General features: G+C 39.6%; 19 protein-coding genes across 19 annotated transcripts; 7 read left to right on the plus strand and 12 right to left on the minus strand.

Moving 5' to 3' along the window:
* Nucleotides 1–18072: 18072 nt before the first annotated feature.
* Nucleotides 18073–18288, minus strand: K441DRAFT_456204 (uncharacterized protein; the record flags this gene model as incomplete). The annotated part of the gene is made up of 2 exons (XM_067641739.1): nt 18073–18168; nt 18190–18288. Coding segments are annotated over 2 exons (195 nt in total), but the record flags the coding sequence as incomplete, so codon positions are not given.
* Nucleotides 18289–70813: 52525 nt separating this feature from the next.
* Nucleotides 70814–72109, minus strand: K441DRAFT_661515 (uncharacterized protein). Its single transcript, XM_067648880.1, has one exon. The coding sequence runs from the start codon at nt 72067–72069 to the stop codon at nt 70912–70914; it is 1158 nt and encodes a 385-aa protein (XP_067503065.1). The 5' UTR covers nt 72070–72109; the 3' UTR covers nt 70814–70911.
* A 230-nt stretch (nt 72110–72339) lies between these two features.
* On the minus strand, nt 72340–76018 carry K441DRAFT_661516 (N-acetyltransferase-like protein). The gene is made up of 5 exons (XM_067648881.1): nt 75828–76018; nt 75734–75773; nt 75521–75666; nt 72664–75468; nt 72340–72592 (listed from the first exon to the last, which is right to left on the minus strand). The coding sequence occupies exons 1-5, from the start codon at nt 75842–75844 to the stop codon at nt 72379–72381; spliced, it is 3222 nt and encodes a 1073-aa protein (XP_067503066.1). The 5' UTR covers nt 75845–76018; the 3' UTR covers nt 72340–72378.
* Nucleotides 76019–76244: 226 nt separating this feature from the next.
* Nucleotides 76245–77292, minus strand: K441DRAFT_706132 (putative hydrolase; the record flags this gene model as incomplete). The annotated part of the gene is made up of 2 exons (XM_067653638.1): nt 76245–77163; nt 77266–77292. The coding sequence occupies 2 exons, from the start codon at nt 77290–77292 to the stop codon at nt 76423–76425; spliced, it is 768 nt and encodes a 255-aa protein (XP_067503067.1). The 3' UTR covers nt 76245–76422.
* A 3571-nt stretch (nt 77293–80863) lies between these two features.
* K441DRAFT_661519 (uncharacterized protein) lies at nt 80864–81690 on the minus strand. The gene is made up of 4 exons (XM_067648882.1): nt 81650–81690; nt 81502–81567; nt 81391–81444; nt 80864–81279 (listed from the first exon to the last, which is right to left on the minus strand). The coding sequence occupies exons 1-4, from the start codon at nt 81650–81652 to the stop codon at nt 81082–81084; spliced, it is 321 nt and encodes a 106-aa protein (XP_067503068.1). The 5' UTR covers nt 81653–81690; the 3' UTR covers nt 80864–81081.
* A 341-nt stretch (nt 81691–82031) lies between these two features.
* K441DRAFT_565370 (defender against death DAD protein) lies at nt 82032–82919 on the plus strand (the record flags this gene model as incomplete). Its single annotated transcript, XM_067643696.1, has 3 exons — nt 82032–82310; nt 82604–82725; nt 82853–82919. 3 exons carry the CDS (start codon nt 82032–82034, stop codon nt 82917–82919), a joined length of 468 nt encoding a protein of 155 aa, XP_067503069.1.
* A 352-nt stretch (nt 82920–83271) lies between these two features.
* K441DRAFT_565430 (PLP-dependent transferase) lies at nt 83272–85261 on the minus strand (the record flags this gene model as incomplete). The annotated part of the gene is made up of 3 exons (XM_067643702.1): nt 83272–83586; nt 83662–84800; nt 85042–85261. 3 exons carry the CDS (start codon nt 85259–85261, stop codon nt 83272–83274), a joined length of 1674 nt encoding a protein of 557 aa, XP_067503070.1.
* A 487-nt stretch (nt 85262–85748) lies between these two features.
* Nucleotides 85749–88803, minus strand: K441DRAFT_140429 (HCP-like protein). The gene is made up of 4 exons (XM_067640122.1): nt 88639–88803; nt 88472–88553; nt 86441–88398; nt 85749–86372 (listed from the first exon to the last, which is right to left on the minus strand). The coding sequence occupies exons 3-4, from the start codon at nt 88323–88325 to the stop codon at nt 86137–86139; spliced, it is 2121 nt and encodes a 706-aa protein (XP_067503071.1). The 5' UTR covers nt 88326–88398; nt 88472–88553; nt 88639–88803; the 3' UTR covers nt 85749–86136.
* A 1792-nt stretch (nt 88804–90595) lies between these two features.
* Nucleotides 90596–94868, plus strand: K441DRAFT_661524 (glycosyltransferase family 2 protein). Its single transcript, XM_067648883.1, has 5 exons — nt 90596–90795; nt 90878–93644; nt 93694–94184; nt 94236–94565; nt 94623–94868. The coding sequence occupies exons 2-5, from the start codon at nt 90883–90885 to the stop codon at nt 94724–94726; spliced, it is 3687 nt and encodes a 1228-aa protein (XP_067503072.1). The 5' UTR covers nt 90596–90795; nt 90878–90882; the 3' UTR covers nt 94727–94868.
* Nucleotides 94869–95148: 280 nt separating this feature from the next.
* Nucleotides 95149–95517, minus strand: K441DRAFT_678178 (uncharacterized protein; the record flags this gene model as incomplete). Its single annotated transcript, XM_067651137.1, has 1 exon — nt 95149–95517. One exon carries the CDS (start codon nt 95515–95517, stop codon nt 95149–95151), a length of 369 nt encoding a protein of 122 aa, XP_067503073.1.
* A 1110-nt stretch (nt 95518–96627) lies between these two features.
* K441DRAFT_565467 (WD40 repeat-like protein) lies at nt 96628–98413 on the plus strand (the record flags this gene model as incomplete). The annotated part of the gene is made up of 2 exons (XM_067643705.1): nt 96628–97035; nt 97226–98413. 2 exons carry the CDS (start codon nt 96628–96630, stop codon nt 98411–98413), a joined length of 1596 nt encoding a protein of 531 aa, XP_067503074.1.
* A 1269-nt stretch (nt 98414–99682) lies between these two features.
* K441DRAFT_453611 (uncharacterized protein) lies at nt 99683–101497 on the minus strand (the record flags this gene model as incomplete). Its single annotated transcript, XM_067641717.1, has 2 exons — nt 99683–99793; nt 99968–101497. Coding segments are annotated over 2 exons (1641 nt in total), but the record flags the coding sequence as incomplete, so codon positions are not given.
* Nucleotides 101468–101775, minus strand: K441DRAFT_661528 (uncharacterized protein). Its single transcript, XM_067648884.1, has one exon. The coding sequence runs from the start codon at nt 101701–101703 to the stop codon at nt 101518–101520; it is 186 nt and encodes a 61-aa protein (XP_067503076.1). The 5' UTR covers nt 101704–101775; the 3' UTR covers nt 101468–101517.
* Nucleotides 101776–123814: 22039 nt separating this feature from the next.
* On the plus strand, nt 123815–126203 carry K441DRAFT_140772 (uncharacterized protein). Its single transcript, XM_067640125.1, has 3 exons — nt 123815–124524; nt 124578–125812; nt 125897–126203. The coding sequence occupies exons 1-3, from the start codon at nt 123990–123992 to the stop codon at nt 126080–126082; spliced, it is 1956 nt and encodes a 651-aa protein (XP_067503077.1). The 5' UTR covers nt 123815–123989; the 3' UTR covers nt 126083–126203.
* Nucleotides 126204–127320: 1117 nt separating this feature from the next.
* K441DRAFT_140677 (uncharacterized protein) lies at nt 127321–128348 on the minus strand. The gene is made up of 4 exons (XM_067640123.1): nt 128230–128348; nt 127983–128030; nt 127855–127927; nt 127321–127800 (listed from the first exon to the last, which is right to left on the minus strand). Exons 2-4 carry the CDS (start codon nt 128000–128002, stop codon nt 127387–127389), a joined length of 507 nt encoding a protein of 168 aa, XP_067503078.1. The 5' UTR covers nt 128003–128030; nt 128230–128348; the 3' UTR covers nt 127321–127386.
* Nucleotides 128349–130011: 1663 nt separating this feature from the next.
* On the plus strand, nt 130012–132202 carry K441DRAFT_661530 (uncharacterized protein). The gene is made up of 3 exons (XM_067648885.1): nt 130012–130579; nt 130637–130706; nt 130772–132202. Exons 1-3 carry the CDS (start codon nt 130058–130060, stop codon nt 131836–131838), a joined length of 1659 nt encoding a protein of 552 aa, XP_067503079.1. The 5' UTR covers nt 130012–130057; the 3' UTR covers nt 131839–132202.
* Nucleotides 132203–132600: 398 nt separating this feature from the next.
* On the plus strand, nt 132601–133761 carry K441DRAFT_678185 (pyrophosphatase-domain-containing protein; the record flags this gene model as incomplete). The annotated part of the gene is made up of 5 exons (XM_067651138.1): nt 132601–132825; nt 132910–133029; nt 133087–133430; nt 133482–133565; nt 133620–133761. 5 exons carry the CDS (start codon nt 132601–132603, stop codon nt 133759–133761), a joined length of 915 nt encoding a protein of 304 aa, XP_067503080.1.
* Nucleotides 133762–134016: 255 nt separating this feature from the next.
* Nucleotides 134017–134668, minus strand: K441DRAFT_638191 (mitochondrial 54S ribosomal protein mL53; the record flags this gene model as incomplete). The annotated part of the gene is made up of 3 exons (XM_067646530.1): nt 134544–134668; nt 134233–134496; nt 134017–134132 (listed from the first exon to the last, which is right to left on the minus strand). Exons 2-3 carry the CDS (start codon nt 134408–134410, stop codon nt 134017–134019), a joined length of 294 nt encoding a protein of 97 aa, XP_067503081.1. The 5' UTR covers nt 134411–134496; nt 134544–134668.
* A 40-nt stretch (nt 134669–134708) lies between these two features.
* K441DRAFT_638196 (Sec20-domain-containing protein) lies at nt 134709–136267 on the plus strand. Its single transcript, XM_067646531.1, has 2 exons — nt 134709–135056; nt 135159–136267. The coding sequence occupies exons 1-2, from the start codon at nt 134728–134730 to the stop codon at nt 136084–136086; spliced, it is 1257 nt and encodes a 418-aa protein (XP_067503082.1). The 5' UTR covers nt 134709–134727; the 3' UTR covers nt 136087–136267.
* Nucleotides 136268–141368: the final 5101 nt, after the last annotated feature.

Raw genomic sequence — 141368 nt, forward strand, 5'->3', positions numbered from 1 at the left:
CTCTAGGCCCTATTTAATAAACTTATAGGCCTTATTCTCTAGTATATCCAAGATATAAAGGATTTAGGACTAAACTATATTAAAGTAGTCCTAGTCCCGGTTAAAGACTCCCATAATCTTAATATGCTAGGTTTTAAAATTAGCTTATTATTCTAACGGGGTGCCTTTTTCACTAAATATTAGCGGGTCTTTAGATCTCTGTTTTTTCTGCTAGGTTACTACTGTTATTATAGGGGTTAATTATTTTAGAATGGTAATAGTCTCTACTTAGGAGTTAATAGTTCCTATTTAAGAAGCGATAAGGGCACTAAGGTTTTTATTAGCTTTTTTATTAGCGGTGTTTGTGTTATATATACACTATAATCCTACTTTAATGTTATTAAGGAATTTATTAGTATAGTTAATAAGGGTAAGGTAAGCTTTGCTAGGCTTAAAGGTTTTAGGGTATAGTAGGGAGTAGCAGATTGTCTACGCGATATTAGGGTATATCTTTATAAAGAGGTCTATAAAAACATCGCGGAGGTTCTAGGTTTTAGCCATTTTGGCGTTATTAGTGTCGCCTATTTAAGCGCTAGGTAAAAACTAAGGATCGTTTTAGGACTATGCTAGGGACGTATTAGTTTTAGCAGAAGCGTATATAGGTCGCGATTACTCTAGGGTAAAGGTTAATTAGCTAGGGTACGGGGAATTAGTAATCGCGATGGGGTGTAAATTAAAAATACTACAAACTGTTATAGTGCTGTAATAAAGTAGACTAAATAACTACGTTATGGTATAAAGAGGGGAAGAAGGTGGAAAGGGAGTATTATATATAAATAGTAGGGCTAGCCGCTAAGTCGCTAGTGGTGGGCTAGCTAATAGTAGGAAATAGCACAAGACAGTATAAAATAGTATGCGTTAGGTCAGTGCCGTAATAAGAGGTAGACTTAAAGAGATATCTACGCTATAAATAGAAAAAGGATATAAACTAATTAGCTAAGGCCTTTAGTAGTTTAAAACTCTGCTATAAACCTAACGCCTAGTAGCTAGACGATTGGGTTTATAAGGTAGACAACTTTTTTAAGATGCTAATAATATAAAATAATACTAAAGAGTATATACGTTAGATTATTAATAAGATTAAAGACTAATTACTAAACTAGATTATATCTAACCAGCTTAACAAAGAGTAAGTTACTATATAGCTATAGCTATAACCCTTTTTAAAGAAATAGGCTTAAGACCTATATATTATATAATATAATAATATAGAGCTATTTTGGAATAGGATATAGCTTAACCGCTATAACTTCTACTAAGCTCGGACCCATGGAACTCGGTTACCTCCCGAACTTGGTTACCTAACCTAATCGGTCACCACCTCAATTTGAGCTACCTACACCCGATCAATCAAGGTTAATCACCTCTATATACATAGATTTTAATATTTTAGCCTTAGCCTTTTAAGCAGACACCCTTTTAGGTCGTGATTTTGTCTCTTTTACCTTTATACGCGCCTCTTCCTTCTCTACCTCACCTATTGCTTCCTTAATCGAATCTATATTTATAAACTTTGTATTTAAATCTACAGCCACCCGCTTACGTTTTTTTGGGCCCTTAAGGTCCTTAAGCTGTAATTATAAGCTATATATTTAAGCCTCTTTATATGCAATATCCACAGTAAGTTGCTTAAATTATCGGGCTACTTTTTATAAAAGTGCCCTTGTTTTCTAATCAGGGGTATACTTAATGCGAAGTCCCTGCGTTATATTATATATATTACGCGGTTTCTTTAGGGTGGCAAGAACGTTAAATTAATTTTGCTTAAGGCTTGCAGCCTCCTTTAGAGCTTTCTTTTTAACCTATAAGGACTTAAAACCCTTACGTGGATTCTAAGGGTAAATACCAGCGGCGTACTACCTAGATTTAATTACCCTTGCTATAAGGCCTTCGTCTTATGCCTTATGGTAATATTTAATAAAGCGGTGCTTCTTAATTGGAGCTGAATTGTTAATATATACAAGCTTAGCAATCTGCTCTTAATATTTTAACTTAATTAGGCAAAAGCATAATAAATCTAGGGGTTGTAAAACATGCGTTAAATAAGGAGGAAGGAATATAAGCCAGATGTTATTAATCTTGTATTCCTATAAAAACTCTATAGTATAGTAGCTTCCATAGCTATTAAGAATAAGCAATTAAGCTTTATCGCCGGGTGGTTTGGTTTTAGGTAAGAAGACTTTAGTAAGCCAATTAAATGCGATACGATTAGCCATCTAACCGTTCTTTAAGGTTATATATATCCAATTAGGCACCTTATTATGGTGGAACTAGCTTAATTAGATATACTTTCCTTTAAAGATTACTAAAGGCTAAATTAACCGGCCAAGCACTAAGATTGCCTCTACTATAAATACCTATTCGCGATCTTTAGGTAACTATACAAGGGTCTTCTTTTTTAAGGCGTCTCCTAGTTTTATTAAATTCGTATAGGAACCCACTACGATACCAGATTCGTCTATATTCTAGCTATTCTCTACCTATACGCCGCTTATCTTTTGCACCCTTTTTAAAAGACTATAAAACTCTTAAATTTTCTTAGGTTATGCTCCCCTAGCTTTTACGGCCTCTATTAGTCGGCTAAGTAAAGATTTAATATAAGGATTGCGTTATAAATAGCTAGAGACCCATAACTTGCCAAGGGCCTTAGTATTATAATTTTAATCAATTATTTAAGCCGCTATTTCTTATAGTCGGGTATACGATAGGGCAAATCCTTATAGGTCTTATTTAAGCACCTAATTAGTAAGAAAGTCTTCTTGTGTAGGAGTCAATCGCTATTTATACTGGTGAGCAATTCGTTATAGCTGCTTGCCAGTTATATAATCGTAAAAAGTTAACTAAGGGATACCGTATACTTGTGCAGCTTAGGTAGCAAATTCAAATTTGCCGGCATTAAAATCAGCAATAGCCATTTGCAAGTTCTGCTCCTTTTAATCCATATTAAACGATTGGTGGTATAGAAAATAGGTGGGCAAGTCGGAGAGTCGATTTTGGTGTGGTAACCGAGTTCGGGAGGTAACCGAGTTCCATGGGTCCGAGCTTAGTTTATAAACTTTATAGAAACTTGTATTTAATAAATAGATTTAAAGCCCTTTAAAAATAAGGACGGTATTATCTATAAAAAGGAAAATATTAGGTTTATCTAGGCTAGAATTAAGCTAGTAATTTATAATAAAATAAAGCGTATAGGAGCCCTATTGCGGATTACTATATATACGGATTTTAAACGAGTAGTTCTAAACGCTAAAGATACGGTAAGAAACTAGACCTCTTTTAATAGAAAGCTAGGGGGTTACTAAAAGCGTAGGCACTTTAATAGTAACTTAAAAGGGTTAAAGTTAGGGGCTTTAAGTAACGGGAAAGACTCCTAGGGCCAACTTAATACCTATCTAGCACCTTTACAGGAATACTTTAAAAAGGTATAAAAAAAACTCCGAAGGGAGATCTTATTTTTAAAAAAATAAGTAGAGTAATAACCGTATTAATAATCAAAAAAGAAAAGCCCTAGTTACGGACTTCTTTTAGCTATAACTAAGGTAAGATATAGAAGGAGAGACTTTCTATATTACTATTAAGCTAGAAACGGTACTCCCTATAGGCGAGGTATAATAGTTCTAAGTACTATATAATAGCGGCGCTGAAATTAATCTTATATAATATAATTTAGTAAAAGAGTATAAACTTATCCTATTACTAAGGTAGTGGAAACCTATTATAGGCCTTCTAGATAAGCATTAGATTAAACTATATAGTGCCTATAAGCTTATAGTGTTAGTGGCCGATATATATAACCGCACTAAGGTAGTTAGCCCGCAACCCTTTTAGGCGGCTAACTTTATAGGTTATAACCTTATCTTTAGATACCCTTAGCTTATAAAAGTAGATTTTAAAATATGCTTTAAAATAGGAGCCTTTAAATAGTAGAATAATAAAGAATTAAAAGGGTATATATTACTAATAAGCTTAAGGGATATTTTAGAGGATATAGCTCTAGGTAAAATAGTATCCGCTTTATACCTAAAGAAGTATTAAATCTAACCCCTATTTTATAGTAAGATAGGTATAGAGCTTAGTATAGGTAATAACCTTTCTATAATAGAGACCCTATAAGGAACTGCTAGATAGGTTACAGAGATACTATAGAAAGGCGGCGATCTTAAAGATTTTATAAGATACTTTTATCGTTATAGGTTACTCTGGCTTAAGTAATACGCGGAAAATATACTACGGCACCTTAAACGCTACGTTAAAGAATTTCCTACCCTTTATTCGCTATTATATAAAACGGTATAACGTACGGTGGCAACTATATATAAGTAACTACTATAGCGCGCGACGCTGCCTATAAGTATCCTAAGGGAGCTCTAGGACTTACTTAATAATAATATAAAGAATAAACGCGACCCTAATTTATTAAATATTTTATTAGGCCTAAGGGACTTATTAAGGGTATTTTAGGTAGATAAGCTAAAGTTCTACTGTAAAACTTAGAATATAATTATATAATTAATCTAGAAGAAGGTAAATAACTACTAAACCTTCCTATTTATAACCTCTCGCGTAAAGAGCTTAAGATCCTATAGAAGTACCTTAATAGTTTATTAGAAAAGGGGTAAATCTGGCCTAGTAAGTTACTAGTAAGTATACCAATCCTCTTTATTTTAAAACTAGATAGAACCATAAGGCTATATATAAACTATTATAGTCTTAATAAGATTATAATTAAGAACCGTTACCTACTACCGCTAGTTAGTAAAATACTAAATAGACTATTTAGGGCGAAGATCTTTATAAAGCTAGATCTATAAGACTCCTATTATAGACTCTATATTAAAGAAGGGGATAAATAAAAGACCGCTTTTAAGACCTAATATAGCCACTTTAAGTATCTAGTAATGCCTTTTAGGCTAGCTAATACGTATATAATATTCTAATTATATATTTACAGAGCCTTAGGGGGACTAGTTAACCGTATATATATTATCTATTTAGATAACATTCTAATCTACTTAGAAGATAAGAATTAGTACGAGTAATATATCCATAAAGTGCTAGAATATTTAGATAATTAGGGCCTTTATATTAAGATGTTAAAGTATATCTTTAATACTAAGTATGTTAAGTTTCTAGGTTATATTATAACGCCTATAGGTATAGTTACAGACCTAGTACGGGTGTAGACAATTTAAGAGTAGCTAGAGCCAGAAAGTTACTAGGATATTTAAATATTTCTAGGCTTTGCCAATTTCTATAGGCGCTTTATTTATAACTACTTAGATATTGCCTAATACCTATTTAACTATATTATAAAAGCTTTCTAAGACTTAACCTAAGGAGTAAAAACCTTAAAGGCGGTAAGAAAAAAAACTGGGAAGGGACTAACTAAATAGTATAAACTATAGTTATAGCCTAAAAAGGTTTAGGGGGCCTTTTAAAAACTATATATAAAGTTTATAGAAGCTCTATTACTACAGTATTTTAACCTAAATTAGCCAAATTCGGCTAAATCTAATTGCAAAAAGCTAAAGGGAATAGCGCTAGAGTTAATGTCTAGAGCCAAGGAAGCGGCNATTAGCTTTGATATTAGCAAGACAGAGCTTATACACTTCCATAGTAAACGTACTACTATAGAAGAAGGGCTAAAGCTAGGAGACGTAGAAATATCCCCTAAACCCCTAGTTAGGTGGCTAGGGGTATTTCTAGACTCTAAGCTTACNTTTAAACAANATGTAGAAATAAGAATCTCNAAGGCAAAAGAGGCCTTCTATTTAATTAGAAGACTAGGAAATACACAAAGNGGTCTATCTCTACAAGCCCTACGGCAGCTCTATATAGCTTGTATTACTACTATAGCAGACTATNGAATACAATGCTGGTGGAAAAGCAAATCTAGAGACTACCTACTAGCTAGGTACCAAGCTCTACAAAATGAGGCCCTAAAACTAGTTTTAGGAGCGTTTAGAGGATCTCCTAGCCAGGCTATGGAGATTNAAGCTTCTATTCCTCCTCCTAGAATTAGATTTNAAAAGCTTTGCAATAGCTANNCANTAAGGATCCTAAAATTTAANGAAAACCACGNAATTAAGAAGGTNTATATAGAAGAGATNAATAAAGACAAGGACGAACTAGCAGCTAGCTCAAGCTCTAANTCTAGCCCTAAAAACTCTACTATAAAGCACCTCTTACAGCCAAAAACACAGCTGCTATCTCTAACTTCTAGAGTTCAGCAGCTAATTCAAAACTGGAAAATAGAGAGAATCTCTCTAGACTGGCAAAAACCGTGGTCTCTTCCTATTTCTACATTCTTTTCTATCTCGAAAGGTAGTAAGGAAGAAGCTGCACAAGAACATCTAAGACTAGTAGAAAATCTAACAAGATTCCCTAGAGTGGGATTTAGTAGATATAATACTATACAGATGGCTCTAAAGATAGAAAATTAAGTGCGGCAGCCGTATGCAAAATAGGAGAGAGAAATAGGATTAAATATGCAACAAAATTGGAACCTAGGACCCTATATAGAAATTATAGACGGAAGAAGCTCTACGGCACGTTCTATAGGGCCACTAGAACACCTTAAAGCAACCAAAAGACTAAGAAGAGAAAAAGGTTTATATCTTTATAAGATAGCCAGGCCGGCTATTAAAAGATTAACAACTAAATTCTCTTACAGGAGGGCAAGAACTAGTCTTTTAAAATTACGCAAAGCTGCTCCTATTTAGCTAGTAAAAGGTATCCTCTATTAACTTCTATTGGGTTCCTAGCCACTTAGGAATTTTATGGAAACGAAAATAGCAGAATAAACTAGCTAAAAAAGGGTTCTCTCTAGAAGAAAAAATAAAGTCTTCTTATACTTCTTTATCCTATATAAGGGAGAGTAGCAAAAGAAAAGATACTAGAACAGTAAAAAAACAATTAGCAACAGAACAAGAATAAAGGAAAACACTATATTAGGATCTATAAAGGAAGCTATTCCTTTTCTCTTAAAGCACCTAAGGATAGATATCCTAAAAAGCTACAATCAGCTTTCTTCCAGCTAAAACTAGGAAAGGGTTTCTTTAAATCCTTCTCTAGAACAATAGGAAAGGACAAAGAAGGTAGATGCTTTAGAGAATATTACTACTATACAAACCCCTAAGCACTTACTACTAGACTGCAGCCTATATATAAGAAGAGAGAAAGAATATACAAAGGCAACTAGGCTCTTCTCTCTCTCTCTAAAGAAGTTATTTTGCACAAAGAAAGGAAGAGAAGCTCTTTTTCTATTCCTAGACAGGACAGAAATAGCTACTAGAAAGTGGCTAATAGCAGCAGGATCTTTTAGAAGGAGGTAACTCCTACTAGGCTTCTAGTAGATAGATAATAGGGAGCAAAAGGACAGAAATAATTTACAAAAGGACAGGGACAGGCGTTAGGATTTCTTATTTTTTAGAATCTTTTCTATTGTTTTCTTATTACCTAATAGTTATTAGTAACCTAGTATTTTTACTAAGTAGCTATAAACTACTAGGACATAGTTACTAGTATATGTTAAGCTGCCTAAGAAGGATTCATATATATAGAGCTATAGCGCCATAGCCTAGAGGCTGCATGCGTAGTATTATACGTAGTATAATACAATGGACCTAAAAAAAAAAAAAAAAAACCCTAAATTAGCTATTAATAATAGTTACTAATATATTAAATTTTACCCTTATTAGTATCCTATTATAACCTAATAGGTATAAGGTAAGGATGTGGGTAGGGAGTCCAATAATAGAATAATAGGTATATTGTATAGACAAAGACAAATCCTTAAGGGAAAAGGAGGAGTCTATGTGCGAGGTAGGAAGGGTTTTCCCTAGGTATATATAGAGCACATACCTTACAGGCGAGTCACCCCTAGGTTACCCCAGGGTCGCCTATACCTTATAGCTATATAACTACCTACTTAGGTTTTACCTAATAATACCCCCCCCCCCTTTAAAAAGGGTTGTTCCCAATCTTTATATACTTAAGCCTTAATAACACCCTATAAAAAACCTTAGTAAGGAAAAAATTTAGAGGGGAAAGAGTGTCTTAATTTTGCGTATAGAGAGACGGGTAATACATATACGCGGCTCGAAGATGTTAAGGAACTTTGACCAGCGGTTAAAGTTATCTAATTAGTTAGATTTGCCTTACTAAGACTACCCCGAATTTAACCGAGCTAGTAGCAATTTTATATACCCGGTATAGAAAATCCTAATTAGTCCGTTTAACAGGTAGAGCTAGTAGAGCTTAATACTATTACCTAAATTTAGTAGACTAGAAATATTCTAAAGCTTGCTTATATAGGTAGATTACTAGTACTTTATAGGTAGGTTATAGGTTATTCGTATATAGCCAGATTCGTAAATAGTAAGGCTATATACCTATTAAATCCGTCACTAACCCTACTTTGGCCTTACGCTATACCGGCGTAGCGCCGTATATACTTCGTGGGTAGGTTATAGGTTATTTATATACAGCCAGATTGGGATAGTAAGGCTATATACCTATTAAACCCGCCGCTAACCCATGCTTTAGCCTTGTGCGTTATTTGCGTAGTGTGTATGTAGAATAGTGTATAAGTTATTAGTATAGGTTACTACTAGCGGGTTACTAGTAAGTTGTAGACCTTAGTTAAATAGACCTCAGTTATAGACGGGCCTATTCTCTAATATATTAGGCTATAGAGACGCACTAGCCGTAACCGGCTTAGCGCAGGCGAGGCGTAGGCGAGGCGCCTATAAAACGTAGTCACTCCGCACTAGAGAATAGTAGAATTTAGTTCTATAGTTCTACTTCATTAAGAACCAGATACTCTTTGCATCCCATTACTGTTGTTATGTTACTACATGCCCTAAGGACCTTGGCGTCCTAACAGTACTGAATTCTTATCCCTTTTTAGGGGTAGTGGCCTAATAACGGTTTGCGAAGGCTACGACTACATAGTAGCAACCCTCTGTTAAGAAGACGACCTGTATTTATTAACTATATCGCAGCCTATTAACCTAATGGCGAGACGCGGGCGTACTAGCGCAGTGCGTACTACTAAGACTAGGGATCGGCCCTAGGATAATATAGGCGAACCTATATCGTCCTGGATAGAACCGGAAGCTATAGGCGAAAGGGATATATAGGAAGAAATATAACGGCTAGAGAACGAGAAGCTACAACTCCTAGAGTAAAGAAAACTACACTTGCTTAGAGAAGAGGTAGAAGTACTAAGACGGCGTTAATATAGCGAGGCGACGTTAACTTCCGTTCCTAACCTATCTTTGCAACCTTAAATAATTCTATTAGAGTACTTAGGGGGTAGCCTAATGCATTTAAGCCTTAAGCGGAGGGCTACTAATACGTTAGGTGCTCCGTTAAAACGGGCCGTTAAGATAGAAAAGATTGCTCTGTATTATAGCAAGTCTATATAAGAGTACTAAGACTTCCGTAATAGCTTAAAGCTAGCATTCCGCCTAGAGCGTAATGGCTTTATAGATAAGGATACTAAAGTCGCGTTTACTATATAATATATAAAGGGGACCAACCGAACCCTTTAGCTATAGTATAAAGATGACTATTTAGATACGTAGTTTACCTAGGAGGAGCTTATAGAATTCCTACTTAACTAGATTAAAAGTCCTATTAATTAAGAACTTTATATAGCCCTAACCTATATAAAGGTAATATAGCAAACCAATTAACTAGTAAATGAGTTTACTGCTTACCTGACCTTCTTAGAAGCGTAAATTAACCCTCCTTATAATGTAAAGTATCTAATAATATATCTGTTCGCGAAGCTGCGGCTAGAGCTATAGGTTGCTATTACTAACTATTAAGAATTCCCTTAAACTTAAGACCAGCTAGTTTCCCTAGCTGCCCTATTAGAGGAAAACTAGAAGAGCGTAAGCGCCCTATAGGGTAGAAGTAATAGACGCGCCGCGAACTCGAATATAAAGACCACCTAGTTAGGTAACTTAGGGAAAGCGGACTCTAAAACCACCGCTGGCGACTTAATAGTGGGGCGAAGCAATACCGCCGGGGGTTTAACTTAGCCTAAAGGAAACTGCTTAAAATGTGGGCAGCTAGAATATTGGTGGCGATAATATAAAGAGCAGTAATAGAATTAACTACTACCTAGTAGTATAAACGCTACCTTTATACTAGGAAAAGACAAGCGCCCTTAAACCCCCTTATAGCCATAGGGTATAAGCTCCTACTAGATTATAAGGAAGCTGTTACTATCTTAGGTAAAGTCCTCTTAAAAAAGACCTAGAAGGAGACCTTAGTAATACTTAATATTAGTGCCGAAGTAAATATAGTTAACTAGCGATTTACTATGGAGTGTAACTTTAAAACGCTAAACGTAGAGCTGCCTACCTACTCCTAGTTAAATAAGACTTAGGTATATTACTATAAGGCCTATAAGGTACCACTAAGAATAAAGGACAGCTAGGGTAAGATTAGGGAAGTAACTCTTATCTGCTATAGAATGGCTAATATATCCCTTACTGTCACCCTAGGTATACCGGGGTTAAAGAAGGCCCGACTTTTTATTAACTATAAGGTAAAGGCGTAACAATAGAAGCTAGATAGCTCGTCCCTATTACTATAAACCCCTAAGGGTTTCGCGGAGTCTCTCTAGACAGAATTTAGGGTCTTTACCCTATTAACTTCTGGAGTAATACCTAGTAAGTAAGATAACGGCAGCTTGCCGGTCCTCCCCCCGTAGTTAAAGGAAGTTAGTAATATCTTCTCCTATAAGGAAGCAGGAAAGCTACCCTAATACTACTAAGGCGACTATACTATTGACCTAGAAGAGGGATAAGAGGCCCTATATGGGCCGCTCTATAACCTCTTAGCTAAGGAGCTAGAAGTTTTAAGGGAGTACTTAGATAACGCTTTAGCTAAAGGCTAGATCTGACTAAGTACTAGTCCTATAGAGGCACCTATCCTCTTTATACCTAAAAAGGATAGGAAGCTGTGGCTTTATATAGACTATAGAGGCCTTAATAAGGTAACGATTAAGAATTGTCTCGCACTACTATTAATTAGTAAGACTTTAAACCATTTAGCAGGTTCCAAGATTTTTATTAAGCTAGACCTAATATATGCGTATTACCGCCTTCGTATCCGTTATAGTGATAAGTAAAAGACGGCGTTCCGTACGCGCTACGGCCACTTTAAGTACTTAGTTTTACCTTTTAGGCTAACTAACGGACCAGTAACCTTTTAGGGCTATATTAATTGGGCCTTGTTAGGACTAGTAAACGTCTTTTATATAGTCTACCTTAATAATATTCTAATTTTCTCTGAAAATCTAGAGGAACATTAGCGCCACATAGTAGAAGTGCTATATAGGTTATAATAATACCAACTATATACAAACCTTAAGAAGTGTAAGTTTGGCGTATAGGAGATTAAGTTTCTAGGATATATTATTAGCCCTAAAGGCGTAGCGATGGATCCTAGCTGGGTAAAAGCTATTACTAAGTAGGAGAGCCCTTAATCCTATAGGGATATCTAGGTTTTTTTAGATTTTGCTAACTTCTATTATTAGTTTATCTATAAATACTCTGCTATTATAAAGCCTATTACTAATCTCCTAAAAGAAGTAAAGTACGGCCGTAAAGCTAGGCCTTTTAATTGGCTAGAGGAGGCGGAGTAGGCAATGCGCCGGCTATACGACGCCTTTACGACGGCGCCGCTTTTGCGATACTATATACTAGGCCTACCAACTTAGTTAGAGACGGATGCCTTAATATAAGGCCTAGCAGTAATTATATTATAGCTGTTTAAAGACGGCCTTTAGTATCTAATAGCCTTTTAGTTTAGGAAGCTTTCGCTAGTAGAGCGTAACTATAAAACCTATAATTAAGAGCTACTAGCTATTATAGAGGCTTTTAAGTATTAGAGACACTATATTAAGGGGCTATTAAGCCGCCTAGAAGTGCTCTTAGATTATAATAATTTAAAGGGTTTTATAAAAGTAAAAGCCCTTAATAAACGGCAAGCTAGATAGGCTATAACCCTAGCTGCCTATGACTTTATTATTAAGTATATAGTAGGAAAAACAAACCCTATAGACGCGCCATTAAGGCGACCCCTAGGCGTAGGGGGTCCGCTAGAAGAAGACACCATACTACTACTACTCTAAAGGACTTTAGGAATATAGGGCCACTAACTTAAGATAAAAGTCTTATTAGGTATATAGGAAAGCGAGCCTTCTATAGAGGTATCGCTTTTATAGCTATAAGCCGGCAACCTAACGGAGGTACGCTTGGGTAATATAGTATTACGGTTTAACTAGGCAACCTACACGTATACTATTAAGTAGCGTATAATAAGGACCTAAGTTAAAGTAGTAAGCGCTTAAGAGAGTACCTATGAGTTTAGTACGGAAATAGTTATTAAGCTTATTAAAGGACTTTAAACTATAGATAACTTTATGCTATAAAAGCGCAGCAACAGCGTAGATACGGCAAGACGCCGTTAACGCGCCCGCTCGAAGCTAGTGTGGTAGTTTAATTCTAATAGACTACTTTATTACCGTAGGAGGCTATATATACCCCTAAACCTAGCAGTTTATATAAAACTCCTATAGATCTACTACAATAATGCCCTAGCTAGGCACTTTAGTAAGAAAAAGACTCTAGATTTACTTACGCGTAAGTACTACTAGCTTAGTATAAATGCGGACGTTATAAGCTATATCTCTACTTATAATCTATGCCAGCGTATATATACGCTTTAATATTACCTTTATAGCGAGCTTTAAGCGCTGCCTTGCCCGGATTAGCTATGGTAGGAGATTATAATAAATTTTATTATAGGCCTACCGCCTAGTAGATAAGGCAATAAGGTATATAACGCGATATACGTAATAGTTAACCGCTATACTAAGATGGCCTTATATCTGCCTATAGTAAAAACTATTACTATAACCGAACTTACGGGTCTCTTCCTTAATAAAGTAGTACGCTGTTTTAGAGCCCCTAGAGGGATTATATCTAACTATAGTAGTATCTTTACTAGTAAGTTTTAGTTAAAGCTATGCTTTACTATAAAGATTAAATATAGGCTAAGTATGGCCTTTTACCCGTAAATAGACGGGTAAATAGAACGCCAGAACTAAACCCTAGAGTATTACCTTTGTGTATTCTATAACGAGAAGTAAAGTAACTAAGTAGGCCTCCTATTGCTAGCTAAATTCGCCTATAATAATGCTAAATATAGTATAACGGGTATAAGCCCGTTCTATACCTACTATAGGTTTTACCTATATCTAGAATATAAGGTCTAAGCAGATAATAGTAGCTCTATTTTAGCCGTCTTTAAGAGGATTAAAAGAATATCCCTTAAACGCGAGGCGCTAGCAAAACGCTAAGAGCACGCTACTAAGGCGTAAGTAAAATACTATAATCGTTGTTACTAACTATAGGTATATAAAGTAGGGGATCTAGTCTTACTATTAACTAAAAACCTTAAACTAAAAAGGCTAAGTAAGAAACTTATAGCACGCTTTATTAGACCTTTTAGTATAGTTAAACTAGTTAGAAAGTAAGTATACTAACTATATCTACTTATATCTTACTATATCCACCTAGTATTTTATATTAGCTTACTAGAGCTATATAAATAACGTAAGGGCACTACTAGAGACCCTCTACTAGGGCTTATTAAGCTAGATAATTAAGCGGATTAAAAGGACTAATATAAGGTAGAAGAAGTATATAGAAGAAAGGGATATAACTAGACCCTATAGTACCTAGTTAAGTAAAAAGACTAGCTAGAAGAATATAATAAATAGGTCCTAGTAGAGGACATTAATAAGGATATAAAGGAGATATATAATAGTTACTTTACCCTAAAAGGTAAACGGAAAAGAAAGTAGGTAGGAAAATAAAAAACTTTTAATTATAACTAAGATTATACCTTACTAGCGGGGCGACAACGGAATAACGGCGGAGTAATAGTAGTACGCCGACAGAAATATAGATACTCTATAGCTCTAGCGAATCCTCCCTCTCCTCCCCTTCTTTTTTATCCTCCTTCTCTCCCTCTTTATCCTCCTCCTCTTCCTTCTCCTTATCCTCCTTATCCCTTATAATGGGAGGCATATTAGCCTATAGGTACTATTAGCATACACTATAATAGTAAAATACCTGCGCTACGATATATACTAAAGCGTATATTATATTAAGAATTCCTTTAAAAGTATAACGGATAGCCTATAATTCCTATACTTAGAGTAAAGGAAAGTCTTCGCCTTTTAGGCGCTAGCGGAGACCGTGCTTAGCGCTAGTGCGTACTAAGGCCTTAATATCCTTTATAAAGGACTTTTGGGCGGCAGTGACGCGAGTATTAAGGTTAGCTATATCTCCGCCAGTAACCTACTAGCGCTTAGCCCTATTAATAAGGGTAAGTAGCTTATTTAGGCGGCTATAGAAGGCCTCAGAGACCTAGTTTGTTAGCTATTATAACCTAAACTAACGCACTTAGACTTACTAGTTAATATGACTTATTTAGTTATTAGTAGTACCTATAATTGCGGTTAGCCTGCTTGCCATAGGTGGCCCACCTAGCAGTGGCTACACGCTTAGTATAATAGAGGTAGATTGGTTCCAGTAAGGCTAGGGGAGCGGCTTATAAGCGACGTGGGAGCTTCGACGGCGTCTAGTAGGGTTAGCGATAGCTATAAGCCAGTATAAAGAATACTTACGGAAGGTTTACTAGCAGGCGGACCAACAGCTTAGCGCTTGCAATTTATAGTTAATTAGAAGTTATAAAGAAGGCGAGTTACAGGCTAAATAAATCGAAATGGAATTAGAAGGGAAATCTAATATCCTACCTAGGTGGGAACTCCTACCTTTATAGATGTCTATAAGGTCCTATTATTACATTATCCTATTATTATATTGTCCTATCGTTATATTGTCTAATTCACTTAAATTTGTTAAAAACTTTTTATTTAGAGAAGGACAATAATAGCACTCCTATTGTATAATAGCGTCGGCTAAAAACAGCCGCTTAAGAAGGGGGGGGGCAATTATTAGGCCATAGAGACGCACTGGCCGTAACCGGCTTAGCGCAGGTGAGGCGCAGGCGAGGCGCCTATAAAACGTAGTCGCCTCGCACCAAAGAACAGCAGAATTCAGTTCTATAGTTCTACTTCAAGAACCAGATACTCTTTGCATCCCGTTACTATTATCACGTTACTATATACCCTAAGGACCTTGGCGTCCTAATAAATATATAAACAATCTGCTTAGCTAGCATAAAGTAACAAACTAGGTCTAGGAAGGGTACTTTCTAAATTAAGGCTGTAGTTTTTATAGCAATCGTTACTTATTCTTTAATCCCTTAGGACGTCCTCTACTCCGCTTTAATATAGGTTATATTTTAATAGCAGCGCTTACTTTTCGCCTACGCTTTAGCTATAAGGCTGGGGTGTTTTACTTACGGTACTTATCTAGCAGTTATTAACAATTCTTAAGTTCTATCTCGTATTTCCATTTATTATACTTATTTAGCCATCCTAGCCATTTAATAAGGTACTATGGTTATCTAGTACAATCCTAGTAGGCGACGATTGCTTCTACTTCCCAGCTACCTTCCTTAAGCTCTTTTACTACTAGGGGTTAAAACCTAGGGCGTAACCTATAAGGCTCTAGTAGGGAGATATAAAAGACTAGGTGGAGCCATATTATAGCAGGTAGAAGCTCTAGCTTATATACTTACTACCCCACACGCTTTAGGATCTAAAACGGTCCTATAAACTTATAATTAAGCTTTTTATAGGGACGTTTCGTATAAATGTTCTTAGAGGAAAGCAGGACTCATTTACTAATGGCAAAGTACTTGGCCAGGTGGTGACAATTATAGTATTTTACCTAAAGCTTTTAGACGTATATTATTAACGCCACCGCTACCTTATATATAAGGCGCAGGCGTTATAGATACGTCTTTATATGTTAGACATTTATTAACTTAGACCCTTCCCTACCTTACTAGGCGTCTTAAACGCTATCTAGAACTCTATTTAAAACGTTTAGTAGCTAGCTATAGGCGAGCTTAATAGGGGAACGCTTTATTATAGTATAGACCTTAAAGTTATAGGCAAAGGCTACTTCTTTAAATAGGGAGGCCTAATTAGACTGTTCCTAGTTTATAAATATACGTAGGTATATCTTAAGCTCCTGGTTCTAATACTCTATCTAACTATCTATCTGTAGGTAAAATATAGTGCTAAGTTTACGTTAAACGCGGAGATAGTAGCATATAGTACTCTAGTACTCGCTTATAAATATACTACCCCTATTAGAGATAATATTATTTAGAGGTCCTATTTATATAAAGACTCTAAATAAGAGTTCTATAAGTTGCGTAGCATTAATTATCTTATACACTAGATAGTAGCGCACTAGCTTTATAAAACGGTCTATAAGGACAAGAACGGAGTTATACTCTACGCTATTAGGAGTCTTAGACTCTAGGAGATCCGTAATAAAGTTAAGTAAATAATACCGCTAGGCTTAGGTAGAGGCCTAGAGAGGCTGCAGCTCACTATAGGGTTTATAGTGGCGCGATTTAGAGCGTTAGTAGGTATTATAATTATCTAGGTATTTACGGAGGTCCTAGGTAAGGCCGTTCTAAGCATACTTTCGCACGATTACCTTAAAGGTACGGTTAAAACTATAGTGGCCGCCTATAGAATCGTTATAATTCCGCTTAAGGATCTTCTATTATAGTAGTGTACAATTTAGCACCTAAACCTTATTATTTTACCTTAAAAGTCCTTAATTATTAAGGGTATAGTTCTTATTACTAGCAGGAACTTATTTCTAGGTTAACTAATTATATATAGAGCGTATAAAGGCGTCCCTTTTTTTATACTCTATAAATAAAATTAACTAGTAACTTGGGGGGGTATTCCGTAAACGCCGTTTTGGCTAAAGCAGCTACTACTACCTTTTACTATAGCACGAGACTCTGCGTAAAGTTAGTGCTAGGGAAATAATATATAATATATATGTAACTCGCTAGGTTATCGCGGGGGACCGTAGCCTAGGCTAAGGGGTCTTCCCTAGGGTTAAGCGCCATTAGGTTAGTTAAAGTGGTCTTAAAGAGAATAGTAGGACGCTCTAGTCCGCCGGCGCCAAGTTCGCGAGGGTTACTTATATACTATATACATACTACTTACTGGTTTAGTATAGTAGTACTAGGGCCACCTATAAGGCCTATAACCTATAACTTTTACTATAATATAGGCAGCATAGCATTAAGGATTATCCTCTTACTACTATCTTTAAAGCCTTTAGTATAATCTAGGCGCCGGGATAGTATATTAGCGGGATTTACTTTACCTAGCTTATATTTAATCTTAAAATTAAACTTAGCTAGTTCCTTAGCGTACTAGGCCTAGTAAGCAGATAAGCTTTTAGTGGTTATAAAGTACCTAAGATTATTATAATTATAGAGCACGCGCGTTATATACGCGGTGTATTTAAGGTAATAGCGCTACATCTTAAAATATTACACTATAGCGAGTAGTTCTTTATTATGCGTATTATACTATACTTTTAGGCCAGTAAGCTTCTAACTATAGTAGGTAATTAGGTGCTAGTAGAGTTAATCTCCCTACCCTAAAGGCTGTAGAAGTATACCGCTATAGGTATAGTTAGAAGCGTTAGTAATTACCATTAGGGATAGATTAGGGTTAAAGTAGCGAAGTAAAGAAGCTTATATAAACGTAGCGTATAGCTTATAAAACGCCTACTATACGTCGTCAGGCCAGGACCAGGGTTAATACCATTTAGTAGGCCTTTTTAACTTACGCTTCTTCTTCTTCTCCCTATCTAACGTTGGGTTGCGATGTGCCTATATAAGATATGCGTATAGGGGGTATATAGTATCTAAGTAGTTTTAGATAAATCGCCTATAGAAGTTAGCAAAGCTAAGGAAGACCTAGATATCTCTATAGGACTTAGGCTTAGGCCATTCCTTAATAGCTTTTACGCGGTTAGGGTCTATTATAATACCCCTAGGGGTAATAATAAAGCCTAGGAACTTAACGTTCTTAATATAAAAGATACATTTTAATAGTTTGGCGTATAGGCCCCAAGCGCAAAGCTATCGCAGTACCTACTTAACGTGCTTAACGTACTTATCCTTATTATTTAAGTAAATAAGAATATTATCTAGGTAAACTACGTAAATAGTATTTACTAGGGTTTCTAGAGCTTTATTAATATAGCTCTAAAAAGTTATAGGGGCGTTAATAAGACTAAATGGCATTACTAGGTACTTAAAGTGACCATAGCGTATCTTAAATGCGGTCTTTTATTTGTCTCCCTTTTTAATATAAATTCTATAGTATATATTATAAAGATCTAGCTTTATAAATATCTTTATATAGTTAAGCCTATTAAAGAGCTCGCTAGCCAGCGGTAAGGGGTACCAATTTTTAATCATAATCTTATTTAGGCGTCTATAGTTAATATATAGCCGCATTATACCGTCTACTTTTAGCATAAAGAGGATAGGCGCTCTAGTAGGCGACTTACTAGGCCTAATCTAGCCCTTTTTAAGAGCACTGTCTAGGTACTCTTATAAGATCTATAACTCTTTTTATAAGAGGTTATAGAGGGGCATTTATAGTAGCGTCTTACCTTCTTCTAAGTTAATTATATAGTTATACTCAGAGTTCTACAATAGCATGCTTACTAGCTTATTAAAGAAGACATTAATTTCCTCCTTATATACCTTTAGTAGGCCGGGGGCTATAGAAGTTAAAGCGACTATTATATAGTAGTATGCTTCTAGGAGCTAGTGAAGAAAAGGGTATAGCTAATATGCGTTTTATAGATATACTCGCATAAAGAGTGTATATAGCTCTACTGCAGTATACTTAATAGTTTTAGGGTTTTAATTACCTCCCCCTTATATATAGGTGATCTACGCTAGCACTAAAGGGTCTTTATAGGTACTCGCTGCTAGTAACAGTAGGTCCTTTACTATGTTTATAACCAGTATTTCTACGTCTAGAGGGTTTGTATAGGTATTTGCTGCCAGTAATAACAGGTCCTCTATTATATTTACAACCGGCATAAAAAAGGAGTCTTCTAGCTATAGTAAATAGACTATTTTACTAGCCTTAATATCTGCTAAGAAAGCGTTAAGGGTAACTATTTAGAGGCGTTTAGGGTCTAAAGTGCCCTAGATAAACTATCTAGAACGAAAGCTAATTAATAAATTGTTAGGACGCCAAGGTCCTTAGGGTATATAGTAATATAATAACAGTAGCGGGATGCAAAGAGTATCTGGTTCTTAATAAAGTAGAACTATAGAACTAAATTCTGCTATTCTCTAATACAGGGCGACTACGTTTTATAGGCGCCTTGCCTGCGCCTCGCCTGCGCTAAGCTAATTACGGCTAGTGCGTCTCTATAGCCTAACAGTTACCCCCCCCTTCTTAAGCGGCTGTCTTTAGCCGACGCTATTATATAATAGGAGCACTATTATTGTCCTTCACTAAATAAGAAGTGTGCAATAAAATTTAAGTAAATTGGATAAAGTGTAAATAGGATAATAGGATAATAAGACAATAGAACGCTAGGGCCTTAGCGAGATCTATAAAGGTAGGAGTTCCCACTAAGGTAGGATACTAGATTTCCCTTCCCATTTAATTTCAATTTATTTAGCTTACGACTCGCCCCCTTCCTAACTTCCAATTAATTATAAATCGCAAGCGTAGCGCCACCAGTCCGCCTATTGGCGAGCCTTCCGTAAGTATTCTTTATACTAGCTTATAGCTGTCGTTAACCCTACTAGACGCCGTCTAAGCTTCCTTATTATTTATAAGGTGCTCCCCTAACCTTACTTAAACTAATTTACCTTTACTACGCTAAGCGCGTAGCCACCACTAGGTGGGCTACTTACGGTAAGTAGGCTAACCGTAATTACGGGTACTGCTAATAACTAAATAAGTCATGCCAACTAGTAAGTTTAAGTGCGTTAGTTTAGGTTCTAATAGCTAATAAACTAGGTCCCTAAGGCCTTCTATAGCCGCCTAAATAAGCTACTTACCCTTATTAATAGGGCTAAGCGCTAGCGGGTTACTAGCGGAGACACAGCTAACCTTAACGCTTACGTTACTGCCGCCTAGAAGTCCTTTATAAAGGATATTAAGGCCTTAGTGCGTATTAGCGCTAAGTATAGTCTCTACTAGCGCCTAAAGGGTAAAGACTTTCCTTTACTCTAAGTGTAGGAATTATAGGCTATCTGTTATACTCTTAAAGGAATTCTTAATGTAATATACGCTTTAGTACGTATTATAGCGTAGGTGTTTTACCGTTATAGCGTATACTAATAGTACCTATAGGCTAATATGCCTCCTATTATAAGGGATAAGGAAGAGGATAAGGGTAAGGAGGATAAGGAGAAGGGAAAGAAGGAGGATAAAAAGGAGGGAGAGGAGAAGAATAAGGAAGGAGGGGAGGAAAGGGAGGATTTAATAGAGCTATAGAGTATCTATATTTCTATTAGCGTACTACTATTACTCTACTATCGTTCCATTGTCGCCCCGCTAGTAGGGCATAATTTTAATTATAATTAAAAGTTTTTTATTTTCTTACCTACTTTCTTTTCCGTTTACCCCTTAGGGTAAAGTAACTATTATACGTCTCCTTTGCGTCCTTATTAATGTCCTCTACTAGGACCTATTTATTATATTCTTTTAGCTAGCCTTTTTACTTAACTAGGTACTATAGGGTTTAATTATATCTTTTTCTTCTATATACTTCTTTTACCTTATATTAATCCTCTTAGTTTATTTAATTATTTATCTTAATAGGCCCTAATAGAGGGTCTTTAGTAGTACCCTTATATTATTTATATAGCTCTAGTAAGCTAATATAGAATACTAGGTAGATATAGTAAGATATAGGTAGATATAGTTAGTATACTTACTTTCTAACTAGTTTAGCTATACTAAAAGGTCCAATAAAGCGTGCTATAAGTTTCTTACTTAGCCTTTTTAGTTTAAGGTTTTTAGTTAATAGTAAAACTAAATCCCCTACTTTATATACCTATAGTTAATAATAACAATTATAGTATTTTGCCTATGCCTTAGCGGCGTACTTCTAGCGTTTTACTAACGCTTTACGTTTAAGGGATATTCTTTTAATCCTCTTAAAGGCGGCTAAAATAGAGCTACTATTATCCGCCTAGACCTCATATTCTAAATATAGGTAAAACTTATAGTAGACATAGAACGGGCTTATACCTATTATGCTATATTTAGTATTATTATAGGCGAATTTAGCTAGCAATAAATGGCCTACCTAGTTACTCTACTTTTTATTATAAAATACACGGAGGTAATACTCTAAGGTTTAATTCTGGCGTTTTATTTACCTATCTATTTATAGGTAAAAGGCCGTACTTAGCCTATATTTTATCTTTATAGTAAAGTATAGCTCCAACTAGAACTTACTAGTAAAGATACTACTGTAATTAGATATAATCCCCCTAGGGGCTTTAAAATAGCGTACTATTTTATTAAAAAAGAGATCCGCGAGTTCGGTTATAGTAATAGTTTTTACTATAAGTAGATATAAGGCCATCTTAGTATAGCGGTTAACTATTATATATATTACGTTATATACCTTATTACCTTATTTACTAGGCAGTAGGCCTATAATAAAGTCTATTATAATCTCCTACTACGGCTAGTCTGGGTAAGGTAGCGCTTAAAGCTCACTATAAGGGCAATATTAAGGCATATATATACGCTAGCATAGATTATAGGTAGAGATATAGTTTATAACGTCCGTAGTTATACTAGGCTAGTAGTACTTACGCAAGAGTAAATCTAGGGTCTTTTTCTTACCGAAGTAGCTAGCTAGGGTATTATCGTGATAGATTTATAGAAGCTTTATATAAACTACTAGGTCTAGGGGTATATATAACCTCCTATGGTAATAAAGTAGTCTAGTAGAATTAAACTGCTACACTAGCTTTCAGTAGGCGCGTTAACAGCGTCTTATAGTATCTATATTATTGCTGCGCCTTTATAGTATAAAGTTATTTTTAGTCTGGAGTCCTTTAATAAGCTTAATAACGGTTTCCGTACTAGACTTATAAGCACTCTCTTAAGTACTAGCTTCTTTAACTTAGGTCCTTATTATACGCTGCTTAACGGCATACGTATAGGTTGCCTAGTTAAACCGTAATACTATATAGCCCAAGCATACCGCCGTTAGGTCGCTGGCTTATAGCCGTAGAAATAATACCTTTATAGAAGGCTCGCTTTCTTATACACCTAATAGGACTTTTATTTTAGGTTAATAGCCCTATATTCCCAAAGTCCTTTAGAGCAGTAGTAGTATAGTATCTTCTTTTAGCGGACGCCCTGCGCCTAGGGGTTGCCTTAATAGCGCGTCTATAGGGTTTATTTTTCCCACCCTATGCTTAATTATAAAGTTATAGGCAGCTAATGCTATAGCCTATCTAGCTTGCCGTCTATTAAGGGCTTTTACTTTTATAAAACCCTTTAAATTATTATAATCTGTAAGCACTTCTAGGCAGCTTAATAGCCCCTTAATATAGTGTCTCCAATGCTTAAAAGCCTCCATAATAGCTAGTAGCTCCTAATTATAGGTCTTATAATTACGCTTTACTAGTAAAAGCTTCCTAAACTAAAAGGCTATTAGATGCTAAAGGCTATCTTTAAACAGCTATAATATAATTACTGCTAGGCCTTATATAGAGGCATTAGTTTCTAACTGGGTTAGTAAGCCTAGCGTATAGTATTACAGAAGCGGTGCCGTTGTAAAGGCGTCGTAGAGCTAGCGTATTGCCTACTCCGCCTCTTCTAGCTAACTAAAAGGCTTAGCTTTACGGCCGTTCTTTACTCCCTTAAGGAGATTAGTAATAGGCTTTATAATAATAGAGTACTTATAAATAAACCGGTAATAGAAGTTAGTAAAACCTAAAAATACCTAGATATCCCTATAGGATTAAGGGCTCTCCTACTTAGTAATAGTTTCTACCTAGCTAGGATTTATTACTACGCCTTTAGGACTAATAATATATTTTAGGAACTTAACCTTTTATACGCTAAACCTACACTTCTTAAGGTTTATATATAGTTAATATTGTTATAACCTACGTAGCACTTCTAGTACGTAGCGCTAGTATTCCTTTAGATTTTCCGAGAAAATTAGAATATTATTAAGGTAGACTATATAGAAGATATCTACCAGTCCTAATAAGGCTTAATTAATATAGCCTTAAAAGGTTACTGGTCCGTTAGTTAACCTAAAAGGTAAAACTAAATACTTAAAGTAGCTATAACGCATATAGAACGCTATCTTTTACTTATTGCCCCAACGGATATAAAGGCGGTAGTACGCATTTGTTAGGTCTAACTTAGTAAAGATTTTAGAACCTACTAAGCGGTCTAAGGTCTTACTAATTAATAGTAGTACGAGATAATTCTTATTATTACCTTATTAAGGCCTCTATAGTCTATATAGAGCTACAGCTTCCTATCTTTTTTAGGTATAAATAGGATAGGTACCCCTATAGGACTAGTACTTAGTTAGATCTAGCCTTTAGCTAAGGCGTTATCTAAGTACTCCCTTAGTACCTCTAGCTCCTTAACTAAAAGGTTATAAAGCGGTCTATATAGGACCTCCTATCCCTCTTCTAGGTTAATAGTATAGTCGCCCTAGTAGTATTAGGGTAGCTTTCCTGCTTCCTTATATAAGAAGATATCGCTAGCTTTTTTTAACTATAGGGAAAAGACTAGTAAGCTATTGTCGTCTTATTTACTAGGTATTAATCCAGTAATTACTAAAGCAAAGACCTTAGATTCCTTTTAGAGAGACTCTATAAAACCCTTAGGGGTTTATAATAACAGGAATAAGCTATCTAGCTTCTATTACTACACCTTCGCCTTATAGTTAATAAAAAGTCGGGCCTTCTTTAACCCCGGCATACCTAGGGTAATAAGGGGGGATATATTAGCCATTCTATAGCAGATAAGGGTTACTTCCCTAATCCTACCCTAACTATCCTTTATTTATAATAGTACCTTATAGGCTTTATAGTAATATACCTAAGTTTTATTTAACTAGAAGTAGGTAGGCAATTCTACGTCTAGTATTTTAAAGTTACACTCCATTATAAATTGCTAGTTAATTACATTTACTTTAGTACCGATATTAAGCATTACTAAGGTCTCCTTCTAGATTTGCTTAGAAAGGACTTTACTTAAAATAGTAATAGCTTCCTTATAATTTAGTAGGAGCTTACACCTTATGGCTATAAGAAGGTCTAAGGGCGCTTATCTTTTTTTAGTATAGAGGTAGCGTTTATACTGCTTAGCAGTAGTTAATTCCGTTATAGCTCTTTATATTATCGCTATTAATATTCTAGCTGCCTATATTTTAAGTAGTTTCCTTTAGGCTAAGTTAAACCCCTAGCGGTATTACTTCGCCCCGCTATTAAGTCGCTAGTGGTAGTTTTAGAGTCTGCTTTCCCTAAGTTACCTAACTAGGTAGTCTTTATATTTAAGTTCGCGGCGCGCCTATTGCTTCTACCCTATAGGGCGCTTACGCTCTTCTAGTTCTCCTTTAGTAGGGCAGCTAGGGAAACTAGCTAGTCTTAAGTTTAAGGGAATTCTTAATAGTTAGTAATAGCAACCTATAGCTTTAGCCGCAGCTTCGCGAATAGATATATTATTAGATGCTTTATATTATAAGAAGGATTAATTTACGCTTCTAAGGAGGTTAAGTAAGCAGTAAACTTATTTACTAGTTAATTAGTTCGCTATATTGCCTTCGCGTAGGTTAGGGCTATATAGAGTTTTTAATTAATAGGACTTTTAATCTAGTTAAGTAGGAATTCTATAAGCTCCTCCTAGGTAAACTATATATTTAAATAGTCATCTTTATACTATAGCTAAAGGGTTTAGTTGGTCCCCTTTATATATTATATAGTAAACGCGACTTTAGTATCCTTATCTATAAAGCCATTGCGCTCTAGGTAAAACGCTAGCTTTAAGCTATTACGGAAGTCTTAGTACTTTTATATAGACTTACTATAATATAGAGCAATCTTCTCTATCTTAATGGCCTATTTTAATAGAGCGCCTAATATATTAGTAGCCCTCCGCTTAAGACTTAAATGCATTAGGCTACCCCCTAAGTACTCTAATAGGATTGTTTAAGGTTATAAAGATAGGTTAGGAACGGGAGTTAATATTACCTTACCGCGTTAATACCGTCTTAGCACTTTTACCTCTTTTTTAAGCAAGTGTAGTTTTCTTTACTCTAGGAGTTATAGCTTCTTATTCTCTAGCCGTTGTATTTCTTTCTATATATCCCCTTTACCTATAGCTTTTAGTTCTATCTAGGATAATATAGGTTCGCCTATATTATCCTAGGGCCGATTCCTAAACTTAGTAGTACCCATTACACTAGTACGCCTACGTCTCGCCATTAGGTTAATAGGCTGCGATATAGTTAATAAATATAGGTCGTCTTCTTAACAGAGGGTTGCCGCTATGTAGTCGTGGCCTTCGCAGACCACTGTGTTATTAGGCTACTACCCCTAAAAAGGGATAAGAATTTAGTACTATTAGGACGCCAAGGTCCTTAGGGTATATAGTAACGTAACAACAGTAGCGGGATATAAAGAGTATCTGGTTTTTAATAAAGTAGAACTATAGAACTAAATTCTACTATTCTTTAATGTGGGGCGACTACGTTTTATAGGCGCCTCGCCTGCGCCTTGCCTACGCTAAGCCGGTTACGGCTAGTACGTCTCTATAGCCTAATATAAATCTACTTCCGCGAGCTAATCCCATTTAAGAATTATATCGTAACTATTAGATAAGCCGCCCTAAAAGGTCTGCAGGCCAATAGTGCAAAAGATACCCTAAAAGTCGCTAGTAGTAACTATTAGATTATAAGTATCTTAGATTATTATCTAGTTACTATTAAGGAAATGTATAATAGGTTTACGTAAATATAACGCGTAGCGTATAGGCAGGTTAAACCTATAGACGATATCTTAATTAATAAGGTTAATTTAGTACCTCTTATTATATAAAGCACGTAGGCGGACTTCGCCTTAGGGCGTATCTATTATAACGTATACTATAATCCGTTTCTTCTCTCCCTTTATATTAGGCCCTAGTTGCAGTTAAAAGAGATACGCTACTAGGGCTTTAGGTTTTCTAAAGCCCAAGCTAACTTCTCTTTATTAGCCTACTTTTAGTATTCCTTATAGTAGCCGCCTATAGTCCTTTAACTCGCCTATATAGCACTAGCGTTTAAGGGGTCCCCTAAGCTATCCAGCTTTTAGGTAGTCTCCCTAGGAGTTTACTTAGAAAAGCGCCGCCCTTTTTAGGTTCTATTCCCTAAGCCTAACTCTACGGAGCCTATACTGCGACCGCGCTTTATACGCAATAATTTACCGCTACCACTTACGCGATCTTCCGTGAGTTTTATAGTATTAAGCAATTACTCTATACAGCGGATTTCGCTAAAGAGGTCTTTAGCGGTTTTTATCCGTTAGGCGAAGTTCTGGCAGAAAAGCTCTGCTTATAGGTAGGCTAGAAGATATAAGAACCAAAAGTCTACCTATTATTTAGGATTAATAAAAGGGGTATATAAGAAGAGGTCCTTTAAGCTATGTATATGGGCTAGAAAGACATCAAATCTTTAGTTTTCCTTTATAATAGCTATATAGTATATTATAGTGTTATTAAAGCGTCTTACTATAGGGTTTCTAATCTAGTCTTAGACTATAGTCTTAAATTCGTCCTATAGTAAAGGACCTTTATCCTTAGTACCTAACCGGCAATAAACTAGTTAGGTAATTATCTTCTTTTTTATAAGACCTTTAATGGCCTAGCAAGTACGTCGCTTATAGTTATAGTTAGCGTTATTAACCTCGAATTGGTTCTTAACTGCGGCAATCCACCGGTTAAAATACTATTAAGTAGTACCGCTAATATTAGGTAGTAACTTCTTAACTAGGGCGTTGAGATTTATTTAGCGTATGCGTTCGCTATATAACTTATACTCTTTACTAAAGAGGCGACAAAAGGGCTTTATTAAATTAATAATACTCCATAAGTTGGCTATTTTCTTAGCTAGCTTATCTAGCTCCTTTATATTAGCGGTATTATATAAGACGCTAGTAACCTTACTAAGCTCCTATTAAGCCTAAGTATATAAGTTAAACTGGCTCTTTGGCGCCGAAAAAACAGGCCGGAATGCGCAAGCCTCATCAGCTGATGTAAATAACAACAACAACATACACTAAGCGGCTGCATAATTGTAGAAGAGCTAATGGGCAGATAACCCAGTATTAAATGTATATTGTTTTGTTTTGTGGCGTTAAAGCATAAGATTTGGTGGTGTTGAGGCATAAGTGCACGGTGCCGCATTCCAGCCTATTTTTTCGACGCCGAAGAGACTGGTCTTTAGCGTTTATAGATATCTAATCGTTTTAAGATTTAGAAAATGGCTTAGATGCTGCTAGTATGCTTCTAGCGGTTTCGTTTACACTAAATCCTAAGGCGTTCTATAGTCGCATTACTAGCGTATTACCGTTAGGTATAGGCGTCGGTTTTCTTTTCAAAGGTATTATAGAAAAATTAAACCGGCTATCCTCCTAAGGGGATTAGTAAGGATTTAAATGTAAAGTAAGGATATAGATAGGGAGTCCAATAATAGAGCAATAGGTATATTGTATAGATAGAGACGAATTCTTAAGGAAAAAGAAGAAGTCTGTATATAAGGTAGAAAGGGTTTTCCCTAGGCACGTATAAAGCACGTGCCTTACGGGCAAGTCACCCCTAGGTTGCCCTAGGGTCGCCTATACCTTACGGCTATATAACTATCTACTTAGGTTTCACCTAATAATAGGTATTTAAACGCTATCTAGCTCTACTAAAAACTAGTAGTATTTATAGCAAAAAAATGTAGGGGCCTAAAGTTAGGTATTATACCCACGATAAAGAACTACTAGCTATAGTTAACTTCTTTAAATAGTGGCGATACTACCTTAAGTACGTAAGCTATACAACTTATATACTTAATTTTAAGATTAAATATAAGCTAGGGGGAAATAATCCTACTAATTGACTGTTATAACGGCTAAACTATACTAAAGGCTTTAGGCCGTTGAAATCGGACTCTGCACCTATACGCGGTGACGGCTACGAACCTAGTCTTTGAAGTTTAGATCCAGAGCCAACGCAGAGACGTTATATAGCGTGTGGACAGGACCTGGTGGTAGTTGTGGGCGTTAAGGGCGGTGGTGAAAAATTTTCGGATGGTGAGATCTTGAAAACCACTACTGTTGGCCCTCTATAATACGATAACTACTACATTATTCTCCTATCTAAGGCACCTATACGATCCAATATGGATGTATAGCATTTAACAGCATCCCCTAACCCCTAACAGAAAGTATTAACGACCTTTTATATCAATAAATAAGCGAACGCGGAGCGAATAAACGAACGAGCAAATATACGGCCCCTTCTAACCCCTAGGGCAATCGCCCGCGGAGCATGCGGTTACTCGCCGTTTTTAACTACCGAATACTACCTAGCAGCCTGGATTGCGACCCACGGTTTTCCCTATCTCCTTTTAATGGAGTAGTGCCCTTAGAAAGGGCCTAGCTAGGGCCTAGGCATAAAAGATACCTAAATATATAATATATCCCGCTCGCTTATTAGTATTACGGTAGTTAGAACAGATGAATCCCCCTTACGCCTTTAATGGCTCTAGGGGGGGGGAGGTAAGGCGTATATAGTAATAGTCTATAAGAGATAGTATATAGGGGATGGGTAAGATACGGAATAAGACAATAAGACACAGCAATTGATTAGTAGGGCCTAGCTGGGACGTAGTGAACCCTAGCTTTAATAAGCTAAAGAAGGAAGCAGTGGTTCCTAAGGAGTTTAAAACATCTAAGGAGGAGGACGTGCTATAGGCCCGTAGGGCCGCTGCTATGTGCAAACATGGCAATTTGGGGTTTTTTATCCTACTGAGGTGGCTTATAGGGGTTTTCCTTCCCCTAACTGCAGGGTTTTTCTTTATGTAAATTATAAGTTTTCCCCCTGTGACGGAGTAGTCTGCGTGGGCCAGTAGGATCCGTATCAGACGTTAATTAAAGAATTACTACTACTAAAGGCTTTAAAACGGGAGAAGGAAAACAGATAATAAATATCTTACTCCCTATATTATAGAATAAGCTCTAAGTATAAGATACTTAAGCACCTATAGCTCTATATACTAAGTCTTAGGCGGTATAAACCCTATTAGCTTTTACTAACGCTTTACCTAGTACCTGGTCTATTACTATTAAGGGTCTAAATATACCTAAATAGGACGTCCTTAATATAAGTGCAGAACCTAGTAATATACCACCTCTAATTGATAAGCTATCCCCTTAAACTAATAGTAAAGCTATAAAGCAATTAGAACTCGGAGCCCTATAATAACTAAAGGACTTTAACCTTATAGCAACCTTCCTAACATATACGTATTAAAGAGTTATAAAATCTATAGTACTATTTAGTTTTATACTTAGAGCAGTATAGAACAAAATAGCTTTTACCTAAAAACCATTTAAAAGGTTAATAGATCTTATTTATAAGGTATAATAAAGGGACGCTTTTTATACTATTTTTAATATAGAAATAGACTGGAAATATAATAGAAAGGAAGCTGCTAAGCGCTATTATTAGGAACTAGACCTAATAGGCCTACTATATAAAGGTAGTAAGGTTTAGATGCTATAAGAAGCAAATCTATAATAGAATATTCTTATAAAAAAAATATAATAATTCTTTAGGCGGCTACTATAGTTAAGCTAAAATAGTGGAATTACTTTAGCGTAAATACTATTGGCTAAAGCTTAAGTAGGAAGTAAAGGAGTATATTAGCTATTATAAGAAGTGTTAAGTATATAAGATCTGTAGGTATAAGCTATAGGGTCTACTTAAATTAGTTCCCCCCGCTAGTAAGATACAGTAATATTACGCTATAGACTTTATTACGGATCTCCTGCTATTTAAAAATAGCTAAGGATAAATATATAATTTGGTTTTTATACTTATTAATAGGGTTTTAAAGCATATCTAATACCTTTTTACTAATAAGACGATTAATATATAAGCGCTTACTAACCTAATTAAGGAAAAATACTTTCTTAAAGTAAATTAGCCACACTCTATTATTACTAATAGGGGCAGCGTCTTTATAAGCTAGTACTAGTTAAACCTATGCTTCCATTTAAAGTAATACGTATTATATAAGTATGCACTAATTTAGATTACCTATAGTGTTTAACTATTTAGGTTTAATAATATACCTAATAATCACTAGCTAAGGCCGTATAATTAATTATAGGATCCTAATAAGAAATTTAAAGATATCTACTAGAGAGTATAAGGATACCTCTAAAAATAAAAAGAGTAATAAAAGTATATAAAGCAGAGCCTATAAAATACCTAAGAGTAGTAAAGACTTTAGTATAACTATAAGTACTAGAATAAGCATTTTAGAGTAGGCGATAAGGTTCTATTATATTTAATAAATATTAAAACCCATTAACTATCAAAGAAACTTAATATAAGATACCTAGGACCTTTCTAAATTAAGAAATAAATTAGTAAGTTAGCTTACTATCTTTAGCTACCCCTATCTATAGCCTATATATATTTAGTATTTTATATAAACCTACTAGAGCTATAGTATAGACTACCGCTAGAAAAGAACTTCTATCTAGGCCTAATTAAATACCCTAAGGTAATAGACGAGCGGTATAAGGTTAAGGCTATACTATGCTATAAGTCTATTAAGAATAAGCTTTAATATAAAGTTAAATAGCTAGGCTAGCCCAATAAGGACTCTATATAAAAACTAGAGGACCACCTTAATTATTACGAAGATATTCTAAAAGAATATTAAGACTAAGGTCCATAATCTACAAATTATAGAAAGCGCTCTAATACTATAGTGTTATCGTAACCTATAAAAAAAGCTTATAGTAGGCCGTAAAGAGGCTCTAAAGAGTAAGAAATAGGTTAAATTAGATATAAAACGGATAGGCTCCGGAAACTATAAGTATTAGGGCTACGGCCTAAGGCAGGACAGGTCCTTAGCCTTTTTACGTATATAGCATAGAGTTAATAGGGTATTTTACTAGAATTGCATTCCTATTTATTAATCTATACTAGGAATATTATTCCTAGGGCTTCTAAGCCCTTTCTAAAAGCCATATAAGGCCTCTTTAAGTACTTAATTAAGGTTCTTAATTGCTACTATATACAAGAACGAATCCTAAAAGTTTAAACCATAAATGCCTAATCTAAAAAGCCACTATGCCTTATTATTAGGAGTAGGATTAGTATCTATTAGGCTACTAAGTAATAGCTAATAAGAATAGAATCTAGGCCCCTTAGTAGGGGTAGGATAATAAGGTGTAGCTAGGGCAGAGATCCTTAAACGCTTAATACCAATATTAGGTCCAAACTAATACTAATAAAGCTCTTACGGCGTAAGCTTATAGTTAATAAAAATACGCTTAAGCCTAGAATAAACAGAGATATTAGCTAGCTAGTATAGTCTAGAACCACCAAGACCTTGCTACAGCAACTATTAGTTACCTATTTACTAGGTACCCAAAGGGTAACCTACCTAATAACGTATTATATTATGCTCTTTTAAAACTTAACGTATATACGCAAACTTCTTCCTATAGTAGACGGCAACCTTCTTCTTATTACCCCTATCCCTTACTTCATCCTTAATATACTAACCTCACTCTTATATTAAGCGCTACTAGCTAGCTTACTAAGAATTATAGGCGGTATAGATAGCTATAGTATAATCTTACATTTAACCTGGACGTTTAGTATTAGCGCTTAAATAGGAGAGAGCCTAGGCGATATAGTAGTTAATGACATTAAAAAAATGTCGCTACTTAGGCCTAGGCTATTAAAGCTTAAAGTTAGTAATAGAAATCTATTAAGCTTACCTTAATATAACTACCGCTCTTAGTACGCATGCATTAATTATAAGGACTAAAGGTATTAGATCTAATATAGTGCGTCTTATTATAAGCCTTAGAATCCTATTATTAGATTTCTAGTCTTTTAAAGATATGTAAGCAAAATTATTTAGGTAGGACTAACACTAATTATGGGTTAGCGAAGGTTAGGGTTCTATATATAAAGGTAGGACTAGGATACGCTATAGAATTTATTTGAAAGAGTAATTAGTAGGAGATTAAAGAGGTATATTAAATTAATAATAAAAAAGAAGAAAATCTTAATAATATATTAAAGATACGTCCAAATTAGATAAAGGTTAAATAATAGGAAAGTAAGGTGTTAAGGAAAAGGATTAAGCTCGATAAGCAAAGTGTCTTTATACTTTACCATCTAATACCCTTCTAGTAAATAGCTACAATCTTACCAATATAACTCTATTATAATAGCGCTATTTTTTTAAAAAAAAAAAAGGGAACACGTATACAAGCTATTTGGCTATTACTTCCTTATAAAAACCAAGTACACGGCTGGGGAAAGGCAACTAAAACGTCAATTAAAGACGTATATATGTTAAATTATACCTAAATAATACTATAGTATTAAAGATTAACGTTATAGACGTTCTTAACAATCGTATAATAGCTACAGTTGCTATTATAAAGTGTCCCTATTTATTAGGCAGTAGAGCTATACCAAATAGACAATATAAGACCATTAGATTTAAAAGTATATATACTAAATCTTAAGAGATAAATATCTTTAACTAACTAAATAATACCTTAACCGTATCTAATAGCCTAAGGGCAAATATAGGAAGTAATGCGTTAATAACATAGAGGATTATAAGAAAGGATTATAGATTATTTCTTAATATAACGGCAAGCCAAGGCTCTATATATTAAATCCTATACTAAAAGGTTCTACATAACTATACTAGAACACTAAATTACCTATAATACTTATAATTAATTATAGACCGATATAAAGGCTTAGAAGTAGAGTTGTATAAAAATCCCTATATTAGCCTAGGTAGTTACTAGTATACTTTTAATAAGCTTCTAATAAGTCTCCTAGCAATCCTTACATCTTTTCTCTAATTATATTTTTTCCTTATTAAGGTTTTTTAGGAGTTTAACGTAGGGGTTAGATAGATAGATAATATATAGCGGCATACCAATATTTCTCCGAACCCCTTCTAAGACAAGCCCTTATGATCTCCCTCTACCGCAAGATAATGGCGATTAGGGGCCGATTATAAAAAAAAGGGGGGGGGTAATATAAGGGATATTATTGCGGACACCTTAGGTTGCCCTTAGGATAACCCTTAAACGCCCCTTAGATAGTCGCCAGTTACGTGCTAGAGGCACGTATCTATAGTATATAGTCTCTACAATCCTAAAGGCCTTACCTCCTTAAGGATTCGTCTCTCTTACCAATCTATTTTATTCTATAATTGTGTCCTTATAGCCCCCTATCTACAAAGTCCTTTTATACTACCTCTATTAATATATATATATTTCTAATAAATCGCTTTTATTACCTTATTATTACCACTAATAGTCTAATTATCTTAATCCTTAAATACTATTACTCTTTAGTAGAACTAATATACGAGAACTTTTTCTACTAACCTTTGGCTAACTATACCTTCTATAGATATTATTATTATTTGAAAACTTGCTATTTGTTTTCCTCTGAGAGCCGCTATAGCAGCAGAACACGCCTACCACCTACCCAATAAAGAAATAACCATCTCTAATTAAATCTACGGCATATTATGCCCTAGAACTAATATATATAGCATAGCCGGAAAGCCTACACGACCCTAGGGGGTCGTAGTAGACTTGAAGGGGAGGCGCCGTATAGGAAAACGCGATATAATAACAAATATAACAAAGGGCGACATAACCATAACAACTAAAGGATACCAACCAGAAATAGCAGAAACTTGTGGATATCCTAAAAGACATTAAGGAAAATCTAGGGAAGGGAGAAGATGAACACCTACGCGTAGGGGTAGCGCGTATGGCTTAAGAAGCAGGCTAAATCGCCCGGGAACTTTAGATAAAGCATAATAGGAACTAGAATATAGTAGAGGATAGGCTTAGGCGCATTAAAGACGCTATAAAAGAGTGGAAACCACTAATAACGCAAGCAGTAAAACCATTATGGGCTAATATCGCAGCAGGCGCCTAATTGGCGACCCTTCTTCGCCTACCTAGCGTAGTACCAGTAAGAGCCACAGTTAGGGTTTGTATATTAATAGTAGTAGGAACGGACCCGGAATAGATCCTTATATTAATCAAAGTATACATACTAAAGGCAGTGGCGGTAAAGGTTCTACGCAGCGGCAACGTAAAGGTTACGCTCCCTAACTAGGAGGTAAAGGACCAGACCCTTACCTAGGGAGACACCCTTAAGTATAAGATTCTCCGCTAGGATTTCCTAGTTAAAATAATTAGGGTACCTCTTACTATATAAGTGGAAAGTGGGAAAGGCGCTATAAATATATAGATTATTTAAAGGATTACGAAGGCTACTAAAAAACTAGTCCTAGGGATTACTATAACCAGAATCGCATGGCTATATAAAAAAGAGCGTATAATATATATAGGGGAGATACTGGGGCCTTAAAGGATTAAAACACGCGGCACCCTAATAATTAACCTACTAACCTAAGAAATGCAGGCTATAGTAGCCCGTAAAGGAGTAGTTATAAATAGCCTTTAATACGAAGCCTAACTATACCACTACGCGGTAGAAGTTTAATAATACTTTAAATGCTAATAGTGGGGGTATACCTAAAGCGGATGCGGGAAGGACGTAAGGTGCGGGATATGCGCCGATATATATAACACTAAGGACTGCCGCAAGGACAAGGGAGATAGATATATAAACTGCGGAAAAGGATATAGAGCATAGCAGAAGACGGCGTGTAAAACCTACTAGGTATACCTAGAAGCTACTATAATAAGACGCATTGAATTATACTAGAATACAGCTACGGTACGGGGAAACGCTTATAAGGAGAAGGAGATAAGTAGGGTAAATGACGCAAATAACGGAACCTAGTTAATTGTATAGCAAAAGAGATCTAGGTTACCTACCCTAATAGGAGCACTTTCTGCCTAACTAGCAGTAAAACGGGCCATAGGATGCCTGTAAGGTAGCACTAACGCCGCTAGAGACCCGTCTTAGTAGAGAATCCTAATTATAATGATCCTGGATAGGACGCCCTAGATATAAAGGGAAGGCGTTAGTAAGTCACTAGACCAATTACTACTATAAAATTAATAATAATAGTTTAATATAACTGCGGATACTTAAACTATAAAGCTACGCGCCCTCTATTTAATAGTCTGGACCTAGAGGAATACTAGATAATTATAATATAGGAACTAGTATTTAATAAGTAAACCCGAAAAACGTACTAACTAAAAGGATACTACCTTTTATATAAACCAGACCCGGCTACCCGCGTATACTTCCTAATTAGCAAACACATTAATATATAGGCGTGGAGCTACCGCTCTATTAGCCCTAATATAGCTAAACTATAAATAGCTACAGAGAGGGGCCAAATTAGTATAATTAATATCTATAACTTAAGTAATAATAGACCCTAGATAACTACGTGGGGCCTACTTTAATAAACTATTGACTTAGTAGAAGGCGAGATAATAGTCCTAGGGAATTTTAATATATACTATACGGCATAGGGAGGACTATAGGCCATAGTGGAAGTATAAGTAACTTACCTGCTTAACGAACTAGCAACACGAGATATTATCTTAACTACCTTAACTGGTAAACCTATATAGAAAAGAGGAACCTAAGAGAGCATAATTGACCTTATATTTATATAAGAAGCGCTTATAGACTAACTAGGATTCTGCGGACTAGAAGATATATAGGCACTAACCGCAGACTATATACCCATACGGATAGCTCTTAACGTCGCTGTCCTAGCGCTACAAACTTACTAGAGATACACCATTAAAAAACTTAATTAGGAAAAATACTCTTAGGAAATTAATAATAGACTAGCAGTAACTTTTAAAGCAACGCTAGAGGACATTTAGAGGACTATAAGCAACTACCTAAAGGAATACTGCCTAAAGGCCAGGCCTAATAAATATACTTAGCGCGAGTGGTCGCTAAAGGCAGTATAGCTACTTATAGGCTTAAGGAGGGCGAGGCAATAGTATAGTGTAATAGGTAAGGCCTACTACTAATAGAGCCATAAGGCCCTAAAGAATAGGCTTAAGAAGATAATGCGGAAGGAAAGCAAAAATAGCTAGCGTTAATTCCTAGAGGAAATTACCTTAGATATTGCCAAACTATATAACTAAGGCCTCTGGCGCATGTTGAAGTGAAATAAGAGAGTAGTCAGTAAAACGCTAGGAGACCCCTACCTACCTATACTCTATAGGATAGAATAGGATTAATACATAAACAATAACAGGGAAAAAACAAAAATATTAGCAGAGAGGTTCTTCCCTAGCGTAGTTTAAGCGGACCTATAGGACACTAGCAGTTAAGAAGACCCTATACCTCTAAAGATAAGCCAGATAGTTATAACAAAGGAGATAAAAGACGCTATATAGAAGCTCCCTAATGGGAAAGCAGTAGGACTAGACAGGATCCTAAATAAGGTAATTAAAGCTACATCAGAAGCTCTAATAATACCACTAGCTAATATTGCAACTACCTACCTATACGAAGGCAAGCTACCAAAATACTGTAAAGTAATAACTATAGTTGTCCTACAAAAGGCAAATAAAAAGGACTACTCTCTACTAGGAAGCTACTGACCAATCGCCCTTAAAAATACGCTAGGAAAGCTCCTAGAAAAAATAGTTATAGAGCGCATGCAAGAAGCCGCAAAAGTACATAAGCTACTACTATAAACATAAATAGGCGTAAGGAAGAAGCGATTAACCCTATTAGCTATTTCCCTAATTACTTCTAGCGTCTAGGCAGCGTGGCAAGCCAGGCCAGGCTATATAGTATCTATGCTAAGCCTAAATATAAGCGGAGCCTTTAACCACATATTATATAAGAGGCTCCTATAGATCCTAAGAAAGAAGGGCCTCCTAAAATAGATAATTAAGTTTACCCAATCCTTCTTAATAGGGCGTAATACTAAAATAGTATTTAAGGGATATAAAAGTAAAACAATACTAATACGCACAGGAATCCCACAGGGATCACCCCTATCGCCAATCCTGTTCCTATTCTTTATATTTAAGCTACTAGAGACATTTAACAACAACTAGGAAATAGTAGCCCTAGGCTTTATAGACGATATAAACCTTATTATATAGGGAAACACAATAGCAGAAAACTACACTAGGCTAAATCAGGTATATAACAGGTGCATTATATAGGCAAAACAATATAGTGCTAAATTTACACTAGATAAATACTAGCTTATCTATTTTATAAGGAAAAGGAGAATAAACAACAACCTAGTGTTAACGGTAAGTATCTAGGGATGCGAAGCAAAGCTAGAAGCCATACTTAAGGTCCTAGGGGTCTAGGTAGACACTAAACTAAACTGGAATCCACATATTATAAAGGCGACCACTAGGGGTGTAGTAGTATTCGTAGTAGCATTATAAATTATAGCCTCAACCTAGGGACCATTATTTAGACGTATACGACTACTATATACGGCAGTAGTAAGACCAATAATGCTATACGGAGCCCAGATCTGGGGCCTTGGACTAAACAACAAGCCAATAGTAAAAAGCTCCCTAGCGCCACTAGAAAAACTATAGAACTAATGCCTACGTAGAATTACAGAAGCCTATAAGCGGACACTACGTGCCGCAATAGAACGCGAAGCAGTAGTACTACTACTTAATGTCTATATAGACACAACTGCTATATAAAGAGCAGCCACAGTATAAGGACACCCGGTAGAGAAAGATATATACTAAGTACTAGAACGCATACGCGAAGCAAGGCCTTACTAGAGAAGAGTAAGATCCTACTAGAGGCGTAACGCGCCCAAGTATATAAGCTAGGAGGCCCTACGCCTATAAGCAGTAGAGAGAGAATAAGAAATATAGGAGCTACTATAATACTAAGCAGAGACCCGGCGCCACGCCAGTAGAGCACCGCTACGGTAATAGAGGATAGGAGGCTACCAATATAGGTGGAGATCGACTATATATATCGCAAGATGGGCAGATATAGAGTGGAAGCGACGCTAGAAGAAGGCGGCGAAGATACAGAAAGCAGCCACGTGGAACACCCTATAGATAATACTAACTCTCCCCCTATACAAAGGACAGACGAAGGCAGAATCTATAGCTAGCTTTCTACTATAGATAGAGGTAATAGGGCTAAACGCATAGCTAGCAAGCATCCATATCCCATAAACTACACCACACTATATATATGGATGGCCCACACAATTAGTACGCTATATGCTACTCTTTTATAACTACCACACAGCTAAAGACCAGCTATTCGCTAGGGCGGGTATAAATAATATTACCCGAATGCTCTCTACTAGTAGAGGCCTATATATAACGGCAAAATAGCTAATAAGCTAAGGAGTCCTTTAGTAATTCCAGATAGCATATAAGATCCAATAGGAGGACACTGGAGGATACGCCCCCTTCCAGCCCCTTAGGGACTAGACACCCCCGCCTAGTTAAAGGTGATACGTAGGCGAACTACCTAACCCTCCTATTACCCCCTAGATCTTCTAAGATACCCTAGAAGCATAGTATAAAAGGTAAACAAACTATAAAGATATATAGGCTAGGCAAAGGTGGAGCGCATAAGACTAGCTAAAAGGATACACCTAGGTTTTCCCCTAATTAGGGATTTTTCCTATATAGAAGGTAGAAGCCTATATGGACCTAGAATAGGGACCGAATCGGGCGATAAATAGAATTAATAATAATATTATTATTATTATTTAAACCTTAGCCTTTAATTCTCTTCGGTATTACATTATTAACGCCCCTTTATTCTATTTAGTCTATACTACTAATATCTAGAATTGCGTTGTATAGTCCATTACTAATAATCTCTATATAAGCTTAGATGATTTTCTTTTTACAGTTACTACTAATTCTAGATCTTTATATATTTATATAAGTCTATTTACAAATTCCTCCTATAATAAGAATATATATTATACTTCTAAATTACTAATTCCTGCTACCCTATTTACTTATACTTCTATTAAATAGGGTTTAAACTATTCTAATACCTAACCTAATAAAGATAATCCTGTATATACGACTTCGTCTAATAATATAGGCAACTTAGTCCCTTTATGTTGTATCTTAAGTTTTATTTATATAAGAAATCCCTTAAGCTTTAACTTCTCTTCTAAAAATTGTTTAATTAATAGTATCTTTATTTTTATAGTGCCGAAGTTATTAAGCTTTTACTTAAATCCTACTTAATTAATATTAATACGATCTATTACTTCCCTAAGTCTATTTATCGTAACTATCTATAAGTCTCCTAGCTCTGCTATACTTATATTTCCTTAAGATCTAGAGCTTAACCCTAGTGTCGTTATAGTTACTATCTTAGGTAGTATATTATTCAACTTTATTAATACTATAACTAAGTAGTAAATATATAATAAAGCCTTATAGGAAATACTTCGGTAGACTTATTAATAGGCTAGGTATATAGGTAAATAAGAAGTTGACAATATAAATATAATTAGTAGAGTAGGTTGCCTAATAAATTAACTCTAATTATATTCTAAGATTTACTATAAAGAAGAGAACTATTTACGTAGGGACTATAGTCCTTTAAATATATAACACTACGCCTAAGAAATATACTAAGTACGTCAGTATATTAGTATATTAGTATATCCCCCGTATTCCTACGTTTCTATATTCCTATATCTTAAACTAGTAATATAACTAGCTATATAACTCGGCTACCCCTTACCCTATAGCTCGATCGGTTCCAGTACCTTCTATACTATCTTAACCAACCTATTTATATCTCCTTTTAGTAGTTATACTACTACCGATATAAGGTCCGTAATACTTAGTATTATAATAGCTTCTATATTTTCTATTCTTTCTCTACTACTTATAGGCGAAGGGCTTCTTAGCTTATAGGCTTAGGCGTAGTGCTCCTTTACGGGGCCCTCGTTCCTTATATATATTCTACTATTTAGTATATCTCCTTTTCTACTAGATAGCCTTATACTATAGATGCTCTTTATATAGCAGTTGCTTCTATATATACGTTTAGTAGTAAAACTATTACTTTACGTTTTATTCTGGTATATAATATCCTTTTATAGGCCCCTATATAGGTATTAGTTTTATAGCTTCTTTAGTGGCGCTAGGAAGCTTTTTACTAATAGTATACTATTTAGTCCTAACCCCAGATCTGGGCGCTATATAGTATTATTAACCTTATAACTACTATATATAGTAGTCGTGTATATCTAAATAAGGGTCTCTAGGTTAAGGCTATAATTTATAATACAGCTATAAATACTACTACTCCCCTATAAGTTGCTTATATAATATACGCGTTCTAGTTTAGTTTAGCGTCTACCTAGACCCTTAGGACCTTAAGGGTGGCTTCTAGTTTTATTTTACAGCCCTAAATACTTACTACTAATACTAGGTTGTTATTTACTCTCCTTTTCCTTATAAAGTAGATAAGCTAGTATAAATTTAGTATAAATTTATTGCTATACTATTTTGCCTATATAATATACTTATTATATACTTAGTTTAGCCTAATATAGTTTTCTACTACTATATTTTCCTATATAATTAAGTTTATATTATTTATAAATCCTAAAGCGATTGTTTTTTAGTTACTATTAAATATCTCTAGTAGCTTAGATAAAAAGAATAGGAATATAATTAGTAAAAGGGGTAATCCTTAGAGGATACCTATAGATATTAGTATTATTTTGCTTTCGTAGCCCCTAAATACTATTTTAGTAGTACACCTTATTAGGAGGGCTTAGGTAAGCTTAATTATCTAGTTTAATAGGCCCTTCTTTCTTGGGATTTATAAAAGTCTCTTATATAATACGTAGTTAAAGGCTCCGCTTATATCTAGGCTTAGTATAAATACTACGCAGCTAGGGCGGGCTTGCTACGCCGCCTAAATATTAGAGGTGATTGGGGAGAGGGCTAAAAGGGTTAATTGCTTCCTTTTTACACCTATTTACGTCTATAGTAGTAGCCCTTATACCTCTACGGCCTCTTATATATATTTGATAACTATCCTTTTAAAAGCTTTTCTAATATATTTTTAATGTTAACTAGTTAATAGCTTCCTAGAAGAGAGTAGTTCTTTTTATTTACCTTTTATAAAATAACTATAATTGCCTCTTTATAGCATTTTAGTAGCTTGCCTTTATAAAGGCAGATAGTTATAATATTAGCTAGTAGTATTATTACAGCTTCTACTATAGCTTTAATTACCTTATTTAGAATCCTATTTAGCCTAGCTGCTTTACTAGTAGGTAGTATCCATATAGCATCTTTTATTTCCTTTATTTAGACTATCTAGCTTATATTTAGAGGTAGGGGATAGTCTTAGCTAGTAATATCCTTAGATCCGCTTAACACGCGTCTAAAAAGAACCTCTTTACTTGTATTTTTTTTCCCTATTATCGTTTATATACTAGTTTTATTTAATTCAGTAGAGTATAGGTAAGTAGGGGTCTTTTAGTATTTCCCCTATAGCTTTTTTATACTATTTTTATATACACTAAAGGCCCTAATTATTTAGTTTAATAGGGTCTAAGGTAATTTCCTTTAGGAATCAGCGGTAGCTGTTTTTATTCTCCTTTTATATTATCTTTTTAAGCCTTGTAGCTCTAATGGTAGTAGGCCTCGCCTATTACGCTACACTATTACCTTACCCTTTTTATACCTATAAGTAGCTATACTACCTTTAGCGACTATCTATTCTAGGCATATTTATATAGTTAGGTTATTAGGTAGTACTCTTCCAAGTAGTTACTTATAATCCTTTAAATGTTATTTAATATTACCTCTAGTATTATTACTAGTCTATTAGTAATTTCCTAGGAGTATTTTTCCTAATTTAGTTTTTATATAGCGTATCTATAGCGAGTTTATTACGCTAGGACGTTAATATTAAGAGTTATCCGTATTAGTATATAGTCTATAGTTAATACCTATGCGTTTTTTAATCCATAGAATACTAGCTAGTCTATAAGTACTTTTTATATAAATATTAGGTTAATTATACTCTCTTAAATCCCTCTTTTCCAAGTAGGTTTACTAGTTAGAGTAATTAAAATAAAGCCTCGCGTTTCTAGTTTGTTAAGTAAGTATATCACCTATACTTTTACTATGGCCTACTATCTTCCCTATACTATATAGTGTGCATTAAATCCTTCTATAACTATTATCTCGCCTTTTACTATATTAATAGTATATTATAGTAGGCCCTATATAGTTATTTAAGGTTTATTATATAACATAAGATTTAATTTACCGTCCGACCTGGTCCCCCTAATGCGGACACGCAGACTAATGCCTATGGGAAAAACCTCCTTATTTACAGAGAAAAAGCCCATTTTTAGGTAAACAAAAAACCCCTAGGGGAGACGTAAAAGGTAATACTCTAGATAGCATCCGTACTACATTAACGGGAGGAAAAACACCGTTAGGTTACTGCTTTAAGACTCCCTTTATATAGAAGTGTCTAAAATGCCTATCTTGCCCTATCTGCTATTTAAACCATCTTTACCACATCTATATACTGCTTATCTGTGGCCGTCGAAATCGGACTCTGCACCTGTACGTGGTGACGGCTACAAACCTAATCTTCGAAGTTCAGATCCAAAGCCAACGCAGAGACGTCGCACAGCGTGCGGACAGGACCTGTGGTGGTTATAGGCGTTAAGGGCGGTGGTAAGAAATTTTTAGATAGTGAGATCTTGAAAACCACTACTGTTGGCTCTCTATAGTACGATGACTACTATATTCTCCTATTCAGGGCACCTATACAATCCAACATAGATGCACAGTATTCGATATCACCCCCCGTTCCCCAGTGGAAAGTATTAATAACCTTATATTAATAAATAAGCAAATGCGAATAAACGAACGAATGAGCAAATATACGGCCCCTTCTAACCCCTAGGGCGATCGCCTGTGGAGCATACGGTCACTCGCCGTACTGCTATAATACTACTAAAAGCGGCAGCTGGATAACCCCGTACGGTTTTCCTTGTCTCCTCTTAACGGAGTAGTGCCCTTAGAGAGGGCCTAGTGACTAGGGCCTAGGNANAAAAGATACCNAGATANANANANANANANANATCCCGCTTTTATCTTTTAGTTTTAGGATAGTAGATTAGATGAATCCCCCTTACGCCTTTAATAGGCCTTAGGGGGGGGAGAGGCATAGCGTATATAGTAATGGTTAACAAGAGACAGCATATAGGGGTAGTTAAGATATAGGGCACAACTATAAGCACATAGTAATCGATCGGCAAGGCCTAGCTAGGACGTAGTAAACCCTAGCTTTAGATAAGCTAGAGAAGAAAGCAGTGGTTCCTAAGGAGTTTAAAACATCTAAGGAGGAGGACGAGCTGTAGGCCCGCAGGGCCGCTACTCGTGCAGGCATGGCAATTTGGGGTTTTTCATCCTACTGAGGTGGCTCATAGGGTTTTTCCTCCCCCCAATAGCAAGGGGTTTTTCCTGTTAATATTACTTTCCCCTTGTATACGGAGTAGTCTGCGTGGGCCTAGATAGGATCCGTATTAGATATTAATTAAAGAATCTACTACTACTGCTTATCTGTCTAAGTTATATGCCTATTCTTAGCTCCTTTTCTAAGTCTCCTATAAATATCTCCTAATAATAATAACATTTGCGTTCCGCCTAGGCCTATATACTAAGGTCTCTTATCTATTCCTCTATTAAAGGGTTTCTATAATAGGGTGTATATAATTTAGTATTACTTTTGCCCTAGGGCCTAAACCTAGGCCCTTACACCTATATATTAGGTGTAGGAGGACAATCTAGTATTTAATAGGGGGCCTAGTCCCTATAACTAGATACCTAGGTTACCGGATAATATTAAAATAGGGGGCCTCTGCTACGCTTAGGGCGCGGATTATAAGTGTGTATATAGATGCTGTATAGTGTATATAGTATTTATAAGAGGGAGGGGGTACGCCAAAGGAATAATACTTGTTAATTTAATATCCAAATATATACGTTAGAGACGTAATAGTAGTGTTTAAACTTTTGCTAAGGCTCACCCCTTAGTAAAAAATCTTTGCACCACTACTACGTCGCTATACAGGCGCTGCGCAGCCGTATATACGTCTCTATGTTTGCTCTGATAGTCTATTAACACAATCTAAATGGAATATTAATAGTAGCTACTAGGTTCCCGGGCTCCACCGTATAGGGGTATAAAGGTCGCTTTTATAGAGTCATCTTTTTAACTGGTTTTAGCGCTAAGGCCTATAAAAACTCTGCTGTTCTAATAGCGTTAAGGGTTAAGTATTCAAAGGCCCCCTCTAGCCACAACGTAATGCTGCTGCATTAGTAATAGACAAGATCCTTACTCTTAGCTTAACCATACGGACAAGATAAGACGGAAAGGACCCCCTATAGGACCGTATGGGTCGGATCTCAATTTTAGTGTTCCTTTTTCTAAGGTTTATTACCTCTTAGGTTATAGATACTAATTATACTAATTATACTAATTATACTAATTTAGCCCCTATTTATAGCCATTTATACTTTAGCTATATTAGGGTTAATAGTATAGTAGCTATTAATATATTAGTTAATTAGGAAGTATATACGGGTAGCTAGGTCTAGTTTATATAAAAGGTAGTATATTTTGCAGCTTTGCTAATTATATACTAGTTCCTATAGGGCTATTATTTAATATTCCTCTAGGTCTAGGTTATTAAATAGCGACTATATTACTCTATAGTTTAAACATCCGCAGTTATATTATATTATTATTAACCCTCTTATAGCTTGTTTAGTAACTTATAGGCATTTTCTCTTTATATTTAGGGCGTTTTATTTAAGGCCGCTATAAGTAGGGTTTTTATACTAAGATAGGTCTTTAGCAGCGTTTATACTACCTTATAGCCGTCCTATGCTTTATTTTACTGCTAGTTAGGTAAATATTACCCTTACTAGAGTAGGTACTCTAAATCTCTTCTATTATATAATTATTTACCCCCTATTATTTACCCTATTTATCTCCTTCTCCTTATATATTTCCCTATGGTATAGCTAGGCTTATCTTGTTTTAGTAGCTTCTAGGTATACCTAATATATTTTATACTCTAACTTCTACTATACTCTATATTCTTTACTATAATTTATATATTATTATTATTTATTACTTAACGTCCAATTTAGATCCCTATTCGGCCCACGTGGGCTACTCCTTATTTATATATAAGGAGAGAACTCTGCTTAAGAAAACCCCGTAATCCATCTCCTCGCCTTTTAAAACTCGCCTACTTAGCGCCTATAAGTCGCCTATAGTGCTCTACTACCTTACTTTTTAACCTTTTTAGGAACCACTGCTGCCGTAATAAGCCTACGGACGCGCTAGTATCGTAAACTTTACTCTACTACTGTAAAGTCATTAGGGGGCGCCTATTACTTACCCCTTTACCTTTTATTATTATTTTCTTTATAACCTAAAACTAGTTTAGCATATTTTGGCTAATAAGCTACTAGGTAACCGCCTTAAGGCCTTTTTATATTAAGAGTAGTGTATTATAGTTCTCTATGCTAGCTACTAAGAGTATTACTTCTTAGTTAGTGCGTAGGGGGCATAATAGTATTATATGTTTTGGTGTCTATCTTAGCCAGCTATATTTATATCTTAGGCTACCTACTAAAACACCTACCTAATAGAGCCAATCTTTTAGTCCTATTATCCCTATTCTTAAGAGTATTGCTATTATATTTTCTGCCTTTATTAGGCCTTCTTAAAGCCCTTAAGTATTTACCCCTTATAACGTTAGCTATACTATAGCTTAGGTTTCTCTTACCTAAGTTAGCCTTTATACCTTTAACTTCTATACGCCTTTTTAGCGTTAGTTTAACCAGTATTTTATTATAGTAGATAGTTTCCTAGCGTTCTTTTATGCTCTACTTTAGCTCCTTTTTCTTTCTTACTGTTATCTTTACTAGCCTCTTATACGTCTCCTTTCCTCCTCTATATAGGCCTAGGCCCTAATATAGCACTATTCTTCTTCTATTTTCTTTACCTGTTTCTCTAATAGATCTTCCCTACTTTAGGGTTATTAGTTTATTCTCCTATAAGGTACCCTAGGGTTTCTCTATAGTTTATTTAGGCGTATCTTAATATACTTTATAACATTAAAGTTACGTTTATTTTATACCCTTTATATTATAGTAGCTTCAATATATAGTTATAGGGGGGAATATTAGCTTCCTTCTTAAGCAGTGCTGTGGCCGTTCGCTTATACCCGCCTATTATACTTTAAAGATAGGCTATTTAGACCTTTTAAAGTAGTTTAAGGAGTAATTTAGGGGGCTTTTCTTAGTTTCTCTAATAGCCTAGATACTGGATCTATATATTATAGTTAGCCGGATAACTATTATATATAGTAGGCGTAACCTCTAGAAGTATAAACCCTATATAGAATTAACGATTCTAGATAGTATAATATATTATACTTAGCCCTTATAGGCTGCTTACGCCGTATATACGCTCTACCGGAGCTTACTATCTACCTATACTCCTAATACCCTTAGGCCCTAAACTGGTTAACCCTTAAAGCCTTAAATATAAATTATATAATAGAGATTTATAGATTAGTTCCATTTTCTTATAAAATAGATTAGCTGGTATTTCTCTAGTAAGAATTGGACTCTATATTATCTTGTCTATTTTATATAGGTATTATAGGCTTTCTCTAGTATTCTATAATTCTCTACAGCTATTAGCCTATATATAATTAGGATTATATTATTAACAAAGCCTATTCCCTAGGTTACCCCTTCCTTAAAGGTGTTAAGTAAGTTGCTTATAAAGAAAAGGAAGAATATAGGTAAAAGAGGTAATTCTTATAGTATACCTATTATAACTATAATAGGGGGGCTCCAGTATCCGCTAAAGACTAGTAATGTTTCTTTCTAGCCTATAAACCCCTAAATAAATTATATAATCTATTTTAGAAAGCCCTTTACCCTAAGGATATATAGGAGGCGCTTATAAAGTATATTATTATAGGCGCCGCTAATATCTAAGCTAAGTATTAATACTATTGTTGGTTACACAAGGTGATATTACGTAGCTACGGTTCGTAGATAGTATAATAATAATTATTATTCTTTTATTTTAATAAGGGAGGGCGAGGAGCTTAAGGCTCCTTACCACGCTAGTGCCGCGGCAACACGTAACGGCAATATACCTTATATAGTAACCACTTACCTTTATTCCCAATACTGGCAACTCTTCTTTTATGGTTGCCATCTATATATATATACCGCTTAACTAGCGGAACAAATATTAGTCCTCCTTACTTACTATTACCATTATAATATAAGTCTCGCCATCCTAAAATTTGCCTTTTAGTACGTGGTGCTTTCTTACTTATAAGTTATGGGTAGGTATCTTATTAGTAGGGCCGCTAAGGCGCTAGCAGTAAGCAAGCTAATAGCGATTTTCTATCCCAGGGATAGAAAATCCTAATTAGCTGGTTTAAGTTAGGGTCTATAGAATATTATACTTCTACTCTCTTTTAACCCAACCTTTAACTTATATATATAGAGTATTCGTATTAACAAACGTCTCTAGTGCCTTATTTAGGTTCGCCTTTATTATTACATCTGCTAAGTTATTTTAGCCATTAATCTATTAAATCTTAAAGAGTTCTTAACGCTCGTAAGATTGCTAAAGTGCTATAATATTAATTATAAGGCGCTTCTCTTTCGTAGTATTAAGCTTAATTAAACACTTATAGAGGGAATATAAGTTGGTGCATATAATTATAGGGATAGTAGGAAGTTCGAGTCGATCTATAATTATCTTTAGGGTAGTTCTAATTGTAATTACTATATTAACTCCGCTAACTATTCCATATATCTCTATCGCTAGAACGCTTTAAGTAACGCGCTTACTCTTAGTTAAGCTCCAGTAAATAAGATTACCGTAAATTATAAAGTTATTCTCTCTAGTAAATTCGTTTGTAATAATAATCTTATATCCTAGCTAAAAGCTAAAATCTTTATTATTTATAAATGATCTATTAATAAATATAAAGAGCTTAGCGGTAGGAAGATTAATAGGTATATAGAGTAGTCCCCAATCAAGATAGTTTATTTGCTAGAAAAGACGTTTATTTAGGGTAAGAACGTTATCCTTAGTTAGCTCCTAGTGTTAGGCGGTAATAGAAAAATTAAATAAAGCCTTAGGTTAATAGATAGAAGTAACATAAGCTCTATAAGCACGTTACTCTACGTATCCTTACTTTAGAGAATTAGCGTTAATAACATTAATTTTCTTACCTTAACCCTTCTGGCGTAAAGTAATAGAATCCTTATTTAGGGAGAGGGTGCATCTATTAAAGAGTAATAGTGTTATTAAATTAAGCTTTTCCTTTGGCTTTGCTATAAGATTTACCTTTACTAACTTATCTTCTTTAAGAGCTAAGAATTAGTCGTCTCCTAAGATAATTATATCGTTAGTTTATATGCCGATAATTCCAAATAGAGTTCCTATAGTTGTAATTAGGAAGTATAGGTTAAATATAAAAGTAGTTATTAAAAGCTTCTCTTTATAGTGCTTACTATAGGTAGCCTACTAATAAGTTTCTGCCTCTGCAATTCTATATAATGGCTTAAGTATAACTATAATTTTATCTTCGGGATATTAGTAACAAATTTGCTCTAAAAGGTATACTAATATTAAGCGCTAAAGGTATATCTCTAATTGGGTATAGGCCTAAGTAATATCTTATAAATAGACCGCCATTCCATTCTTTATTAAGGAGGGAGCTAGTACAATAATAACTCGCTAACTAGCTCGTTAAATTATAGGAGATTATATAAAAATTACCTCCTTACTATTATTGTTATAACCTTAGATAATAAGCCTTAATTTCTTAAATAGGGNNTTAGTAGCNTTNCCNTTAATCTNNTTAACNATNCTTAACTTAAAGATNNNNANTNNATNNAANTTAGTAGGGTTATACTTCTTAAATTTAAAGACTCCTCTTATAATAAGACCGTCAATCTCCTGCTTATTAGATGCTTAGAAAGGAGCTTTAGAAGTTATAATATAACCTTCCTTTTAGAGTTATTTTGCGAGCTTAAAGTTAGCCTTCTCCTTAGTTATTTTAAGGCTATTAATAACTTAATTTCATTCTTAATAGCGGCAACGAATTACTCTTTAAAATTAATAAAATGTTGGCGATTTTATAATCCCTTTAGGCGACCTCTACCGCGTTATAGTTACGGCATATCTACTACAATTATATTAGGATTGTAGTCGTCTTCTAGAGCATATTAATTATAGTTCTCCTTTAGGGTATTTTTTAGGGCATCCTATAAAGGCTTAAAACTGTTATCTTTATAATAAGGCTTAATAACGGTTAAATGGAATTAAGTAGGTCTGTAAGGCATCTAAATAGTATAAGTTTAACTATTAATTGCAATAAGTTAATATGGGCCTAACTATTCTCCCTTTTTACGCTATACGCGTACCTTAGACTAGAGTGGTAAATTAAGCGTAGTTAAGGTATTTGGGCCATTTCTTATTTCTAGTGCGTTATTAACCTAGCATATAGCGTAGATATATTATACCTCCTTTATTACCTTACGGATAGCCTTAACTTATTGCACAATAAAGGGAGATAGTGGAGAATTATTAGTTATTTAAGGGTAGGCGCTAAAGACTAGTAATATAGGTATAAGTCTATCCAGGCTAGCAGAATTATTAACGGCTTTAATAGCCATCTATAAGGTAAGTTCTTTACTAGCGTCCTCTAGTTTTAAAGAGATACTCTTATATACGCGGCGTAATAGTATATAATATCGCTCCACTTTTCTAACGCTATTATATGCCTTAATAGGAACTTCCTTAACCTTAATTGCCATTGCCTTTATCTGTTATCGAAACTCTATAAATAAGAAGTTCTTTCCTATATTATAGACGATTTAGTTAGGGGGTCCTAGGTAGATATTAATCTAGTATAATTAAAGGGTATCCTTTACGTTTCTAGCTAATATATCCTTTAAAAATTATACGGCTTAGAAGAAGGTTAAGAAGTTAATAACTTAGAGTACTAGCTTACCACTAAGATATATAACGTTAACGATAATATAGAAGTTAAAGTCGTAGTTATCTTTAAGGGTAAACTTAAATCGGCTAGGGAACTTGTAACGGAACCTTATAGCAAGTACTACGATGGGCTCGTTATTAGGCTAAGTGTATAGGTGATATAAGTTAAAGTCAACAACGTAATAATAACTAGTGGGGTGGTTGCCTAATAGATTAACTCTAATTGTATTCTAAGAATTACTATAAGGAAGGAACTATTTAGGTAGGGACTAAGGGTCCTTAAATACACAACCATACTCCTATAAAATCCTCCTTATACGTAATATACGTCTTATACGCAAGGTATATAAGTTCCTTTTATTCCTCTTATTTAATATATAGCATGCCATATAACCTCGGTTACTATCCCTCGTTATATAGTTCTACTAGCTCTATCCTAGACCATGCTTATATTAACTAACTAGCTTCTTCTAACTCTTCCCTAAGTAGTTATAACATTGTACTTAAAGCGTCCATAACACCATCTCCCTTCTCTTTATCTTCGTCCTTAAAGATTTAAAATATCTCTAAGTTATTTACTAGAGGTATAATGTCCGTCTAATTAATTTAGTTAATATTATTACTTATTATACCTAAAGCAATTTCTTCCTTATACGCCCAACGTCGTGCTCGCACTATTGCTGTAATATTATCTCTTAGTAAGATTATACCGTCTCCGTGTTCTTACTGTTTAAAAAAGGGGTTAGTTTATATTATGTTAGTAAGTCTATCTTCGTAATAACTGTCCTCTTATTTAAAGTGCACTAAAGCGAATATTTATTTGTCCTGTAATATTTGCTTTACCTCTAATGCTAAATATACGCGACTTATTATTCTTAATAGTTATCTAGTTCCCTAATTAATTTATCTTAGGGTTTTATGTTTAATCTGCTGCTACGCGGCTAGATAGTAAACTGTTTTAAGCCCTTGCTAAGTTAAAACATTTTTAGGATGCGGAACAGAAGGCCCTAGATACTTATATCGCGGCATCTACTTACTTACTCCGTTTTAAGAAGGTTTATAAAAAGGTCCATTTTAAAGAGTAGAAACTTATAGAATAGGGTCTATAGGAACTTAGTAATAAAAGAACGGATCCTTTTCTGGCTGAGAAGGAAACAGATCTAAGTAGTTTGGTAACTATCCTTCTTAGGTCCCCTTTAGGTGATTTATTTTTTAGCGATTCTTTTTTATTAATACTGCCTGACCTAATTTCTTCCGATACTCCTATACCTTTCCTATAGTATTCTTTAAATTCTTTAGTAGCTCCTAGGTAGTCTTAGTATAACCTATCTACTTAACCTTATACTATATTTTATTGTTAACGTCCTTATAACCAACGATTCTTAAAACTTATTATTTATCTTCTTCCTATCCTCTATATATGTCTGCTTCGTAAGCTAGTGGCTTAATATTCCCGTATACTGGCTTTAGTATTACAATATACTATATAGGGTAGATCTTTATCTTAGCTAGTAGTTTTAACTTAAATATAACTAGTGAAATTCTCTACTTAATCCTAAAAGGTCTTAGTCTAATATAGTCCAACTTCTTACTTAGTCGTTAACTCTTAAAATTTTTATATAGTAGCTATACTTTATCTCCCTCCTTAAGATCTAGTCCCTTAGATCTCNTAGCATTATANTACNTTTTTATTNTNTNTTATACNTTNTTTACTAATTCTATAAGGTCTATATAAAGATTTATTAACGTCTTTATTCTTTCTTTAGCTATACTACTTATTTTCTTTACTTGTTATGGTGACAACGATATTCTTAGCTTATATCTATAATTTACCTTAAATAGTAATGTGCCTATTCCTTCTTAAGGTGTTATATTGTATATAAACTATATAACTAGTAATAATAATACCCAATTATTCTGTGCGTGATTAATATAGTGTCTTAGGTACTGCTCTAGTGTCTGATTTAATTTTTCCGTTTAACCGTCTGTCTATAGGTAATATACGGTAAAAGTTACTACTCAAACTCCTTGTTCCGCTAAAAATACCTCCTAAAATGCTGCTATAAATCTTAGATCTCTATTTAATATAATCTTACTTAGTGCTCTATATCTTATAAACACTTCTTTAATATAGATTTTAGTGACATCTTCTACTAATATTTCTTCTATGCATGCTATAAAGTATCCCCACTTTATAAGCTTATCCATTATCACTAAAATTACGTTATAATCTTATCCGGTAATAGGGTCTTTTAATTTTAGTAACTTAATAATAAAGTCCTATAATATAACCTCCTATAGTCTCTCTAGTGTTTTAATAAGTTATAGCCCTCTATACAGCTTATGCCTTATTAGTTTATTTCTCTAGCAATCTAGATATTCCTTTATAACTTTTCGCGCTAAGTTCTAGATTCCATTAATAATATATTCCTCCTAAAGTCTTAATACTAAGCCCGTAGCTCCGTTATGTCCTTAAGTTAGTCCTTTATAAAACTCTTTTACGAACTATTCTACTATACTTTTTAGGATATACTTCGCTTCTTAGTTTTTATATATATCCGTCTATAAATCTTCTAGCTATACTTTTAGAATTCTTTATACCTAAAAGCTTTTTAGTAACTTATAAACTCTTTCTAGTTCTTCCTAAGTTGCTATAATTTTTAGGTAATTATATCTAATTAATCCGTCTATATCTTTTCGCAGTAAAGCCCCTAATAGCTTCTCATTATTCTATAGTTTAGCTTTTCGGCTTAAAGCATCTGCTCGTGTGTTATCTATACCTTTAGTATACTAAATCTTAAAATAGTATTCTATAAGCATCTCTGCCTATCTAACTTATCTTTAATTAGGTTCCTTTATTATTAGAAATCCTATTAGATTCTTATAATCCGTTTTAACTATAAATAGTTTCTCTATGCCTTATAAGAATGCTCTCTATTTCTTTAGTACTATAATTATACCTAACAACTCCTTATTATAGATGTTATAGTTTAACTCTAGTAGTGTTATCTTTTAACTATAGTACGCCACTAGGTACTATTTATCTTAATATTTCTATATAAAGCATACCCTTAGTATAAAGTCTAATGTGTTTGTTTTTATAACCGTTTCTAGTCCTAGTTAATAGATCTTAAGAACTAGCTCCTAGGTAAACAACTTCTTAACTTCTTTAAATAATTTCTACTGTTTCTTTCCCTATACCTATAGTTCTTCTTTCTTTATTAATCGCGTAAATGGTTTAATATCCTTTAACTATTACGCTATAAACCTTCTACAGTAATTGCAAAACCCTAGAAACAATCTTAATTGTGTAATATTCTCTAGTTCTTGCCAATTCACTATAGCCTTAATCTTTTTTAGGTCTATACTAAGTTGGCCTAGTTTAATAATAAATCCGACGAAATCAGTCTTCCTAGTAAAGAACTCGCATTTCTTAATTGCTACTAGCATTTATTCTTCTTATAGTCTCTTTAAAACCCATTTAACATATTCCCCGTATTTTTCCTTAGTTATTAAGTAGATAATAATATTATTAAGGTATACCATAACAAATTCATCCAAGTATTCCCCTAATATATTATTAATACGCTTCTAGAAAGTTTCTAGTACGTTTATAAGCCTAAATTGCATAACTAATAGTTTATACAGTCCTTCCTTTAACCTAAAGGCTGCCTTTTATTCGTCGCCTTCCTTAATTCTAATTTAATAGTACGCCTATCTTAGATCTATCTTTATAAAGATTTGCGCGTTACCTATCCTATCTTAGATTTCGCTAATTAAGGGTAAAGGATACCTATCCTTCCTAGTAATGCTATTTAACTATCTATAGTTAATACACAGCCTTAGCTTACTATTCTTTTTCGGTACGAATAATACTAGATAACCCACTAACGACTGCGATGGTCTAATATATCCCTTTTATAGGTTTTCCTAGATAAACTCTTTTAGTACTCTACCTTCTTCTTTAGTAAGCTTATAGATTGGAAAAAACCTTAAACTTATTCCTGGTTTTAATTTTATCTTATAGTCCCATACTATATACTCTAATAGCTTCTTACTTTTTAATAACCATAGTTTCTTACCATACTTATGGTATCTCTTTAGTATATAACTTAAGCCTTACTTAGTCTCTTTATATATTACTCTAACTTAGTACTATACCAACTTGGTTTATTGTCGCATCTTGCGGCGTTAAGTATCCCTAATATTAACCTAACCTATAGTCCAATTAATCCTTAGATTATATTCCTATAACTAAGGCATTCTTAGTACTGCCTTATTGTTTCCTAATAGTAATATATTAAAAGATATCTTAATTTATCTTCCTTTAATGGTTATCTAAATAGGTCCTATTTTAAGATTAATAATACCTCTTCTATAGGCTATCGGATCTCCTAAAATTATAACTAATAGGTAAGGACATTCCTTTTTCCTATATAGTAACCCCATTTTTTTAACTGCTATTAGTAAGATATGGTTTCTTATTGCTTTACTATCTATCAATACTTCGAACTGTTAATCTTACTATTTAACTCGTAAATTTAGGTATTGTCCTTAAATTCCCTTAAGGGTCTAAAGCTCTACTACTAGTTCCCTCTGGTCCCGTAGGCCTCTACTTTTCCTAACTATTAGCTACTTAATCCTATTTATACTTGGTCCACTTTTAGCCAATACTTAGTTCGCTTTTTATCTTTAATATACCATAGACACGTGTTCTCTAGGCATTCCCACCACTATTATCCATCTAGGTATTCTTCCGTAAGGAATCTTCCTGGCTAAAGTATTAAGTCCTCTTAGCTTTATACTTCTACTGGGTGCCAACTATATATATACTTAGCGTTTTAATATTTTGCCTTATCTAATAACCAGTATATCCTCGCTAGGTACTTCTAGTTTTTATCTTTAGGTGCTTTATATATATTGCACGCATTATCTACATATGCAATCTATGCTAATATATAATGTGCTTAGTGTCTTAGGTTAACTCTTAGCTCATCTTCATCTTTAAGTTTAAACCTTTCTTATGCTGATCTAAGCGTTGCGACTTCATTCGCAGGTACTATAATTTACCTCTCGCCTCTCTAGTCCTCTAATCGCTCCTCTAGATCTTTTAACATTATAATTAAAGCTCCTTTAATATAACTTATAGCCTTTTCTATAATCGGGTGGTCTTAAATAACTTTCTTATCTAACTATATATAGAAATCTTCCTACTTATCATTATATCGTTACCTATACCACTTTTAGTACAGCTGCTGGAGTGTATACGGCTTATCTATAAGGAAATATCTTCTTATTACTGCATCGTAATAGCTCTTTATATGTTATTCCTTAAACCTAGTTAGAATCCCTAGATCCTCTTCTTATTTTAGTTTAGTAAGCTACTTAGCTCTTAGTATGCCTATTCTAGGCCTATTAGTAATTCTGCGTATGGGTACTCTATCCCTTATACGTCCTAGTATGCTAGATTTCTTATCTAGTTTCTATTCTTACTATGCGGTAATTCTCGCTCTAAATTCCTCTATAGTTTCTTTTCTTTTACGTCTTACGAGTAGATTCTTAAAGTCATCTTGCTTCTTAATCTCGGTATTAACTTTTCAATCTTTAAGCTAAATACTATATTCTCCTAGTAAGTCTTCTAGATCTATATATCTATCTCCTAGCCTAACCGCTGTTTATACTGCAGATTCTCTAATCTATAAAGAAGCCTCTTACCTCTTGTTTATGGGTGCCCTTATTTATACTCCAAATTTTTGGTCCCTTCGATTCTTTAATCCTAAGCTCGCTTCTGACTTAAGCTTTACTCCTACCTTAGTCCAACTAGGCTTAGGTATTCTTATCTCGTCTTAAGAGTCTTATACCTATGGGAAACTCTATCCCGAGCTCATTTATATATCTTTAAACTAAGCTACTGCCCTGCTCCATCGGTTTCCATCCATTATAGGTCCTTAAGCTTACCTTATCTTATCTTAAGAATCTTGGTCGTCTCTTATCTTATTTTAAGAATCTTAAGCCTATGGCCTTTTGCCTTTACCAAGTGCCAAAGTAGCTCGCTATCCTACTTCTCTTACGTCTCGCGAAGCGATAGATATCGTGTTTAGTGGGGTCTTAATTCCTACTAATGTCCCCTATTTTATAGTGGAATTATCCTCTACTTCTTATATAATATCTCTAATGGCTATATATTCCCAGTAAACCGCTTCTATTACCTTATCGTTATAAAATATTTCGCCTTTGTTAAATTTATTGTCCTTAATATCCGATCTATAAACTAGTTCGTTAGTTCCTCTATATTCTAAGGATTTTAGCTCCTATAGCCAATAGCTTACGCTATACTTAGCGTCTTTATAAATTTAGTATACATTATTATAACAAAACGCAAAACTGTTAATTAAACATTCTCTTATTCCTTATAGTACACTATCATCCCTCTATACGTGTGTGTCTTTTACTATTGGTCTAGTTCCCTTCATTGCATAGTATCTCTAACTATCTTTATAATCTTTTATAAAGTAACCTTATTTTCCGCAATTTATATAAGCTCTATCTTTAAACCATTAACTTTACTATAAAGTCCGCCTAAACATCTTCTACTGCTAATATCCCTAGTTTAGCCTCTGCTCCTTAGTCCTGTAATCACTAGATCCTTAACCTCTAGGTTTCTATAGTTTCTTACTCTATCTCTTATAGGCTTCTTTAGTACCACTTAGGTCCATTAGCTCTGCGCTATACCATAATTTCTAGCTTAATTTTGGTTGTTGCGTACTCTGCGCCTTATACGACTATAAAACTCCATCCTAGCCTCTCTTAGCCTATTCCCTTTAGTAGATCCAATTATCGATCTTAATTACTTAATCTATTAGTTCCCTTAGGGTGTCCGCATCTTCTATTAGAATAATTACGTCCTAGACTTTAGCCTTAAGTCCCTGCTTATACTATACCATAAGCGCCTTATTATTCTACTTAACTTATATAGCTAGCGTCTGAAACTATATTGTATATTTAATTGCTAAGGTTCGTTACATAATATCTTAGAGTTTTCTTTCTACCGTGGTCACTACCTTTAGGTCTCCAAATATTTATATAAGTCTCTCTATAAACCCTTCCTAACTTAAAAATATAAACAGCACCTCTTAATTAGTAGTTGTTATTCCATTTGCCTATATTTCTATAAGATAAGGCTTAAACCACTTAAGTGCTTTCCCTAACAGGAATAGTCCCATATAGGCTATTCGATCTATAGGTGTTAGTAGCTTTACCCCTTCTTATATGACTTTAAAGTGCATTTAGGTAAGAAACCCCTTAAGCTTTAATCTTTCTCCTAAGTACCTCTCAATTAATGGTAACTTAATCTTTACTACTTTAATCCTATTAACCCTTTCCTCTAACGCTGCATTGTTTGTTATTAACTAGTTAACTATCTTTTATAGTTGCCCGACCGTTACAGGTTGCTGCGAGTTAATATCTGCTATACTAGTGTCGCCTAACCTTAAAGTAGTTGCCGCCGTTAATGGCGTCGTGGTGGCTGCTTTTGGTGGCATGTTGTTCGACTTTCTATACTTAATACTATAACTAGGTAGTGATTATATAACGGAACCTTGTAGCAAGTACTACAATAGGCTCGTTATTAGGCTAGGTGTATAGGTAATACAAGTTAAAGTTAATAACGTAATAATAACTGGTGGAGTGGTTGCCTAATAGATTAACTCTAATTGTATTCTGAGAATTACTATAAGGAAGGAACTATCTAGTTAGGGACTAAGGGTCCTTAAATACACAACTGTACTCCTATAAAATCCTCCTTATACGTAATATACGTCTTATACGCGAGGTACGTAAGTTCCTCTCATTTCTCTCGTTTAATACGTAGTATGCCATATAACCTCGGTTACTATCCCTCGTTATATAGTTTTACCGGCTTTATCCTAGACCGTGCTTATATTAACTAACTAGCTTCTTTTAACTCTTCCCTAAGTAGTCGTAATATTGTACTTAAAGCGTCCGTAACAGAACTTCTAGTTTATTTAGTAGTAATAGTAGTACTTTATAAGATGCTTAATTACCTTAACCTTAACTTTATAACCTACTTACTAAAGAACCCTAAGCAATTAGTAAACTAATAGGTAACCAAAACAATAGTATAGTTAGCGTAATTCTAACCTAGTTAAATAGCTCTAAGCAACACTCTTTTCTAGTTATTAAAGGAGTAGCTAAGGGTAACCCCACTTATATATAATAGGCACCCAATTATCTCCCTATATAAGTATATTCTTAAGATTATTAAGCTTAACGCCTAATTTATTTATATCTTTAATACAGAATAGAAACGGGGTGTTTATAGGAATAATGTGGAAAGTAATATATCCTAATGGGGGTTTACACCCTAATTATGCCGAGAGAGATTATAGTACCTTTGCTAAAACAAATTGTATATTAGCCTGCCGTTAAATAGTTAATTTAAATAGAGCTATTAAGCTGCTAAAGGGCTTAAACTTAAGGTTCTCCTGCTATAGATACTTCTATAGCTCTAGTGTCTAGTATAATACTATAAAAGATATTCGCCAAGTATCTATTATTAAAGGAGAATGTAGAGCTCTCCTTTAGCTTATTAAAGATATTTAACTTTATAATAGAATAGAGCGTAGATCAGTTATTAAGAATAGTAACGGTTTATATACCATCTACTTTACTATACTTAGTAAAGTATTAGTTAGGTAAGTAGTTCTTAATTTCTATATCTATAAGGAGCTGTTTAGTCTTATTAACCTTACCCTTAAGATCTTCTATGCCTTTATATTAAACCAGAAAGCTTTAGAAGTAGGCTAAAGTAACTTTATAATTTTTAATATTTCTTATACTCTAATGGAACTTATTATATACCTCCTTTTGCTTATTAAGGGAGTGTCTAGTTAACTAGTAATTTGGCTTCTTATAAACATAGCACTTTTTCTAGTAATTATTTCAAAATAAACCTCTACGAGGACCTCTATAATTGCCTTATAGTTAACGTTAATTATACCCTTTACTATATTCCCTACCACGGCCACTATATATTCGGTTAGTCTAGTTATAATTATATTAGTTAGGAATACTTAGTTAGGTAGGGTTTTTAGTATAAAACTATTAAAATTCTTATATTCGTATTATAGTACCTATAGTAGAGCGTAGCTTAGTATATACTCCTTTAAACGTATCTATAGGTTTATATAGCGCTAAATTGCACTTAGGAATGCTATGGTAGGCTAAGTTAACCTAGTCCCTTAGGCTGTTCTTATTTTAGTAAGTTTTAGTAAGGCCATATTAGATTTTCAAAAGTTTATTAAAGAGTAGTTAAAGGCACTCTAAATAAGTCTTTGTTGGGTTAGAAGCAATAACTCTTTAAAATATAGTCTTTTACTATTTGGATATATAAAGCTAGCAATTCTTATTAGTTTTAAAGTAGGCTCTAGTAAGCTAAAGTATTATATTAAAGCTATAGTTTCTACCCGTAATATAGTTATAATAAAATATTACTACCCGTCTCTTTAATATAATAGAGAAAGCATAATAGTACTAGTAGCATTAAATTTTAACCTTATTGCAACAGTTATAAAAGACCTATAGTTTTACTCTAAGTATATTATATAATTCTCCTCTAAACTTCTTCTCTTCGTCTAAATATACCTTTATTAGATTTGTAACTTCTTATAGTAGAGGCTTACTGGTTAGCTAGAGTAGAGAAGCTAGAGGTAGTAAAGGTGGAGAAAGAGTACCTCTAGGTAGGAGAACACCTTTAGGTGGGAGAGTACCTCTAGGTAGGAGAGTAGCGTTTTAGAGGTTTCGTTCTGAATTAAAGTTACCTTCTAAAGAATATAGGTTGGTTTTAGGTTTCTATAGTTAATATATAATTTTAGCTTCCGTCTATACTAGTTCTTCTATACTAGTAATAACGGCCTAAATATTACTAGTAATTGGTTTACTATTCTTAGTAATATATACCCCGTTCCTATAGAGAAAGTCTTAAAAATCCTAAATAATATCAATATTACTAAGTGCCCAGGTATTAGCGGTCTATCCTATAAAATCCTCCCTAAAATATTCCTATAGCTATAAATTAGTATAGTATTTACTTTAGTAGAATATAATACGGTATAGGAGAAAGCTATTAACTTATTTTGCGGTATAAGTTATTATATTAAAGGTAAATTCGTCCTAATTTTTATTAATAAGTTTTGCGTATAAAGCTACCCCTAATAGTAAGGAGTCTTCCCAGTTGTTTAAGGTAGGCGTAGCCATGTTTTTAGAGGGAGGGAAGTGTTATTAGTATAGGGATTGTTGTTTAGTACGCGTTTATAATATATACTTATTATTTAGTACGCATTCGTTATTTAGTACGCGTTTGTAACGTATATTTGCGATTATAGGGCTTAGGACTAGTTCTAGCCTTAAATCGCAAAGACTTATAAAGCGTATTATTCTGCGTAATAGACGCAAGAATCTATAATCTTAGAAAGGCTTAGGACTAGTTCTGGCCTTTAAATCCTTAGATTCGTAAAAGAGTTCTATTTAAGGTTTAGGACCAGTTCTAACCTTAAAAGACAGCTCCCTTTAGCATAAGTAGCACTAATATAGTAGCTTGTCTCTTCTTAATAGAATACCTAGCTGCTCTATAGTATAACAGTAAAGTTAACTACTAACTAGTGTTAGTTACACAAGGTAATATCACGTAGCTACGGTTCGTAGATAGTATGATAATAATTATTGTTCTTTTATCTTAATAATGGAGGGCGAGGAGCTTAAGGCTCCTCGCCACGCTAGTGCCGCGGCAATACGTGACGGCAACTTGCTGCACGTAGCGGCAACTTGCCATATATAACGGCAATATGCCTTATATAGTAACCACTTGCCTTTATTCCCAACAACTATAAAGTCCTTTCGCATAGCCTATACAGTTTTAATAGTAGTAGTAAGCAGTGTAAGTGCTAATAGCGTTAAGCGATTCTTTCTTACCCCTATTTAGCTTTATAATAATAGGGCGTATTCCTCTACTATATCTACTATATAGTCCGCTATAACCTTTTCTAAGATCTTACCTAGGGTATTTTCTAAACTAATAGGGCGGTAGCTTCCTAGGATTAAGTAGTTTACTTTACCTTCTTTTTATAAAATAACTGTTGTTATAGATCTTCTAAGTTACGGGTAGTAGCCTATTATAAAGTATGCTTCAGCTATATCTATAAGCTAAGGTACTAGAAGTAGTTTATAGGTCTTTAGGGCTTTATTTAAAATCCTATCTAGTCCTAGTACTATATTATTTAAGAGGCGGCTAATAGTTCTAGCTATTTCTTTAGTTATTATATTGCTATTAACCCTTAGGCAAGTTACTAGTGTTTTACTAGTAATATTACTAAGATCTACTAAAGCTAATTAAAGGAAGAATCTTTCTATAAGGATCTTTACCTTCTTATTATTATTACTTATAGCCTATAATTTACCTACTTTTTATAGGGTAGTAGGTATAAGTCTTTTACTAGGCATCCCGCCTTTTTCTTTACCTATTTTGCTATAGTCTAAAGGCCCTTATTATAGGGGAGGCTCGGGTTAGTAGTATATTTGTTTATAAACTATCTTTAGTTATTCCTTACTTCTTTTTTAAGGGTATTCTTTAACTAGTTTCTTATATCTTTATATTATCTCTTATCTTTAGGATTATAGCTACTTATATATTTCCTTTTTACTTATTATTAGCTGGCTATAAGGGCTATATACTATACGGACCATACGTATTATATAGAGGGGCCTAGTTTTAAGACTAGGCAGTGCTCTTTTAGCCTACTTTTAATTACTGCCTAGATCCTTTCTAGTCTTTAATTAATTTCCTTAGGGGTAGCTAATAAGCCTTGCTTATTAAGTATCGGGTAGATTTTTTCTAGGTCTTAAAGTTGTTATTTAATTATATTAAGGAAGCTATCTATATTAAGCCTCCTTATTGCATATCTTTTGCTATTTAGTTACGCCTTAATATTTAGATCTAGTTATATTTAGATAGGGATATAGTTTAAGGTAAGTACCTATTCTTCTTTAGGGGTACACCTTTTAAGTCTTTAGTATAGGTTTTTATCTATAAACATAAGATTAATTATACTTTTAGCGGTGCCCTATTACTATATAATTGCATCTAGGGGGGTAGCTAGCTTAAGGCCTAAGTTATCTATAGCTTTTAGTAAGCACTTTACCTATTAATTAGCAGTAATATAAATACCCCCCTACCATAGGTAGTAGAGGTTTATATCTCCTAATAGAATAAACTCTATACCTTTAGTTTCTAGTAAGCTTATTATTAATATAATATTCTCTATTTATAGGACCCCTTTAACCCTAAGGTTATATATATTAATAATTTATACCGGTCCCCTATATATTTGGATTATTATAACTATAATATTTAGGTTAACTGCCTATTATAACTATAAGGATAGGCTAATAGCCTTACTAATTATAAAGTATATATATATAGCTACTTTTAGTTTATATAGGAGCTGTAATCCTTAGGGGTAGTATATTAATTATATATAGGTATTATAATACGGCTCTTATATAGCAAGGATATAGTATTTTTAAGTCTAGACTATCTAGTAGGGGCCTTATAAGACAGTGGTTTATATTACCGTAGTTATATTATATAATAGATAGATAGTAGACCCCTAGTAAGGGTTCTTTATCTCTTCTTTATTTCTTACTTCTTCTATTTTTACTTTCTCTAGAATATTTAAAACTTTTATTTCTTACGTCTATACCCTAATTACTACTTATTTTATATAAAGCTTTTTATTCCTATATTTTATTTTTTTACTAGCGCTTTTATATCTAAATCTATTATTATCTCTAGTTCTTCCCCTAATCTTACTAGTTGGCTATATACCCTTTATAGGTTAGCTATAAATATTATATTTACCGCGTTAAGTCTAATTCTTAATTATTCTAGTCTTAAGCTTACTATAGCTGTTTATAGGGGTCTTCCTATAGGGCGTCCTCTCCCTTATATCCCCTATAACCCTTATATCCCTATTTAGTTTAGTAATATTACGCGGCGTTACTTCTAGCCTATTAAGGCTTAGGATAGCTAACCTAGCCCCCTAGTATTAAAGGTAGGAAACGCTAAAAAGGCGCCTATATCCCCCTAGCTTATTACCTATTATTTTTATTTATATAACCTAGTATATAGTTATTCCCGTAGCTATTAGGCCCTTACCTTCCGTCTCCTATATTTAATATAGTCTTCTCTCTCCCACGCCTTATATATGCTTTAGTAACAGTTTATATATTTTATTTAGTCTTAATTTAAGTAGTGTCTTATATTATAGGGGCTTATATAATAGCCGCAGCATACCTATACTATATATATAGATTAGGTATAGTCTATAGTTATAAAGCCTTATATTATATATAAGGCTATTTATAATTATTTCTTTTTAGATAAGGAGTTTTTATATTCTTAGTATATATAATAATAATTCATTGCTTAACGTCCAATTTAGATCCCTATTGGGCCCACGCGGACTACTCCTTATTTATATATGGGGAGAAAACTCTATTTAAGAAAAATGAGAAAACCCTGTAATCTATCTCCCCGCCTTTTAGGACTCGCCTACTTAACGCCTATAAGTTGCCTATAGTGCTCTACTACCTTACTATTTAACCTTCTTAGGAACCACTGCTGCCGTAATAAGCCTACGGACGCGCTAGTATTATAAACTATTACTCTACTACTGTAGAGTTACTAGGGGGCACCTACTACTCGCCCCCTTACCTTCTATTACCATTTCCCTTGCAACCCGGAACTAATTTAGCACATTTTAACTAATAAGCCACTAGGTGACCGCCTTAAGGCCTTTTTATATTAAGAGCAGTGTATTATAGTTCTCTATGCCAGCTGCTAAGAGCATTATTTCTTAATTAGTGCGTAGGGGGCATAGTAGTATTACGTGTTTTGGTGTCTGTCTTAGCCAGCTATATTTACATCTTAGGCTACCTACTAGAATACCTACCCAGTAAAGCCAATCTTTTAGTCCTATTATTCCTATTCTTAAGAGTATTACTATTATATTTTCTACCTTTATTAGGCCTTTTTAGAGCCCTTAGGTATTTACCCCCTATAGCATTAACCATGCTATAGCTTAGGTTCGTCTTACCTAAGTTAGCATCTATACCTTTAACTCCCATTTACCTCTCTAGTATTAGTCCAACCAGTATTATATTACGGTAGATAGTTTCCTAGCGTTCTTATATATTCTACTTTAGCTCCTTTCTCTATCTTGCTATCTTTACTAACCTCTTATGCGTCTCCCTTCCTCCTCTATATAGGCCTGGGCCCTAAAGCGGCACCATTTTTCTTTTACTTTTTTTACCTGTTTCTCTAATATCTCTTCCCTACTTTAGGGTTGTTAGTTTGTTCTCCTATGGGGCACCCTAGGGTCCCTCTATAGTTTACTTAGGCGTATCTTAATATACTTTATAACATTAGAGTTGCGTTTATTTTACGTCCTTTATATTGCAGTGGCTTTAATATATAACTATAGGGGGGGAATATTAGATTCCTTCTTAAGCAGTACTATGGCCGTTCGCTTATACCCGCCTATAATACTCTAGAGGTAGGCTATCTAGACCTTTTAAAGTAGTTTAAGGAGTAATTTAGGGGGGCCCTTCTTAGTTTCTCTAATGGCCCAAATACTGGATCTATATATTATGGTTAGCCGGATAACTGCTATATATAGTAGGCGTGACCTCTAAAAGTATGGACCCTATATGGAATTAACAATCCTAGATAAAGCGATAAACTATACTTAGCCTTTATAGGCCGCTTGCGCCGTATATATGCTTTACTAGAGCTTACTATCTACCCATACTCCTAATACCCTTAGGCCCTAAACTGGTTAACCCCTAAAGCCTTAAATGTAAATTATATACTAGAGATCTGCAGATTAGTTATATTTTCTTATAAAATAGATTAGCTGGTATTTCTCTAGTAAGAATTAGACTCTATAACGTTTTGCCTATTCTATATAAGTATTATAGGCTTTCTCTAGTGTTCTGCAATTCTCTGCGGCTATTAGCCCATATATAATTAGGTTTGTGTCGTTAATAAAGCCTATCCCCTAGGTCGCCCCTTCCTTAAAGGAGTTAAGTAGGTTGCTTATAAAGAAAAGGAAGAGTATAGGCGAGAGGGGTAATCCTTATAGTATTCCTGCTGTAACTATAATAGGGGGGCTCTAGTATTTGCTAAAGACTAGTAATATTTCTTTCTAGCCTATAAACCCTTAGACAAATTATATAATCTATTTTAGGAAGCCCTTTACCCTAAGGATATGCAGGAGACGCTTGTGGGGTATATTATTATAGGCACCACTAATATCTAGGCTAAGTATTAATACTATAAAGTCCTTTCGCATCGCCTATATAGATTTAATGGTAGTAGTGAGTAGCGTAAGTGCTAATAGTATTAAGCGGTTCTTTCTTGCCCCTATTTAGCTTTGTGATAGTAGGGTATATTCCTCTACTGTATCTACTATGCGTTCCGCTATTACCCTTTCTAAGATTTTACTAAGGGTGTTTTTTAAGGCAATAGGGCGGTAGCTTCCTAGGATTAAGTAATCTACTTTACCTTCTTTTTATAGGACAACTGTTATTATAGATCTTCTAAGTTGCGGGTAGTAGCCTATAGTAAAGTATACTCTAGCTATATCTGCAAGCTAAGGTGCTATAAGTGGCCCATAGGTTTTTAGGGCCTTATTTAGAATCCTATCTAATCCTAGTGCTGTATTATTTAAAAGGCGGCTAATAGTTTTAGCCATTTCCTCTATTATTATGTCGCTGTTAACCCGCAGGCAAGTTACCGGTATTTCGCCTATAATATTACTAAGGTCTACTAAAGCTAGTTAAGGGAAAAACCTTTCTATAAGAATCTTTGCCTTCTTATTATTGTCGTTTATGGCCTATAATTCTCCTGCTCTTTATAGGGGTGGTAGGTATAGGTCTTCTGCTAAGCGCCCTACCTTTTTCTTTACTTATTTTGCTATAGCCTAAAGGCCCTTATTATGGGGGAGGCTTGGGTTAGAAGTATGCTTATTTATAAACCGTCTCTAGTTATTCCTTACTTCTTTTTTTAGGGTATTCTTTAGCTGGTTTCTTATGTCTTTATATTGTCTCTTGTTTTTAAGGTTATAGCTGCTTATATATTTCCTTCTTGCTTATTATTGGCTGGTAATTAGAACTGCGTATTATATAGACTATACGTATTATATATAAGGGCCCGGTTTTAAGATTAGGCAGTGCTCTTCTAGCCTATTTTTAATTGCTGCCTAAATCCTTTCTAGTCTTCGGTTAATTTCCTTGGGGGTGGCCAATAAGCCTTGCTTATTTGGTATTAGGTGGATTTCTTCTAGGTTTTAAAGTTGTTATTTAACTGTATTAAGGAAACTGTTTATCTTAAGCTTCCTTATTATATATCTTTTTCTATTTAGTTGCGCTTTAGTATCTAGGTCTAGCTGTATCTAGATAGGGATATAGTCTAGGGTAAGTGCCTATTCTTTTTTGGGGTTATATCTTTTAAGTCTCTGGTATAGGCCTTTATTTATAAATATAAGGTTAATTATACTTCTGGCGGTGCCTTATTGCTATATAATTACTCCTAGGGGGGTGGCTAGCTTAAGGCCCTAGATATTTATAGCTCTTAGTAGGCACTCTAACTGTTAATCTGCAGCAATATAGATACCCTCCTACCGTGGGTAGTGGAGGTTTATGTCTTTTAGTAGGATAAACTCTATACCTTTGGTTTCTAGTAAGCTTATTACTAATATAATATTCTCTGTTTGTGGGACCCCTTTAACCCTAGGGTTATATACATTAATAATTTATACCAGTCCCCTATATATTTAGATTGTTATAACTATAATATCTAGGTTAACTACCTGCTATAACTATAAGAATAGGCTAATAGCTTTGCTAATTATAAAGCATATATATATAGCTGCTTTTGGTTTATATAGGAGCTAGAATTCTTAGGGGTAGTATATTAATTATATAAAGGTATTATAATACGGTTCTTATATAGTAAGGATATAGTATTTTTTTGGGTCTAGACTATCTAGTAGGGGCCTTATAAGGTAGTAGTTTGTATTACTGTAGTTATACTATATAATGGATAGGTAGCGGACCCCTGGCGAGGGTTCTTTAACTCTTTTTTATTCCTTACTTCTTCTATTTCTATTTTCTCTAGAATATTTAGAGCTTTTATCTCTTATATCTATACCTTAGTTACTACTTATTTTATATAGAGCTTTCTATTCCCGTGTTTTATATTCCTATTAGCGCTTTTATATCTAAATCTATTATTATTACTAGTTCTTCCCTTATTCTTACTAGTTAGCTATATACCCTTTATAGGTTGGCTGCAAATGTTATATTTGCCGTATTAAGTCTAATTCTTAATTATCCTGGTTTTAAGCCTACTGTTGCTATTTATAGGGGTCTTCCTATAGGGCGTCCTCTCCCTTATGTCCCCTATAACCCTTATATCCCTAATTAGTTTGGTAATATCATATAGCGTTACTTCTAGCCCGTTAAGGCTTAGGATGGCTGGCCTAGCCCTCTAGTGTTAAAGGTAGGAAATGCTAAGAAGGCGCCTATATCCCCCTAGCTTATCGCCTATTATTTCCATTCGTATAACCTAGTATGCAGTTATTCCCGTAGCTATTAAGCCCTTGCCTTCCATTTCCTATATTTAATGCAGTCTTCTCTCTTCTACGCCTTATATATACTTCGGTAGCAGTTTACGTATTTTATTTAGTCTTAATTTAAGTAATATCTTGTATTATAGGGGCCTATATAGTGGCTGCAGCACACCTGTACTGCGTATATAGATTAGGTGTGTCCCTATTATATATAGCGATAGTATTATTCTAGGCGTAGTCTATAGTTATAGAGCCTTATATTATATATAAGGCTATTTATAATTATTCCTTTTTAGATAAGGAGTTTTTGCATTCCTGGTATATATATACTAACGATAAGGGAGCTATGCGTTTGTTTAGCGTCTCCCTAGCAAGTCTCTAGCGACCTTTATATCCTCTTATTATTCTTATTATATACTTAGTTTGCATTTTCCTATTAAAGCTATTGGATTTAGGTGATTTTAAGTCCTAGTATAAGGCGTTCCGTTTATCTTACTATCTCCTATATAATTGCTATATTGTCTACCTAGCGTCCCTTTTCTACCCTAAGGCTTATAGAAACCGCTAGAACTTTAACTAGGTAATTCTTACGGAGTACTTTTATGCTAATACGTTCTCCTAGCCTATCCCCTGCCCTTACGGCTCGTTCCTTTGCCTATTAGTTCTTTAGGGTAACTTTAATATCTCTACTCTTAAGGTATTAGACTCTAATAGCGTTATAAACCTCTTTATATATCTCTATAAGAACTTCTATTTTTAATTATCCCTTAAGCTCCTCTATTTATTTTATGTTTAGTTATATTATAATTATATACCCAGTTATTAACTTAAGGGGGGTAGGTTCCCTATGCTGTAAAAGCATAGCTATAGCGGCCTAGGTGCGGTTCGCCGGTAAGGGGGGGTTATACTTATTTTTAATTTTGTTTAGCTATTAGAGGATTTAATTAAGGGTTTACTAGAGGGGCGCCTAAGGTTTACTGGACTGGCGGAGCCATTCTACTAGCTATATTAGTTTATTATAGCTAACGGTTACTCCCCTATAATTTTGGATACTAGACGTATCTAATAGGCTTTATATTTTATTAGATACCTTCTTAATAGAGGTATTTCCGCTTTATAGTGTAGTATTCGCCCGTCTTTATTATAGAGGGCTATTGCTAGGCGTAGTTCTAGCGGTCGCGCGCGAGTGCGAGCCACCGTCGTTTAACGTGTGCCTCCCCTGCGATGCATGCATCTCAGGGGGATTCTCTAGGTGTTTTTCAGGGTTCTTTTAGTTGGTTTTAGTCTTTTTGGGCCGGGTGCAGCAAGAGCTCCTTTTAATATTGTAATATTATTAAATAATGATATTCTTAGTATATATATACTAATAATAAGGGAGCTATATATTTATTTAGCGTCTCCCTAATAAGTCTCTAGCGACCCTTTTATCCTCTTATTATTCTTATTATTTACTTAGTTTATATTTTCCTATTAAAGCTATTAGATTTGGGTAATCTTAAATCCTAGTATAAGGCGTTTCGTTTGTTTTACTATCTTCTATATAATTACTATATTATTTACCTAGCGTCCCTTTTCTACCCTAAGGCTTATAGGAACTGCTAGGACTTTAACTAAGTAATCTTTATAGAGCACTTTTATGCTAATACATTCTCCTAGCCTATCCCCTACCCTTATAGCTTATTCCTTTATCTATTAATCCTTTAGGGTAACTCTAATATCTTTACTTCTAAGGTATTAGACTATAATAGCGTTATAAACCTCTTTATAAATCTCTATAAGGACTTCTATTTCTAATTATCCCCTAAGCCCCTCTACTTTTTCTATATTTGGTTATATTATAATTATATACCCGGTTATTATCTTAAGGGGGGTAGGTTTCCTATACTATAAAAGCGTAGCTATAGCGGCCTAAGTACGATTTACCGGTAAGGGGGGTTTTTATTTATTTTTATTTTTACTTAGTTATTAAAGGATTTAATTAAGGGTTTGCTAGAGCGGCGCTTAAGATTTACTAAACTAGCGAAGCCATTTTACTAGCTGCGTTAGTTTTTTATAGCTAATAGTTACTTCTCTATAATTTTAGATACTAAACGCGTCTAATAAGCTTTATATTTTATTAGATGCCTTTTTAATAGAGGTATTTCCGCTTTATAGTATAGTATACGCCCGTCTTTATTATAGAGGGCTATTGCTAGGCATGGGCCTAGTGGTCGCGCGTGGGTGTAAACCACCGTCGTTTAATATGTGCCTCCCCTGCGATGCATATATCTTAGGGGGATTCTCTAGGTGTTTTTTAGGGTTCTTTTGGTTAGTTTTAGTCTTTTTGGACCGGGTGTAGCAAGAGCTCCAATTTTAGTCTTTATATAATAGTCTATAAGGTGAATATCCTATAGAACTATATAATAAGTTATATTATTAATATATATATAAAGGTATTTATTAGAAGTTTAGACTTTTATTTAAAGACTTATAGTCTCTACTTAGATAGTTTTCTCTATATAGTAAACCTTAGAATTAATTAGAGTTAACTTATTAGGTATATACTCTATTATTTATAACTTATTTACTAAACTATTATATTCCTATAAGTTTACGTAATACTAACTACCTTATATTAAACAACTTAACTCTAAATATTAAGCTTATTTAAGAAATTAAAAGCTTTATATTCCTAAGTACGGGCATTAAATTCAGCTAGTTTAATTGGTTGATTCTTATCGATAAGCCAAGGGCCCTAATTACGGTGCTAAGGGATACTAAACCTAAATATATCAGTTAGGAAAACAATCCTAATCTCGTTTCCTCATACAAATTTCTCAGTATGCCGCGCTGATGGAAAACGCTGTCGTCGGCTTTATCCCCAAGCCACTGCCACACCACGACCCTAAACCCATACTGCGTCATGGGAATGATCTGATACTCCGTCGCGCAATCACAGGAATGTGTATGCGCCGCACATCCCTGCTCTATCTCATAGTCCTGTGCCTTTCGGACACAAGCGCTATCCTCTTCGTTCGGTTTATGATACATCCAGCACAATATCTCTTCCGTCATGCTCCCAGTACTGCAATGGATGCAGCAGCGTAGATCAACACGTTGGAGCACACCCTTTACTGACAATTGTTGGCTTTCCGTGCTTGGATCAAACTCAAACGAGATGTCATAGGCAGCGCTCCAAAGAACGTTGCGGCGCGTGATTACTGGCTTAATATCGTACGAGAACTCCATACTACGCACCATTGGCGTGAAAGCTCCGTATGCCTTCTTCCCAGAGCATGAAAGGGTGTTCATGCAAATCCCGAAGGCTGAGCCCTGGACTTGATGAGCAATAGCAAGCCTGATATGTTCGTGCGTAATCCAATAAAAGGGCCTGCGCGGGCGCTTCTGGCACGGAACCTGTGGCTCCAAAAGATAAACAGCGGTATCTCTGATCAGTGGTGCTGGAATGGAATTCCGAGTCAAAACAGCGCGAGGCAGCATGATGGTAGAGAACTTTGGTCCGTGAAGTTTGTCACATTTCCTGCACAGTCGCCGCTCGGGGAGATCCCTTTGCAACAGAACTAGTAGGTTAAGAAAGTCTTCACGGTTTTGAACTCGAAGATCCTGCCACGGTTTCGTTCCCAGTGTGGAGTAGAGGGGCTTGCATGTCAACCCAAACGCCGCGAACTCGCTATCGGACAGATAGGTGGATATTTCTTGCAACAGTTCAACCGGTAGGGACAAGAGGTACGACGTACGTGGCCGAATTACCGAGATTGGTTTTTGAATGAGCATTGAGAACTTTGTTTTTAAAGTCACAGAGTCAGCCCTGTACCCCTCCTCTAGACAAGGCTGGTTGCGTCCTAGCTGGTGTTCATCGCAGCCTCCTAGTACAGAAGCGCATGGCAGAATTGACAAAATTTTCTGGGGAGTCCTGTAGATATTCAGAGCCATATACAGGATTTTGATTAACAAATTATTCTTGCTATCAGCAGGATTGGGGTTGGAGGAAGAGGAGAGGAGGTACCTACTGGAGCCTGAAACCTTGGAAAGCCAAGCGGGCTGCGATCACGTGGCCTAAACTTCTATCTTCCAATCATAGTTTCAGGCATTATCATACGTGTTGGTATCTACTCATTCGTTAATTAAGCAAGAGTGTACTGGCCAGAGTATTTTTTGTGGGCAGAGTTTGGATCATTTGTTAGGTGAGGTTGCTCCAACCACCTGGATTGAATTTAATTGGTACGTAGTTAAGTATGGATATCATCGACTCCTCTTCCCAGCCTTTTTAGGTTTCTTCCCCTCTTTAGCAATGATTTCTTCCCGGTATGCCTCCTCAACTGCCTCACCCGCCTTCCTTTTTGCGGGCTTGCCGGTTTTGACACTGACTGTTAAGCTTTTGCTTCCATCAGCATGCGCAGCTCGGATCTGCCGTTCTGCGTCTTCCCAGCCGGCTCCGCCATCAGCGATTTCATAACTAAAACATATGTCAGAGATACGCACTAGTATTCGATGAGAGATTACAGGACTCAGGAGTTTCAAACGTACCGATCCAAAGGTAGAGCATCTATCATGCTCCTCACTCTCTCTCGCTCTGCTCTCTGGATCTCATCACCCCCCTCGGCTAGTTCCTCTCCCAAATCCTTGACCAAAGGCTTGAAGCGTCGTTTCTCTGTATTTTTGGTACCGTTTTCACCGTCATGCACGCCACTTTCATCTGCTAATTCCATTGCTTCTGGAAGTGTGTCGGCCATGGCACTTTCTACCAGACTGCGGAAATGAGTAGACACTTTTCGTATTACCTTCACGAACATAGCAAGCAGCTGTGAAGAGTTTAGTCCTAGTTCTTTTTCCACATCTTCAAAGCCTTTGCGTTGCAAGCCGATAGCTAAGAGAAGCGAGGTCTGGACGCCAGAGAGTTTGACGGCTGATTTGAGACGACCTGTGAAATAGAGGTTCGAAATTGTGGGAAGCATATCAAGTATGACATGGTAGTCTAACATATTGTTCGCGTAGCTGTCCAAGCGTTTTAGGTCAAAGGGTGAAAAGAGGCCGTCTAGTCCGGATTTTGTCAACGGTTTCGGGTTTGTGGATATGTCAAGCTTGCTACCTGCAGATGCTGATTCGTCGATTGAAAGGGCTAGAATGGAAGGAAAGGAGCGGAATTGATACGATAGAAGGGAGAGAAATCTGCGGTGGAAATCCCGCGCAAAAGCCCCAATCCAGCTCCCATCTGCGTCAGGTGTCCCCAGAATTCGTAACATTACACAAGTGTGCTCTCCTGTTAGATCATTCGGAGTCTGCCTTAGATATACGGGGACAAAGGAGGCACGCTTCCAAAATTTGTGAAGAGGAGCCGTAAGACCATAGCTGACACCAACGTAGTCTAGATGAGGAGATTTTCGTTCCGATAATCGAGCGAACAACGGTGGCATGGCCTTGATATCGCGGACTTTAATGTTGTCTTGCAAGAGAGTAGAATTCCCCAACTCGGCTTCAGTCACTCGCTGCATCTCCTCCGCCTCAGTAGGCTCGACCTCTGAGAGACTTGCGAACTTGCCTTCATAGAAGTCGGTGAGGAGCTCCAAGGCTCGGGACCCGTAGCCCATACTGATATAATCGGGATTGGTGGCAATACGGACGACCCGAGCGCCAGACAAGCCAGCAAAATTCTCGTCTTGGAATTGCTGACTTACAATCCAAGGGATCAGATCGCCTCCAGCCCTTTGCCCACGACTCAGGCTATTCAAGACGCTTTCCCGGCTGATTTGGCCTTCCAGCGCAACTTGAACAACACAAAGAGGTTCCGGCAAGCAATTACTCTCTTCATCCACAGGTGGAACTAGAACAAAGAGTTCATGTGCAGGGGCATCCGACATTAACTGTAAGTCATTGGGGGAGTTCTTATAGTGACTAGCAACATATAAGGCCATCATATGCTGAAGAAATTTCTCGGAAACTGGATGGAAAGAGAACAGTGTATCTCTGTTGACATGAAGAAGTTGGCACTGTGACGGATGGGGGCATCCTCGCGTATTCAGATTCGACCGTGGCAGAGTAGCGTCGAGACATAGCAGTTTGTTAAGCCACTTTTCAACGGCATCGCCTGGGGCATATCGTATAGGCTCCGAAAGAGTAACTTCTCGCAATGAACGGCCGCCAGTCGACGTCTCTGTTGCGTCTTTAGTCTCTTTTCCAGTTGAACGATCTACTACTTGATCGGTGCTATTGACTCCAGATCTTCCTCGTGACTGTTCCCGGAGTTGTTGTATTAATTTAAGAGAGAGTGATCTTCCAGTGCCTTCATATCCGTTGATCGTTGAAGCCATGAAAACCAAGTATGGCCCCATTAGCTTTCTCACTAAGGGAAGAGGAATAGCAGCAGCCTCATCAATGACTAGCAACTCTGCTTGGCCCAGGGTATACGCGTCCTGTGGTTGAATATACTGAATGGTTTGTCGATGCTGGCGATGTACATTGACTCGAACGATGGCTTTATTGAAATCGGGATTCGTTGACTGTATGATTGAATAGTCCACATGATCCAGATAATTTAGAGCATCAAAGCCTTTGAATACGAATTCGAAGAGGGTCTTGAGATTCTCTGGGCTAGGAGATGTGATGAATATGTTGCTGTATCCATGAGCAACAGCAGCGGCTACTGCCACACCTAAAGCTGCCGACTTTCCTCGCCCACGCGCAGCTGTTAAAGTGACTGTACTCTGTAGGGCCTTCTCTGCAATCGCATCCACAAAGGTAAGCAGTGCCTTTGCCTGGTCCACCGTTTTTGCAAGGGTAATTAGCGATCCAACGGGAGGCGTGTCGGCTAGTCTTTCCTTTATCTCCTCAAGTTCCCCGGCTGATGCAGTCTTTCCTTCACTCTCATGGTCCGGAGGTGGCAGTTGTTGGACCGATTTACCGCCAGATATGGGGAGTACATTGAGCTCGTCATCGACCACGAGGCATGACTCGCAACTACCCAGAGAGAGGATGAACCGCTCATTGAACCGAGCAACCACGTCGCTATACGCTTCGGTTCGATATCTTGAGTGAATATCCATTGAGAGAGTGTATAGCTGCTTCAAGCTATTCATTCCCTTCAAGAGCAGTAGAACCAAACCGCCTCCCTCCACTGTCTCTATTGTCCGGGCCAGCAAATTCGGAGTCATGGCCTCAAAGTCCTGCAGGATACACATGCCATATGTGTTACCAAGAATCTTCTCCGTCTCCTTGTAGTAGACATATCGGATATTCTGGGTAGATACGAATAGCTCAAATGGATCCTCGGTGTCTACGTCACGAATCCCTCTCTTGATTTCCTTTTTAATCTTTTTTTCTCGTTTCTTTCGGTGACTGAGCATCCATGTCAGCCTAAAAACTTCCCATTGGAGAACGGCCATCCTACCTAGTGAACCCAAGCAATTTGTTCTTGTATGCCCACAGCACCGATTTGTTCAACTTTACGTCCACATTGAGCAAAATGTGGTATAGGTTGACTATGACATCCTTCTGACGATCGCCGACAACTACAAAGAAACTGCGCTTCTTCTCCTGTAAAGCAGTACGGTTGGTTAGTTTTAGCTACGCGCCTGAGTCGCAGGAAAGATGCTCAACCCACCTGAGCTCCATTGCGGATCAATGCCGGAATACGAGAGTCTCTAGAATGCCATGTCAGTATTAACACCAGTGCCTCACTCCTCAAAAAGCTTTACATCGCCTTCTTGACCATCGTGACCTCCCCACAGGTCCCCGCCTCCTCCGAATAAAAGCTTTCGCTTGCTCGTAGGGTTTATGAGGTTTTGTGGTTTCGATAAGGAGATGGTATCTTGGATTACTCTTCGCGCTGTGTTAATTTTTGGGAGTGTAACCTGGGGAATAACTGTCGGGCAGAGGTTTGCGAAGCTTCACGGCGATGAGTGCTGTCTGAACAAAATGTGTGGCAGAATTGGAATTTCGTCGGTTCTTGGCACAGTTTCTACCGACACCGCCTTTCGGCGAGTCGCCAGATGATTCCAAGTCTGTCACCACAATACATGATATGTTTTTCTTACATATAAAGGTTTGTTATTAAAAGTTCATAGTAGCTCGTACTCCGTTCTCACAGCATGATATGTTTTTCTTACATATAAAGGTTTGTTATTAAAAGTTCATAGCCTATGCTATTGTATTATCTTGTCGAATACATACGGGCTATCCCCGCATCTGGACACCAGACAATTAAGGTTAGAGCGAAGCAACAGGAATGACATTTTGTGCAAGTCAATTCAAAATCCAAGTTCTTTTTTTGCTTTTTCATATCTTCCATCCTCAGATCCCATTCTTCTCCAGGAAAGCGAGCATCAGCCTAGCGATTTCCTCCGTCTCTGTCTCGACCGCGAAATGCCCAGCATCTAGCAAATGAATCTCCGCATTTGGGAGATCCCGTTTGAACGCCTCGGCGCCCGGCGGCGGGAAGATTTCATCGTTCTTACCCCACACAGCCAGGAGTGGTACTTGGCTTTCTCTGAAAAACTTATGGAATTCCGGGTACAGCTTCACGTTGTTCTCGTAGTCCTTGAATAAGTCCAACTGGATGTCTTTGTTTCCCGGTCGGTCCATAAGCGCTTGGTCAAATGTGTATGTCTCTGGAGCAATCGAGTTAGGATCAGGAGTCCCAGTCTCGTATTGCCATTTCGTCCCTTCAATTTTGAGGAATTCTGCTAGGGCTTCACGATCCTCAGTGCTGTCGCTGGCCCAGTACTTCTTAATTGGATCCCAGAAAGCGCTCAAGCCTTCGACGTAGGCGTTTCCGTTTTGACTAAATATTGCGGATACTGCCGACGGCTTTGAGAGCGCAAGACGCAATCCAGTAGGAGCGCCATAGTCAAAAATATAAATACTATATTTTTCTGGAGGGCTAGGAATTGTTTCTAAGAAGGTACCTATGGTCTTCGCAATGTTGTCGAAGCTGTATTTGTAGGTTGAAGGTAATTCGGTGAAGCCAAAACCAGGAAGATCACGCGCGATCACGCGGTATTTGGTTGCGAGGAAAGGAATCAAATTGCGGTACTAGTGAGAAGAAGACGGAAAACCATGAAGAAGGAGAATGGTAGGCGCATCTATTGGGCCTGCTGTGCGATAAAAGATCTTTTCCCCGGTAGGGAGCGGGACGGTATTCAGGGTAGTCGTCGGAGACATCTTAATTTGTTAGAGGAGTCGTTTATGATATATAAATGTCAAGAGGTAGTATGGAACTTCTAGAATGGCTTTTGAAACTTTGGGTTGTAGCTGCTGATAATGAGGAAGCGATTTAATTTAGTAGTACTGGGGCAAATACTTATGCTTATACGTTGAGTAGTAAGACTACAAAACGGGTTCCCTGTTTCCAAATCAATGCGTACTGGAAGCTCATCATTTAGGAAAATGCTGACAAAGTGCGCAACATTTTGGCAGCATTTTGGCTTTGCAACCGTCAGATTACACCATCTCCGCTCGCATTAGCTTGTCTGCAACGGCGTCTCGGCAGCTAATCTATTGAATGAGTAATCAACTACTCTCCCTCCGCGGCCGGGAATGTCACTTGAAAACGACATAATCTTCTCGCCCTTTTCGTCCCACCACTGCAAGCTTGCAACGAGTAGAGTCGGTCGGTCGCCAACTTTGTACCTCATCATCGGCGTCTCTTTCAGCTGTGTTAGCTTGATTCCGATTTCCAGATAATGAAGTGCTTGTCTCCGGTGACTGCTATGGTCTTGCAACCCCAGTTGCTACAGTGCTCGAATATTCCGTTAAATACTTTCACCAGAGCTAGCTTAGACATATTGGGTTGCATTGTACATGTGCGGAAACGCCAATTAGCCTGCATGCTTTATGTTGGTCGTTCCGAAAGAAACCATTGGAGATAGGTATCTGATGCCGTCCCAGGAAAAAAAGGTGGCGTAATACAAACCTAAATATGACGGAACTTACCATAATCAGAATATCCCAAACTGTCGTCAACATAGTAAGACATCATAGTGTTTAAGTCTCCTTCACAAACCGCCCTTGTGAAGAGCTTCTGCCGCTTGTTGATAAATTCGGCGTCTGGATGGACCATAGTGAAGTGAACGTTGAACGATCTCTATTGCTGCTTTACGCGTGTTGTTTAACGCGCCTATCAAAATAGTGTGACTTAGCGTTCAGGAATCAATTCTTGGAAGAGGAATAAATACGAGAGAAGCTGCACAAAGTGTATTCGCAGTGAATTCGATCGAACTTCTGGGGGGTGACTATAAATACAAGACTCAGACCAGCCCTGCCGCACCCTTTGACCGCTTTTTCTTTATAGTGTTTCAGCGCAAATGATCATATCTCAGCAAGCAGTCAATCTTTTTTGGTTTACAGCCAGCAACAGGGCTGCATATCTCATGGGAAGGTAGTATATTATTGGACGCCAATATCCCTGCGCACTAAAATCTCACTTCGCCAACTAGGCTTCATACTCCAATAAGTTTTATGTTGCGAGACGACTTCCTAAAACGAAAATCCGATAATTCTTGATAGAGAAGGTGTCGGTATCACCCGGGGGGGTACTACAATTGCAATATAAGGTAACTGGTTCTTGGTTTATTCGTGTCTTGTCGTCGTCTACCAAAAGAGAAAGAAAGGGGTAGTAAAGGTCGGGCTATCTATCGGGCCGTAGGCAGTCAGGTGACCTACGCTACGCCATGCGGTCCCTGCCGCATACGCTCCACGCCATGCATCTAGTAACGATATTTATAATCTCTGCTCGTACAGACAGAAGGATTTCCATCACTGTGTTAAGGCAAAGTTTGACCGACGAATATCATAACATAGCTACGAAACTTCTTACTATCACCGCTCATTTCTACTGTTCCACCTATCTTATGTAACGAAAGCGAATACGTCAATTACGCTACGATGGTATATAACCGGTATAGCCAAAAAAAGGCAAGGTCGAGATACGTTCACTTTTGTCTTGCACTAACCGTCAATTCATAACCTGGGGTATACGAAAGGCACATCAAAGTCTTCCAACTATTCTTTAGGAAATGGGTCCGCTCTGGGGAAACATTCAACAAACTTGGTTTCGACCATCATAATTTTGTGTCATTGCCGCATATAAAAAGTGCGCTGCTTTCTGCGTCTTTTGAGCCAGTGATCTATTTGGACCGGCGCGAACACTCGCGCCAATTGGATCCAAAATGGCAGGCTAGCCTATATAGGTAACTGTTATTCCTATCTAGGTATGGTGCAGTGGGTTTGGACTGGAGCATTGGAGTGGATTTGACCTCAGATCCACGCTACGCTGGTCCAAATAGATCACTGGGCGCATGTGAGGCCTTTAACTGGGCTACTGTCAACGTAAGAAAGCGGGAAATTTTCCATGGAATTTGGATTATGGCCAATGACTGATAGTGCTGCATTGAATATGCTATGGCCGAGACTTGTCGTTATAATCGACAATACGCTATAGGTAAACCCTATATCTAAGCCATACACGCATTGTTTCTCCATATAGAAGCAGTAAACTTATTTTGAAAAGGCCGACTGGACCAGGAAAAAGTAATCAAAGTAATCAGTGTTGAATAACGTTTTCTCTCACAGGCAGTCCACGGTCTCAAAAACCTCTAATCTCTTCTATAGTTTCCTTATCTACCTTCGACTTAATGGTCTTCGAATAAAGCTCTTCACCAGTATTAGGGCCTAGATCGCAGTCCCGATCTTGAAAGTTGAAACCACAAGAAACCCGGCATACATCTAGGCAGTGAGGGTATCCTCCTTTGAATCACGGAGTAGTTACGCCTTCGCACACGGGATAAGTGCCATTGGCAAGAAAAGATCTGTACAGGACCGTGGAGACAACGCGTCACGAGGAGCGAAATAGAGAAGTATATGGCCCAACCGCTCCCACCATTTTCAAGCAAACATCCTAGCCTCCGACCGCAGTCTCTGCGCCTGTTACTCCAATTCTAGCTTTCACACTCCAGCTAAACTGGGACGTGTAGGACGGAAGTGCGAAGAAGTGCAGACCCGGATAAAGTCTTCCTCTGTACTGCTTGCCCTAAATGTGAGCAAGGCAGAAGGGTGTTCTCACTAAGCAAACTGCAATGCTCGTTAGCGCATATTTCAGAGTCTCCAACCTTGCACCTCTTCTTCCTCCACTAACCTTCTACCTTATAACATCGTACCATAAGCTTATCGTTGTTATCTCTTCTACTGTCTACAATATCTCCTTTTATGCCTGTAAACGCGTCCGGTAAGAACGGCAGCAGAGNCATGAGTGTGATACTGGAGAGTGCTGCCGTTAAAGAAATATAAAACGTTGCAAACGGGCGCTAATAGTGTCGAGGATTAACGTTATTTGGTGCTATGCCGTATCTCTAGCCTAAGACGATGAAGCTCGCATTTGTTCAAAGTGGTAATGATGATCAGCATCTTTAGGATGTAATAATTTATAAGGCTGCTTGGATGTTAACTCTGAATAGACTTGTTCTTTGGGGTGACTGGATCGGCCATTGCGAAGAGCGGCTGCGCTGAAAGTGATAGGCTCGCTTGAAGAATGACCTTGGCTCTGAAGAGAGTAGATTGGGAGCTTTGAGGGCTTGCAACGGAAATAAAAGAGAAGGAAAACTCATATCGTCTGGGGCATTCGCAACTCTAGAAGCCTCAGACAGCGTGCCCGGGCTTCCTAGTGGAGTTGTGTCGATTGAAGACAGTCTCTGGGCTGGGGGAGGCTAAAATAGACACATGCTAACTCCAATATATAATTGCAATCATGTACTCATTGGCATTTGAGCATTGGAACGAAAGCCACAGAACCTCTCACCATTGAGGAGAATGTATTTTGTAGTATTGTGTTGTGGAAGAACTCCAAACTGCAAAATGAACGCCGCGCTCCTTCGCAGTATCAATCAAGCTCTCCCCTCTTTACTGCCCAGCTAAGAAACTCCCAACCACTTATCGCTTTTCAAAACCCCCTCGCCCTCACCTTGCGCGATTCTGCCACGCCGTCCCGAACGTAAACAGTCCGTACGCCGCAAGCACGCTCAGCCCAATCGGCAGCGGCTTGCCTGTCTTGATGGCGCGGGGGATCGAGCTGCCAGCCAGGACGAGCGACGCCAGCAGCGCGAGCTCGACGCCATAAGGGGCGCGGTTTTGTATGCGGATGCCGCCGAGCATGTACTGTGCACATACATCAGCGTCCGCCTCGATCTCCAGTCACGCAGGCTCTGGGGTGTAAGGGCGGGGTTGAGATGCTCGAGAGGGTAAGGGGAAGAGGTGCTGAGGGCTTACCAGAGCTCCGACGGTCATGCCAGCCGCAACTGAGGGTACGGAACCGGTGCGGATCTGGCCTTTATATCAGCGTCTTGGATTCTGTTTCGGGGGTTTGGATGGCTGGCGTACGTAGCCGGTCAAGCCACCGCCCGCGGTCAGGGCGCCGAGGATAAAGGCGATGGTGTGGAGAGCTGCCTTAGCATTTACTGTATTAGCTAGATTGAAGCTGCAGCTTATCCCCACCTGGAAGATAGGTGTGGGGTAGGAGGGGTGGCACCATCTCTGCTGTTGATATACGTAGGCGGGAGGAGATCAACTGAAATGTAAAGTTGATGCTAATGTGGTGTAGAGGTATAAGAAGTCTCCCGCGCAATCTGGGCGTAGATTGCTTTGTAAAGGAAGCTTAGAAGCTCGGGGTGGGGAACAGCTCGGTCATGATGATAGCATTTAAAACTTCCGATGCGACACGGTGCCTGCGTAAGCTGCCCGTCTTGGCAATGGCCCGTGCGCCTGGGGATGCTTTCTGGCCTCAAATCTGAAGCTATGAATCCATCTGAATGAACATATCGCATGCTTCGACAACTACAACCACTCAATTCAATTCCTCATATCCTCTGCATCCTCTATCTTAAGTAAGAGCTTGAACTAGAATACCAGCCATGCCGCCCAAACACCGTGGTCCTTCCACGCCCGCCGCGGCGCCTGCCTCCGCCCACGCTGCCTCGCACACGACCTCCTCTGCTGCATCAACACCGGCCCGCTCCTCGACTTCCTCGAAACAGCTGAACGCTAACACGGCGCAAGAGATTGTGCAGGGGGTGTGGGATAAGTACGTGCAAAAGACGCCGCAGCGGGTCAAGCTCCTGGATTGCTTCATGGCATTTTTGGTTGCGGTGGGCGTGTTACAGTTCGTGTACTGTGTTATTGCGGGGAATTTTGTAAGTTATACGTTCCTTTAGGTCTTGTTATTTTGCCGTATTTGAAGGGTGGGGAAAAGAAGGGAGGGGAAGAGGAGGACTGAGGGCCTGCCAAAGGTTTAGATGGAGATTGAGCAAGGATGATTATTAGAGACAGCCTCAGTGCAAGAAAGAGGGGGTGAGCAGCAGAGACGTGCTAGAGGATGGTTCACTCGGCAGCAATTGGTACAGCTCTGAACAATTATTGGACCAGAATTGGGATTGGTTGTCTCGTATTTCGAAAACGAGTACATACTAACATTAAATCTTCACAGCCTTTCAACGCATTTCTGTCCGGCTTTAGCGCCACAGTGGGTCAATTCGTGCTCACAGCTAGCTTGCGGATCCAGACGAACCCAGAGAACAAGGCTGAGTTCGAGAGCACATCGAATGAGAGGTATGATACCCCTTTTTCAATAACCATAAACCCGCTCTGCTTTTTTCTTGGAAAATTCTCACTTTTTATAAATATTCCTAGAATTGCTGAATCTTCGTCTGAGAACATTGCTAATTGGATCAATCAGGGCATTCGCAGACTTCATCTTTGGCAGCCTGCTCCTCCACTTCTTCTGCGTCAACTTCATCAACTAGTTTTTCTCCCTTTTTTTCATTCAAGTATTTCTGAATTTTGGTCGGATTCCAAAAAAGCTACAATTAGGGTGTAGGACTATTCTTCATTCTATTATCGAATCTTTCGTCTAACCTGGCTGTGACCCCATCTGTTGTAGTTTCTATGCTGTCGATAATGCTAGGAAGTGGTGCGTGCCGCCCGAGTGCTTCCGTGATGCCCTCTCAGCCGTTGAACTCCTGTCTGCCATTAAAGCATTATGCATACCAGTCATCTTGCCGTATGTACTCCATCCGAGGTTCTGCTTGCCACGCTCAAGTTATACACTTACCATTCTCACCACTTCTTCATGTCACTCAACCATCTGCTATCAATCTATTTAACCTCACTCCCATTCTTCCCCGCATCTCCATTCTCCACACCATTCTCCATCTTCTTCAACCCAAAGCTCACCCTAACTGCATCCCCAAATCGCCGAATGGCCTCCTGTAGCTTCTCCGACGGCACAGCCGCGTACGTCGCGCGGAAGAACATTGTGTCGTGGGGGGCGGTCTTGTCGGCATAGAACCAAGACCCCCGCATGACCAGCGCGCCGGCCTCGATGCCGGCCAACCAGATCTCCTCTTCCAGCTCCTGGATCGACTTAGCCGGGTAATCGGGGTGCTTCGTGAAGGCGATGCGGAGCCAGTGCTATTCCATGTCAGCATCTTCCACCGCTAACCACCTTCCTCTCGAGTCCAAGGACCAGGGGGGTGGGCAACTCACGAACATCCCCGCCATCGGCGGTTCCCAACTCACAACCTCCTTGGGCAAAAACCTTTCACACGCCTGCAAAATCACGTCGCGCCGGCGCGTGTACTCCAGCCTAATGTGAATCAGCCAGTCCAAATAGCCGGCATGCCCCCAATGCTCATCCAGCAGCTTCCACAGCACGAGCTGCGACATCCCGCAGGGGCTCTGCGTGCTCACGTCCGCATGGCGCGCGTAGGCCCTCACGACCTGCTCGCTCGCCGTCACCCACCCGATCCTCGCGCCGGGCGACACGACCTTGGAAAAGGAGTCCAGCCGCATCACCCTGCCATCGACGTCCATGCTCAGCAGGCTCGGGACCAGCGACGCGAGGAACTCGGCGTGCGAGGCGGGCGGCGGCGGCGGCGGCGTCCCAGGGCCGGCGTAGGGCTGCATCTGCAGGAAGTAGTAGGGCTCGTCCTCGAGGACGAAGAGGTCGTGCTTCCGCGCGACGGCGTAGAGCGCGCGGCGGCGCGCGGCGCCCTGCGTCGCGCCCGTCGGGTTCTGCCCCGTCGGCACGGTGTAGAGCAGGAAGGGCTTGGGGCCGCGCGCGTCGTCCCAGGCCGAGAGGAGGGCGTCGAGGGCGGCGGGGACGAGGCCCTCGGCGTCCATGGGGACGCCGACCACGCGGACGCCCAGCGGGGCGGCGGTCTCGACGGCCGTCGCGAAGGTGTATTCTTCGGAGAGGAGGATGTCGCCGCGGTGCGTGAACATGCGCAGCGCCATGTCGAGCGCCGACGTGCTGCCGATGGAGAGGGTGGTGCGCCAGTCGGCGTACGGCGGGTTGTGCACCAGCTCGGTGTGCTCGGTCACGAAGCGCAGCAGCTGGGCGGAGCCGGTGCCCTGCGCGTAGTTGAAGGCGGTGCTGATGTCGTAGAGGGCGCGCCCGTTCGCGAGGTCGTGCTTCCCCGCGTGCAGGGTCGTGCCAGAGGCTGCGGTGGCGGGTTCGGAGAAGTGAGGGGGCGTGGGGACTTTGACGGAGAGGCTCTCGAAGGGGAAGTATTCACTTGAGGGAAGACCGCCACCCAGAGAGATCATCCCTGGGAGGCCGAGGTATTTGGCGGCTTTTTTGAGGGAGGCGCCTTCGCGGCTGAGGGCTTCATGTGTCATGCGGTCTAGGGGATGGGTCAGCGCGTGTCATGTGGGAATCTAGGTTTCCCTTTCTCTCTTGCTCTCTCTTTCTCTCTCTCTGTCTCTCTCTCTGTCTCTCTCTCCTTCTGCGCCCTCTTGTCCGTAGAACCCTGGAGATTTCGAGGACTGTGACTGCTGTAGCGATTGCTATCACCGCTGCTACTACTCTGCATTCGAGAGAGAGAGCGAGCATTTTTCTTCTTCCCCGGACGGGACTGGACTTACGGTCCCACCTCTTGGCCACCGGCTTGTGGTCATGTTTCTGGAGCTGGAAGTTCGCGGTGTTGACAGGGGCGGCGACGCCCCATTGTGATTTTTCAGTCTTCCTGCGTCTTCCGTAGAGCTCGTTGGGCTTGAAGGGCGCGGTGAACGGGTCGGGGATGGTCACGGCCGTGGTGTCTGTGACGGCCTCGACTTCAATGGCTGCGGGAGGAGGGGGAGACATTTTGAGAATTGTTGAGGAAGTTCAAACAAGGGAAATAGAAAAGAAGGAAATAGCAATTGCGGGGAAGAAAGATAATTATAGAGGTAGAGGATGAGATGCACGCCCTGTAGTCGTAGCCGACGGTATCCATCCAGGTCGGTTACCGGGGGCCGTTGGACCCTTATCAGGGATTCTTGGCGGATGAGATCTACGAGGGCTTCTTTTCTCTATTAGGCATTTTAGTGAAGTTAAACAACCAGACCAACAAATCAACAAACCAAACAAGACAAACTAACAAAGTGCCTTGCATGTTGAAGGCACACTGGATGGTTCAAGCTAAAAAATCCCGACCTACCGGCTGTCTTCCGCCCGGGTCCCCCCACAAAGAAACCTTGTAGGCTTAGTGGCCCGCCCACCAGATTGAGTGTTTACTGCAGATAGCTAATGGATGCCGCGCCGATACACCTTAGATGTGTCTGTGTCGGGGTATGCAGCTGCGCACGCGTGAGATCTGGGCGAGGGGCAGCAGAGGGGTGAAGCGCTTAAATAGTGACCACTGCCACCGCCCCTACAGAGCCACCACTAGTACTATTTCTATATGGTCATAGGAATACACTAGACACAAAGCCGCTTCAAAGCGTCAAATCCCTTCTTCCGCTCACCGACTGCACCTGATCCTTCAAACTACTATTAATTGTATCCTCACCCTCGAAATTGTGACCTCTTCGGCATCCCTTTTTAAAAGCCAACCAAATATGCAGCATGCAACCCGACAATGCCCCGTTGAAAATGCCCATCAATAATTCTCAATAAAGTGCGAAGAAGAGAGCTTTCACCGAACAAAGAAAAAAAAACCCATGCAAAAGCCAACCCTGGCCTCCAAAATGCAAACTTCCTTACATGACGATACAATCCTTGCTGTTGGCTCCCTTCTTGCCCTTTGCCCTATCTGACGCCGGGATGCCGGGGTCCCCTGATGCTGCTGCGCGGATGATGGCAAGACGCTGCTTTGCCCGCTCATCGCCGTGGTCTGCAGCCTTGACGTACCACACGTTAGCCTCGAGCGGGTCGCGTCGACACCCGATGCCCATTTCTGTGAAGTAGCCACATGCATACTCCGCTTTCGGAAGCCCTGGGATCCCGTGAGTCACGTGTTGGGGCGATTGCATACATTAGACGTAAGATATATATTAGACTTACCATGCTCGGCGGCCTTCTTGGCCCACTCGTACGCTTCGTTCTCGTCCTTCTCGAGCACCGGCTCCGCTCCCACCATATACCACGCGCACAGGTTCATCATGGCGTCGGGGATGTCCGCCTGCGCCGCGCAGTTGTAGTAGTGCACGCTGAGGGCCGGGTCCTTCGGACAGCAGAGCAGCCCATGCTCGTAGGCCTCCCCCAGCTTCAGCGCAGCCTGGGGATGTCCAAGTTCGGCCGCCTGGGTGAAGAGTTGCACGGCATAGATCTCGTCCTTGAACACGTCGTCGCCGTAGCCCGTCTCGTGCATCAGTCCGAGCTCGTAGGGCGCCTGGTTGTACTGGAAGTCGGCCGATTCCGTGGCCCGCTTGAGCCACTTCAGACCCTCGCGGTATCGATTGACCAGCCCCATGTCGCCGGTCAGGCACGCCTTGCCCAGTCGCGTCGCGGCTCCGGGATGGTTCTTGGACGCTGACGCGCGGTAGAACTGCACGGCCTTGGCGTAGTCCTTCCGACACCCCCAGCCAAACTCGTAGCAGAGCGCCGCGCGGTATCCTGCCTCGGCGTGGCCGTGTTTGCTGGCGGCAACGAACAGGGGGAAGGCGCGGTCGTAGTCAGGCTTATCTTTGTTGAAGAGACCCGACGCGTACCCGTCGCCCAGGTAGTACTGGGCGAATGGGTAACTCCGGTCGGCTAGCCGCTGCAGTATCTGTCGTGCCTCACGCGTCATCTCCACCGGCGACAGCCCGTGATCGTCGAGCCCTGGGTCCGACGCCGTGACCTCGCGCCCCACCTGCACCATGAACAGCGCGAAATCGTACTGCACCGCCATGTCCTGCGTCTTCTTGACGTTGGCCCGGTACATTTCCAGCGTCTTCTTCTTGTCCAGCAGCGATGCATTCGCTCCAACCGCATGTCTCAGCGCCGAATTTCCTAAATTGGCTGTGGGCGCTACCTGCTGCGGGTACGGCACGTTCAACAGGTCCACGTACGAGACCGGCCTGCTCTCAGGGGAACGCCGATTTGCGGAAGGCCCGCGCCCGTAGCTGATCGGCGACCCGTTTGAGGAAGGCGATCCCCCAACGGAAAGATGCGGGGAATGCGTGCGACCACCAGCGTTTAAATCCGAGCCCAAGGTATACGCTGAGCTGGGCCTTGCAGCGGTGCTGCGCGGTCCCTGCAGCACGTCTGGCCTATTCAAGTAACGGGATCCGCTGTTTTCGCTCGAGTTTTGGGAATCCGAGCTCGAGGATTTCATGCGCCCGCTTGGTTCGTCCAGCGAGACGGTCGGTACTGAATCCTTGAAGGGCTGATGGTGGTATTGTAATGGGGGGTATACTTCCGGCACTTGACTGTCGCTTTTCAAACTCGTCCGGGTTTCATGGAATGACTCGTCGTCTCCATTGTGGTACGGATTATTAAGCGGCGCGCTGTCGGACAAAAGTACTTCAGCAGCATGTGAGTGCCGTGCGTTGTATGATACATTATTCAAGTTTAACTGTCGGTACGGGATGTTTTTCGTTACAGGTATGGAGTTTCTCGGTTCGCTGGGCAATCCAAGGTCGGGAGTCTCAACCTCTCGAGACGTATTCCTCGAATGACTTGCCGAGCTGGGAGACAGCGAAGAACCAGAGTGTCTTGATGTGCGACGTTGTATTGCGTCCCTTGAATAGTTTCCTTGACCATTGTATGGTGAAGCTTGCAGCACGATGGACGGTTGGTCGTGGCTCGGTACGGGTTTGCGTCGAAGGGATTGGGTGCGACTATCGGGACTTCCATCCTGCTGCTCCTGCTGGGTTTTATTCGGAGATGCGTAGATGTCGGGTACCTGAGGGACTGGAGGGAGCGCCCTGCTGTTTACTACCGGAGCAGCATCTTCGTAGCCCATGGCCAGGGTTGACAACGGTGAACCCTCTTTGTTTAGCACCAATGCCCCTCCCTTCCAAATATCAAATAAGCTTCTGTTGTTCCCCGATTGTGAGCTGCGTTGCTGGGGCGTAACGAATGACAGTGTGAAGTTAGGAAGGAGCGTACTGGGGTTTTGTCAAAGGATCAGGAAGCTGGAACCGGTTGTCTCCTCGATCGGGGATTCGCGGAGTAATGAAGTTAAACGCCCCTGTGAATCCGTCGTTAGTATCGTATTTGCACCTCCAAGAAAACCTTGGCGTAATGAGGGGGCCATTGAAGATATATGCGCTTACTCTTTTGTACGCAGCCCAACGCAGCTTGCGAGGGAAGGCTGATGTAACCAAGTAGCTCTGTAGAAAGGTAGGCGAATAAGGTGACTCTGGTCCTCGGAGCTCCACACCTGGTAAGACTGATACGCAGGAAATGGACCTTGGCTGGAGAGTTGATTATTTGTCCCTTCCGAGCGAAAACCCCATAGCTGGCGTTTTATTTCTCGTATAAGAAACGAATCTAATCCCTTTACTGCCAAAACCGGGCTCGATCTCCGATTTGCAAAGCTTCGGGGCTTTTCCAGCTAGCCTGCAAACGCCTTAATTCGCTTGGGTCCCTTTTTTTTCGTGTATTGATTCAGGCCTCGCCGTGGCTTGGGGGATGCAGCTCGAAAATATGTAGATCTAGGGTGTCAGACTTTCGGCAACGATATGCAGAGGATGACGGCAACGCGGGACCAGGCTGCTGAACATTCGACTTTGCCTCTGTGGCCGCCGAACGCATTGGTATGGCTGCGGGCCAGAACTTCCACTGGGCTCCGCGTTACATGAGACAGCTCACTTGCGACAGACGACGGATGAGGAAAGCGTGGCGCAACACCACTTGGAGTTTGCTTGTCCTGCTCGGAATGCGGCTGCGCTCAGTCGCCGCAACAGGCTTGGTAATATTAGAATGGGGGGAGTTAGGAAGACTCGGAATGGGGGCTTTTGGGGTTGAGGGAGCCGCGAGTGGCTGCAAGGAATGCACCCCCTTCTTCATAATGGAGATCACGAATCTGATGGCTGGGAGCTGGCAGCTGGGCACGTTATGTCTTTAATCTCCTTTGAATAGCCTCCGTTCTAGGAGTGTTCTAGGAGTGTTCTAGGATTGCCCTCGTTGTGCCCTCGTCAACTTGGGACCGGGCATGATTAGCCTTTCATGCGCTTCGAATGCTATACAAGCCATACAATGCCATGCATGCCACAGACGGGCAAGGCCATGATGACGACTGGTCTAGAAGACGGCGCGTCCCCGATGAGAGGTGGCCTCACCAACCACAATACAGTAATATATAATGGCATCATCGATGCATCTCAAAAGGTGAGGCCCGCGATGACGAATTCGGGCGAATAATAAGCCCAGACGCGCCTAAAACCTCCGAATTCCGATGACAATACTTGGTCGCTAGCAAGTGCCTCATTGAAGGTCACAGCCCTGGGGCACAGCTTGCTTACTAACAACCAAAACAAATGGAAAGCTCGTCCGGCTATCGCTGGCAGATGGCGAGGAAACAGGACGAGAACGTTTCGAGATGGCACAGCACCAAAAGCAGGGATGCGACAATCGAGGTTTGCGTCTTGATGTTGAAGTTGTAGGAGAGTTTCTGCACGGGGCCACGCTGGTGGGCCTTGGTTCCCGGCGCAGACGGGCGGGTCGCGATAAAAAGCAAGGCCCAACTGTCAGCTGGCCGTATTTGGCAGTGAGCGACATGCAGCCTACAATACTCGCAGCTGCACGGCGTGCTTCTCGTGCGCTCGAAGCTTTCCCCAGACCCTCCAAAGAGAATTTGTGTGTGCGAAACGTGATGGGGGCGCACATGTAGGGTCTGGGGCGGCAATATATGGGCGCTCTTTGCGGCCCCCCAGCGGAGGGAAAGACAAAACACAGCCACTCGGTATTTGCTAGCCGTAACTGGGTCAACCAGGGCGAAAGCGGCCATTCCAGAAATAACACCGCTTGGCCGTGCGGGGATCAACGAACAGTCTCTGCTCGCCCCCCATTCGCTGCTTTGCTCACCTCACCCGCCCCATCCAGGGGCTTCGCTTTTGCTTGTTGTCACAGACTCGAGCAACTTCAACCTGTTGTTGTTCCAACCAATCTTTGCTACCTTGTTTTCTTCTAGTCCCTCGTTCTGTTGCGCCTCTGCGCCTTCCGCAATCGTTCTTTCCTAGTTCCTCCGTGCTCCGTCTCATCACTCGCTGTTGCTGTGCTGCGGCGGCACGCAATCCTCTCCAAGCACCTCTCCCTTCACGACTTGCTCAGCCCCGCCCACACGAGAAGCGCCCTTGTTTCCACCCGCTGGCCGATTCCTTCACCCAAGAGCCCTTCCGTTTCGTAGAGTATACCAACTACCCTCTCTGTTGACAGAGCTTCACTTTTCTGCAAGGTCGAGGCGGCCTTCGCCTTCGCGTCTTTGATAGGTCCGTTCCTGCGTCTCGAAACAATTCTCCGATTGTTTGTTGAAAACTCAGGAATTCGCGCTAACATTGCATTCCTCACCAGAAAACATGTCACTACCGCAAAGACCTGGCCCTGCGTCCCCGCAGCGAGAACACAGACATGTCTACCGAAACTCACCGTCACGTCGGCGTCGACCCTCAGATTTGGAGGGCCGGTCGTTCGATTCCACTTCACCAATTCGACCTCGGGACAACCCAAAACCGCAGCCATCCCCAGGGACGCCTGGCACTCCGGATGAGAGAGATAGGGATCCGATGATGGCTACGCAGCGGGGTGGAGGTGAAGTTGGGAGAAAGCGAAGCTTGATTCGACCGGAGCGTAACCGCATCGACCGAGACCACCCTAACTACTACTATCGAAAACATGCACAAAATATGACTGTATATCCTTCAACGACCGGAAATGACCCAATAATGGAAGACACTATCGAGGCAGAAACCATCGCTTCAGAAAGCGATCTGAGGAATTTGAACCCTCCAAAGAAGCATGCCTCTAGAGGCCCCTACACCGACAAGTCCGCTCCATTGGACGGAGGCAACCCACCTCTGGATCGAGCGACTTCTCGGCGGCTGCAAAGAAAGCTCACTCGTAAAGATACTAAAATACTGGAAGCCGAGGAACTACAACGACAGAAGGAGAAGGATTCTGCTCGGCCACCAAGCTTATGGAATGTCTACTGCTCCATTGTTACCTTCTGGTGCCCTGATGCTGTTCTCAAATGTTTTGGCAAACCGCAAAAGCCGCAGCAGCGAGCCTGGCGAGAAAAGATGGGCCTGCTCAGCATTATCCTCCTGATCTGTGCAGGTGTCGGATACCTCACATTCGGTTTTACCCAAACGGTGTGTCCAAACGGTGGAGGAGAGCGTTTGAGGATTAACAAGGTCGACAGCGGTTTCTTGATCATCCATGGGGAAGCTTTTGATCTTTCAAAATCTCATCATTCTTTGGCTCGTGGTATCCCCAACAATGCAAACGTTCTCTTCGATCTTCCCGAGAAACATGGCGGGCAAGATGCGAGTTTCCTTTTCCAAAATGTCAATGGGGCATGCAAAGGCTTAATAACCGCTGCGCCAAACTCCGACGTGCCAACAGACGACAGGAATGATCTGGCCTGGTACTTTCCTTGTAATACGTTCAACCAGGACGGTTCCAGTAAACCAAATCTCACCATTCCTTATTACCTTGGGTATGCATGTCACACTTCTTCAACCGCCCGTTCTGCCTTCTATGATCTCAACACCGCCGGAGAAGTCTATTTTACATGGGACGATATCAAGAACTCTAGCCGAAATCTCATGGTCTGGGGAGGTGACGTTTTAGACTTGAATCTTCTCGAATGGTTCAACAAGACCCAGGTATCCTACCCAGCCAAGTTTGACGAAATCAGGAACAACCCTGCGGTTCGTGGTGTGGATGTGACGAGGACCTTCTCTTCCAGTCAAGACAAGCAAATTGCTAGATGTTTCGCAGAGATTATCAAGGTTGGGTCCATCGATACTGCCACTATTGGCTGCATCGCCTCCAAAGTTGTACTATACGTTTCGCTTGTTTTTATTCTTTCCATTGTGGTCGCAAAATTCCTCCTGGCTCTTGCGTTCCAATGGTTTATATCCAGGAAATTTGGAGCCGCGAAAACTTCTTTAGGCGCAGATTCAAAGCAAAGGAAGCAGCAAATTGAAGATTGGAGCGATGACATCTACCGACCACCACCAAAGCTTATGGATCTAGCAGGCACACCAGACAGGTCCAGCAAGCGTGGAAGCCAGTTCTTCCCAAAAACCTCGAGATTCACTAGTCCCTACGCTGTTGAGAAGACACTTGCGAAGAACCGTCCACCACCAACGACTATGACTAGCCAGAGCTCGACTTCCCGTCTCCTCTCATCAAACCCAATGTATAGACAGCTCAACAATAGCCATGGCACATTGCCTACTTACGAGGGAAAACCATCTGTTCAGGAAAGTCGATCCAGCTTGATGCTCTCCGGGACCACGGAACAACAGAGATACTCGAGCGTCATGGGTGAGGTTGAAGGTCCGGGTCCTGCGGGTTTTATTCATGAAGCTGTTGTTCCCCAGCCTCCTCCGGAATGGCAGCCTTTCGGCTATCCTCTTGCACACACTATATGTTTGGTTACAGCCTATTCCGAAGGTGCCGAAGGTTTACGGACAACGCTGGATTCCATTGCTACAACAGACTATCCGAATAGCCACAAACTTGTCTTGGTCATTTGTGACGGTATGATTAAAGGCAAAGGCGAGGATTTGACCACTCCCGATATCTGTCTTGGAATGATGAAAGATCATGCTATGCTTCCCCACGAGGTCCAAGCGTTCTCATATGTCGCCGTGGCAAGTGGATCGAAACGACACAATATGGCTAAGATTTACTCGGGATTCTATGACTATGGCGATGATTCGCACATTCCAACTGACAAGCAGCAACGTGTTCCAATGATGGTAGTTGTCAAATGCGGAACCCCCGATGAGGAAAAGAAGAGCAAGCCTGGAAACCGTGGAAAACGTGACAGCCAAATTATCCTAATGTCATTCTTGCAGAAGGTTATGTTTGACGAACGGATGACCGAGCTTGAGTTTGAAATGTTTAACGGTATCTGGAAAATAACTGGCATTTCACCAGACTTCTACGAGGTTGTACTCATGGTGGATGCCGATACCAAGGTTTTCCCCGACAGTTTGACCCACATGATTTCCGCTATGGTTAAAGATCCAGAAATCATGGGGCTCTGTGGCGAAACCAAGATTGCCAACAAAAGAGAATCCTGGGTGTCGATGATCCAGGTGTTTGAGTAAGCATGCATGACTCCTATTTTACCAGATGTATGCTGACAATTGCAGGTATTTCATCTCTCACCATCTTTCCAAGTCATTTGAATCGGTCTTTGGCGGCGTAACTTGTCTGCCTGGCTGTTTCTGCATGTACCGCATCAAGGCTCCTAAGGGTGGCCAGAATTACTGGGTGCCAATCCTTGCCAATCCCGATGTAGTCGAGCATTATTCAGAGAACGTGGTAGACACGTTGCACAAGAAGAATCTGCTGCTACTTGGCGAGGATCGATATTTGTCGACCCTGATGCTTAAGACCTTCCCAAAGCGCAAGCAGGTTTTCGTCCCTCTAGCTGTCTGCAAAACCACTGTCCCCGAGAAGTTCAGTGTTCTGCTGTCACAGCGTAGGCGATGGATCAACAGTACGGTTCACAACTTGATGGAACTTGTGCTTGTGCGAGATCTGTGCGGCACCTTCTGTTTCAGCATGCAATTCGTTGTATTCATCGAGCTTGTTGGAACACTGGTTCTTCCCGCAGCCATTTCGTTCACCATCTACCTGAGTGAGTCCATGAGATGTTATGTTTATATAATAATATGCTAACGGGAAAAAGTTGCCATTTCGATTAAAGCTGGCATAACGCATACCGCTGCTCCTGTCATTCCTTTGATCCTTCTTGCGCTCATTCTCGGTCTGCCTGCAGTCTTGATTGTGCTCACTGCTCACCGATGGTCGTATGTAGCGTGGATGTTCGTTTATCTTCTTTCCCTGCCAATCTGGAACTTTGTACTGCCAACCTACGCGTACTGGAAGTTTGACGACTTCAGTTGGGGAGACACTAGAAAGACAGCTGGCGAGAAAACTAAGAAAGGGGGTCTTGAGTACGAAGGAGAGTTTGACAGTAGCAAGATCACGATGCGACGGTGGCATGACTTCGAAGCCGGTAAGTCTAATGATTACAGTGCATGTCCGATCCTGCAGTCGCTGATAGAGGAAACAGAACGAAGGCTCAAAGCCCCAAGCGCCGGGTGGTCGCAGCAATCGACGTCGGCTGGAGGGTGGCCGCTGCACCAGCATGGTAATGACTCGTACTATGACAATTGATTTAGCATTGTGGCGTCGCTTAGGATCGAAAAAAGGTGGTTCACTGCGCCGGAGCTGGAGATTGCATTTTTTTGTATCACATTGGATTATCGTTCTTATTGCATTGCTGGTGTCTTTGACTGCATCTATTGGCTAGCCGCGGCTTTTTGGGTCTTTGTAGATGATGGTTTTGTCCCTAGTATTCCTTGTACAGATCGGCCTCACTACCTCGCGCAATCATAATACTCAATTCATGCTGTGGCCGTCGACTTTGTGAAGCCGTGAGGCAGCGCGGGCTGCGGACGTGCCTTTTGGGCGTGTTGCCAGATGTCTCCAGGGTGTGTTTTAGGACGTGTCACACGCAGTCCCAGCACCGGCAAACGCGCCCTGGAGTTAGGTCTCGGACGGGCCAGGTCGCTGCGGCGGAGCGATGTCCGTCAGAATCATATCGTCGGCGCTGCTGTCGAGCCGCTGCACATTGCGCTGAAAGTGGGCGTGACCGAGCGACTCGCTTCAGCAGGTTGGCCTAGCTGGCGTCGCACAGACTGAATCTCCAAGGAAGGCCCCCGACGCTCACTCTCACTTCTTCCATCCTTGTGACCACTCGCCCGTTTGGTCCCGCTCCAGGGTACCGTCGGGGCGTGGCGTGGGCCTTGCTGGCCGTCGCCAACGTGGAAAGCACCACGAGCGGTTGTGAGACGTCCACCGAAAAAGAGGCCCACCGAGTTGCTCCCTGCCATCCTCCTCCACCATCGAGAGCCCCCCAGTGCCACCAAACCCGCCTGGGGCACGCTACCTCTCCACGTTGTCATGGACTGACCGACTCGACTAACACCATGAACCGCCAGGATAATATCCCATCCAGCGCCGATTCACCTGACTGTTCATTCCCGACCCGTTGAGACTGCGCTGCGACTGCGTTGTGCCGTTCTTTGCCCACTGCAAGTCTCTGTTCACAGCCCGCCAAGGTACCTCCAAACTGACCCTGCAGCTTTATTCGACCACGACCACCAATCTATTCAGGCGCAGATGCGCTTCGCTCCCGATATCTCACTGATCGCCCTACCCGACCAATACAGGCTGAAAATTCTCTTGCCTTCTCTGGAACAGCTGCTTCGAGATCCAGATTCGAACGCCCACATTGTTCCTTCCCTCTTGGACAAATCGTGCTTCCATGCAGCTAGCCGTCTGGGCGAATTGCGAGTAGAGCTTTTAAAATTGTACATACGGCGTCTGCTTTAAGCCTTCCAGAAGCTTGCGCATACATTGCATACTCCAGAATCCCCACGCGCCACCACACAGGAACATTTTGCATCCTCCAGAATCTCTACCTATAGCACCAGACAGACCATTCGGTACTGCGACTCAGAGGAGGCGGCTGGTCAATCTCCGCCTCTCTTACCTCGCCTTTTAGACTCGCCTCCCCCAGACGACTACCCCCGTCGCAGGTCACTATGACTAGCAACGACGTCTTCCACTTTGGAACAACGACCATGCTGTCAGGCAACGTTGAAAATTCACAATCTGTACCAGCCCATATTGAAGAAGAAATATCTGTGGAAGAGGCGGAGGGGAGTCCCATGTCGTGGCTTCCGTCGCAAACCGTTTCCCTGCCCACATATTCCCCAGAAGGTTGGATAGATGACAGACCAAGTCACGATGTTCTGGAGGACGAAGACTACAGTGGCGAGGATTCTCAACCTGGAGGGATATCACTGTCAGTCGATCCGACTGAGGTGGAAGGTCCCCAACCAATGAATTCCACGCCAAATGGTGTTGCGCTGGCCTACGCACCACCACTGGCTTCGCATTGGGGTATTCCGCCCACTGAAGCGCCATTTGATGACCTGCCAAACCCTTTTGACAACTCTCTAAGTGCACTGAGTCTCCAAGGCACCAACAACACACATCCTGTATTCACAATGACTACTGCCTCAGAGGGTCTGCTTCAACACGCTCTGACAGTTTTGGGAAATGCAAACGCTCTACAACATTTTCATAGCCTGGGCTTTGATGAAGCCTCTGACTTCTTGGACGACGAGCTGCCAGCAGTGAATGACTATCAGGCCGTCAACGATGTCTGCAGGTTCATCGATCACTGGGCAGTTACCGGTGGGCTTGAGAGCGGTGCAGATTTGATCGGTCGAGCGGCTGCCAATGTTAGAGGCTGGGAACGACCAGAGACAGTCACAAGAGAGGAGCTCCAAGGTGATCAATACGACATCCAGGGTATCAACTGGGAAAAGCTCGATACCACGAGGGAGAAGGCTAGGTCGGCTAGAACTAAGCTTTGTGCCAAAAAAGCAAGGTCACAGGTACGCATTAACAGAGTGCATTGGTTCAAGGTTATGAACATCTGCAAGCAGAGTGCTTTGTGCAATTTTGTCTTGACCTACTTCAATCAGTACCGCCTTGCCTCCTTTGAAATCCATAGCAGACTCCTACTCTCTCATAGCCACTATTATTACATTAATCTATCGTGCTCTGTGAGATGATATATATACTAACTTATATCCCTAGTGGGCAAAGTCCATCCCCAGTACTGAAAACTACTACCGTTTTCGTAGGATGGACACGGCTCACCAAGCTTTTGTTGCTCATTTTCAGCTTCGAAATCTCATTTCTTGTACCTCTAGAAGCGATATTTATTACGCAACAAAATCACGCGTCATGCACACAGATGCATCAAGCCAAACCGAGTCTTGTATAATGGACTTGACGAAACCCTTGGGAGATCCATCGTCTCCTTCGACGTTCACCCTTACCGCACTAACGGCGTCCGAAGAGGTGCTGATAGCGGGGGGTTTCTCGGGCGAATATGCTCTAACGAACCTGTCGTCCGAATATGGTACCTCACCAACGCAGGGCTACGTTACACACGAGTATAATGGCATCACCAATCATGTCCACACATTCCAAAGCCGCAGTGGCGGGAAGCCCCAGGGCGTTTTCTGTTCCAACGACCAACGACTGCGCGTCCTCGACTGCAACACCAACCAGCTAATCTACGACTTCGGCTACGAGCAAGCCATCAACTGCTCCGCAACCTCGCCCAACGGCCGCATGCGCGTAGTCGTCGGCGACTTCCACGAAACGCTCATCACGGATGCCGAAACAGGACTCCCGTTCGAGCGGCTGCGCACGCACACAGACCACGTCTTCGCGTGCGCCTGGGCCGACGACGGCATCCACGTCGCGACGGGCGCGCAGGACTCGCAGGTCGCGATTTGGGACGCGCGGCGCTGGAGCCGGCCGCTCGCCGTCGTCGCCTCCGTCATGGCGTGCCCGCGCTCGCTGCGCTTCTCGCCCGTCGGCGGCGGGCGCCGCGTCCTCTTCTCCGCTGAAGCCGAGGACGTCGTCAACGTCCTCGACGCCGTCTCCTTTGACCGCGCCCAGACGCTCGACTTCTACGGCGCGACGGGCGGCATCGCGGTTACGCCGGATGGTGCCGCGCTGTTTGTCGCCAACTGCGATAGCAAGTTCGGCGGCATTCTGGAGTTCGAGCGCGTCGGGTTCGGCGAACCGCATGGCACCGCAGCGGCGGCGGGGCGGCCGTGGCGCGGCAGGAGGGATGACTATGCGTTGCTGAGGGAGGAGACGCCGTGGGAGTGGGTGGCGGAGCGCGAGCTCGATGACGATCCGCGCGTGAGGATTCCAGCGAGGGCGAGGGCGCGGAGGGGGTTGGAGCTTGCGAGTCTCGTTGTTTGAAAGCCTCCTTTTTCCGTATTTCCCCCATTTTCGCCGGCTGGCGATGAGGCGGGCGGGGAGGGCGGCTAGGTCATGACGTTACGCCTGCACGACTTGTACGAGACATGCTTGTTGCGCGGATATTGAAAAGAGTGGGAGGGAGGATACCACGTCTTTCTCTTTCTCTCCGGAACCCCATTCGCGTGACACCTACTCGCTATTTGCGGGTATGGTATGTGCAGGATTTTCAGTTTTCTCTTCACCTCCTTTTCTTTGCTTTTTCTTCTTCTGCAGATGAAACTAGTTTCACGCCCTGTTTAAAAAGTAGATTTTTTTTCTTTTCAGCTTTCGAATCTCGTGCTGGCGGCACGGATGAGATTCTTGCCGATTATCATCTTCATCGCCATCACCACTATTTCCCATCTTCTTTTACCAGCCTCTTATCACAAACCCATCGCCGCCACCACATCATATGGGTCCTTCCCCTTTCAAACCCAAAAACAGCTGCATCAACTATCTCAAATCGTTTGTACCATCCCCCATTTCCTCCCCTCGCCTTTTTTTCCCCTCCAGGTATCCTGTAGCGCACACTTAGGCGTTTTCATTTTATTTTATCTTTTTTCTCAATTCCCAGGAACCAGGTTCGGAGGCATGGAATGCGGCTTTTGAGGGCGTAGGATCAGCGAATGGGTATGGCGGCTAGCTAAGCGTGCATTTGGAGCAATTGGGACATCTGGGCATTAGGAAGGAGTTTGACATTTCTGCAAATGAGGGTAGGGGAGGAGAAGGGAAGGGAAGGGAGGGTAAGATAAGTTGCGAGATACTCTGGAATAGCAAGAAGAGCCAGGGAGGTGGCAGCAGGCGAGTCGGAGGGTGGAGAAGAGGTCAGGATCAGGGGGAAGGGGGATACGAGTAGAATAAATAGCTAGCTAGCTAGTGTGTGCTGGGTCCTCATACGAGGAAAAATACCAACAAAAGATTCAAAACCCTGTGCTCGCTTTGCCGTTCCCTCGTCCTTCTCCCTTCTCCCTCCCACATTCCCCAGCCCGTAGTATCTGCCATGCATTCCGCTTTCACCACTCACCCACCCCCTCGCATGTGACAGCTACACGGTTCCTCTCACCAAGCCTCCTCCCCAAACCCACCCCTCAACCTCACCCGCCCCCCCTCAATCCCGCCAAACCCCCACCGCCCCACGGCCCACGCTTGCCGTAACGCCTCTTGCGCCTGCAGCACGTNCATGTCGCTCGCGGAAACAACTGCGGGCGCTCCGGGCGGCGGCAGGCCGAAGGGCGCGGCGCTGGGCGGGCAGACGGTCCCTGGTGCGGGGAGGGCGCCGGTGTGCAGGTAGGCGCGGATGGCGGCGGTGGTGCAGAGGGAGGGGGCGGAGATGGAGCAGTGCTGTTTGTGGATGCGTTAGCGTTGTGTCGTCCAGAGTGCTTCAGAGCAGTGGGGCTGGAAAAGAGGGGGGGGGAGATGGAGAGAGCGCGGGAGCGGGGGAGAGGTGTGCGCACGGTGAAAAGAGAAAGAGGGCAGAGAGAGCAAAAGAAGACAGGCGAGAAAGGGCGAACTCACCCCCGCGGAATCCTGCTCCAGCACCACGCTTCCCGGAAACCTGGCCGCCATCTTCCATGCCGACCCAACCGGCGTGACCGGGTCCGCCGTGTTGCCCACCCACAGCACCGGATGCGCCGTCTGGCCTTTGAACGGCCCCGCGAAGCGATGCAGAGCGCGAACGCGCCACCCCGCGCAGCGCATCCGGATGCGTGCCCAGATGGCGCCCGTCGAGGGGCTCTTGGCGTCCAGCGCGCGCCAGTAGGTGTCGAAGCTGGCCGGCGTGAGGAACGACTGCTCGGCACCGTCCGCGCAGATGATGCTCCACTGCGCCACCTGCTGCTGCAGCATGTCCGAGATGTCGCGGGAGGCGTTGCCGCGGGGGCAGGAGTAGGAGTGGATTGGGGCGAGGAGCGGGCGCAGGGCGGAGCCGTCGCGGCGCGCAAGGGCCGCGAGGAGGCGCGCGAGGGTGGGGAAGGTCGCGATGGGGCCGTAGAGGGAGGAGAAGATTAGCAGCTTCACGTCGCTGTAGGATATTACTTCGGGCGTGGGCCCGGGAACGGGGAGAGGGTTGTGGTAGAGGCTGGCGAGGAGGTCGGCGACGCGGGACTCGATGTCGGCCGGGGTGGAGGAAGGGCGCGCGAGGGGGCAGAGCGTGGGCCCGGCACGCGCGCACGTTGTGTAGAGTGTCTGGACCACCTTCTCTGTGTCGTCGAGGTTGTCGGTCCAGAGTGTCTGGATGTAGTCGTCAGCGTCGACGACGCCGTCAAGAATAAGCCGCGAGACGCGTGAGGGGTACATGGACGCAAAGGTGCTGCCGAGGAACGTGCCGTACGAGAAGCCCCAGTACTGCAGCTTCTCCTCGCCCGGCTTGTAGGCCAGATGCTGTGGCAGGCCGGGCAGTTGGCAGAGCCCCGTTTTGCGGTTTCGTGCTGCGGCTTCTTGCGATATGAGGCGCCGGGCTTCAGACTCCTTCCACTCGCCGTGTCGTTCGATGAGTTCAACCATGTCACGTGCGACATATGCTGTAGTGATGAACTGTTTGATGTCGCCTCCTTCGGTAGTGCGGTTGCAGGTGTCACCCAAGGCCTGGTTCATGGACCACAAACGACCCAAAGCTGCATCAGAGCTTCCAAGAATGCCCTCAGTTATCTCACGCAGCATCCAAGACCAGCTGACCGGCCCTGCGTCAAAACACATGGCGACAGGAGACGTGTTGCCAATACCTCGGGGATCAAAACTTAAAATGTCGTAGTACTTCGCCGTCGAGTTCTCTGCCAGATGGGAGTCTGGATGTTCCGGCGAATCGATAAGCGTCTGAATCTGAGTGCCGGCAACGGCTACGAACTGAACGCCCGAGCCTCCAGGCCCACCGGGGTTAACGAGGATGGGTCCGCCATATCGCGGATCGGTCACGGGGACTTTGGCGGGGACTTTGGCGATAGCGAGGCTGATTGTTTTGTTTAGGTTCGTGCCGTTCCAGTAGTCCAAGGGTAGCTCCAGCTTGGCGCATTGGAGGTTGCCGTAGCATTTGCGGAAATCGAGATACTTCAACGTGGGCGTCTGCAAAGTTAATTCTGTATCCACAGCATTTGTTGTAAAGTTTTTGTGGCATTGAGAGGGGGAGAAGGAAAGAAGCAGAGAAGAAAGGAGACAGAAGAAAAGAGATAAGGGAAAGGATACTGGGAAAAAGACAGGAAGAGAGAGGTAAACAGACAGAAAAGGGCAATTCCAAGGATGATATATTTACCAACCATAGGCGGATAGAAAATCAATTAAAGAAAGTAGCTTACAGAAGCCCAGTCGAATGCAGCTAAAGTATCTTCAGATACTTGCCTAGCAGTGGTTGAAGTGAACGGCCATAACATCCACGAGAACACACTCGGATACAATGTAAACACGGACAAGAAGGATTGATATAAGAGGATAGCAACCGCAGCTGTTACACAGACGGATGCTATTCGACTCGTCGAATGCGGAGAGACGCCGAGCTCATTGTATGAGGACTGGAACTTCATACTGTATTCCTATACAGTCAAAGGGGAATGTGAATGTCCGGCGTGCCTTCGCGGGCGGGCGCTGCCCCTCCTCAGAGGCAACACCAGAGGGTGGAGGCCAAAACGGTCAACGAGTGACAGACTTTATCTTATAAATCCGACGCTTCGCAGAAGATTCAGGTGACTCGGGGCAACGCCACGGGCTGCACACTAACTCCTAGACCAATCAGAACCCCTGCGTACCCCTGTCACCAAAATCTTCTGCGAAGCGTCTGAACATTTTAAAAATCGAATTTTGCATATTTCTACGAGCGATATCCTAACTACAAGAGTTATTATATATTTTATTGATGCAATAGATTTTTTAGGTAATTATATCTATATATTTATAAATTATAACCCCATACTAAGAATACTAGGGGGCGAGATATATCGTTATAGAACGTAATTTAGATTTTAAAACGTATCTTAAACTAAAACTAACCGACCGCCTATATCTAACTTCTCATAAAATAGAACTATAGTATTACCGCAACGTGGAGGCAATAGAGAAGACTAAGAACTTTTAGCTTGTAGTATTTTAGAGATAATTAAGTTTTGCTAGTTATTACGAACGCTTTAAGTACGATGCTACGACTACTTGGAGAAGAGTCGGAGGAAGCTAGTTGGTTAATACAGGCACGGTCTAGGATGGAACCCGTGGAACTATGTGACGAGGAATGGTAACTGAGGTCACATGACGCGCTACGTATTAAACGAGAGGAATAAGAGGAACTCACGTACCTTATATATAACACGTACATTATATATAAGAAGGATTTTATAGGAGTATAGTTGTGTATTTAAGGACCCTTAATCCCTACCTAGATAGTTCCTTCCTTATAGTAATTCTTAGAATATAATTAGAGTTAATTTATTAGGCAATTACTTTACTAGTTATTATTACGTTATTAACTACTATCTTTATATTTCCTATATACCTAGCCCATTAATAGAACCTATTATAGTTTTTACTATAAGGTTCCGTTATATAATTACTACTTAGTTATAGTATTAAATATAGGAAGTTAAATAATATACTACTAAAAGCAGCTACTATAATACCATTAACGGCAGCAACTATATTAGGATTAGGTAATAACACTAATATAGCAGACACTAACTTATAACAACCTATAATAGTAGGACAGTTATAAGTAATAGTTAACTAGTTAATGGGAGATAATATAGCACTTAAAAATAGGATTAATAGAATAGGCGCAGTAAAGGTTAAGTTACTATTAATTAAAAGATTCTTAGGAGAGAGATTAAAGCTTAAAGGATTCCTTATATAAATGCACTTTAAGGTAGTATAGGAAGGAGTAAAGCTGGCAATAACTATAGATTAAGTAGCGTATATAGGATTATTCTTATTAGGAAGAGCACTTAAATAGTTTAAGCCTTATCTTATAAAGATATAAGCAAATAGAATAACAATAATAAACTAAGAGGTACGGTTTATGTTCTTAAGCTAAAATAGATTTATAGAGTAACTTATATAAATATTTAAAGACCTAGAGGTAATAACTATAGCAGAAAGAAAACTCTAAAATATTATATAATAAACCTTAGTAATTAAGTATATAATATAGTTTTAAACGCTAGTAATATAAGTTAAATGGAATAATAGGGCGCTTATAGTATAGTATAAATAAGGACTTAAGGCTAAAGTCTAGGACGTAATTATTTTAATAAAAGATATAGATACCCTAAGGGAACTAATAAATTAAGTGATAAAGATTAATAATAGGATCTACTAAAGGGAGTAGACTAAGAAAGGTTAAGATAGAGTTCTATAGTTATATAAAATGTAAAGTACGCAATAACTAAAGCTAAGTTAGAAACTATAGTATGGCGTAGAGCTAATAGACCTAAGTAGTACTAAAGAAGCCTATAAGAGATAGAGTAAGAAACTATAGTATTCGTACTAACTTAATAGCACAAGTAAGTCGTATCCACGGGCACGAAATACGTATAGTATCGTATACTTATTTGGATAGTAACTGTCGATTCTATTAAGGTAGACTACATAGTCTATATACTAACGCGCCTCCCCCCTAATTAGTTAGCATATAGGTGGTTAGTGCATAAACGCGTAAATACGCGTTTGTATACTAGGTGCTATAATTATACACTAGCGGTACTTAGAAAATGAAACTACTTATATACAGCCTCCGTAATTGCCTTAATAGAACTATAAAATATATAAGAAAATATATAGGAAACTCCTCCTAAGGTGCCTTCTGGGCTGCCTTCTAAACGGTACCCTAAGCTAGCCGTAAGTCCTGCTTACAGTCTATAAAATAAACCGTACAGCCTTTTAATGGGCAGTAGATGAGCTATAAGTTAGATCTTAAGGGCCGCTAAGACGCTAGTGCTAAGTAAGCTAATAGCGATTTTCCGTACCCGGCATGGAAAATTATAATTAGTAGATTCGACCACTGTGGCAGAATATAGCAGAATTTAGCAGGTTATATAAGTCCACTAAGTTCTATTATAGCTTTCTACCGTTTTCCACCTAATAGCTTACGGTCTATAGAATAGGCCGTATAATAAGCCGTATGGCCTTCTAATAGGCCGTAGGCGTACCGTAGGTACTCTATTAGTCCTGTTTTACCTATTCTATAACTTTTAGATTAAGCTTGTTCGTGTTAATTAGGGTTTTAAAGGCTTAATATGGCTTTGCCTTAGTTATAGCGTCTACTAGGTTATTTCCGCTGCTAATCTATTTAACCTCTGTAATTTTACGTTGTTTATAGGCCTAATATAAGCATATTAGGTTGACTATAAGCCTCTTCTCTTATATTATACCTAGTTTAACTAGGCAGTTATAGAGGGACTTTAAATTGGTATATAAAACTAGGGGTAACTGCTCTAGTTATAGAATCTTCTAAACCATTAATTTAATTACGGCTGCTATATTAAAGCTATAAGCTAATACATATAGTTTAGAGGCTAGTATACTGCGGGTTACTTATTTATACTTAATTAAAGACTAATGCAGTATATTTACGTTCTAATTATGGTCCGTAAGTACAATTACAAAGCCGATTTATAATAATAGGTCCCTATTATTAGTAAAGGAGGTATCCGTAAATACCAGTAAGCTAAGGGAACTTAGGTCTAGTGGTACAAAAGTAAGTCCCCTTACTATATTATTAATTTGCTACTAAATGCGCTTATTAAGCTACTTAATATTTTTTTTATAGATCTACTACCTAGGCCGTAAAGGACAAATCATAAGCAGATTTAGGTTAATAGACTATAGCAATATAGGCGCCTCTTACACGCTGTGTAATGTATTAGTCCTTTATATTTACGGTCTTGCGGGTCTCTTTACAGGAGCTAGTAAGGTCCGTAGGCTTTACTATAATAGGCTTTAGGTTTTAAGCTTAGCGTTCCTAAGTTAGCTTAATTAGGTTGCCCTTTTATGTAATTAGGCCTCTATTAAACTTAATTAGATTCTACTTAGTTAACTACTCTTACAGCTTTGCTAAGAACTTAGCCTTTTATAGTTTAGTTTCTTTAGCGTTTATAAAGGTCTAGTCTGCTAGGAATAGGGTATCGTTTATTTAGAGTCTAATAATACTAAGGCTGTTTAATAGGCTGTATAGGAGGTAGGGGTTATAGGTTGACTATTTTATTTTAAGTTTACTAATATAGTGCTAGTAATATGTCTTAAACTAGTGGTTTCTAGCTTCTAGTACCCTATAAAGAGGTTTTATAACCCGTAAAATTGTTTTTAGTTATAGGTTAAGCTCACGGGGTAGTCGTATAAAGATGTCCCTACTTAGGTAGATATTTAACTGTACGTAGGCTTATAAGATATCCCGTAAGTAAAGGGCTATAGGTTTAGTTTACTGTAGTCTAGGCATAAATATAAGTATAATCCGTTAACTAACTTATTAAATTATAGGCGATTACGTAAGGACTAGGTTCTTTCTTTAGTCATTATAAGCTTATATAACGAGCCTTAATTTCTTAAAAGCTTTATTAGTACTAGGGTGCTTAATCTCGTTAATAAAGCGTAAGTTAAATATACGGACGCCTTGCGGAATATCTTTTTCCGTTATAACCGTAAAGACGCCCTTTTTAAGTAGTCCGTTAATCTCTTTACGCCGTAAGTCTATAAAAGGGGTTTCCTATACTAGGACTAATATATCTATAGGCGGAGATTATCTTATAGATATACCTGCAAAGGTTAAGTAATTCTTTATTATAGGGTTTTTAGTTACGGGATACTTTTGGGGGCGTCCTTAGCCACGCTTTATAGTAGATTTAGCGGGTTTAGTAAGTTCTTAGGGGACTTCTAAGGTAGGCGGGGGTACTTCTAGTTTGTTTAGTTCGGCGGGTGCTTCCGATTTGTCTAGTTTAACATTATAGGTGTTTTCGGATTAAAAGTAGGGTTTTATAAACGTGCTTCTAAAGCTAGTTAGCCTACTAAAAAGCTATACGCAGCACATCTCGTTTTTTACGGCTAGTAGGCAATAGGGTCCATTCTAGCTGCCGCTTTTACGCTATATAAGGACTTTAGAGTTAAGCGGGAGGTTATATACTAAGGTTATATTAGGTCTGTTGCGGTAGTATAGGGCGTTATTAATAGTTTATTTAGCCCGTAATTTAACTATTTCGGCTATTACCTTCCGTATTATAGCTGCTCGTTCCATAATAGACGGGGTAGGAAGGCCTAGGTTACTTATCCTTAGGTAGGCTCCATAAACTAAAAAGGTAGGTACTAGTCCGTTAGGGCTAGCAGTATTATTAACGGCTTTTACGGCTATTTATAAAGCTAGTTCCTTTTAGATATCCTTATACTCGTCCGTAATAATCTAATAAGCTCTCTATAGAGCTAGGTAAGCTCGCTTAATAAGCCTAATAGACTAATACGCCTTAACTAGAACAGCTTTTGTTAATATAGCTATAGCCGTAGTATACTACTGAAATTCCTTACTAATAAAGTTCCTACTGGCGTTATAGGTAATATACTTAGGAGGTTTAACGTATGTATTAATCTAGTAGGTCCGTAAAATATTCTAAGTATGCTTTATGGATATATTTTATAACTAACGGGCGGCTTAGTAGCGGGTTGCCTTATTAATTATATATAATACTAGGCTGCCGTTAATATATATAATGTCTACGTATACTAAGTAGTTGAAGTTAAGGTCCTTATAAAGGGTGAACTTAAATTAGCCTAAGGAACGTCCGTATTTCTGGCAAAAGGAGCAGTATTTAGTTAGGTAATTAACTGCCTTTTTGTTAATATTGTCGTGTCCAGAGCGTTTAAGGACTCTATATAGCTTTTCGGCTAATAAGTGGCCGAAACAGTGGTGTAGATAGTGGATCTCCGTACTAGTAAGGTAGCACGGATTATAGTTAAAAGATTCCTAAATATAGGTCTATAAAGTCTCTCCCTATATAAGGAACGGGTGTCTAAATTGTTATATAATTAGTAGGGTAATATACTTACTTCCTAGGGCAGTTATAGGGCCGATTAAGGTATCCGTAATATTATTATAGTAAACCTATAACCTGTCTATATCCGTAAGGTAAAGTAAGAAAGGGGTGTCTGCTTTTACTATATAGAAGTTAACTAGGCTAATTAGGGTTTTAACTATAACTAATCTAATTAATACAGTTAAGCCAATGCCAAATTAGACGTTTACGGCCCTAGTTTACGTAATATTAATGTCTATATTATTATTTACTATGGTCCTATATATAAGGTATTGTCCATAGCCTATAGTAGACTTCTTAAAGGCGCCTGTATTAATTATAACACTATAGAATTTCTTAGGGGTATAGCGTTCTATAGTAATATATATAAATAGGTCCTGCTTATAATCTATAACGTCTATAATAGGGGTGCTTACGGAATGGTTTTTGGGCGTAACTAAGTATATAAAGGAACGGTTAGCTAATATAGTTGTAATATTAAAGGCTTAGCTGTCCGTAAAAGGTCTAAAAGTAGTTAGGAACATTTTTAGGGTCTCCTGTTCCTAGTTATTTAGGTTAAAGTTAATTATAAGGGCTTCTATTAACTTATTAGGGGGCTCCTCTTCTTCCTCTTCTTTATATTCTAAGATAAACTGGCTAATCCATTTATTAAATCTCTTTTTAGACCTATTACATTCTTCCTAGGTATGCCTTATAGACTAACATCCTTCCTTACTATACACGAAGTATTTCTAGCTTATTTATCTGTGGGGGTATACTTTTATACAGGGGTTGCTATAGGGGTTATAGGTAGGACTTAGTTAGTACGGGTGCTGCTAGCGGTAGCGGTGGTCCGTAAAGTAGATGTCTAAGTCTATTTATAGATATTAAATATCCGTAATAAAGGCTTAAGTGCTGCCTGGTAGGTTTAAGACTTTATAGGTTATAATAGAGGAGTGTAGATTATTAATAAGGCCAGCTAAGGTATCTATAGGCTTATAGTAGGCGTACTTATAGGGCTCTACTTCCTAGTAGGCCGTAATAAGTTTATTATACAGGAAGTCGTCTGTTTAAAGCTTAGCGTTAAGGCCATACTATAGGTGCCAGAGGTCTTTAATAAGAATTTATAGGTACTCTATAGTTGATTTTTTAGTGTTCTTATTAATTACGGTCCGTAGCTTGGTCGCATTCTATTAGATAAGGATATTACGCCTATATTCCGGTCCTTTAAAGTAGTTATAGGTAGCTTTATATAGCTTATTAAAGGGGACACTAAGGGGGTTACTCTTAAGGTTAGTGTAGTAGTGGTTAAGTGCTAGGCCGCGCAGTATAGTAGAGTAGGCTTAGCTAAACTCTTATTTAGGAATATTAGCCTTCTAGCAGAGGTCCGTAAAGATAGTTAGTTTGAAGTTAAAATTATTATTTTTACCGCTATACTTAGATTTGTTGGTATAGAGCTTAGCTAGGTTAGCTAGCTCCTTACTATAGGTTTTTACTTAGGTAGGTTGCGGATCTATAACTTACGGATCTATAGCTTGTGGATATATAGCTTATAGGTTTATAACTTAAATAGCGGGGGTAGTTTAGTCTGTATTTTGGTTTATAGGGGTGTTATAATCCGTAACTTAAGAGTAGGGTATATTTTAGCTAATAAGGTTAAGTCTAAAGCCGCTTAGGTTTATAGGACGAATTTAGTTAAGTAGGTTAGGTATAAGGCTAGCGATTATATTAAGTTTAGAAGAAGTAAAGAGTTCCTTAGTTTCTTAGAACTGGTTTAGGATTTCCTCTTTAGTCTATTCCATTTGGTCCTTTTTGTATATTATGTTATATAAGGACTATATAACAGTGACTTATTTATTCCTTTTAACCTATACACCTTAGTTATATAAAAGGGTTCGTAGTTTACAGATGGTAATAGGGTTGTAGGCCTTAAGAATAGCTTTTATAAAGTCCGTAAAGTCTTCCTAGTATTACTTCTATAGGTTGTTATTTATAAGCTTAAAGTATTTATATATAAGGATTTTGAAACTAATATAGTTGTTAACATTATTTATAAACGTAACGTTAACTCCTTATCTCTACTTCTTTTAACCTTCGCTAACTTGCTTACTGATATCTGCTATACTATAGTATAGTATAGTGCGTAGCGGGTGGTAGCAGCTTATAACGGGTGGGGGAGGTCTTATAACGGTCCGTAAAATCAATTAATGGGTCCGTAATAGTTTATAGGAGGGTAAGGGGTTTCCGTAAAAGGTCTAAAGAGGTTTAAGGTTTAAGGGGGTTGAGGATAAGGGTTCCGTATAGGTCTATATTCGCGTCTATAACTTCTAGTAAACTATACTAAGACTTAAATAAGTATATAGAGTTAGAGATAAGTCCATAATTCCCGACTTCTAACCTTCTAGTAGGTTATACTAGGAGTCTAAACGGGTAGTCGCTATTATATATATTGCTTAGGGGGAGGTATCAAGTAATTGCTAATCTGTGCGCGCTTACTAATTAGTGTTTGTACTAACTTGATAGCACGAGTAAGTTGTATTTACGGGCATAAAATACGTGTAGTATTATATGCTTATTTAGATGGTGGCTGTCGATTCTATTAAGGTAGACTACGTAGTCTATATACTAACGCGCCTCCCCCCTAATTAGTCAGCACGTAGGTAGTTAGTACACGAATGCGTAAATACGCGTTTGTATACTAGGTGCTGTAATTATACATATAGAAATCTAGAGGTTAAGGATTAAGTAATTATAGGACTAAGGAGTATAGGCTAAACTAAGAATCTTAGTAGTAGAAGACGTTTAAGCGGACTCTATAATAAAAGTAATAGTTTAAAAATAGAGCTTATATAAATTATAGAAAACAGGGTTATTTTACTAGAGACTATAGAAGTGGTTAGAGTTATTACGTAGTAAAGGGAACTAGACTAGTAGTATATAATATATATATATAGAGGGATAATAGTATACTACGAGGAATAAAAGAATATTTAATTAGAAGTTTTGCGTTTTATTATAATAACGTATACTAAATTTATAAAGACGCTAAGTACGGTATAAGCTATTAGCCATAGGAGCTAAAGTTAAGAGGACTTAAAGGAACTAAAGAGTTAGATAAAGAATAAGATTAACTCTATAAGCTAGATTAAGATATTATAGTAATATACGGATAATAATTAGTAATAATAATAATAGAGTTAGAGTACTTATTAATTAATAGCGACAAGGATAGTAAAGGAACTAACTAGGGGTATTTAAACCTTAATAACACAATAGAAGTAGAGACTAAGACTGCTATAAAGTAAGGTTTAGTAACGGGTATTATAATACCGTTAAATACAGCATCTATCGCTTTATAAAATGGAAGGAGTAATATCTAGAGACAATTAAGTAAGTAAATAACTACTAGTGCTAGCTTACCACTTAATAAAGGCAAAAGGCCATAGGCTTAAGATTCTTAAGATAAGATAAGGCACGCTTAAGGACCTACAACGGACGAAAACCGATGGGATAGAGCAATGGCTTAGTTCAGTAATATATAAATAAGCTTAAGACGAAGTTTCCTAAAGGCATAAGACTCTTAAGACAAGATAAGTAAGATTTAAGACTCTTAAGATAAGATAAGAACGCTAAGTAAGCCTAGTTAGACTAAGGCTAAAGCTAAGCTTAAGTTAGAAGTAAGCTCGGGATTAAAGAACCTAAGGGACTAAGAATTTGGAGTATAAATTAGGATACCTATAAGCAAGAGGCAAGGGGCTTCTTTATAGATTAAAGAATCTATAGCGTAAATAGCAATTAGACTAGGAGATAGATATATAGACCTAGAAGACTTACTAGGTAAATATAGTATTTAACCTAAAGATTAAAAAGTTAATACGGCAATTAAGAAGTAAAAGAACTTTAAAGACCTAATTATAAGACGTAAATAATAAGAAACTATGGAAGAATTTAGGCAAAGAATTATTGTATAGTAAGAAAAGAAACTAAATAAGAGATTTAGCACATTGGGATGTATAAAGGATAGAGCGCTAATATAAAGAATTACTAATAGGCCGAAAATAGGTATACTAAAAGCTAAGTGGCTTACTAAACTGGAAAATAAAGAGGATTTAAGGATTTTAACTAGGTTCGAAGAATAATATATAAAAGGCTGTTATAACGCAGCAATAAAAAGATACTTCCTTATAAACAAACTGTATACACTCTAGTAGCTGTACTAAAAGTAGTATAGGCAACGACATAATAACAAGTAAAAAGATTTCTATATATAGTTGGATGAAAAGGTTATCTAAAACCACCTAATTACGGAAAAAGTAATAAACTATATTAAGGGAGCCTTAATTATAATATTAAAGGATCTAGAGGAACGATTAGAGGACTAGAGAAGTGAGAGACGCGTCTTAGTACCTATAAATAAAGTTATAATGTTTAGATTAGTATAACAGAGGTTTAAACTTAAGAATAAAGATAAGTTAAGAGTTAACCTAAAGCACCTAGCATACTATACGCTATTATGGATTATATATATAGACGATATATACAAAATATATAAGAATCCGAAGGAAAAGAATCGGAAATACCCTATAAGGATATACTAGATAATAGATAAACAATAGTATAGAAATGCTAAGTATATATACAGCTAGCATCCTATAAAAGTCTAAGAGGAAGAAGACTTAATACTTTAATAGGAAGATTCCTTATAAAAAAATGCTTAGAAGGACGACAATGGTAGAAATATCTAGAAAATACTTATCTATGGCATATTAAAGATAAAAAGTAAACTAGGTATTAGCTAAAAAAATAAGCTAAGTATAATAAGATTAAGTAGCCAATAGTTAGGAAAAGTAGAGGCCTATAGGACTAGAGGGAGCTAGTAGTAGAGCCTTAGACCCTTAAAGGAATTTAAGGACAACACCTAAACCTAAAAGTTAATTAGTAAGATTAATAGTTTAAAGCGTTAGTAGATAGTAAAGCGATATAAAACTATATCTTACTAATAGTAGTTAAAAGGATAGGGCTACTATACAGGCAAAAAGAGCATCCTTATCTATTAGTAACAATTTTAGGAGATCTAATAGCCTATAGAGGAGGCATTATTAATCTTAAAATAGGACTAGTTTAAATAACTATTAAAGGGAGATAAGTTAAGATGTCTTTTAATATATTACTATTAGAGAATAATAAGGCAGTATTAGGAATGCCTTAGTTATAAGAATATAATCTAAAGATTAATTAGGTTATAGGTTAGGTTAATATTAGGGATATATAATAACGTAAGATATAATAATAAACTAAGTTAGTATAGTACTAAGTTGAAGTAACATATAAGGAGACTAATTAAGAATTAAGTTACGTACTAAAGAGATACTATAAGTATAGTAAAAAGCTATAGTCACTAGAAAGTAAAAAGCTATTAGATTATATAGTATAGGACTATAAAATAAAGCTAGAACTAGGGACAAGCCTAAGGTTCTACCTAACTTATAAGTTAATAGAAAAAGAGTTATAGGCACTTAAGGAGTTTATCCAGGAAAATCTTTAAAAGGGATACATTAGACTATTATAGTTATTAGCAGGATATCTAGTACTATTTATACCAAAGAAGAATAGAAACTTAGGCTATGTATTAACTATAAATAGTTAAACAGCATTACTAGGAAGGATAGGTATCCTTTACCCTTAATTAGCGAAATCTAAGATAGGATTAGTAATGTATAAATCTTTATAAAGATAGATCTAAGATAGGCGTACTATTAGATTAGAATTAAGGAAGGCAATAAATAGAAGGCAGCCTTTAGATTAAAGGAAGAACTATATAAACTATTAGTTATGCAATTTAGGCTTATAAACGTACTAGTAATGTTTTAAAAGCGTATTAACAATGTGTTAAGAGAATATTTAGATGAATTTGTTATAGTATACCTTAATAATATTATTATCTACTTAATAAGTAAGGAAGAATATAGAGAATACGTTAAATAGGTCTTAAAGAGACTATAAGAAGAATAGATACTAGTAGCAATTAAGAAATATAAGTTCTTTACTAGAAAGACAGATTTCGTTAGATTTATTATTAAACTAGGCTAACTTAGCATAGATTTAAAAAAGATTAAGGCTATAGTAAATTAGTAAGAACTGGAGAACGTTATATAATTAAGATTGTTTTTAGGGTTCTGTAATTACTATAGAAGGTTTATAGCTTAATAGTTAAAGGATATTAAGCCACTTATAAGATTAATAAAGAAAGAAGAACTATAGGTATAGGGAGAGGAATAAAGGGAACTATTTAAGAAAATTAAACAGTTGTTTACCTAGGAGCCAGTTCTTAAAATCTATTAACTATAGTTAGAGACAGTAGTTAAAACGGATATATTAGACTATGTACTAGGAGCGTACTTTCTATAGAAATATAAAGATAGATGGCACCTAGTGGCATACTATAGTTAAAAGATAATACCACTAGAACTAAACTACGACATCTATAATAAGGAGTTGTTAGGTATAGTTATAGTACTAAAAAAATAGAGATTATTCTTATAAGGTATAGAAAAACTATTTATAGTTAAAATGGATTATAAGAACCTAACAGGGTTCCTAATAATAAAAGAACTTAATTATAGATAAGTTAGATAGGCGGAGATATTTACAGAATACTATTTTAAGATTTAGTATACTAAAGGTACCAAAAATACACGAGCGGATGCTCTAAGTAAAAAAACTAAACTATAAAATAATAAAAAGCTATTAGGGGCTTTGTTGCAAAAAGATATAGATAGATTAATTAGGTATAATTACCTAAAGATTATAGTAATATAAGAAGAAAAGACCTATAAATTACTAGAGAGTAATTAGATATAAAAGATCCTAGATATATAAATAGAGAATCTAGACTTAGAGCAGTATAAAAATTAAAAAGTAATATATATACCAAAATCTATTATAAAGGAGTTTATTAAATTATTTTATAAGGGACTAACTTAAGGACATAACGGGGCTATAGGCTTAGTAATAAGACTTTAAGAGGAGTATATTATTAATGGAATTTAGGAACTAGCTAGGTAAGTTATAAAAGAATATCTAGATTACTAAAGAAATAAACCGACGAGGCATAAGCTATATAGAGGGCTATAACTAGTTAAAATACCAGAGAGACTATAGGAGGTTATATTATAGGACTTTATTATTAAGTTACTAAAATTAAGAGATCCTATTATTAGACAAGATTATAACGTGATCTTAATAATAGTAGATAAGCTTATAAAGTGGGGATACTTTATAGCATGTTTAGAAGAAATATTAGCGGAAGATATCGCTAAAATCTATATTAAAGAAGTATTTATAAGATATAAAGTACTAAGTAAGATTATATTAGACAGAGATCTAAGATTTATAGTAGTATTTTAAGAAGTATTCTTAGCAGAGTAAGGAGTTTAAGTAGTAACTTTTACTATATATTATCTATAGATAAACAATTAAATAGAAAGACTAAATTAGACACTAGAATAGTATCTAAGGTATTATATTAATTATATATAGAACAATTAGGTATTACTATTACTAGTTATACAGTTTATATATAATGCAACACTATAAAAAGGAATAGGTACGTTACTATTTAAGGCGAATTACGGATATAAGCTAAGAACCTTATTATTGCCACGTTAAGTAAAAAAGATAAGTAGTATAGCTAAGTAAAGAATAAAGAGTTTAATAAATCTTTATATAGACCTTATAGAAATAGCTAAGGTAGTATAATAAAGAATAAAAAGGTACTATAATGCTAAGAGATCTAAGGGACCAGATCTTAAGGAGGGAGATAAAGTGTAGTTACTACATAAAAATTTTAAAAGTTAATGACTAAGCAAGAAGTTAGACTATATTAGACTAGGACCTTTTAAAATTATATAAAAAATTTTATTAATTATATTTAAGTTAAACCTACTAGCTAGGATAAAGATCTACCCTATATAGTATATTGTAATGCTAAAGCCAGTATACGGGAATATTAAGCCACTAGTTTATAAAGCAGACACGTATAGAGGATAAGAGGAAGATAAATAGTAAGTTTTAAAGATTGTTAGTTATAAGGATGTAGATAATAAAATATAGTATAAAATAAAGTAAATAGGCTATAACGAGACTACCTAGGAGCTATTAAATAACCTAAAGAACGCTATAGGAAAGGTATAGGAGTATTAAAAGAGAAAAGGTTAGGCAATATTAATAAAGAAAAATTACCAAAGAATAAGTCACCTAAGGGGGACCTAGGAAGAGCGACTGCTAAACTACTTAGAGTTATTTCCTTCTCTATTAAAAGGGAATCTATTCTTTTATTGCTAAGTTTCTATAAACCTTATTTTATAAGTTTCTACTCCTTAAAATAAACCTTTTTATAAACTTTCTTAAGATAAAGTAGATGGGTAGATACCGCAATACGGGTATCTAGGGCCTTCTATTCCGTATCCTAAAAATACTTAAGCTCTATAAGGGCCTATACTAGGTTACTATTAAGCTTTATAGTAGTAGATTAAATATAAAACCCTATAATAAATTACTTAGGGAACTTAGAGACTATTAAGAGTTATAAAACGCGTATACTTAGCGTTAAAAGTAAAGCGAATATTATAGAATAATTAAATATTTGCTTTAGTGAACTCTAAATAAGAAGAGGGTTATTAAGATAAAGGACTCGCTAATATAATATATACTAACCCCTCTTTCGCATAATAAGAACACGGAGATAGCATTATTTTACTAAGTAATAATATTATAGTAATAGTGCGGGCATAACGTTGCGCGTATAAAGAAGAAGAGGCTTTAGGTATTATAAGTAATAATATTAACTAAATTAATTAAACGGATATTATACCTCTAGTAAATAACTTAGAGATACTAGGTATTTTTAAGGATAAAGATAAAAAGGAGGAAGATAGTATTATAAATGCTTTAAGTATAATACTATAACTACTTAGAGAAGAGTTAGAGGAAGCTAGTTAGTTAATATAAGTATAATCTAGGATAGAACCTATAGAACTATATAATAAGGAATAGTAACTATAGTTATATAATATGCTACGTATTAAATAAGAGGAATAAGAGGAACTTATGTACCTTATATATAATATATATATTATATATAAGAAGGATTTTATAAGAATATAGTTGTATATTTAAGGACCCTTAGTTCCTACCTAGATAATTCCTTCCTTATAGTAATTCTTAGAATATAATTAGAGTTAATCTATTAGGCAACCACTCTACCAGTTATTATTACGTTGTTAACTACTGTCTTTGCATTTCCTACACACCTAGCCCATTGACAGAACCCATCGTAGTTCCTGCTACAAGGTTCCATTACACTAGTGAGGAAGAATTGCGATAAACTAGACTAAAACTAACCACCTATATTTAACTTCTTATAGAATAAAGCTACGATATCGCTATAATATAGAGGTGATAGAGAAGAGAAAAAGCTTTTACTTTATAGTGTTTTGGAGATAATTAGACCTAGAAAAGTACGTAAGGTATAGTAGTAAAGCAAGATTACGACAGAGTGCGACCAATAAGTCTTAGAACGCGACCGACGAGTCTTGAACAAGACGCGACCGACTGCCTATATTTAATACAATAGATAGAGAAACTGAAGAGCTCCTACCTTATAGTATTTTTATAATAACTGGACGTTATAAAAGGGTTAAGATACGGCAGTAAAAGATGTGATTTTTGGTGTATTTTGACGCTGCGTTACCACCAAAGCTGGGCCTATAAGCCCTTAGACTTCTCCGGGAGAAATGCCTCTTGGTGTGATGTGATTGGTTTAGGATTTTACAGGACTTTACAGTGATTTGATTAGCTCAGGAGTCAACAAGCGTGGCACTAGATCCTTGGCGTCACGCCGTGGCTGGATTTCTCCCCAGGGTCTGATTTATGAGATAAGGCAGACTACGGTGGCAGACTATTGCGGCCAGGGCTCGTTTGTTTAATCGTTGCCGCGCCAAAATGTCGCAAAATCCAGCCCCCCATGTTACGGATGATAAGGATCCTAACCAGCGAATGTTAGGACGCAAGTGCCTGGCGAGAGACGCTTACTAAATCGGCACAAAGTGATGCGCGAGCGCTACATCCGCTTCTTTATCCAGCAGTCCCGGTTATGCTCTGGACGTGCGCGACGGAACGGATGATTTTTTTAATGACGAGGCTACGCGGATCCCTACCCTAATCGTGACCATGAATGATCACTTCTTAGAAGTAGTGCTGAAGAATGGATGTACTGTGGAATTTGATAGTGGCTCAGCCTAGCCTTTGGAGTTGAATCCACCTCGGAAGTCCAAGAGCCCGAGCAAACATCGCGCGCTGAGGTCAGAACGCTTGTGGCTCCCTAGTAAAATGCGATAGTCTTCTCTGGGTTTTCCTGATGTTCCATATGAGAACAGAGTGACAGAATCCGTCGATATTAATGAATATCTGGAGTTGAATGATATTCTCTACAACTCTCAGCCACAAGAGCCTTAAATCGCCGACAAACATCCTGAGTTGGATTGAACGCATATACAAATCCTTGAGAGCAACAAACCGTCCATTGGGAACATCTAGCTATGAATTATATTAATGATATAATTCTGTATATTCACGGGTTCTGCGATCAACTCCTCGCTAATCTCTATATGGAAGAACGCGTTAGAGATAATCTGTGGGCGGTTTTAGTTGAAGAAATTTTGCTAACACATAAGAAAATAATAGAACACGTCACATTTACTCTCATAACGACAAATCACTACTTCAGCGAGAATCCAGAAAAAGCTCATGCGGCGTGTTACAAATCACACCAACCTTCGGATTCAACCCCAACTAAGGTAGCCGATTTTGCAAGTGGCTGTACCTAGAGCTTTGGGACAGTGTTATATGTAACCGACTACCGACACTGCGTTGAGACACAAGATCACCGCTTGGAAGGCTCCGAGATGGCGTCAACGCCACCCAATATAGTGGTTGCAGATCAATATTGGTGGCAGATTACCGTTCCCATTTCAGCTATCTATTACCCCATCACTTCTACCTTCTTCGTGTATATATAGAGCCTCTAGAGCTACATTTACAATCAAGTTATTTATTTAATTCTTCGCACTGCAGAGCTTACAGTTATAAGCCCGGATCGCACTACCTACTAACCAATTAATCTACTACCTTATTTAAGAAGTTACTACTTCTACTACCTTTATAGTGTCTTAAGCTTCTTTACCTATTAAACAAACGGACGATTAACCCCAGCTAACGTACGTACCCAACCGACGAATGAACTAACGAATCAAATTAAAAGTTTAAAACGTCAAAATAAGGTTTTTACTAAGACGCCAATTGGACCCTGCTTAACCTATTAAATCCTAAAAATAACGACTACGAGCGAATTAAAAGTTAACCTAATTCTTAACTAGCCTTCTAATTGGATACAGTGGTTCTTTATTATTAAAGACATAGCTATAACTAATAAGGTATGGCAGTATATCAACCTATCCATAAAAGACGAGCGTCTAAAGCTAGCATAACTAAGTCGTCCTATACTAAGGGACATATTACCTACGGCTATATTAATAGCAAAGCTAGACCCAAGTCAGCTTACCGCCTATAACTAGCTCTATGCTAAATACAAAGACAATCTTTGTATATATAAGAAGCAAAAACGGGCTATAAACGATATCAGTAACTATATCGTTCGCACCACATTGGTAGCCTACCTTCCACTCATTAACGACCTTAATACGGTATACGAACGGCTTCAAGCACTTAAGACTGCACTAGCCCCTACTACCTTAGGTTAAAAACGAGACGTCCTTAATCAGTACACGGCTTTAAAAGTCTATAATAAAAAGCAGAGCATTAATAAATGGTTAAATAACTGGCGGAATGTCTACAAGCTTGCGGAGCAATTAAAGCTACCAGATATATAAGGATTTAGGCCACACTATAACTTTATTTAAGCTATTAAATTAATCTCTTCTAGTTTTATAGGAGCACTAGAAGTAGACCTTATTAGAAAAAACAGAAGGATAAAGCTGCCCTATCTATTATCGATCTAATTAAAGAATTTAAGAAGCACTACTGCATGCAGCAAGCAGCATCCTCTGCTACCCCTGCCAATAACTCTACTTTTATAACCCTAGGCAATTCCAATTTTAATTCAGATTCCAATAGCAATTCTAATTTAGATTCAAAATGGAATAAGGAATGTATATGCGGCTTTAAACATTAATTTAGCAGCTACTACTACATCATTAAGCAGAAGCGCCCTTAAGGATGGAAACTAAACCTAGACATCTAAAAGAAAGTAGAAGAAGTAATTTTATCTACGCCTTAGATTAAACGCATTGTTAACCTTATTTTAAAAAGAGAACAGAAAGTAAAGAAGAACATAGAATCTATAATTGATTTTAATTCTAAAACCCTACCTTCTAAAACCCTGACTAGCCATACTGCTATATTTAGTACTGGTTAAACTCTATTTAAACTCTAGAATACCTAGATACTTAACCCTAGTGTAGATACCCACGTCTATAATAATTAAGAAGACTTTACCTTCTCCTACCTAGCTGCAGAAGACGACTACCTAATTACTAGTGGAAATTGTGAAAAGATATAGGCTTACGGAATAGTAACGATTACTATTAATACACCTACTAGGAGCTCAAAAATAAAGCTATCCTATATAGCATTAGTACCTACTATATTCACAAATATTATAGCACTATTAAGGGCTATAGATAATAATATCCATTTTAACTTAGGACGAAACTTACTATACTATCTAGCTATTAGCGAAACAGTATGCTATACAAAACAACTAGGGGGCTACTAGGCACTAATGCACCGAGAGCCTATAAATACCCTAGATTCAATAACTTAATTAACCTTCTTATTAAGAAGATATTAACTAAGTAGAATGGCCCGTAAACTAGTCAGAGCTATAGCTATAAAATGGCATAAAATACTTAGCTATATAGGACCTAACGCTATTAAGCAACTTCCTAAGCACGTTAATGGCGTAGAGCTTAAAGAGCTAATTGACAAACGAGCACTGCTTAAAATCGAATGCGAAGTCTACTTAATATTAAAGCATATACAGCAGATCTCTTAAAGACGAGAATACGAATTTCCAGCCACTTAACTATTTAAGCGGGTAGCATTTAATATTATTACCCTAGGAGAACCAGGGTATAACGGCAATAGATATATAATGCACTTCTATTGCACGTATTCTAAATTTAATTTTATATTTACTGCTAAAAATAAGGATAAAGCTACCGTCCTACCTACTATTTATAAGACCTACCGTTTAATCAAAATACAATTCTACTAAGATATAATCTTCTTCTAGAGCGATAACAAACAAGCTTTTAAACAAATAGGAGATACCTTAAATATATAGTGCGCAGACAAAGGCATTACTTTTAAATGCCGAGCCCCGTATACAGAAGAACAAAATAGCGGAGCTAAACGATCTGGACGAACCCTTATAGATCGATTAAGGGCTATATAGCTAAAAGTATCCTTACCCCCATCTCTAAGACCAGAGGCTTTCTTGGCTGCTAGCTACGCACTTAATCGAACCCTAAATAAGCAACTAGGATGGAAAACTCCGTACAAGATCGCCTACGGCAAGCCACCATCACTTACCTATATGCACGTATATGGCTGCAAAACCTATACACTAGATAAATGAATTAAAAGGGGAGATAAACTAGCTCCTCGTGCATTAATTGGACACCTAGTCGGCTATAATTTAACTAATATCTATTGAATTTGGATTCCGAGTCTCCGCAAGGTTATTTAAACTAAAGAAATCACATTTAACGAGACCTCGTTCTATGACCCCAAGGGTTAAGACATTAACTACCTGCTAAGGGAAGCATTAGAGGACACTATCCAGATAATTAGTCTACCAGAACCTCTCCACGAGGATAAGTCTAAGGATAAATCTGTCCTATATAGACCTACCTTAAATGTAAAACAAATGACTACACCTAAATCAAATGATGCGGTAGAGCCTTATATAAAGAATACTAAACAGTTACCAACACCTAGCAGAATGGTATCTCTAGATTTACTAGAATCAAACACCTTACTATAAGGACTTTAAGACGACATCCTAGATATAATTAAAACAATTTTAACCTAGCCAAGCTCTTTAGAACTATCTAATAGAGCAATTAATACAGCTCTACGAGCTAACAAAGTCTTAGCTAAACCTTCTGCCAATCTTATCCTACTAGAAGGATTAAAACGAATTTAACGTTAAGCGCATATAGCAGCACTAGCCAATCTATATACCCTATCTAGTTACTACGCTAGATTTGCCATAGGACTAGTAAAGGACATCAACCGAACTAGATCCTTATCTCTATATTAGAATAACCTTCCTTCTAAACCAAAAAATCTTAAAGATCTGAAAAAGCACCCTTTAACTACTAGCTTTTAAAAGGGTATAGAAAAAGAATATAATGACCTAAAACGCCGAGGGACATTTAAGACTATACTAAAAGCAGAAGTAGGCAACGAGCAGATCCTTTCACTAAAATAGGTCTTTAAATATAAGCTCGACAGTGACGGTTATCTTTAAAAGCTTAAAGCTTAACTATGCGTCCGCGGAGACCTACAGATTACAGAGGAAGAGACCTATGCAGCAACCCTAGCTGCTCAAATATTCCGTGCTCTCATGGCTATAGCAGCCGCATTCAACCTAGAAATTCGATAGTATAACACTGTAAACACATTTATAAACGCTAAGCTCAGTAAACTAATCTACTGCTACTGCCTAGAAGGATTTAATTAAAACGGACATGTCCTAAAGCTATTTATGGCGCTATATGGATTGAAAATCTCACCACTACTTTGGTATAAAGAGCTTACTAATACACTGGCTAAATTCGGATTAGAACCAGTACCAGGCACTAACTGCCTATTTACTAATAGATGACTTATTATCTTCTTCTATATAGACAATATAGCCGTCCTATTTACTAAGAAGGACCTTTTAAGACTTAAAGAATTTAAAGCAAAATTGCTGCACCAATACAAGATCCGTGTACTAGGAGACCTACAGTAGTTCCTAGGAATTTAAATTAAACGAGATTAACTAAATTAAAAGCTCTGGCTCTGCCAAGATTCCTATATTGAAAGGATAGCCAATCGATTTAATATTTAACCAGAAAGATTTCTTAAATCTTTACTACCTACTAAACTAATTCCATCTAACCAGTAGACAAACCCTTAAAGAACACTAGCCTATTAGTAATAGGTTAGTTCTCTTACACACCTAGCCGTATTTAGAAGACCTAATATTACTAAGACGCATTCTAAGCTAGCCGAATTCCTTACTAATCCAAATTAAGAATACCTTAATGCAGCAAACCAAGCCATTTCCTACTGCCTTAGAACAAAATCAATAGCTATTAAATACTTTAGCGAAGCCTTTAGAGCACACATCTATTACAGAAACCTAAAAGAAGAAGACGTTACCTTTTACGGAGCATCCAATGTAGTATTTATAGACGATAAGGAGACTAGACGGAGCTCTTAGGGGTACCTATTTATGCTATTCGGAGGACTAATTAATTGGAAAGCTACCTTATAACGATTAGTTACTTATTTAACTACCAAAGCAAAGCTTCTCTCCCTATCTACTACTGCCGTTGAAATTATCTAGTGGCAACAATTCTTTAAGGCAATAGGCTTTAATTTAGAACGCGATTTTACCGTGCTCTGCAACAATATGCAGACCGTACAACTCCTAAGACAAGATACACCAAAGCTTGACACCAAGCTTCGACATATCAACGTCTATTAGCACTGGCTAAGACAGGAAGTCCAAGTCAAAAAGATTAACGTCTAATGGGTCCCTATAGACAAGATACCTGCCGACGGCCTTACCAAGATCTTACCCCGTCAAAAGCACGAGGCATGGATAAAGCAATTAAATTTAGTAGATATTCGACATCAGATCAATTAACTCCATTCGCAAAATCCGCGATATTCGCAATATTCGCAATATGCCATTTTAATTACCCTACCCTTTGCTACTCTCAAATTGTATTAAATTTCCTATTTTGGTATAGCTTCTGCCCTTATTTTATGTTCTATAGCTTTAACTACACCATTAAATCTGGGGGGGTGTATAACCGACTACCGACACTGCGTTGAGACACAAGATCACCGCTTGGAAGGCTCCGAGATGGCATCAACGCCACCCAATATAGTGGTTGCAGATCAATATTGGTGGCAGATTACCGTTCCCATTTCAGCTATCTATTACCCCATCACTTCTACCTTCTTCGTGTATATATAGAGCCTCTAGAGCTACATTCACAATCAAGTCGTTCATTCAATTCTTCGCACTGCAGAGCTTACATTATATCATATCTTCCCGCATTCTCCGCTAGGAGAGCCCAAGATGCATGCCAAGAACTCGTTAGCGCCACTTGAAGGACTTCTGCCTTGCGCAGCCAAAAGGTAAATCCAGCTAGCCCTTGACGAGGTTCGCTTTCGACCTTGAATATTTTCTGTCTGTGTGTTTTTGGATGGTTGATGTCATGGCGTCAACTCCATATCATTACGAACCGCTCACTTCGGAATCTTCATTTCGACTTTTTTGCCTGAAGAAGGCTCAGCCAGACCTGGCTGGGCTGTTTGATATGATTAATATACATTTGTTTGATGCCAGCCTGGAAAATCCTCCCAAATTTGAGGCGGTATCATACGCTTGGAATCATCAAGGGCTAGATTCAACGATCTTATGCAATGACCAGCCACTCCATGTCGCGTCTAACGTGGTGTCAATCCTACGAGCCCTGCAACATCGAGATTCACCTGGTATACTCTGGGTAGACTCCATTTGCATTGATCAATCTTCCACACGAGAGAAGAACTTACAGGTACCCAAAATGTGCTCAATCTATCGCCAGGCAGAAAAAGTCTGGATATGGTTAGGTGAAGGGTCCTATGAGACGGATGTTACTTTCAATTTCCTTGCAGAAGTAGCTGCCATTATCCAACGATCTGACTCCTTGGGCGAACGTTGCAGGTGGTTGAAAAAGCCCCTTGAACTGTTTGCGGGTAAGGAAATCCAGTCCCCAAAGATTGTCTCAGACAAGCGCTCACTCTCGCAGCCAAGGTTCGCAAAAGACGTGGTGTCAACGATGCAGCAGATACTAGCTTCATTGTTGATATTCTTCACCGACCTTGGTTTCATCGCACATGGACGGTTCAGGAGTTGGTACTCGCGAGAGACGCGGTACTTCTTTGTGGATCGATGTCTTTCCCCTGGTCATGGTTTATTAGAACACTCCAGTTCCTCCAGGAGTTTGAAAATGGGTTAATGAAGGACTACGTAGGATTAGACAAGGATTTTAGATTCAATCGGGCGTATTTCTATGAGGAGACGAGATGTTATCGGACGCTTAAAAAATTCTTGCGTAACCCGTATGCCACTTTCAAGCTCGCCACACCGCTCAAAGTTGCACGAACCAAACTCTCGACGGACCCTAGAGATAAAGTGTACGGTTTATACGGCATCTTTAAACACATGCAGATCGTTGCACTACCCGAGGTAGACTACAGTAAACCAGTACAACATATCTATACGGAGATAACGTCCACTGCAATACGGTTTGATCGATCCCTAGATATTCTGTATGAAGTATGTTTGGAGCCTCTGATTCCGGGTCTATCCTCATGGGTTCCGGACAGGAGTAATGCGGCGTTCATTCAACCTATCCTGAGCTCCACAGTGTATGCATCGCGGAGGTCGGAACCTGTCTATTCATTCAAGGGTTCCAAATTGTTAGTTTCCGGGATCTTAGTCGACAAGCTTCGGGAAGTGGCCACTTCTACCTCTGTCTGCACTCCTGATTTTAGACGGGGGTATTCCTACCGGATGGCGCTTGGCAACGCACCAGAACGACTCTCTGCTATAATAGAGCTCATTCGGACTTTGCAAGAATGGATCAGAATTAGCAGGCAATTTCATACTTATCCAACAGGTGAACTGCCTCAGGAAGCATTTTACCGGACTATAACGCAAGGTTGTATTCCAAGACCAGGTGACTGGGCCCTAATTAACACCGCGCTCGAAAAATGGATCTCTATTATGACGGCGAATTTCCCAGACGCTCCTATCAATATCCAGACTTTTCATAGAGAAGTCCAGGTTATGGGGCAGTATAGCGAGCTGAAAGATGAGCTCATTCGCATCTCCGGATGCGGTGGTGATGTGGAGGAGTGGGCAGATGAATTGAAAATACGCCTTATCGTGAGAGTGTACAGCTCGGAAATATCAACATTGCAACAAGAGGCTGCCCAAAATAGTTACCAAAGGACTTTTTTGGCAACTGAGGATGGCTACATGCGATCTGGAAATGCCTTTCATCAACCTGCGGCAGCTTCCGCGGCACCAAGCCAATGTTGTATCTCAACTGAGGATGGCTACATGGGAATAGGCCCTCGTTGGACTCAGCCTGGAGACTCTGTTGCTCTAATCTCTGGCCTAAATATTCCCTTCATCGTCAGGAAAGAAGGTCAACACTATCGCCTTCTTGGTCCCGTATATATCCATGGCATTATGCAAGGAGAGCATTGGGATAATGCTCAAACTGAGACGATAACACTGGTTTAACGACTCCTAAAAGCCTTGTCTGTTCAACACTAGGTATCCCATTGGATATGGTCATTTCCAACTTGACCAAGCCTTCCACTAGCTAAGCCGATTTGAGGTTTGCTACGAAGTCATCGGGATAGGTCATTTCAAATGAACCATGACACAGACCTATTCTAGGAAGATCGAGAGCTAGCGACAGCGAAGTAGATTCAATGGAGTTGAATTGTTTTTCTTGACTACATATGCTAGTTCTGGCATCTCTAAGGGGCCGAGAGGCCAAACTTTTGAAAGAGAGCTGTCAGGTCAACCGCGCGCGATATTCTAACCTGAACAGGAAGGGTTGAAGCCTGTTTAGGAAGGGTGTATGCATAGCAATTAGGGGGTATACGCGCAGTAATTAAGGAGTGTACGATTAGCAGTGTCATATGTTTATAATATGTTTAAATAATAGAAATTAATTCAAGTCATGGAGTCACGTGAACATGAATATCTTCTTGGGGTAGCTGTTTCGACGTCCGGAATGCTCGCTCGTTGTGAGTAACAAAATAAGCTCTGAAGCGAGCAAGTCTTCTTCCACGAGAGGTCAAAGTGGCATTCGGAGATCACTCTGGTCTCACATCGGACCGCTGTCACTGGCGGAAACACAAGAAGACTTCAAGACTCAAAACTCTTCCAGCAAAAGCACCGTTGATTCCAGGATGGGTATCAATCATCTCAAAGTACCAGTAGAACACAATCCCAGAATTCCTTCCCTAGATAGCATGATGAAAGCTCAGAAGCTAGCCACACCAAATGAGCCATGATTACCATCGCAAGAAAAAGCAAGAAGATAAAGCTGCCCAGACGGGTTCAGAGACGAATCCCGAAGGAGGCCACCAAGGACATTTCCACCCTCGAGTTTTTGCAGTTCCCCCATCCGCGAATGACCTCTGTGCTCCCAAAAAGACAAAGATGGGTGAACCCGCGTCAGTAATCAGAGAGCACTCTACCACTGGCCTCCGTTGCCTTGGGCCTGTTCCTGGCCGCCGTAACTACCTTGCTCCTGACCGCCATAGCCGCCGCCGCCACTGCTATAGCCACCGCCACCGCTATAGCCGCCGCCGCCGCCGCCTTGACGGCCACCATACCCACCTCCTCCTCCGCTGGAGCCCCAGTTGCCTGCACCGCCTCCGTAGCCTATGCCGGGGTTAAATTTCGTAAATTCTGTGGTGATTTAAGCAAACACTTACTGCCGCCGCCGCCGGATCGCCCGCCGTAGCCACCACCACCACCACCTAAGGAGAATAGAGCTCAGCATGATATCTTTGATGAAATAAAACAGGTTAATGAATCGCACCATAGCTACCTCCATATCCTCCGCCGCCACGACCGCCATAGCCTCCGCCGCCACGACCGCCGCTATAGCCGCCGCCGCCACCTCCGCCAGAACGTTCGGAGGCCTTGTCCACGCGAATGGTACGGCCGTCGAACCTGGAGTGAGAATTAGCGAGAAAATCTAGGTACGAAATCGATATTTTGCGCAAGAAGAGCCACCTAAAGAAACGCTCCAACCAATTCGCTTGCTCCTGTTGTAAACAAAAATGAAAAGGCTCGTTAACTGTTCTGACTGAATGAAACGAACAAACGTACTCAACGTTATTCATCGAAGCGATGGCGGCATCAGCTTCAGTATCTTGCGAGAAACGAACAAAGCCGAATCCACGGCTACGGCCCGTGTCTCGGTCCTTGACCACGATCTGAAATAATGTGAGCACTATGACGAAATGATGCGTGGGCCAAGAGCGACTAACGGCTTCTTCGACTTGGCCAAACTCCTCGAATTTCGAACGGAGGGTGTTGTCATCGGTATGCCATGCGAGGCCGCTAGAGCTTTGGATTAGTGCATCGAGGCTGTGGCGATGGACGAGTGACCACTTACCCAATGAACAGCTTGGACATAGTGTCGTGATGTCGAACGGACAGCGCTCTACCAAAGGTCTCAATTCACACACTCAACACATATCGCGCACGGATGAAAATCAAGTCATGGAACGGTTGTCTCAGCGCAAAACGGAAAGTACAAAAAGGCAGAACAGGTACGGTGGTTGAATGAGGACGTCGGGCAGTGAGCGTGGCTCCAGGTGCGAGGCAGCAGCAGTAGCAGAGATCATGACGAAGGAACGAACTTGCGGTCTTGTTGTCACGTAAGTGATGGGAGTAGCTGGATGCGCAGATTGTTGGAGAGGATGCGCGGGTTAAAGAGAGAAGAAATCCACAGAGGGAGATTGTATGAGGATGATTGAAGTTGCGAGGTGAAAAGTCGGTGCAGAAAAAAAGGTTTCCGGGAGTGTGAAGAAGGTTGGGAGGTTGATCGCGGGGCAAAAGAAAATATTGCAAAAACAAGCCCCTCGTCTGGATGAAAGAGAACGCTAACTGGATCAAACCACTCACGCTACCCAGTATTAAGAACGAGTAAAGGTGAATATTGGCGAGCCCGGGCCAGGGTTAGTAGCGTTCGGGTCCCTGATTGCAGTGCAGTACGCAGTGAATAATGCAGCACCTGGGAGTTATGATACGCCTGCTGGGGGGAGGCTAGACCACCGGGGGCCTTTTGCAGCTCTCCAGCGCGTGGAAGAGGGCACGAGAGGCAGCGGAGGACATGGGCTACGATGGGCGACAGGGCAATCACATATCGGTAGCCATCCCGTGTCCAAAAGATCATGCGGCCCATCGCTGACTGGCCTTATAGGGCCCAATGGTATTCCCGCAGTTGGTGCTACGGCCCATTGCTGTGCCTTATGCAAAATGCACCCGCCATCGCTTGCTCGATAGGCCGTTCGCACCACCACCTTGCGCTCGCAGCCAATGCAGCCAATGCCCTGCGGTGCGTATCGCACGATTAATATCCGAGAGAACAAGCCAGACTCCCCCATCTGAGTAAATCGAGTGCATCGTCTCGCTTGGCTTGCTGCCACGGGCAATCGGTGGTAGGAGCAGGGTGGGACTTGAGAACCACCCGGGCGCGCACGCACATGTTAGACGAGACGAAGCTCAGTTCAAAAGAAGCTTTATCAAAAGATTATCTTTCGGTGTGGAGGCGAGCCCATTGGCCAACCTAGCCCTTGTGCATTGCGGCGAGCGAGAGGAGCTCTCCCAGCCCGGTCCAGCCCCAGGCGAGGAAACCCTGCGAGGCCAGTCTGCCACGCCCAGTCGGCACTATTCGGCGACGCTATGCGTTTGGCACTCCAAGACACTCGATGCTGGAGAAGATGACTTTAACGGCGCCATCAGCCCCTTATACCACTGCCAATACGACCTCCTCTCCGGCTAAACTAGCACGGCAATGCTGTTCCTTTTAAACCCAGGCTGGTCTCTAGAGTATATGTGACCGCTCCTGCATGATGTCTCAGGAACTGCATTTGGAAGGGCCGGTCGACTGTAATCAAACGCCTCTTCCATGCAATGGTAATGCGTCCGCCACCCCTAAGGCATCAAATGTAATATTCTGCTCTCAAGCGGGCTTAGATGTGTACATTCTTACACTTTTGAAAAGATAATACTGGTGATGCTGATTGGAAAGTTTTCTCACAGGCACAGCGTGCTTTCCCTCAATCGGCAGTCACAGCTGAGCTCTCTTCACCATCTAGGGTGTCAATTGCTGCTTCCCGCCGCATGCGATCTGGAAATGCCTTTCATCAACCTGCGGCAGCTTCCGCGGCACCAAGCCAATGTTGTATCTCCTTTAGCCATCTGGACATGCAGCAATGGGCTCTTCCACGTTACACAGATCTAACTCGGCAGTCTTTTGAGGCAGTTTTCCGTGTTCTAACCGGTATTGAAGCTCGTCGGGCGCTTCAATCGCAATGCAGTACGCCAATAGATAAATCTCATAGAAAGTCGGTCAACAATTCCACGCTGGAAACGTTTGACGGGATAGTGAAACTAACTGCATCTCATTTACCCAACAGCTTGTGCCTCTTGACGCCCTGGTTGTTGAGCCAGATCTCACTTACGATGGACATCAACAAATGGCTTGAAAGCACAGTCCTTCCACAGCAGGAACCAAGCCTCCCTGAACAGTTGGGCTTGCCACCGTTCCTTCACCCAAAGGAAAACTACAAAGCGCTCTTGGCATCCACTGACAAGCAACCACGCAAGAGAAGGCATACCTCGGACAGCTCTTTCCTCGAAACTAGACAACATAACCAAACCTCTCCGATCGAACATGAGGTGGAAATCGACAACAAATCCAATGACAAGCTCCTCACAGACGCGTCTTCCAGTTCCGATCGCTCGTCACCGGTGGGTTATGCATCAGGCCACCCTTATGGACGTAAACCTCGTCATAAGACTCGACCGGATATCTACGTGCCCAAATCAGACCAGGTCAAGGAGCGGGGGATGCAGAGGCATAGGAGGGGCAAGGGCGAATCAAAGAAAACAAAGGGAAAATCGCGACGGAAGAAGACGGAAAAACCAGGAATAGGGCTGGTCCAGAGCTTCCATGCAAGAAACGTGCCTAAGGGCCGATTGACCGTGAGATACCGGTCAAGGATTCGTTCTGGCCCATGAGTTCGCTGATGATTGGTGCAGTTGAAGCCACGAGAGAAACTAGGGATTTTCAACAAGGGGCGCGCATCGTCACCAGTTAGAGGGCGTGGCCGTAAGCAATTTCGCCGACATGATACACGCTCCTGCTATTGCAAAATTGACCCATTTCTTTCATAGTGCCTGACCTCGTCTTTTCGGAGATGAGGTTTCTACAAAAACAAAAAGATGCTCCGGAAGAACAAGCCAACCCAGACACTCAGAGAAGGCGACGAAGGAAGGACTTCACACGTGCGAATCAAGAAGAAATATCTGCATACTTTACCACTACGCGACCAGTTCTAGCCGAGAAGGAGAGCAATATTCAATCGAAAGTTAGTTCGTCGCGGCAGGCACAGACGCTCATACCAGGACGGAAGAACAAACAACAGAAATCAGCAAGCATCGACTCCGCTATACCCACCATAGAGTTGCCCGAAAAACCTTACTTGGGGTTCGGTAGCAGAGGAACTCGCCATGAGAGTACTCCCCATTTGTCGTGGTCAAGTTCTATCCGCCATTCCAGCGAGACTCCTATTTTGAGGCGAGCTTTAACAACTATAGAAGTTGGACAGCTAGAAACCGTACAAGCCAGGCGACACGGCACTAACATTAATATCAATAGACCTTTATCGGCGGTACCCGATGCGAGACGACGGCGAGGCAATCTTGTCGATAGTGATCGCGACCGCTGTTCTGTATCTTTCTTGCGCCCCATGAGTCGTGGCAAAAAATTGGTGCAAAAACCCCATTCACAACTCCACTCACCGCAGAAGCTTGTTTTGAGCAATAACAGTGAGACCAAAGGGCTGAAACCGCAAAACGTAATCTCGTCCTCTGATGGCGCTCTTAGTAGGAGAGCGAAGCGGTTACAATATGATCACCCTAAAGTGCAGAATGATGATAGTGCTACTAGCGTGGTAGTTCACCCGGAATGTTTAGAACCCCAGAGTCGGTTACAATCTAACAACTATAACCGCACAAGCAGTGTAAAAGGGGAGCCAGAGCCGCAGACGTCCTCTACCCTTGGCAAGCTACTACAAGAGTGCGACTCAGCTTTTGCTAAAGATAAGAAATGTCAACTTCTGCAACAATATGCGGGGGAGATGTTGACAGGGAACCATAACCTTGCGGATAATGATACAGGTATGGGTACGAACATGGAGGGTTATCAAGAAGTCTTGCAGTTCCCAACCTTTGCTTTGTAGCAGTCTTGGCCGCTTATCCCTAGGCATTACCGAAACCAAGTACAAGGGGGTGATATGGCAGAGCATGTCCAGGTGTGTTCTAGGGATATCGAGGGTCCTGAATCTATCGCAAGGACAGATGGGGAAGACGTTTTATTGGGAAGTTACGAAGGCGCAATGCCACAAGCACCGGACGACAGTCTGTCGATCGGACTTCGTCATTCTGACCCGGCGAAGGGCCTTAGTTTCATTGATGCTGATGAACAGGAGCGGCGAGATGATGAACAGGGAGGCGATGGCGTCTTCGCCGGATTCTGGCGTCCGAACAAGCTGTATTGAGGAGTTAAATACAATAGTACAATGATACAATATGGCTATGCCCCAAATATTAGATGGTCCGGTTAAAAAACCTGTGTAGTAAGCGAAAACATCGGATCTCTTGGCCCTTCAGCTGGCCGAAAGACCCTCGGTCTGAGATAAACTCCGCAAGGGATTAATCCCGCCGCTATTTCTTGTCGAATTAATCTGCGTGATATTAGCTGCATGACTTTAAAGCGGTCATCGCGGCTTAATTCAGCCTTTAAAGGTCATTATTTTACCCATTTGTCCCACCGCCAGATTGTCTCATGCAGACGGCCTGCCGTAACATTTGCTACGCTGGTCACGACTAGTCCCCTCTCCTTCCCTTACCCCACCATAGCCTCTCCCGCCAACCTCGACAAAATTCGTTCCCGTACTAGGCTACTAGCAGGGCATCTACAACAATCCCGACCAACTGCAGCAATGGCTTCACTTCCCATCTCTGACAAGGGCTACCACTCTAAAGCTCCTTCCACCTATACTGCGAGGAAGATTGGCTCACCCTACACTCTCGAGCACCGCATCTTCATTGAGAAAGATGGCGTCCCGGTTTCGCCATTCCATGATATCCCCCTGTATGCCAACGAGCAACAGACCATTCTCAACATGATTGTTGAGGTTCCTCGCTGGACCAATGCTAAGATGGAGGTGTGTACTCTTCAAAAACCTGTGTCCGAGGAGATCGGACTTTTTTTTCTTTTTATTCCCAGCTGACGCAGAGTTTCTCTACAGATTTGCAAGGAGGAAACTCTCAACCCTATCAAGCAAGACATCAAGAAGGGTAAGCTCCGATATGTGAGGAACTGTTTCCCACACAAGGGCTACCTTTGGAACTACGGTGCCTTCCCTCAGGTACGCAGATACCTTAACTGCCTCGATTCATCGGATAATTGTTGATTGAGCATACAGACCTGGGAAGACCCCAACGTTGTCCACCCAGAGACCAAGGCCAAGGGAGACAACGACCCGCTGGACGTTTGCGAGATTGGCGAGCTCGTCGCCAAGCCTGGCGAGGTCAAGCAGGTCAAGGTCCTCGGCGTTATGGCCCTTCTCGACGAGGAGGAGACTGACTGGAAGATCATTGTCATTGACGTCAATGACCCGCTAGCTCCTAAGCTCAACGATATCGAGGATGTCGAAAGACACCTCCCTGGTCTTTTGAGGGCTACCAATGAGTGGTTTCGTATCTACAAGATCCCGGATGGCAAGCCTGAGAACCAGTTTGCTTTCTCAGGAGAATGCAAAAACAAGAAGTAAGTATCTCTATTAGTTTACACTAAGCAATTGAAGCTGACTTATGGTAGGTACGCCACTGACATTGTCCGCGAGTGCGCCGAAGCTTGGGAGAGGCTCATCACTGGCAAGACACCAAAGGGCGATCTTTCCCTGTGAGTTCAAGAGCAATACTCATATCAATTGACAAAATCTAACGTATTCAACAGCACCAACGTCTCGGTCCACCACTCGCTCGATCGTGTTGATCCTAACAAGCTCAACATCCCCAAGGGCGAGAACTTCGCTCCTGCCCCCATAGACCCAAGCATTGACAAGTGGTTCTTCATCTCTGGTGCTCCTTCCAACTAGATTTCCCAGAATTTGAACAATGCTTATAAGTTTTGGGAGGGTAGCGGGAAACTTAGGTTGACACCGACGATCCCCAGGGATATATATTCGTACACACGCTAGATAGTGGTATAGATAAAAGCAGAGCCATGAGTAAATAACAGTGTCTGACCGGTCCAACTCCTGCGTGAATGCCGCGTGACTCCCCCATATACTTACAATGCCCTCTTCTCCTAATTTTACACATGCATTTTCATCGTTGCCGCATCCTATTAGCTAGTTCCCAGACAACTCATCCTTCCTGGCTAATAACCGCGAATGCCGATCCACTTCCGCCATCACCTCTGTAATCCTCATCTTCTCCAGGTCTAGATTTAGCTCTTTACCATCCTCTAGAAAAACATGACCAGATCAGCAAAATTTACGAAATGTAATCGTGCACCCGGAATTTGATAGAAACTTTATGCCGGGTCTAGGGGTGTTAAGACGTACTGAGTTTTAGGAACAGCACTGACGGTTCCTTGCTATGCCGCGACAGAACCTGCGTCTCGATTTTCATCGAAGAGCGTGCGTTCGGAGGCAGGAGGGCGAGAAACAACCGCGCGGTTTTACCTCGCGGGGAAAAGGGATTAAACTTTGCGCGGACGTCGGTGAGAAATCGAGTTATCATGGTGGAATAGATGGAGACAATTCTAGTTTGGAAGACTGAAGCTCGGCGGATGAAAGGGAGCAATTCGGGGCCGGCGGGTAGGATATCTGTGGATCTATTAGAGCCTGTCTCTTTCCAGACACGAGAAACTTACTGAGATACTAAGCTGGCTTAACACCGCCGCAATTGCTCGTCGCTAGCTCCCACTCGATTTGCGTCTCGTTCTCTCCCACAGCCTTGGCATCTCCGGAACCTCGCTCTTTCAATTATTCCGGCCTTCCGTCGTCATCGCGCGTTGTTCCAAGCCCGCACATCTGGCTCTTTGAAGCCGCTCCACCATGACCACGTCCTCCCTCTCTGCGCGCCTTACCACCCTATCTGACTCCAACAAAGCGATCCTGCAGCTGGTGCACCGTCTCTCGAAGCTGAGTTTCCAGCCGGGCTCGCTTCCGCTGAACGGCGACGAGGGCGACATCAGGGTCGAGCTGAGCGCCGAGATCCATGAGAGCTTGAAGCAGCTTGAGGAAGAGCTTGAATTAGTAAAACAGGAGGTTGAGGAGCTGACCGCGGGTACAGTTTCGAGCGCTAGACGGAGAGACGGCGAGAAGGATCGCGAGAGATCACGGCTTGCGGTTCAGGTTGCACGGTTAGGCGAGGATCTTAAGCAGTGCGTTTGAGCTCCCCCCCCCAAAAAAAAAATAACTCGGGAATATAGATATATAGAAATTAGGGAATAGGGCAGATTGTACTGATAATCACCGGGATGCAGGTCGAGAGCACAGTTCCGTAAAGCGCAGCTGCAGGCAAAGCGCAACGCAGAGCTCGCAAAGCAGAAAGAGCGCGAGCTGCTCTTCGCCGGAGCGCAGAGCGGCAGCGATACGCCCTCGTCCTCGACGGGCCGACGGCGCGGGCAGGACAAGCTCTCGGCGGACGAGGTGCTCGTGAACGCGTCGAGTGATGTCACGGCTGCTCTGAGACGGACCCACCAGTTGATGCAATCGGAGCTCTCGCGATCGCGATTCGCGCAGGAAACGCTCGAGCAGTCGACGGCTGCGCTCGCCGACTTGGGAGAGCACTACACGAACCTGAACACGCTGCTTGCGAATTCGCGCAGTCTGCTGTCCAGTCTGGTCAAGAGCCAGAAGAGCGATACGTGGTATCTGGAGACTGCTTTCTACATCCTTGTCACAACTATCATCTGGCTTGTCTTCCGCCGCTTCCTCTACGGCCCGCTCTGGTGGTTTGTCTGGCTGCCGCTAAAGCTCGGGTATAGGGTTCTGTTTGCGGCGTTCGCAGCTGTCGGTATCACGGGCGGTGCGAAGTCGTTGGGGGTGGTTTCGGGTCAGGGTACGAGCTTGATTGTCAAGCCGAGCGCGACGGGTAAGCCGCCGCCCCTTAACATCATGAGCGGACAACAGCCCCCTGCTATCCGTGTTGGCGGAGGTGGGCATGGTGCAAAGCATGATCCGAGCCAGGAGGGGAGTCTTTCGCAGCAGGTTGGACAGATGGCGGAGGGGAGTCAGGGACAGCAGCAGCATCAGGGAGAGGAAGCTAAGAAGGAGCAGGTGGTTAGAGGGGATGGACAGCCGCTTGTGGACTCGGATAAGCCGCGGAATCCGAAGAAGAGGATGTGGGATGAGAATGTTGAGAGGGCGAAGTATGAGGAGGCTGAGGCGAGGAAGAGGGATGAGCTTTAGTGAGGGGTTTCATGAATTTTTATAGTGTTACCGATTATGCATTAAGTGCCAAAGTAGTTTGCTATCCTAATTCTCTTATATCTCGTAAAGTAATAGAGTCTCGATCCCTATTACTGATCCCTTCTCTATAGTAGATTTAGCCTCTACCTCTATTAGTATATCTTTAAGGTCTATATACTCCTAGTAAGCTGCCTTTATTGCCTTATTATTGCTACTAATAGTCTAATTATTTTAATCCTTAGATTCTATTGTCCTTTAATAAAACTGGTGTATAAGAATTTTCTCTGCCAACTATTAGCTAAATATACTATCTTAGTCCTAATCTGGTTTATAGAGTTAATCTTAATCTTTATCTAACTCTCTTATGCCCTAGAGTTTTCTTAACTTAGGCTCCTATAGCTAATAGCTTATGCTATATTTAGCGTCTTTATAAACTAAGTATATATTATTATAACAAAACGCAAAACTCTTAATTAAATATTCTTTTATTCCTCGTAGTATATTATCGTCCCTCTATATATATATATATACTATCTACTAATCTAGTTCCCTTTACCACATAGTTACTTTAACTACTTCTATAGTCTCTAGCAAAATAACCTTACTTTTTATAGTTTATATAAGCCCTATTTTTTAGACTACTAGTTCTGCTATAGAGTTCGCCTAAATATCTTCTACTATTAAGATCCTTAGTTCGGCCTCTGCTCCTTAGACCTTTAATTACTTAATTCTTAGCCTTTAGGTTTCTATAGTTATTTATTTTATCTTTTAGTTTCTTTAATACTGCTTAGGTCTATTAGCTCTACGCTATACTATAGTGCCTTTTTCGTATATATTAGTCCTTACTATATTCTACTAAACTTATTACTTTAGTATAGCCAGTTATCTACCTTAATAGCTTACCTAATCAGCTCTCTTATATCGCTTAGCCTAGATCTTCTATTAATATTATAATAGTTTAAACTTTAGCCTTTAGTCCCCTTTTATACTATATTATTAACGCCCCTTAGTTCTACTTAGTTTATACTACTAGTATATAAAACTATATTATATAGTTTATTACTAATCCCCTCTATATAAGTTAATATAGCTTTCCTTTAACTATTACTATTAATTCCAAATCTCTATATATCTACGTAAGTCTATTAGTCTATATCTCTATAAAATAAGGTTTAAACTACTCTAATACCTAACCCGTTAAAAATAGTCCTGTATATACCACTTAGTCTACTAATTCCGCTAGCTTAGTTCCTTTATATTAAATCTTTAGTTTTATCTATATAAGAAATTCCTTTAGCTTATACTTTTCTTTTATAAATATTTTAATTAATAGTATCTTAATCTTTTCCCTCTTTATATCTTATAGTTGCTAAAGTAGTACCTAATTATTAGCGTTATTTTATTCTATAACACTTCTAAGTTATTATCCCTTATACTAGTGTTTCCTCCTAAACCTAAAGTAGTTACTACTATAAATATCATTATAACTAGTACTTTAAGTAGTATTGTATAATTACAGCACCTGTTATACCAAACGCGTGCTTACGCGTTCGGTACACCAGGTACGTGTTTACGCGTTCAGTGCACCAACCACTCGCTTACGCGTCTGGTGCACTTATAAAGCACTGACTAATTAGGGGGGAGGTGCATCAGTATATAGACCACGTAGTCTGCTTTATACAATTAACAGTCACCATCTAAACAAGCATACGATACTACATGTATTTCGTGCCCGTAGATACAACTTACTTATACCATTAAATTGGTACCAACACTAATCAGTAAGCGCGCACAGATTAGGAGATACGTATTTGCTTAGAAGACGTCCAACGCTCTACCTTACAAGCCCCTATTTCAGTTAAAGAGAATTAAAGTACTCTAGATTTGGAAGACGTCTAACACTCCACCTTACCTAGAATTACCTTAAATCTACCCTGGTTTTGGAAGACGTTTATACTCCACCTTAATTAGAGATATTAACTACTATACCAGTAGTTAACGCGACCACATTAAGAATACAATTACACTAAGAACGTAACTACCACACCCTACTAAAATACCCCGGCCTCCTCTCTAACCCCTTATAGAGATCCCTTACCCTTTTACGAACCGTTACGGACCCGTTAATCACTGTTACGGACCGTTACGGAGACCTCTTACCCTTCTATAAACCACTATGGACCTATTAAGATCCTATAGAGACCCTCTTACCATTTTACGAACCGTTATGGGCCCATTATATTACGGACGCTTTAAGTACGATGTTACGACTACTTGGAGAAGAGTCGGAAGAAGCTAGTTGGTTAATATAAGCACGGTCCAGGATAGAACCCGTGGAACCATATAACGAGGAATGGTAAGCAGAGTCACGTAATGTGATCTGTATAATCTGTATAATCTATAAGATCTGTTATAAAGCGAACAGAGCAGACAGAGCAGATAGAGTAACAACTTTCTTAGGAGTACGGTTGTGTATTTAAGGACCCTTAGTCCCTACCTAGATAGTTCCTTCCTCGTAGTAATTCTTAGAATATAATTAGAGTTAATCTGTTAGGCAACCACTCCACTAGTTGTTATTACATTAACCGACTTTTATACTTACATTTCCTATATACCTAGCCCATTAACAAACCCATTATAGTTCTTGCTATAAGGTTCCGTTATATAATTACTACCTAGTTACAGTATTAATACAAGAAGTCAAATAACATGCCACTAAAAGCAGCCACTACAACGCTATTAACGGCAGCAACTACTTTAAGGACAGGAGGTAACACTAGTATAGCAGATACTAACTCACAGCAACCTATGACGGTCGGATAGCTACAGGAAATAGTTAACTAGTTAACAGCTAATAATACAGTATTAGAAGAAAGACTTAACGGGATAGAAGCAGCAAAGATTAAGCTATTATCAATTAAGAGATTTACAGGAGAGAGGTTAAAGCTTAAAGGATTCCTTATGCAGATGCACTTTAAAGTCTTATAAAAGGGAGTAAAGTTACCTATACCTGTGGATCGGATAGCCTATACAGGACTATTCTTATTAGGAAAAGCACTTAAGTAGTTTAAACCCTACCTTATAGAGATATAGGCAAACGGAATGACAACCACTAACCAAGACGTGCGATTTATATTCTTAAGTTAGGAAGGATTCGCAGAACAATTTATACAGATATTTAGAGACCCGGAAGGAACAACTATAGCGGAAAAAAGACTCTAGAACCTCGTACAGCGAACTTTAGTAATTAAGTATACGACACAGTTCTAGACACTAGCAACATAAGTAGAGTAGAATAATAGGGCGCTTATGGTATAGTATAAATAGGGACTTAAGGCTAAAGTTTAGGACGTAATTATCCTAATAGAAGACGCGGATACCCTAAGGGAACTAATAGATCAGGCAATTAAGATTAATAATTAGATCTACTAAAGGGAATAGGCTAAGAAAGGCCAGGATAGAGTTTTATAGTTATATAAGGCGTAGAGTACGCAACAATAAAAGCTAAGTTAGAAACTATGGTATGGCGCAGAGCTAATAGACCTAAGTGGTACTAAAGAAGCTTATAAGAGATGGAGCAAACTATAAAAACCCAGAGGATAAGGATTAAGTAATTAAAGGTCTAAGGAGCAAAGGCCGAATTAGGGATCTTAACAGCAGAAGACATTTAGGTGGACTCCACAATAAGAGAAATAGTTTAAAGAAGGAGCTTATATAAATTGCGGAAAATAGGGTCATTACGTTAAAGACTGTAGAAGTGGGCAGAGTTACTATATAGTAAAAGGTATAAAACTAGTAGACGATATATATATATAGAGGGACGATAATATGTTACGAGGAACAAAAGAATATTTAATTAAAAGTTTTGCGTTTTATTATAATAACGTATACTAAATTTATAAGGACGCTAAGTATAGCGCAAGCTATTAGCTATAGGAGCCAGCACCTATAAGATATAGAGGAACCAACGAACTAGTTCGCAGATTAGATATTAAGGATAATAAATTTAACCTAGGCGAAATATTCCGTAACAATAAGGTAATAAGGGCCGCTTACTAGGAGCGAGTAGACCTTAGAGATATTATACCAGAAGCAGAGGATAATTCTACTATAAAATAGGGAATATTAGTAGGGATCAAAACCCCACTAGATACGATGTCTATTGCTTTATAAGACGTAAGAGAAGTAGGATAGCAAACTACTTCGGTACTTAATAAAGGCAAAAGGCTAAAGGCTTAAGATTCTTAAGATGAGATAAAAGATAACTAAGATTCTTAAGATAAGATAAGGCAAGCTTAAGGACCTACAACGGACAGAAACCGATGGAGTAGAGCAATAGCTCAGTTTAAAGATATACAAATAAGCTTGAGATAAGAATTCCTAATAGTATAAGATTCTTAAGACGAGATAAGTAAGATCTAGAACTCTTAAGACGAGATAAGGACACTAGTTAAGCCTAATTGAACTAAGGCAGGGGCTAAACTTAAGTTAAAAGTAAGCTCGGGATTAAAGAACCTAAAGGGTTAAGGATTTAGAGTACAAATTAAGACACCTATAGGCAAGAGGTAAGGAGCTTCTTTATAGATTAGAGAATCTATGGTATAAATAGCAATTAGACTAGGAGACGAATATATAGACCTAGAGGATTTACCAGTTAAATAAAGTATTTAGACTAAAGATCAAAAAGTTAATACTAGGATTAAGAAGTAAGATAACTTTAAAGATTAGAGCGCAAGGCGCAAACTAAAAGAAACTATAAAAGAATTTAGGTAAAGAATTATCGCGTGGCAAGAATAGAAACTAGATAAAAGATCTAGTATATTAGAATATACGAAGGACAGAGCACTAGTACAAAGAATTACTAATAGGCCGAGAGCAGGCATATTAAGGGCTAAGTAGCTTACTAAACTGGAACAAGAAGAGGATTTAGGGATTCCTACTAGGTTTAAGGAACGATATACTAAAGGCTATTACGATGCAGCAATAAAGAGATATTTCCTTACGGATAGACCGTATATACTCTAGTAGCTATACTAAAAGTAGTATAGGCAAAGGCACAATAATAAGTGGGAAGATTTCTATATATGGTTAGATAAAAAAGTTATCTAGAACCACCTAATTACGGAAAAGGCTATAACGCATATTAAAGGAGCCTTAATTATAATGTTAAAGGATTTAAAGGAACGTTTAGAGGACTAGAGAAGTAAGAGATGCATCTTAGTACCTGCAAATAAAGTTATAACGTTTAGATTAGCATAATAAAGGTTTAAACTTAGGGACGA

Source organism: Cenococcum geophilum, assembly GCF_001692895.1.
Source record: "Cenococcum geophilum 1.58 unplaced genomic scaffold K441scaffold_26, whole genome shotgun sequence".
Taxonomy (NCBI): Eukaryota; Fungi; Ascomycota; class Dothideomycetes; order Gloniales; family Gloniaceae; genus Cenococcum; species Cenococcum geophilum.

What these genes read in the sequence shown, in the direction of transcription:
- K441DRAFT_661515 (XM_067648880.1), bottom strand. Translation starts at nt 72,069, where the DNA reads ATGGCTCTGAATATCTACAGGACTCCCCAGAAAATTTTGTCAATTCTG.
- K441DRAFT_661516 (XM_067648881.1), bottom strand. An exon ending in TGATCCGCAATGGAGCTCAG is followed by an intron (nt 75,667 to 75,733) that starts GTGGGTTGAGCA and finishes ACTGCTTTACAG; the next exon opens with GAGAAGAAGCGCAGTTTCTT. An exon ending in GATGCTCTACCTTTGGATCG is followed by an intron (nt 72,593 to 72,663) that starts GTACGTTTGAAA and finishes CATATGTTTTAG; the next exon opens with TTATGAAATCGCTGATGGCG.
- K441DRAFT_661519 (XM_067648882.1), bottom strand. An exon ending in GCGGTGGCTTGACCGGCTAC is followed by an intron (nt 81,445 to 81,501) that starts GTACGCCAGCCA and finishes TATAAAGGCCAG; the next exon opens with ATCCGCACCGGTTCCGTACC. An exon ending in GCATGACCGTCGGAGCTCTG is followed by an intron (nt 81,280 to 81,390) that starts GTAAGCCCTCAG and finishes GTATGTGCACAG; the next exon opens with TACATGCTCGGCGGCATCCG.
- K441DRAFT_140429 (XM_067640122.1), bottom strand. Translation starts at nt 88,325, where the DNA reads ATGGGCTACGAAGATGCTGCTCCGGTAGTAAACAGCAGGGCGCTCCCT. An exon ending in CAAGAAGGCCGCCGAGCATG is followed by an intron (nt 86,373 to 86,440) that starts GTAAGTCTAATA and finishes ACGGGATCCCAG; the next exon opens with GGCTTCCGAAAGCGGAGTAT.
- K441DRAFT_661524 (XM_067648883.1), top strand. Translation starts at nt 90,883, where the DNA reads ATGTCACTACCGCAAAGACCTGGCCCTGCGTCCCCGCAGCGAGAACAC. An exon ending in TCGATGATCCAGGTGTTTGA is followed by an intron (nt 93,645 to 93,693) that starts GTAAGCATGCAT and finishes TGACAATTGCAG; the next exon opens with GTATTTCATCTCTCACCATC. An exon ending in TTCGTTCACCATCTACCTGA is followed by an intron (nt 94,185 to 94,235) that starts GTGAGTCCATGA and finishes AACGGGAAAAAG; the next exon opens with TTGCCATTTCGATTAAAGCT.
- K441DRAFT_661528 (XM_067648884.1), bottom strand. Translation starts at nt 101,703, where the DNA reads ATGGTTGGTAAATATATCATCCTTGGAATTGCCCTTTTCTGTCTGTTT.
- K441DRAFT_140772 (XM_067640125.1), top strand. Translation starts at nt 123,990, where the DNA reads ATGGTTGATGTCATGGCGTCAACTCCATATCATTACGAACCGCTCACT. An exon ending in GCCCCTTGAACTGTTTGCGG is followed by an intron (nt 124,525 to 124,577) that starts GTAAGGAAATCC and finishes TCACTCTCGCAG; the next exon opens with CCAAGGTTCGCAAAAGACGT. An exon ending in TGGCAACTGAGGATGGCTAC is followed by an intron (nt 125,813 to 125,896) that starts ATGCGATCTGGA and finishes GAGGATGGCTAC; the next exon opens with ATGGGAATAGGCCCTCGTTG.
- K441DRAFT_140677 (XM_067640123.1), bottom strand. Translation starts at nt 128,002, where the DNA reads ATGTCCAAGCTGTTCATTGG. An exon ending in ATGTCCAAGCTGTTCATTGG is followed by an intron (nt 127,928 to 127,982) that starts GTAAGTGGTCAC and finishes CCAAAGCTCTAG; the next exon opens with CGGCCTCGCATGGCATACCG. An exon ending in TTGGCCAAGTCGAAGAAGCC is followed by an intron (nt 127,801 to 127,854) that starts GTTAGTCGCTCT and finishes ACATTATTTCAG; the next exon opens with ATCGTGGTCAAGGACCGAGA.
- K441DRAFT_661530 (XM_067648885.1), top strand. Translation starts at nt 130,058, where the DNA reads ATGGACATCAACAAATGGCTTGAAAGCACAGTCCTTCCACAGCAGGAA. An exon ending in TGCCTAAGGGCCGATTGACC is followed by an intron (nt 130,580 to 130,636) that starts GTGAGATACCGG and finishes TGATTGGTGCAG; the next exon opens with TTGAAGCCACGAGAGAAACT. An exon ending in ACCAGTTAGAGGGCGTGGCC is followed by an intron (nt 130,707 to 130,771) that starts GTAAGCAATTTC and finishes TTTCTTTCATAG; the next exon opens with TGCCTGACCTCGTCTTTTCG.
- K441DRAFT_638196 (XM_067646531.1), top strand. Translation starts at nt 134,728, where the DNA reads ATGACCACGTCCTCCCTCTCTGCGCGCCTTACCACCCTATCTGACTCC. An exon ending in TTAGGCGAGGATCTTAAGCA is followed by an intron (nt 135,057 to 135,158) that starts GTGCGTTTGAGC and finishes ACCGGGATGCAG; the next exon opens with GTCGAGAGCACAGTTCCGTA.